This window comes from Balaenoptera musculus, chromosome 3 (assembly GCF_009873245.2).
Source record: "Balaenoptera musculus isolate JJ_BM4_2016_0621 chromosome 3, mBalMus1.pri.v3, whole genome shotgun sequence".
NCBI classification, from domain to species: domain Eukaryota; kingdom Metazoa; phylum Chordata; class Mammalia; order Artiodactyla; family Balaenopteridae; genus Balaenoptera; species Balaenoptera musculus.
Window position 1 is genome coordinate 32,594,043 of NC_045787.1, and position 121,896 is coordinate 32,715,938.

Here is a 121,896-nt window from a genome sequence, read left to right on the forward strand (position 1 = left end):
ACTCAACTTATTATTATGCCCTCTAAACATTTTATGCACAACAACTAATCATATAATCATTAGAAATAAACCTGGGAAACATAACTGTATGTAATAATAATAACTGCTGTTTTTAACATGTGCCAGATATTTTGTTTATATGGATTACTATATTACTTAAACTGCAAAGGAACCAACTTAGTAAAAATTCCTTTTTGCTAAGGCATAGGCAACGTAACTTACCTACTATGACCTTGAATCCAGATTTTCTTTATCCCAAGGCCAATGATATTGAGGGGGAAAAAAAGAAGACATAGAGTCATATGGTTGGAGTTCCAGTTTGCGCTAAGAAATATAGAGGTTAGGGATAGAGGTTTGGGGATCAGACAGACCTAGATTAAAATCTTTGCTCTGCCATTTATCAGTACTGTGATCTGTAATTTACTCAATCTCTCTGTGCTATGTGGGGTTATTATTCGCAAGCAACAGAAACTGAGTATGGTCAATTTAAGCAGGAAAATAATTTATTGGAAAACAATCAATCACACAAGGAGTCAACAGGAAGGCTGGCAGCAGCAAACTCAGCCAAGGTCACACCTGACCAAGATGGTAAGGATGCCTCAACCAGCAGCCACTTACACTGTGGGACCCTTCACACCACCATCCCCAGATGCTGTGTAGTCTTTTAAGAAATGAGGGCTTCCCTGGTGGCGCAGTGGTTGAGAATCTGCCTGCCAATGCAGGGGACACGGGTTCGAGCCCTGGTCTGGGAAGATCCCACATGCCGCGGAGCAGCTAGGCCCGTGAGCCACAACTACTGAGCCTGCGCGTCTGGAGCCTGTGCTCCGCAACAAGAGAGACCGCGAAAGTGAGAGGCCCGCGCACCGCAATGAAGAGTGGCCCCCTCTTGCCGCAACTAGAGAAAGCCCTCGCACAGAAACGAAGACCCAACACAGCCAAAATAAAAAATAAATCAATAAATCAAAAAAAAAAACCACTTTAAAAAAGAAATGACTATGTCCTCTTCCACATTCCTTAACCAAATATCAGTTTGCTCATCTGTAAACTGGGCCTACTAAATGTAGTACCCTCCTCATAGGTTTCTTGTGAGCATTATATGACATATGCATAAATCATTCAGCACAGTGCCTCACTGACTAAGCACTGGATAAATTTCAGCTGGCCTCACTAATTTTTGTGCCTTTGAGCAAGTCACATAGCTTTTCTGTGCCCACAAGCTCATTACTGAAGACAGATGATTCCAATTATACTGTATTAGTCAGTATAAGCTAACTGCCCAAACAATCAGCTTCTCAAATCTCAGTGGATTATTCCTCTTGCACTTCATTGTCCAGTGAAGGTCGCTGGGATTGGAATGAGGTCCCTACTCCATGCAGGCATTCAGGGACCCGGTCAACTTCTATCTCGTGGTTCTGCCATACACCAGGGCCTTGCATCTTGTTGGCAGAAAAGGGAAGACAGAGAGCACAGAGGATCAGGGTCTTTTAGGCACCAGGCTTGGAAGTGGCACATATCACATCCTCCCGTTTTCCACTGGCCAGAATACAGTCACACGGGCTTTACCTGACCACAAGAAGTCTGGGAAACACCATCCAGCTATGTGTTAAAGCAGAAATGGAAACAGCATTTGGTGAAACATGAGTCTCCATCACACCTACCTAACATCCTCAGGGGTTGCTAATAAGAACACATGCGAGTGCAATTGTGAAAGCTCTGTGGAAAGCAGCCAACCAGCTACAGATGATGCTGGTGTTGATGATTAAACCAGGGAGTCTCTGTGTTATTTTCTGAAGTGCTAAAAAATACAGCGATTCCGGGGGTGTGAGAAGAAACTAAAATATAATCAGAATGTCCATCTTCCTGTAGAAGAGACGCCTGGACTCGTAAGGCTTTATCTCTCCACCTGTATCTTCAAAAATGAGCAACACTAAGTAAGTAATCTCCTTTCTTTGTCCATTAGTCCAGTTCACAATGGGAGTGCAGTGGAAATATTTGTTTGGAGAAAAAAGAGGGGAAGAATACAAGGGTAGAAAGCCATGCCGTTGACGAGTGTAACTGTCGGAGAAGAAGGCAGCCTGAAACCGTCACTTGGTGGCCACCAGCCTCCACAGCAGTAATTTATCCCCACATGAAGACGCTGGGGAGTTAATAACAGTACTGACACGTGTAACAGCTCCAAGCACTAGACTCAGCACAAAATTTATGCTTACAAAATGAAAATAATTAGGTGCATATTTGAAATGCACCACTAAAAAGGGAGGGCAGTCCTTAGGACCACAACCACAACCGTGGACCTCTTTTCATGCCCAAGGTCAGGTTAACATCATGCTTCTAATTTACTGAACCAACTGGGTGAGGGTGTAGAAGGCAGAGGTATCCAAAGGCACTGTGTTATTTGTACCAGACAGATGCCTTTTTCACTGTTTTGAATATCCGTATGGCCTGTCCAGAATGACAGAGAGCAAACACAGTTTGCACAGGCTTTGCTACATGAATGTTAGCGCTTTAGGAACGCTCTAAGATGTGGCCAACTTCGGCTTAGTAGGGGGTCCAGGCTAGATCTGATTCATCCTGCTGCCTTCCCTCCAGGAATTAGCCCCTTTGTTACCCATTCCTTTGACCCAAGGAAGATTCAACCTAGTCAAAGGCAACGTGGTTGGTACCCTGCAAGCAGACTGTGGTTTTAAATGAGTTCCCCGCTTATGGTATTTACTTAAAAGAGTAGTCCAGTAATTAGCTAGCAGAGAGCAATCAAACTGATCAGTCAGGCCATTCTTAGACTAGTGCAAACCTTCAGAGAGGATTTAATGACAGTTCTAAAGAACTGAACTAGGGGCTTCCAGTGCAGAGAAATAGGGACTGAGGCAGCAACTGCAAGGGAGGATAGCAAACAATGCATAGAAAAAAAATCTTTTCATTAAAATATACAAACAACGACAAGAATTGTCCACATAATCATGGCGATTCTTCATTTCCTTGTGCAATGTAGATTCCTGGTAGAGTGTGAGGGAAACTGAACTACACTGTCTCAGCTTTTCAAGTTAAGAAAATAAAATAATTATTTGTTTCCCAAATCTTCAACTTCTACTTCTGAAGGCTAAACTTAAGTTTTAAGAATCATGCACCAAAAGAAGTTACAGGTAAACCTGCATTTTTTCAGTCTTGTATTCTGGATTCTTATTTTCATTTTCCTAAAGCTACTGTGGAAAGAAAATGTAAAGGACTAGTAAGAAAAACAGCTCTATTGATAACAAGCCCAGTTTATCAACGACACGCTAAAACCTGTAATATTAATTCTCTCAACAGTGTGCCTCAATTTTTATATTTAATATACTCTTCATCGTGAAAAGTTGACAAGTACTAATCCTAATTGTTCTCCATTTTAGGAACTTCAAGTGGAAAGAGAACTGGAAAAAAATTTTTATTAGCAGAAAGTGATTGATTATAAGTGGAACTTCCCACTTCGTCTTCATATTGTGACTGACAACCACGTGACAGGGTAATAGTGATACAATGTAGTCAGGGAAGACTGGGGGGTAGAAGGTGCAGTTTCCTTTTTCTAGTGTTGATTTGTTTTCAGTGCTGACACAATCCTAGAGCTTACTACTCATGGGAAGCACAGACAACAGGAGTGGTTATAGTGATGATTAAGACTCCGAGAAACTGACAAATCGCCATCAATTATTTTATATTGGCTAACAAATGCGTGTTTTTCTTTCTGAATCCCTGATATTCATGAGGAAACAATACAAACAACAGAATGATGTTGTATCAATATATCCACATGGTGCCTTACGCAAAATGTGTAAATACAATTCTAATATGTCCTGTAATTAGTTGAAATCTGGAATGCCCTCTTTTGTTTCTCCTATTACTTATTTGTTACTGTGTCATTTGAGAATAACTGGAGAACCAGATAAATTCTTAGGTTTGTTCATTCATGAAATAATATTTAAGGCATGAGTGCCTGCTTTATCATAAGAAGAATCAAGTTATTTACCTACCCTGTGAGGAGATGCAATATGTTAAAATGCACGTATACAATCCCTGGAAAGAGGTTTTCTTAGGAACCGAAATTGTGAAGGCTCACACAATCTCACTTCATGGTTAAAAAAAAAAAATGGTGAAGCAGTTATAATTATGCCATAAAGTTTTACAATCACTTTTTTTAGTTTTCAGTTCTTCAGGAAGTAGAATATAAAGAAGTGAATAACGAGTAGTCGAAAAAAACTGTTCCCATCACAGAAGAAATTATAGTGTAATTCAAAGTAAAAAGGTAGAGCAATTAGGCTTTTCCAAGAGTTGACCAGGGTTAGGGTTAATTCCTTTACTCGAAAGACTTTTAAATCCCAGTCTCACTCTGCATCAGCCTTTCCAAGGATTCGTGGTGAAGGTATCTAAACACGAACGTAACAGGGCCAAGACACGAAGCTCAGTCTAACCATTCTCACCAGGCGGAGAAGTTCCCCAGAGGAGGAGAAAGGCCTCCGCGGTTAGACAGGCAGCCCTCCCCCCTCACTACCCCTGCCCTGGGGGACAGCGCGCCACCTCTCCGCAGCCGCAGGGCCCTGCCACCTGCGCCGGGAGAGGTTGCTGTCCCGGCTCCTTTTTTCTGCCTGGGGCTGCCCTACCGAGCGCAGCCCACAGCCTGGGCGCTGCCAACTAACTCCTTTCATGGTGAGAAGATGGATTCTTCGTTGTTTCCCCGCCCATGCCGGGTGCCCACCCGCCCATCCACCCACCGCAACCGTCGCGCGCACCCTACTTCTGACCCGGGGCCACGCGCGCACACACCCTATTTCTCCTCCCCGGACCACGCGCGCGCGCGCGCACACACACACCTCGGCCGTTCCAAAGTTGAGTCATAAGCCGCTGACCTCCCTTCCCAGCACCCAGATGTCGCGACCCGCGTGAAGTAGGTGCGAGAAACAGCCCACTTGGAGCGGGAGGCAGTGAGGAAGAAGAGATGCCGGTTTCAGAGCTGGCCCCCCTGGATGCCGACTTCAGAGTACCTAAGAGGGTGCACAGAAGAGCACTGGGGCTTCCCCAGGGTTCCCGCGGACCACTGCTTCTCCGCACCACCTGCCTGAGGCGAGGGGACCAAGTCTCCAACACTGCCCCCCCACCACCTCGTTGGAGGGCGGGAAAGCCGCAGGGAGCCGCCCCCCGAGGCGCGGTGAGATCCGCGCAGCCCGGAGCCCCTCCCTCCAGCCCGCGGAGCTTCCTCGCCGCGCAGAGGAGCGAGCAGGCGCCCCGCCCCCTCCCGGTCTGGCCAATGGGCGCCCGGGCCGCGCACTGTGTGGCCCCGCCTCCGCCAGGGAAACTTGAAGCAGGAGAAAAGTTTGTACAGAGGCTGGAAGGGCAAGAGCGGAGCTCCGAACAGGCAGCGCGAGAGGAAGATGAACGGCCCCAGGTCAGAGCCTCAGGCCGAGTGGACCTCAAGCCGCCCCCAGGGCGCCAAAAGCGGCCTCAGCTGCTGCCGCCAGCCCCGGTAGCCGCCCGCGCTGCCTTGGGCTGGGAAGGAAGGCGGCCCGAGCCGGGGATCGAGGCTCGGTGCCACCTGCGCGCGCGGCAGTACACCTGAGCGCCGTCCGCCCGCGGACGAGACCCGCGGGCTTCGCAAAGCTTGGATCGTCTTTGAAGAAACGAAGGAAAAGAGAAAGAAAAAAAATCCAAGATCAGGCTTCACTGACCCATTTCGCTGTCCTTCTGGTTCTCCAAGTTTTTGAAAGCTGACCACTCTGACCCCTGTTCCGGAAAATTGGCAGCCACCGAGAGAGCAGGCTCTGAGAAGGCAAAGGCTTGGTAAGCTCCACATTGAGCGGGGCAAGGCTGAGGGCAGGTTGAAGGCGTGTCCAGGATATCCGAGGCTTGACCCTGGGGGCTTACGTGGCTGCCATCTCCGCGGCTACCACAGGTGAGATAGGGTTGGAGGCACTGGGCAGAGAGCGGTGGGCGAGCGCCCCTTGAGCCGAGCCAGGGAGGGAGGAGCGCGCTCTCCAAATTATCTTCCGTAACCTGGTTTCAGTGAGACTTTTATTGACTCAGAATCTGTCGGGAAAACGAGCAAAACACTTTTCCCTTGAGATAAGTCTTGTTCATCTTGGCAGTGGATGAGTTGGCTTGGGGGGAGGAGGAGAGAATGGCAGTACCAACGTATAAATATTAATGCCAGTAGAGTGGTGCTGCTGGCAGGACGTATCCGGAGCCTGGAGATTTCGGTAGCCGCAGTTGGTAAGTGGCTACAATCCGCAAGGTAGGATCGAGTTGCTCCCCTGGTCTCCTCAGCATATTGTCTCTTGGGCGCGGGTCTGACACCTTTTTGCAAGTGGTAATTTCCGCTCACCGCGTCTTTGTCTCTCCCCTACCAACCGCAGACCCAGCCTCGCACTCCAAGGCAGTGTACCGCCGGCCACCACCATGGCCACCCCTGGAAGCAACGCATCCGCCCTGGCCTCCGACCGACTGAACAGCCCAGTGACCATCCCGGCGGTGATGTTCATCTTCGGGGTGGTGGGCAACCTGGTGGCCATCGTGGTGCTGTGCAAGTCGCGCAAAGAGCAGAAGGAGACGACTTTCTACACACTGGTATGCGGGCTGGCGGTCACCGACCTGCTGGGCACGTTGCTGGTGAGCCCGGTGACCATCGCCACGTACATGAAGGGCCAGTGGCCCGGGGGCCCCGCGCTGTGCGAGTACAGCACCTTCATCCTGCTCTTCTTCGGCCTGTCGGGGCTCAGCATCATCTGTGCCATGAGTATCGAGCGCTACCTGGCCATCAACCACGCCTACTTCTACAGCCACTACGTGGACAAGCGGCTGGCGGGCCTCACGCTCTTCGCGGTCTACGCGTCCAACGTGCTCTTCTGCGCGCTGCCCAACATGGGCCTCGGCAGCTCGCGGCTGCAGTACCCGGACACCTGGTGCTTCATCGACTGGACCACCAATGTGACGGCGCACGCCGCCTTCTCCTACATGTACGCGGGCTTCAGTTCCTTCCTCATTCTCGCCACCGTGCTCTGCAACGTGCTCGTGTGCGCGGCGCTGCTCCGCATGCACCGTCAGTTCATGCGCCGCACCTCGCTGGGCACCGAGCAGCACCACGGGGCCGCAACCGCCGTCGCCGTGGCCCAGGCCGCCTGCCGGGGCTCCTCGGCCGCCGCCTCCCCCGCCCTGCCGCGCCTCAGCGACTTTCGCCGCCGCCGGAGCTTCCGCCGCATCGCGGGCGCCGAGATCCAGATGGTCATCTTACTCATCGCCACCTCTCTGGTGGTGCTGATCTGCTCCATCCCGCTTGTGGTGAGTGGCTGGGGCCAGGGCCCCACTCGGCCCTTTTCCTGCATCCACCTCCCTCCTCCATCTCCCGCTCCCTCCTCTCCCTCTCATTCCTCGGCCACCAACGCGTCTCCTCCAGGTCGGGGCTGGATCTCCACGCTCTGCTTCTCAGAGCAGGCCCAACCTCTTTTTACGCCCTGTCGCTAAAGAGATGCAGCAGGTGCTTTTCCCCTACATCGCCGTTTCCTTCCCTGAAAGCCGGGTTCTCTCTGTCTCTGTCTCTGTCTCTGTCTCTCTCTCTCGGGACAGCCCCTACCCCTTGCTGCCTGACACTGGTCTTGAGCCTTCCGGGAACACCCGCCGCACTGTCAGATGTGGAGGGGAAACCGTTGTAGTGTGACTTAGCCCCGTCCTCTGCACTGTCTAGGGCAGAATCCGAAACGTCAGGGGTGGTGATCTCTTTGGTGTACACTCCTTACAATAGTGGGGTTTTTAGTGTTTTGATTTATGTCGGGGTTTTTGGTAGCTTATGTAGAATTTTAGAGCTAGAATGGATATTGGATGCATTTTGGTCTAGTCTAACTCCTTCACTTTACACAGGGAGTGACTTGCTTAAAATAATCCAGCAGAGCTAATCTATCAAGCTGAACTCCCTGCTCTTTACCATGCTGGGAAGCACATCGCAGTGCACATGTGGCCCTACACAGGCATGGTCCAGACTCCGGTTCCTTCATTCTCTCTAGGGGCCAGGAAAGCAAGGTTTCTCAGGGGGCATATTAAGGGCAGGCTGATGGACATGCGGTATTGAATTCGAATCCTCAGCTGTGAGAGGTACAGTGCCTTTCTAGAGAAATGGGGTTTTAGAGATGGTCATCTTATTTATTGCCAAGACAAAGCCTTGCAGCTTGAAATGAACCTCAGACCCTTCTGACTCCAAACCCTGCTTCTGTTATATTATGTCATGTCTCCCTCCTAGAACGCTTCTAATTTTGGCCTTCGCAGCAGTGTGTGTATTTGAGTTTTGGTACACTTTATTTTCAGGACACCACCTTCTTTAAAATTGCCTTTGGATTAACTTTCAAAATGTTTTAAAATGTCATAAGCAGAAAGGTTGAAAGCCTACCTAGTTCTCCTCTATTTGCACTAGAAACCCGTGAGCAGATGCACATACTACTGTATCTAGAGTTTCTCATGAAAGCAACTAGTTCTGAGTTTTTCCATCTCTCAGAACACCGCATTCCTGGAAATTCTAAATTATCAACTCAAAAAAGTTTGGGTTTTTTTTTATGCTGACTGGGAGCAAGAGAAAGTGTAACAGGTTATTATTCCTTCTTTTCCCTTATTAATGCTGTTCAGGGATCTTTAATATAAAAATATTATATCCCTGGTAAAATTGACTGTACATGGAAGGAACTTCAAGGTGGCTGAGAGCCAGCATACAGTAGCTTCTTGCCAATTTGTATAAACAGAAGTAAATGTAATTGGCCAGAAGGGCCTTTAAACCATTGCAGGACCCAGTATAATTTACAGAGTTGATTGAGCCACATAAATATATTTTACTGTTTGTAATGGCAACTCAGAATAAAGTGAGATTTTGGAAGAAACAACTCTGCTCCTGCTGGGGCTTCCTTCTGTGGCCTCTGCCTTATGTTTTACAGAACAGTAAATGCCAAAGTGAGTTGCTGTTGTTTGCAGAACATGCACTTTAAGGAACAGAGGAATTAGAGCTAGAAGCTTAGCAACATGCACATACTTTTAAAATGTGTTTTGGTTGGAGATAAGCATGTGAAGCTGTTGATTACCGCACACAGTCACAGATGAATTGTTTTCTTCAAGCCTCTTATGGGCTGAGATAGCAGATCTGACCCGATGGTGCAGGGCCATTTATCACAAAGCGTTTGACATTATTTGAGAAGCAAGAGGCAAGAAATTATAGGAGCTATATTTGTGGTTTGCAAATTAACCACATTTTAACTAACAGGGACTATACGCTATAGAAAGTCAGTATCTTGTAGTAGATATTAAGTCATTTTACCCTGAAAATTGACAATGGCTCAGCTGAGAAGTAATCACATGGACATACCTTTGTAAGTAATAAGGAATCATACAAGTAATGGCAGCTTCAGTTTTTAGCCTTTAGTTTTGGCCACTAAAATCTAATTTCAGAATCAATTTAATTGTAAATTAATGATAAGAATAGTGTCATTGTACTACTCACCCAGCCACAGTTTAGCAATTACTGAAAGAATTAAAAGGGAAACATCCACAACTGTAGCCTTCCTTGGGTTACTTTTACAACTTCCTTGTTTTTTCATGTTTCTCTTATTCATATTGTAATTTAAGTTGAAAGTTTCTGAACTTTGACATTTAAAACAGATCTATCTTCAGTTCCAAGGAAACGAATGAAGCATCTCTTTTAACTTTATCAAATAAAGATGGTCATTAATCCTATTTGAGGCAAATCAAACCCTTCGAAACATTTAAAATGCTTTGGAAATAATAGAGCAAATACAGTTTATGTGCAGTTTAGCAAAGCTTGACTCACAACATATAAGGAAAACAAGCAGTCACTGCAAAGGACCCACATTTTTTATATTTTGGACACCAGGGAAGGAGAAACTACAGTGGCTCTTAGAGGGCAGTTGATATTGAATTTAGGATCAAAAGTAAATTTTAATTTGTTATCCAAAATATATATGTCGCATAAATAGACCTTGGAATGGAAATTTGAGAAAGGCTGGAAAATTAGTTGTGGATATATAAGGAACTGTGCTGAAGTTGCAAAATTTTCTAAAGCGAGTCATAAACAATGAACAGAAAAGATGTAAATACAATGGACAGGGAACATTACATGACAAGGTTTAGTGGGAAGGTGGTGGTTGTCATTTTGTCTATTCTATTTATAACCAGGCTCTGGTTTTTAAAATACAAGAGAAGCTAAAGAAATGAAAGACTCTATGCTTAAGATAAATAAAAGGGATTGAATTCTTTAGAAATATGTGAGACAGCCTCCTAAGGTCCTGGTGTTAAATGCTGCAGCTGGATCAACGTCTGGAGCCTAATTTTGCAGTTACTAATGTTACGATAATGATTATAATCCAATCTTTTGCCTCAGGGCTAAACAGTTACACTGTAGGATTTGAAAAGGCATTTTCCCCCCATGCACAGGCAAGCCATGGCAGTATTTACTGCTTACTTGTTTCTTTATTTTCTTTCTTCTTACTCTGAAGTAGCAAGCATTCATCTCTGTTAAGGGCAGAATGGCCAATTTGGTTCATCTTCTGCCTGGGACGGGTGAAACTTAGGTCTTCAGGAAAATAGCTTCCTGTAAGTGTTTATTTGTTTCCTTACTATAAACTAGTTGTCTGCATAAAGACTTCATCAGCATCTGATCAGCAAAGGTTTATTAGAGCAGAAGAAAGCTGTGTAGACTTTTGTTTACTGTAGGCAGACTGGAAGTGGAATCTTAAAACAACTGATGGGGTTTCAGATGAGTAAAAATCACATCTAGAGGTACATGAGGAATACCATAAATCCAGGCACTATTACAGCAGAACCTGAAGGATCTGATTATTTTTTTCAAATATATTTGGCTAAATTAAAAAATAGCAATGCCCCAAAGCAGATTTTTAGCCATAACATAAAATTGCAGACCCAGCAGTAAGTCCCTTGAAGACTGCAAAGCAGCACATAAAAGTAAGGTGTTTTCCCTGCATCTCATCTGAGTCTTAAAAAAAGCTCTAGGCAGAAAGGAGGGCTGGCTAATATCTTCGCTCCTTCTGCACCTCGGATTCCTCAACTGCAGATGAAGACTATATCATGCTACTTCCTGGGTGGCTGTGGGTGAGTTCTAGTCTAATGTTCCTTTCGCCATGCTGTGCTGACCTGTCAAGGCTTGGTTATGGAACATTTGCTAATAAGATATTTTTCCCCCAGAGCTGAAGTGATTCTTGCAGGCTCCTATTAGAATGTTGAAAGTTAGAGTTTAAAAAAACAAACACTTGGGCCGGGAAGATCCCACATGCCACGGAGCAACTAAGCCCGTGCGCCACAACTACTGAGCCTGCGCTCTGGAGCCCACGAGCCACAACTGCTGAGCCCACGTGCCACAACTACTGAAGCCCGCGCACCTACTCTCGCCGTAACTATAGAAAGCCCGTGCACAGCAACGAAGACCCAACGCAGCCAAAAATAAATAAATTAAATAAAATAAATTTATTAAAAAAAAAAAAAAACAAACACTTCATAAATAAATTTTCAATGTACAGACCTGACCTACAGAGACGAGGCACTTCGCCTGCAGTTAAATGGCCAGTTAGTGAGGCAGAGGGAAGGAGAACAGAGCTGTCACTCCACCACACAGCCAAGCACTCTCTCCACTCTCCTTTACTTAGAGATTTTTTTGTCACTAAATTAAAAAAAAAAAAGGTAAGCATTTCTAGTACCAGCTGTGTCAATTTTGGACTCTTCACAGGGCAGTTAGATAACCGAGCACACACAGATCACTCCTTTTATGTGCTCAGAACAGAACAAGGAGCACACACACACAAATCCAGTTACAGGTTCTTGTCATTTGTTGGAAAACATTTCTACCTCGACAGTCAACTACCAAATCAGTCTAATCAAAATTTCAACATTCTTTTTCAATTAGACATTCCCCGCCAACAAGTTAATTCTTAAACAGGAAGTATGTGTTTTTGATACCGTGTCATTAACTATATACCCCAAAGCTACCTCTAAGCTGTGGTTTAAAAATTATTGGTATATTCCGCAGTGGCCAAGCCTCCACATATTTGTACTAAGCCCTTTCATAATTTGCTCATAAATTCTTTACGGAGCAGAGCCAGGATCTGAACAGAACGTGGGCATTCATCTTTACAACATGTAGCCTCCCTTATAGCTTTCCTGTCATCACATCTAATTTTGAATTTATCATCTTTTCTCCAAGTTATGTTCCAATGCTCCTGAATCCTAATGTCTAGTCATCTTTGAGAAGTTTAGAATATTGTCGTGTATGCCAATTTTAACAATAAGCCACAGGCGCAAATCTGCAGCTACTGAAAAATAGACTAACTTTTAAAATTGCAAGAGACTGTATGTGTTGTTTGTATTCAGTGATTCTTTTAAGGTGTTCCCCCGCCCGCCTCTGACTCAGAGGTTCAGTTTTCTCAGCAGCACACTCTTCCAAAACTGAAAACTGCCTGAACGTGTTTATTTGTGTAACAAGAGCCCATTGGACAGGAATTGCAGAAAAGTGCTTTCCCCTCCCTACATGACACTGAAGTCCTGCTGTGTGGATGGTCCCATCTTAATCTGGGGTTTCCCCCCTTTCGGCAGAGCAAATCAAGTAGCCTTTAAAGTGAGGCAGAGATGGCTATATTTTTTTCAAACCTTATGAAGTGCGTGGGCATTTTGTTCTTTTTTGCCTTCTTTTTCTCTACTTCAAGTCAGTCTCCAATGAGAACATGCTGCAAAGGAAAACTCTTTCATCTTGATTTTTTTCAAATGATTTGACCAACTTTTGAGAATGTTTTTACCTGAATTTGGAATGTTGCTTTTCAAACTCATGTTTATTGCTACCCCGTGAGCTCTCCTTTCCTGAGAAGACATTAAATGACCAGGTTCAGTAGCTTGTATTAATGGTAAGCACCCCCCCGACCATGGAACTCTGAAATAAGGCTCTCTTTCATTCCCTTAACAGTAGTCAGAATTAATTACTGCTGAACATGAAGTGAGCCACAAAGATGATTCTTTCCTTGCCTCTCGTCACCTTTGATTATGAAAGTCCATTATTAATTTTTTTACAACACTCTGACTTTTCTGAAAGGTCATGGGAATTTAAAAATTGAATGGTAACTCCTAATATTACATTCCCTTAAATAGCTACAAATTTCATTCCTTCTATATCCATTTCAGCTGTTCAAAATTCTTCCTCCTTTCAGTAGTAACCATGTTTCCCTAGAGGAAGCGGTGGGAGAAACAACTAGCAATAAAACATTTCTGTTAAAAATTTGAGAAATGCAAAGTTTAGAATTAACCAAGATTCTGTTCTGAAAGAGGGTCTTGGAGGTGGCTGGGCAAAACTCTTCCTTTTTATTTTTTTAATTAATTAATTAATTTATTTATTTTTGGCTGTGTTGGGTCTTCGTTTCTGTGCGAGGGCTTTCTCTAGTTGTGGCGAGCGGGGGCCACTCTTCATCGCGGTGCGCGGGCCTTTCACTGTCGCGGCCTCTCTTGCTGCGGAGCACAGGCTCCAGACGCGCAGGCTCAGTAGTTGTGGCTCACGGGCCTAGTTGCTCCGCGGCATGTGGGATCTTCCCAGAAGAGCCCGTGTCCCCTGCGTTGGCAGACAGATTCTAAACCACTGCGCCCCCAGGGAAGCCCGCAAAACGCTTCTTAAGCGGCCTGTGGGACCAAAAACTCCCAAGTGGAGCAACACTGCCACCTAGAGGCTGGAAGTCTCAAATTCGCACAAATCCTGCCTTAGGTTTTTCACTAGAGGCTGCTACACACCAGGGAGGGCCTGATACTAACAGATTTAAATCTATCCTTTCTTTCACCCTTAGGAACCTACTGTGTGATGCGAGTAAAATACAGATCTCACGCTTTTTACCAATAATTCCCTTGTCAGGAAATAATTCTTAAACAGAAAGCCATCCGGCCTTAAAACAGAAAAAGCAACATGGAAGTCATCTGGAGACCTGGGGCCCAGACCAAAATCGCCCACCAACAGGGTGGGGGATCTAAATAAGGTTCTCAAAACGTCCAGGTTTCTGTAACACTTCATCTGAGAAAAGGTCCGTAGACCTGAGGGAATCTCAGTGCCCAGGCGCAGCTGAGAACCTCAATAAAGAGTATGGTGGAAGGAAACCAAGATGCTTTGTTTCACTGGTTTTTGAAAGGATAGACAATCAGTCATCCTTTGTCTTGATAGTATCATTTATCCAAACATGGTTTCTAATAGTATTTTAAGAGTAGTCATCATAAACTGCTGTTCATTCTAGTTCAGTTTTTATTTAGCTGTCTTCCAGAGATCAAGGTAATTTCATCTTAGAGCCATTTGACCGCGTTATTCTATGAGATTTGCAGGACTGTAATTGCTTATTCAAAACACTTAGCACCAGATGTGTTTTCAATTCAGAACTTCTTGGCTTTTAGAAGAGTTATTTAGTAATACACTAAATGTATAAATGTATAAAATGTAATATCCCCATCAGAACTGGAACAGGACCTCTGGAGCAAAACATAGGAATATTCACATTAAGTGGAATAAATAAAATTATAAATCACCTCATGGTCTAGTCAGTTCAGGTTTTACAACCAAAAACAAAACAAAGCAAATGAATAACAAAACAATAACAACTTCTTGATAAAGGATTATAAGCCTGTGGTTGACTGAGGTCTGAACTCCAGTGTAGGAAGAAACAGAAATGCAGTTACACCTCACTGATCTATAGCATCATCTAGAAATAAGTTTCATAGAAGTTGAGTTTTGCAGATTAATGAAATTTATTTACACATTTTAGACTTTTTTATCCAATTTGTTATAAATCTTTCTAAAATATCCCTATTCTTTCTTAGTGACTCATACACCATGAATATTAATTATTATACTGTATGGCAAAGTGGCAATGTCATCAACTCTTATTAAAGTTAGAGATATTTGTCCCTAATTAAATGGCTCCAGCTATGCTTTTATGAGTTCTTTCTTCTTTTTATGGTTTTTAATGCATCCTCCTTGGCTGTGAGACTCACTTCTTACTTCTCCCTAATCTTAAATAATTACTGAAGGCAATAATAATTATCAAATAATTACTAAAGACAGATGGCAGTTATCTTAAAACCACTATTTTTATATGAATTACAGTGAGATTTTTTTAAATTAATTAATTAATTAATTTTTAAATTTTTGGCTGTGTTGGGTCTTCGCTTCTGTGAGGGCTTTGTCTAGTTGCGGCAAGCGGGGGCCACTCTTCATCGCGGTGCGCGGGCCTCTCACTATCGCGGCCTCTCTTGTTGCAGAGCACAGGCTCCAGACGCGCAGGCTCAGTAGTTGTGGCTCACGGGCCTAGTTGCTCCACGGCATGTGGGATCCTCCCAGACCAGGGCCCGAACCCGTGTCCCCCGCATTGGCAGGCAGACTCTCAACCACTGCACCACCAGGGAAGCCCCCTGCAGTGAGATTTTTATATAAAAGATCCTGGTGGAATTAGAAGTAAGACCCAGACATCATCATCATCATCCTCCTCCTTTAAGAGAAAAATTCTGGGGGTTTTTTTGCATTTATATATATATATACACACATATTTATTTATTGAGATATAATTGTTATATATTTGTTTCAGGTGCACAGCATAAGGATTCAATATTTTTATATATTGCAAAATAATCACCACAATAAGTCTAATTAACATCTATCCCCACACATAATTACAAGATATTTTTCTTATGATGAGAGCTTCTAAGATCTGCTCTTCAGGAGTAAATGTGAAAGTGTACATTTAACAAGTACTTTTATGAAGCAGACTCACAGGTATAGAGAACAAACTAGTGGTTACTAGTGGGGAGAGGGAAGGGGGAGGGGCAACAAAGGAGTGGGGATTAAGAGGTACAAGCTATTAGGTATTAAATAAGGTACAAGAATATATTCTACAACACAGGGAATACAGCCAATATTATATAATAACTATAAATGGAGTATAACCTTTCAAAATTGTGAATCACTCTATTGTACACCTGTAATTTACATAACATTGTACATCAACTATACTTCAATTTTTTAAAAAGAGAAAAAAATAATAAGTGCTTCTACCTCTAAGGAATAAAATGATAGTCTTCCTTAAGTTTACACAAATTCATACTCTTTTCATTGAGTCATTTGAAGTTCCCAGAAGTTGGCATATCATTTCATTCTTCCATGACTTTGCACATAGAATTACTCTACTTAAAATGCTATGTCTGGGCTTCCCTGGTGGCGCAGTGGTTGAGAATCCGCCTGCCAATGCAGGGGACACGGGTTCGAGCCCTGGTCCAGGAAGATCCCACATGCCACAGAGCAACTAAAACCGTGCGCCACAACTACTGAGCCTGTGCTCTAGAGCCCGCGAGCCACAACTACTGAGCCCACTTGCCACAACTACCGAAGCGTGTGCGCCTAGAGCCCGTGCTCCACAACAAGAGAAGCCACCACAATGAGAAGCCTGTGCACCGCGACGGAAGAGTAGCCCCTGCTCGCTGCAACTAGAGAAAGCCCGTGCGCAGCAACAAAGACCCAACGCAGCCAAAAATAAATAAAATAAAATGCTATGTCCTTCCTTCTAAATTCAGCAAACTCCCAGTCATCCATCAAAACTCAGTCCAAGCTCCTCTCCCACAGGAAGCATCTTCTGATGCCCTCCCCTCCAGGTCTGGGTTAGCTGTGCCCCCTGTAAATGCCTCTCATCATTTACCCCCAGCAATAGTTGATCTACCTTCCTGTTTTGCATGCTGTAGGTTACTCTCTGCCTTCAAGTGTTGTTTGGTCTTTAATGCAACTTTTTGTGCCCAGAACCTATCACAATGCCTAACACACAATAAAGGCTTACTATTAAATGATTAAATGCATGAAAGAATATGAGTAAATAAGTGATTACAGTAAGAGCAAAAACGTTTAACTGTCAAAAATAAGACTCCACAACAGCAAAAAGGCCATTAGGGTCTCCTTGTGTTTACTTCATTCATGCCATCCCGGCCTGTGCTGGGCTGGCAGACGTGCCCCTTCCCTTGAATAGCTCAAACTGCACTCGAATGAGTTGTCATCCCTGTTGGGCTGTCCAGAGTGCTCTTGGCTGTTTACTGGCTCAAATGCTCCACAGACACAAAGGAGGGATGGATTCCCTGAGTGGCAGTTGTTGAGCAAAACTACAGTTCCCAGGCAGCAGGGAGCCAGTGAAGGTTTAGCAGCCAAGTAGCATAATCAGATCTGCATTTTAGAAATAATCTCCTGGTGGTAGTTTGGAGGATGGATTGGAAAGAATAGAAATCGGAGGTGGGAAAGCTAGTTTGGTGGTTGATGCAGTTATCCAGGTGAGGAATGCAGTTAGAGGGGAAAAAGGGGGAAAGGTTTTCTTTTTTTCTTCTTTTCATTTATTGTATTTATTTATTTATTGACATATAGTTAGCTTATAGAAAAGATTTTTGAAGGAAGACTTGATAACACTAGATGATTATTATAACTGGGGAACAGATTCATATAGAGAAAATAAAAACTGTTCTCTGGTCATGCTAGATGATAATAGATTCAGATATTGGTTTAAAAGTTTCCAGGCTATTCTTTCTAGATCCTAAAATAAATTTCTGGGCTTTTCTGTGATTAGATGATTAGTTGACTTCCAAAATAAGTTTCATTTAAATATATACAAAGCCAACTGGCATAAAGGAAATCAGTGCCTATTGGGGAAAAAAGGATACTTCATTAGAATTACAAAAACTTGAAAGCACTCACAGAAATGAAGTTAATAAAATTCTTCTCCAGGGAACTTCATGCATATGTTACCTGTACATACATTGCATTCTTTTATACCATCTTTGATCTTGGGAAGATATTCATAAGGTAGTTACAAATATATTAAAGTTACACTGACTTGAAACATAAATGTTAATCGGTGGTTTTTCTGAAGCTAATTGTGTATGCTGCTCTTTTCCTGGCACTTATTAACAGAAAAGAGGGCAGCTACCTAATGTTACTAAGTTAGACATTGCATAAAAATGTTTCTCCCAGTTGCTTAATGATAAACACTAAATGTGGGCATCTCATTTACACAGGTGCGGGTGTTCATCAACCAGTTATATCAGCCAAATTTGGAGCGAGTAATCAGCAAAAACCCAGATTTGCAGGCCATCCGAATTGCTGCTGTGAACCCCATCCTGGATCCCTGGATATACATCCTCCTGCGGAAGACAGTGCTCAGTAAAGCAATAGAGAAGATCAAATGCCTCTTCTGCCGCATCGGGGGTTCGCGCAGAGAGCGTTCGGGGCAGCACTGCTCAGACAGTAGAAGGACATCCTCCGCCGTGTCCGGCCACTCTCGCTCCTTCCTCTCCCGGGAGCTGAAGGAGGTCAGCAGCACGTCTCAGACCCTCCTTTACATGCCAGACCTCAGTGAAAATGGCCTTGGAGGCAGGAATTTGCTTCCGGGCGTGCCTGGCATGGGCCTGACCCAAACAGACAGCACATCACTTAGGACTCTGCGAATATCAGAAACCTCAGACTCCTCACAGGGGCAGGACTCGGAGAGTGTCTTACTGGTGGACGAGGTTGGTGGGAGTGGCAGAGCTGGACCTGCCCCAAAGGGGAGCTCCCTGCAAGTCACATTTCCCAATGAAACACTGAACTTATCAGAAAAATGTATATAGTAGTGAAGGAAAGAAATACAGCACTATTTCTGGAAGTTCTAAGATCCTGTGCAATAGACACATAAATGAACTGTTTAGCCGTGCTCAGAAGGGCCCTCTTCATTCTACAATGCACATTAGAGAATATCCTGGCTTTTGAGCACTTTTCAAACAATCAAGTTGATTCCTATGGGTCCCGAGGTCTGAAGCACATTGGTTGCCACCTCGCTATGATACAGGATTTCGGTTACAACTTGATGGCTGGGAAGATGTACCCTCAGTTTTTCTACTTGATAGGAGGATGGCATAAGTTTGTTATTTTCATAACATCAAGAGCTTTATATCTGGCACACAGCAGAAGGCCAGGTACAGAAGGGCTCTATTCCAATAAACTAGGAGGACTATCTTATGGATGATTTAAGTGTCTCACTAAAGCATGAAATGTGAATTTTATTGTTGTAAATATGATTTAAGGTATTTAAAGTATTGTCTTCTCTGTGAGAAGGTTTATTGTTAATACAAGGTATAATAAAATTATGGTAACCCCTCTCCCCCTAGTATAACCAGCTGAAGTTGCAGATGTTAGATATTTTTCATAACCAAGGTTCAGGCTATGGTGTTGAAAATTCACAGTGAGAGTCATATCTATAAAAAAGATATAAATTTTTAAAAGAAAGAGTTTAGCACTATTAAAGGAATAAAGCAAAATACTATTTAAGACATGAAAATTACAGGCCAAAATATTAAAGTTCTTTCTAAGCTATGTGTAATACATAGTGAAAAACGTTTAGTGATGCCGCATGCATTTATCCAGAAAACTGATTTCAGGAGAACCTAACATGCTGATAAATATTTTGTACTTCTGTCCTCTCTAGCTGGTACTTTTTAAAATGTAACATAAATTTTAAAAAGTGTTTAATAAGTAACCCATAATTGAAGTGTATAATATAAAAATAAAAAGTCTAAGCAGCTTGTTTTCCCCCCAGAAGTGTGCATAGTTTTACTTTCCTAAGGAATGATCTAGAATATTCTTTAAAATTTAAGAGAAAGGCAGATTGCACCATGAAGGGCTTTACTTGGAGGCGTGGAAGGATTGGTTAAATTAGCCTTTCACAGATGTCACAACAGAAGGGGTACAGAAATTGGGCATGTAAGGGTCATCTTCTAAAAGTTTTGTGTTAACGCCCAGTAATGCTGTACACATATTTGAAGGACCTTCTCAAAGAAATATTAAGCATGTTTTGTTGCTTAAAGTGTTTGTTTTCGTGAATTGCTTGGTTGTAATTAAATTGAGCCTGATAGTGATGTGGTTTTAAGCAGTTGTACCAACTGAAATTATTTTGGAGATTAAAATAAATAAATACAGTCAGTCTGAGTTCCATATCATCAGTTTCGGAAAACTCGTGTGATTTTTGTGTGTTTGTTTCAGGTCATCTTTCATCTTTTTAAATTGAAATATTTAAAATTTTTTATTTTAAAATAATGTCGAAGGTAAAGTTACAAGAATAGCACAGAGCCTTGGATCCACTTAATGAAGACGGGCATTTAGAAACCAAGATCTGGGTGCGAAGTGTACTCAAAATTACCAGTCTGTATGGATAGTAGGGGAGACAGTATTATGCTTTACTTGCTACATGTAAAGGATCCAAATATTTAATATTAAAAAATTAGCATAAACTTGTGACCCTTCCTACTTGTTAATTCTCTAGATCAGTGCTTTTCAAACTTTAGCATGCATCACAGTCATCTGCAAGTCTTGTGAAAACACGAAGTTTCTGATTCAGTAGGTCTGGGGTATATCCTAGGTGATGCTGATTCTGGCAGTATTAAAACACACTGAGTAGCAACAATCCCCAGGAGTGAGGGTATGATTTTTTTTTTTTGCGATTTTTTTTTTTTTAGAGAGATTTTTGGATGATATCAGAAAAACAAGACTGTCATCTTCACAGTCCTGATGGCTTAGTGATTTTCGGCTGAGGGAGGGCTACCTCAGAAAAGGAGATCTGGCTCAAACTTCTGAAATGTTGTATTTTACCGTGCTAACCAATGAATAAGAAACAATGTTTTCAGAGAATATTTTACTTGTGAGAGAAGCTTTTGTTTTTCTTCCATGTATATGGACAATGAGACAACATCTAAATTTATGTATAAATGAATATATATATTCATCACCCATGTTCATGGAGGAAAAACAAAGCCTCATTCAGAAGTTAGCATTACTAATAGTCAAGGCATAATCTCACTCATCCTTTACTTCGGGTTCACCACCCAGAATGCTGATTCTGGCTTATTCTTTTTTTTTTTTTAATTGGAATAAAACTCACATATAATAAAATTTGCCTTGTAAAGTACTGTAGCGTATTCACAGAGTGCAACCATGACTCCTAATTCCGGAACATGTTAATCACCCCCAAAAGAAACCACATACCCATTTGCAGTCACTCCCAATTCACCTTTCCCCCTAGACCCTGGCAACCACTGTATCTCTATGGATTTGCCTATTCTGGACAGAAATGTAATCATACAATATGTGGCCTTTACTGTCTGCATAATATTTTCAAAGTTCATCCATGTTGCAGCATGAATCAGTACTTCATTCCTGATTTATGGCTGGATAATATTTCATTGTGTGAATATACCACATTTCGTTCATCCATGCATCAGTTGATGAGCATTTGGGTTGATTCCATTATTTGGCTGTTATTAATATTGCTGATAGCCACAGTTGTGTACAAGTATTTGTGGGAACATATTGTTTTCAATTCCCTATATACCTGGGAGTGAAACTGCTGGGTCATTTATTAAGTATATATTTAACTTTTTGAGGAACTGCCAAATGTTTTCCCAAGTGACTGCACCATTTTACATTCCCACCAGCAATATACAAGCGTTTCAAGTTCTCCACATCCTCATCAATACGTGTTATTGTCTTTTTAAATTATTACGGTCATCCTAATGGGTATGAAGTGGTGTCTCACTGTGGTTTCGATTTGCATTTCCCTAGTGACAAATGATGTTGAGAATCTTTTTTTTATAATTTTTTTAAATGGTAATTTTATATATATTTTTAATTTATTTATTTTTGGCTGCGTTGGGTCTCCGTTGCTGCACTCGGGCTTCTCATTGTGGTGGCTTCTCTTGTTGCGGAGCAAGGGCTCTAGGCGCACGGGCTTCAGAAGTTGTGGCACGTGGGCTCAGTAGTTGTGGCTCACGGGCTCTGGAGCACAGGCTCACTAGTTGTGGTGCATGGGTTTAGTTGCTCTGTGGCATGTGGGATCTTCCCAGACCAGGGCTCAAACCCGTGTCCCCTGCATTGGCAGGCAGATTCTTAACCACTGCACCACCAGGGAAGTCCCAATGTTGAGAATCTTTTTGTATGCATACTGGCCATTTGTATATCTTCTCTGGAGAAATGCCCATTCAAATCATTTGTGCATTTTTAAATTGGATATTATGTCTGTATTAGTTTGCTAGGGCTGCCATAACAAAGTACCATAGACTGGTTGTCTTCAACAACAGAAATTTATTTTCTCACAGTTCTGGAGGTTGAAGGTCCAAGATAAAGGCACTGGCAGATTTGGTTTCTCCCAAGGCCTCTCTCCTTGGCTTGTGATGGTTGCCTTCTTGCTGTCTTGCCACGTGTACACATGCATCCCTGGTGTCTCTTTAAGAGGACACCAGTCAGGAGCTTCCCTGGTGGCGCAGTGGTTGAGAATCCACCTGCCAATGCAGGGGACACGGGTTTGAGCCCTGGGCCGGGAAGATCCCACATGCCGCGGAGCAACTAAGCCCATGTGCCACAACTACTGAGCCTGCGCTCTAGAACCCGCGAGCCACAACTACTGAAGCCCACACGTATAGAGCCTGTGCTCCTCAACAAGAGAAGCCACCGCAATGAGAAGCCCGCACATCTCAACGAAGAGCAGCCCCCGCTCGCCGCAACTAGAGAAAGTCCGTGCACAGCAATGAAGACCCAATGCAGCCATAAATAAATAAATAAATAAATATATTAAAAAAAAAAAAAGAGGACACCGGTCACATTGGATTAAGGCCCACCCTTATGACTTCATTTAACCTTAATTACCTCCTTAAAGGCCCTATCTCCAAATACAGTCACACTGGGGGTTTTAGGGCTTCACCATGTGAATTTCAGGGGGATACAATTCAGCCCATAACACTGTCTTTTTATTGTTGAGTCTGGCTTATTCTAAAAAGAACAACCAAAGGAAGAAAAACTTCAGCATTGTTCACCATCTATTCCACATTTACTTATAAAACTTACCAACTATGTTATGCAAAGACAGTTTTTTTGTTGTGGGAAACTTGTTTCTGATCATTTAGAGTGTCCAACTTTCCATGCAGGACAGTTCTGATTATCTAACTGGCTAGTATTAAATCCTACCTGGTCCCAGTAGGATATAGCAGACAGGAAGATAATTTTAACACCATCTCATAATCTTTAAGACAATCTTATAATCTAACCAACCAGGTCAAGTGTATTAGAAAAGATTGTGATATTGGTACAGCTATTAAAGTGGTACTTTGACTAGAAGACCATGGAATGCAAGAGTCTTTTCCCAAAGTACAGCCACCCCTCTGCACAAGTTTCTTATTGGAGCCACAAACACAAAGGGCCATGGAAAAATCAAGGCATAGTAGTATTCACTGTTAGCTATACCTTTGGCCTTAGACTTTAATGCAGAAATATCCGCACTACATGAAACAGTCATTTTTCCTAAACTACTTGTCATAGTTTCAGAACAAAACAAGCCATGAAGTTTGCTCTCTTTTCACTGCTTCCCCACCTCAGGCCCTTCCTACCACCACCGAACCTGAGTCTAAGATGCTGCAAGTGTGATCTTACGATTGCTCTCAAGGTACACCAGAAGTGGAACCAGAGAAAAATAGACTCAGCTCGAGAGAACATTCGACCCTATTGTTTAGCCTGAGCTGCCCTAGGCCACACATGGGGCTGTAGCCCTAGGTTGGAAGTGCTTTGGAAGAAAAGAAGAGAGAAAGATAGTTGGGCTTCTTGTCTTTGTATCAATATCAGCATCTCTACCATTCATTCACAACCTTATATTTACCCTCCCAGGTCATCCACCCCATTCCACACCACAGAAGAGGAGGACAGAGGAGCACACCAGACATAGCTGTGTCCTAACAACTTTCTACCACAGCAAGTCCATACACTAAAATCTGAACAACTGGGTAAATATTTCTCTTTCTTGAGTTCAATACAAGGAAGAAACAAAGAGAATTCCAAGAACAGTGATGAAAGAGAACTCAAGGCAACAGCTCTGCAGTAGAACACAGTGAAACTAGCCTAAGGCAGGAGAGGGGGTTCTGGATGTCTCTAGGTTTAAAAAAAAAAAGAAAGAAAAAGAAAATCAATGGATTATTTTATATTTGGAATATTGAGGGGAGTATTATATTTCTATTAGAGGGGATATTTGTAATATATACATGGAAAACTAAAGAACAAAAAAAAAAGGCAATTATTGACTCCATGAAAAACAAAGAGAAGTATAAGAAAGGTAAAATAAAAATAATAGACTAGGTGAGACTAACTATGTGTAATAATTACATAGTCATATTAAACAATGAATATAGATTGAGGCCAAAATTATAATCAACTGTATTGGAAATAGATGCAGAAGTAGTAAGTAAATATATTGAGGAAATGTAAGAGAGCCAAATCATATTCCAAATAGTTCATGTCGTAAATTTCTAAAAAAAAAAAAAAAAAAAAATGAATAAGCAGTGAAATCGTAATTATATATACACACACATACGTATCTATGCAGTGAAATCACATGTGTGTATGTGTGTGTATATATATATATATATATATATATTCACACCCTTATACACCAATCATATTTGTAAAAATTTTATAGTATGAAAATACCAAGTATGCTTTAGAAACTCTAATACATTGTTGGTGGGGTATAAAATTAGAACCATTTTGAAAAAATGAACTTGGCGTGATCTACTGAAATTGAGGATGTACACAACATCAATACGAATAATAACTGCAAGGACTGAAACATATATGTCTCAATGCATGACTTCATAATGATACAAAAACGAAACAGAACACCTCACTCATCACCTTTGGAGGGTGCTAGAGAACCAACGTATTATTTTGAAAAGTGCTAAATAAAGGGGAAGAACAAAGCCTCCACTACATAAACTGCCTGTACTACATAAATTGTTTCCAAGGTAACAAAATAGTTGATGAGGGGAAGTTTTTCTTCAAAGATGTTTTCTAGCACCAGAATTCTAACAATTATCACCATTTGTAGCCTCTAATGAAACAATGAATCTAGGCAATGATAGTCAACAGCTGCTGACATTACAAAGAGAAAGAAATAGCCAGAAATATTTAACTTCTGGTCTAAATATCCAAAACCACCCATGATGTATTCTTACCAGAAAATTGAAGAATTCTAAACATTTTATAGGAAATGTAGGTACAGAGTAACATTAATGATATTAGGTGGGCTGCAAGAGACGAAATACAAAAAGCAGAAAATTCTAACGGACAAACAACTCAGTTTTAAAAAAAATAAACTGCAAGGAAAAAATGAAAGGGAACCTATAGATTATAAAAGACTAAGAGACATATCAACAATGCAACAAATGGACTTTTTTGGGATCCTAATTTAATCAAATCATACTATCACTCAATGTGACACAACTGACAAGGTCTATGTTGTAGCTATTTTTGACACTTAATTTGTAATTTTAAACTTTCCCAAAAAGGAAATGTTAGGTCTAGGTGACAATGCTTGTTAGTTCTATTAAACACTATTGAACAAAATACCAGATCTGTAGAAATTCTTTGAGAAAAGAGTAGGTGGAAATGCTTTTCAACCTCTATTTTTAACGAGGTCAGCATTACTCTGATTCAAGAGCTAAAAGAGTATTACAAGAAAGCTACAGACCAATATTTTTCATGAACATAGACATAAAAATCCTTAATAAAGTATTACCACATTGAATCAAAAGGATCTAAAAAGGATAATCCATCATAACTAAATAGGGTTTATTTTATCCCAGAAATGCAGTTGATTTGACGTTTGAAAAATACATGTAATTCATCATATTAACAGAATAAAAGAGAAAAATCATATGATCTTCTGATGGATGCAGGAAATACATTTATCAAAATTCAATCCCCACTTGTTATAAAAGGTGTTTAGCAGACTAGAGAAGGAATTTCCTCAATTTAATAAAGGACATATATAAAAACTACAGCTACCATCATACTTAATGGTGAAAGACCGAAAGATTATAAACAAGGTAAGAATGTCCATTCTCAGAGCTTCTGTTTAACATTGTGCTGGAGGTTCTAGCTGGTGTAATAAGGCAAGAGATGGAAATAAAAGGCATTCAGTTTGGAAAAGAGGATGGAAAACTGTCTTCATTCACAACATGATAATGTTGAACAGCCTGAACAATCTACAAAAAACTCAATGCAACTAAGAAATGAATTATCAAGGTTGTAGGCTACCAGGTCATTATTCAAAAATCGATTATATTTCTATGTAATAGTATCAAATTGGAAAATGAAAATTTAAAAACACCTCTTAAAAGCATCAAAAAAATATGAAGTACTTAGGGATAAACTTAACAAAAATATAGGCAAGACTTATTCACAGAAAACTAAAAAACATTACTGAGAAGTTAAAGATCTAAAACAATGACAATTATGCTGTGATCATGGATTCAAAGATGTGACATTGTTAAGATGGGAATTCTTCCCAAACTGATTTACAGATTCAATACAATTCCAAGCAAAATTCCAGCAGACCTGCAGGTAGATAGAGACAAATGATTCTAAAATGTATATAAAAGAAACTAGAATAGTTAAACGATTCTTTCTTTGAGAAAAAAAGAACAAAGTTAGAAAAATCACAGTGATTTTTAAGACTGTAGGACAGTGTGATATAGGTATAAGAATAGACATATGGATCAGTGTAACAGAATACAGAACTCAGACAGACCCTCAGATATATGGTGAAGGTATTTCAATGGGAAAGAGCATTTTTTTTTAATACATAGTACTTGAATAACTGAAAATCAAAAAACGAACCTAGCCCTTCACCTCATACATTACCGTGAAATGAATCAGACCTTGATATAAAAGCTAAAACCGTAAAACTTCTAGTAGAAAACATAAAATCTTTCTGATCTTGGAGTGAGCACAGATTTCTCAGCACACAAAAAAATACAACCATAAAAGAAATATACTGGACTTCATCAAAATTAGAAACTTCTGCTCTTCAAAAGGTATCATTAAGAAAACAAAAAAGCAAGCCACAGATGGGGACAAAATATTCACAATACATATATCTCAGGATTTTTATCCAGAATATAGAAGAAGTTTTTACAACTCAATAATAAGATAACCCAAACTAAAAAATGGGCAAAATGTTTAAAAAGGTACTTCCCAAACGAAGATATACAAATGTCAAATAAGCATATAAAAGATGCTCAGCATCATCAGGGAAATGCATATTAAAACCACAATGAGATACCATTACATATCCACGGAAGTCACTAAAGTGAAAACGAACAGCAGTACCAAGCACTGACAAGGATACGGCACAACTGAAACCTTTTTAATCCATTGCTGGTCAGAACGCATAATGAATGGTACGGATACTTCGGAAGATTCAGTTTCCTCTAAAGCTCCACATATACTTATCATAAAAATCAGTAACTCCGGGGGCTTCCCTGGTGGCGCAGTGGTTGAGAGTCTGCCTGCCGGTGCGGGGGACACGGGTTCGAGCCCTGGTCTGGGAGGGTCCCGCATGCCGCGGAGCAACTAGGCCCGTGAGCTGGGCCCGTGAGCCACAATTACTGAGCCTGCGCGTCTGGAGCCTGTGCTCCGCAACAGGGGAGGCCGCGATGATGAGAGGCCCGCGCACCGCGATGAGGAGTGGCCCCCGCTTGCCTCAACTGGAGAAAGCCCTCGCACAGAAACGAAGACCCAACACAGCCATAAATGAATAAATAACTAAATAAAAAAAAATTAAAAAAAAAAAAAACAACACCATGTGACAATACTATAAAAAAAAAAAAAATCAGTAACTCCACCCCCAGGTACTTAAACATATATCCACACACAAACTTGTGACATATGTATATAGCAGCTCTATTCATAACAGATCAAAACTTAGATGCTCATCAACAACTTAGATGTCCATCAACAGATATGAATAATTGCAAATCGTGATATCCATACAACAGAGTAAGAGCAATAAAAAGGAACACATTACTGATATACACAATAGCGTGGATGGATCTCAACATGGATGGATTTCAAAAGTATTATGCTAAGCGAAAAAGGTCAGAAAGAGTATATATTGTATGATCTATTTGAAATTCTAGAAAAGTCAAATCAATTTATAGTCACAGAAAGCAAATTAGTAGCTGACTAGTGCTGGTTGCTGGGGTGGAGGAGAACTGGCTATAAATGAGCATTAGAGAACTTTCTGGGTGATGGAAATACTCTACACCTTGATGGTAATGGTGTCAAAGCTCTTACAATGAATGCATTTTATTACACGTAAATTACACTCTTAAAGTTGACAGGGCAGGCAGAGATATCCTTTCATATTCTTCCCTTCAAATTAAATCTAGAGTTGATATTGTGGTCTAGCACAATGCTAAGTCAGCAGACCTTTTAAATACCCTGAACAAATGTTTACATGTTGCCTTGTAATTAACATTACAATAGAACTTCCATGATTAAAAAAAAGTTAATGTAATTAACATTTTCAATAGAACTTCCATGATTAAAAAAAAATCTAACATTAGAAAAAATTTGGTTTTTGTCTCATGCTTACACTGAAATGTAATCTGCATTAATCTTTGTTAGGGTTTGAGGGAGTCATAAAATAACACCCTTTTCTCCTCCTGACTTTTTGAGCCGCTTGAGAGACAAAAAGTCATGTAGAGATTTAATATGTCAGATTTAATGCTGAAAAAGTCTAGGTCAGAGGATGTGATTTAGGTTTGTGACAACAATGGCCACCTAATATCAAACCCAGAATTAGACAGACCTGCTCACCAAGGCATGGGCAGTCCTACACAACTACAGGTCTCCCCTCGCAGGGACAGAGTCTTCACTGCAAAACCTACAACATTTCTGGCAAGAGACCACAACATAGGCTCTCTGCAGGCATGACACGTCCAAAAAAAAAAAAAAAAAAAGGCAGAATGGGGCTTGTAGGTCCAGTTCTTTATCTTAAACTCCCTTTACTGGTGAGGTGGAGAGGGGAGGGAAGGGAGAGACTGGAATTCCTTGGTTAATGAATGTCCAAAGCAGCACCATCCCCACCCTCTGCCTTCCCAACAAAGTGTAGACCAGCATTTCTCACCCTTTCTTCCACCCTGCACACACAGCAAGTGAGGTTCACACACAACACATATTAAGGCACAATTCATGGTACACTGGCTATAAGGGCCATCCCTTCTCTTCCATTCAAGTGGACATATTTAATTGCATGTGGCAGAAGTGACACATTTCACTTTACTTTGGTAATGAGTAAATCATTTACAAATTTGTGTATTTTATTATTGGTTAAAAAAAGAAAAACCTTACTTTCTCAATCCTAAAATGTCATCAATTACAAAATACACCATCAGTTTCATAATAACCTCTGAGGAAAAACACACTTAATATACCTATTGATTTGAAGATAATTATAGAACTATGGTTTTTGTGTCAACTCACAGCTCATTTAGATACATGTATGTCAAAGTCCAGAGTCAATTTAGAAGGGCTTCTGACTCAAGAAACCTGAAATTAAAGAAATGACTGACAATTTCCTACTGCTGGGGAAAGGAAGGGAAACAAGCTTCTGACATCATTACATAAAGTATAATTTTCAAACTGGTCAGTTATAATCCTGGAAACTCTAGTTTTCTGAGACAAAGCTTTTTTTAATTTAAAGTCTTCATTATAGTTTTGACATACAACATCAATTTAAAAGCTGATTTCGTACTTGAGTACCATAAAATTTTGTACATAGGCTCCAATTAAAGTAGATCCAACTAATTATTAGAGAAATGCAAATCAAAACTACAATGAGGTATCACCTCACACCACTTAGAATGGGCATCATCAGAAAATCTACAAACAACAAATGCTGGAGAGGGGGTGGAGAAAAGGGAACCCTCTTGCACTGTTGGTGGGAATGTAAATTGATACAGCCACTATGGAGAACAGTATAGAGGTTCCTCAAAAAGCTAAAAATTGAATTACCATATGATCCAGCAATCCCACTACTGGGCATATACCCAGAGAAAACCAAAATTCAAAAAGACACATGCACCCCAATGTTCACCGCAGCACTATTTACAATAGGCAGGTCATGGAAGCAACCTAAATGCCCATCGACAGACGAATGGATAAAGAAGATGTGGTACATATATACAATGGAATATTATTCAGCCATAAAAAGGAACGAAATTGGGTCATTTGTAGAGACGTGGATGGATCTAGAGACTGTCATACAGAGTGAAGTAAGTCAGAAAGAGAAAAACAAAAATCGTATATTAACGCATATATGTGGAACCTAGAAAAATGGTACAGATGAACTGGTTTGCAGGGCAGAAATTGAGACACAGATGTAGAGAACAAAAGTATGGACACCAAGGGGGGAAAATGGCGGGGGGTGGGGGTGGTGGTGTGATGAATTGGGAGATTGGGATTGACATGTATACACTGATGTGTATAAAATTGATGACTAATAAGAACCTGCTGTATAAAAAAATAAATAAAATAAAATTCAAAAAAAAAAAAGTAGATCCAGGTTCTGTGATCTATACCTTGCATGACTTTTCAACGTTTATGTAGTGTTAGCACATTTAAGATAAATACTCTATAATCTAAGAACCTGTTGTCGGGACTTCCCTGGCGGTCCAGTGGTTAAGACTCTGTGCTCCCACTGCAGGGGGTGCAGGTTCGATCCCTCGTCGGGGAACTAAGATCCCGCGTGCCACTGGTGCAGCCAAAAAACAACAACAACAACAACAAAAAGAACCTGTTGTCTAGAGAATAATATATGATTCTCAAATCATCAGGCATGGTCTGGATGTGTACTGTTCCGACTAATGAGTGTCTATGCCAATACAATTTTCAAACAAGAATACTACAAATTATGTTCAATATAATATTAGTGTTTAGTGCTGTTTCAGAAAGTATATTAAATATCTTTAATTATATCTTTATCATGAACATCAATTGTTTTTCTCTCAGATTCAAAAGCATTTGCTATTATAGTTACCAAGCTTGGTAAAGATCTATCGGTATTCACATCCTTATAAAATAATGTATGCATTCTTCTCTTCACACACAGAAGAGTGTTAGCTAAGCATCTTTTGGGGCCTGAAGAAATGAGCTGCCTTCCTTCTGCATAATTCACTATTTCTTTCTCTCCTCCATCCTGCATCTAAACCATCTTATGTCTTATCTCTGTGTAAGGAAGAGACAAACTTGGCCTACTGATGTCAATAAAGAGGAAACGCTAGGTTCATAAACAGAATTTAGTGGCTACATGCACTCCATCCTGGGTCTTGCTTCTTTTGGGTTGAGGTATAGACCTTACACCAAGAAGAGTCCTCGACTGAAAGCCATCTGTCCTACAGTATCAGAAGTAGTGACTTCTCACTTTCACAAAAGGAAAAGATTACAAAGTAGTTCTCCTCCTTTCTTAAAATCAGAAGAAAGTGAGGTTAAATAAAACCAATTCAAGTTCTTCATAGAAATAGCTAGCATTTACTGAGTACTTCATACACAAGACACCATACAAGGTGCCTTACATATTTTATTTTCATATAAGAAATGAATTAAATAAATCAATCTAATTTTTCAAAAGCTAACAACACAAAATAATAGGCAAACCTTTAAATGCAGAAAAAACCTATTTATTCACAAATTATACAATAAACATCCATTACTCGAAACAACGTACGAAATAGTAAGTGCTCACTTCTCTCGATACCCAACTATCTGCCTTTTGAGAATATGCCTTATTAAACAAAATAAAATATAATTAATATTTGTTTTTTGGATCTTTCTAAAACTAACTTCTTTAACCGAGCTAACTTTCTGATACAACTTTTGGGAAAAAATATAATACTTTTCAAGGCAAGTGCTGGCTTCTCCAACTCTGAAAAAAAGAGGTAAGCATTCCACTAAAAGAAATGTTTTTAAATCATCTCAGAAAAATGTGTACACTATTACATGTACATGCCCTCAGAGGGTAAGGTAAGATTCTTTAAAATAACTTACTTCCTCTCTAACAAGGATAAAATTAATTTTAAACCAATAATAGCTTCCTGAGTTTCAGAAGTTAACAGTACACAGCAGTTCTACTGTACTAACATATATGTGGCATAAAAATAACAATTAACATTAGCAATGACAGTATTGACTTGTGGATGTGACTGTGGCCTTTCAATGAAATATATTCTGCAATATATCCTTTCTACTCATGGGACTGAACCATAAATCACATTTCAGTTTCTATGTATGTTGTGCCTAAGGTATTCACTCATTGGCACTTTAATAAATCTCTACTTTTTTTTTTTCCAATTTTTAGAAAGGTATAATTTAGCTATTTAAAACTGTGATTGTTTCTCATTTCACTGAGTAGTTCCAGAAAAGTTAACTAGAAAAGGAATTCCAAACCATCAGCTGGAAAGTTATATCAAGAGATAAGTTATTTTCAAGGTTTTTAATCTTGTAAAAGTAAGGAAAAGAAAATAACTGCTTTTGACTGGGACAAAAGCAGTGCAATTTGTTATGATGTATCTATAAGAGCCATTCGTTTTAAAAAATGCACATCTTAAAAATGACTCACTTGGTGCTAAGGACTACTCTATCTACTTTAATAATTTAAAAAATAAAACCATGATTCTGACATTTATCAGTATTTCACACATCTAACAAATACTGAAACTAGCAACTACCATTGTTATAAATAAAGTCAAAACAAAAGCACAAATCAGAATTAAGAGAAACTTCAGAAAGTATTCAGAATGTACACATTTGCATGCATTTTCAGTCAAACTTTCAAGGATCCCAAATATAACCAAATGACAACTTTGAATCAGAATGAATGTCAAAAAGATTCAAGCTTTGTGACAGACTTACTCTAATGAAAGAAGAGAAAAAGAAGAGTGAATAGTAACAGCAGTGTATTTCTAGCAGGGAAAGAAGCCTACTTCCTTTATCATAAAAGCCAACAAGTCAATATTTTAATAACACTGGCCATCAAGTTATTCACTCTTTGAGAATTTATTTTTCAAGTTGTATCTTTAAAATGCATTCACTTATGTATTTGGATTAAATTAAGCTTATTAATCAAAAAACCACTGTACCCAGAATTTTAATCTTAAGAAGCTGAAATCATACATAGCTTATCAAAGCAGAGTCCAAACGCTACACAATAATTCTTCCATTTAGTTTTTATACGCCTCATCTGAAAAACTTATTTTACAAACAGGAGTTTTGCCCTGCTTCTCTAAACGCCCCCACGGCTAAAATTTAGGTGGCAAAGATAGATTCAAATGATTCCTGCTAAGCTTCATCGGGCTTTGATAAAAACAGAGCCATCTGGTGGAGCAGCACCATCTTCCTTCTCAGTCACAGTCTCTACAGTCCCAGAAGCCGACACAATAACCATTGTTTTATCTGCTGCAACTGTCTTCTGTTTTTCAGCAATAGCTGCACAAACAGCTACAATCTCCTCACTTTCAAAGTCATACTCAGGAATTGACTTTGGTGAGAAATGTGTTACCTCTGCTGGTGCTTCACTTTTTTTAATCCTCTGTGCTACCTTCTGCTGCTCCTGGAGCGTTCTTGCCCAAGAAAGGTCTTCTTTCCATATTTCAGGGTTCATTGGATAGATGTGAAGGGCTACTTGAAAACTTCGAATTGCCTAGGGAGGAGAAAAGGTCAGACTTTTTTGTTTGCTTAGTTTTAATAAAGGAGTGTATTTAATATAATCCACAATATCCATCTCTCTCTCTCTTTTTTTTTCCTCAGTGTATTAGAATGTAAAGATGAAAGAGCTGTTCTCTACCCACTAGATGATGGTTACGGTAAAAAAAAAAAAAAAAAAAAAAGAGTCAGAGTGTAAAAGAAAGTGGCTGACAAATTGTTGATGAGGACTAAAAGTCGATTAAAACAGAGGTACTGATATTATGGCTCAAAACAAGGCAAATGCATTGGTCAGCTTCTGCAGATCAGCAAATATATAAATCTGGTGATTTCCTGGGCTAACCCATGATCAGAAAGGTATCAGGAATGCATATCTTTGAAGCCAAGAGTTTAGATCATAATAATGATAACATGTCTTGAGTGTCACAGGAGACAAAGAAGGACATTATATAATGATAAAAGTGTCAATTCACCAGAAAAATATAATGATTATAAATATATATGCACCCAACAGCAGAACATTTAAGTATATAAAGTAAACACTGACAGAACTGAAGGGAGAAATAGACAGCAATAAAGTATTAGTAGGAGACTTCAACACCCCACTTTCAATAATGGATAGAACATTCAGACAGAAGATCAATAAGGAAACAGAAGATTTGAACAACACTATAGACCAAAGGGACCTAACAGACATATATAGAATGATTCATACAACAGCAGCAGAATACACATTATTCTCAAGAACACACAGAACACTTCCAGGATAGATCACATCTTAGGTCACAAAACAAGTCTTAAATTTAAGAAGACATACCAAGTATCTTTTCTGACTACAATGGAATAAAACTAGAAATCAACAGCAGAAGGAAACTGGAAAAACTTACAAATACATGGAAATAAAACAGCACACTCTTGAACAACCAGTGAGTCAAAGAAGAAATCAAAAGAGAAATTAAAACATATCTTGAGACAAAAATTAAAATGTAACATCCTGATACTATAGGATACAGCAAAAGCAAAACTAAGTGGAAGTTTATAATGATAAATGCCTATGTTAAAAAAAAAAAAGATCTCAAGGAAAAAAACCTAACTTTATACCTCAAAGAATTAGAAAATGAAAAACAAACTAAGCCTATGAACATTTTCCAACATACACATCCAGCTCCGCATAAAAATCTAAATACTCATAGATGTATATACAACTATTGACTTTTAATTTACTGCCTGTTCTATTTACCTATGTATTTTCTTATGTTTTTGTCCATATGTATATGTAGAAAGAATTGTGAGATGTTAGAAATTTTAGCTTGTTTTCAATATATTTTTTACAGTATTCCCTTCATTATGACAATGAGTAAAGTTATTTTTTTAACCATTCTAGTATTTCAAAAGAACAGCTTAAGTTTACATAAAAATTACAAATTTAGATTTTTTTCAAGTAGAGCCCTAAAACTGTATTAAATGGGGGAAAAAACACTTTTAATTCCATGAATTTCACAATATAAATAGAAAGAAGTGTATCAAGGGGAAAAAATAACAGTTGAACAACTGGTACTCCTATTCTGAAAACTTAAAATATTGAATAATTTTACTTTTATTGGTTTACTCAAAGTATCTCTGTTGTCTCACCTGCAGTTTATTTTCTTTCTTTATAGGACAATCTTTGCTAAACATTATGTCCTAGAGATTTTTCCCATTACCATAGGTACTTATAAGCAAAACAGATAATGATTTGTAAGTTTTTAATAAAGGAGAAATGGGTAAAAAGTATCATAGAATAGACTTTTGTTTTGCTGTTAACCTGTTAGAAAACTAAATTCCTTGAATTTCTTTTTCCAACTCTGATATGATTTAAGTCTTCAGATAAAAAAGAGGAAAGATGACTATGTTAAATGGCAAGGAAAGAAAACAACCTTTGATTTAACTTGTTTCCATCACTGTGAATTTTATTTCAGATTATCATTTTTAAGTTACCTTACTTTAAGCAATCCTTTTCTCATCAAAATTCCTTATGATTTTTGAGAATCTGATAAATACCTTTTTTGGTAATTAGAAATAATGATATATTTACAAGAGTACCAGAAAATCTAAGTTATCTACAACTGACTAAAGCCATTATTAGTAATGTTAAATTCAGGATTTACCAATAATTTTAGCCTTTAAAGAAACTTCTTTGGGATTTTTTGCTTGTTTTGTTTTTTAACTGTAAAAAGCTAATAAAAGCATGAAAAATCTTAATTTTTGATGACAAAGAGCAAATCTGGCACCACTATATTAGATTTACAGAAGTCTTTTAGGAAATTAGCTGTCAGGTATATCTAGTTCAGTCAAAAGAAAAACAAAAACAGGACAATGCTCACAGCCAACTCTGACCTACCAAGCCTTTGCTACCTACAAGGTATAGTCCAGACAAGGTGAGAAATGCATCAAGTACCAGTTTAGAGTAAACTTTACACAATGAGTATTTCATTTTCATAAGCTTCTACCCTTCCCTATTTCTCCCCTCACTAAGCCTAGCAATTTTTCAGTCTGAATATTTATCACCATTACTCTCCCGTATTTCACTTTCTTCCTTCCTCAACATAATCTTTTAGTGGTTTTTGTCTCCATGGTGATACTAATACCACTTTATAATGTGGTAAATTTAATGATGCAAGGAACTAACCTAAAAGTTGTTTTATATTTAAATAAGGTTTACCAAATGCCTACATTTCACGTTAATATTTTTTTAATTCCCATGAGGCCAAACACCTGAAAAATATTCTGATCCTGATATAATTGATATCTGTAACGGAAAAAGATGTTCAGTAATAACTGATCTGTGTTTATGGGTTAATACCTTTAAAAGGTTATTTGCTATTTACTATTTACTTTTTGGTTCAGCTGATGAAAAGCATGTCAAAATAAAATGTCATCACTGTAATAATCTGACGTACTTACCAAGACTATCTCTCCTAATCCAAGCTGAGCACGTCCCAAAGTTTGCCAAGATTCCCATGAATGTGGATTTCTCTGGACAGCCATTTCCGCAGCATGAACTGCTGGGAATGTTTCATGAAGAGACATTAGGACCTATAGCCAAAAAAGAAGAAACAAAACCCATCAGTAATATTCATAAATTAGCAAACTAAACACTAGCCAAAAAGAAAAAAATGGATAATTGCATGTAAACAACTCTTTTCATTTTTAAAAATATATTTTTAGTCTGGAAAATATAACATTTTAGTGGGTTTGACCGCCTTCTCTGCTATTCAGGGTGAGAAATTATATTCTTCCTACTCCTGAAATAACTATGAAAAATACAAAGCATTCCCTTTCCAACTGCTCAACCCTACTGCCCATCTGGTCAACACCAGGTGGGCATATTCTGGCCATGGTGGCTCACAGCTATTTGAACCCCAATTCCCCTTCTATTTATTCTACTTACAATGTGTTTTTTTACGGAACTCCAGGTCCTGCTGTCAAACTAGGTAAATTTAAATTTGTTCAACTACCCATCCTGTTCCTAGTGAACATCTTTCTGCTCTAAAAATCATTTAAACACTCCACCAGCCTCCCCACAACTGGGTTCTTCAAATCATACACATCAGAAAAATCAGGGAGTTCCAGAACCCTCTACCTCAATTTATGGGAAAGGGCTGGCTTTGATCTATAATATTTTGACCATCTGCATTTCACAAGATTTGTGACACCATCATTATCAGGTCCCAAATAAAACAACTCATTTCATATAGCTTGCCACAAATCCTATCTTTAATATATACATATTTAAGATTAAAAATTAAAGACTTATCCAAATGAAGGTCCTCATGGCACTCCATTCAGTGGAAATAATTTATTTGGGTTTTTCCTGGATAAACTACAATCAAAGCTGAAAAAGGATGTGCCCTATGTTTGGGATCATCATCTGAAAGATATGCTAGGTGTGTGGATCAAGGCTGAACTGCAACCATTCCCTGCCAGAAGTATGTTTAATTCTCTCTTTGAGATTTTAAACATCTTTTGGATAATCTAATACAAGTGCTCAGAGGTTTTCTTTATGAACTTTCCCACAAAATATTAAAACTGTATTTTTAAGTAGAAATGTTATTTTTATATTAATAAATTGAGTCTATTCTGACCTTTTGCTATGGACTAGGCCATTTTTAGAGAAATATCATCATCTAGAATCCAATCCATCCTCATTCTGAAGAGACTGAGTTATTGCTAAGCCCACTACAATTAACTTCCAAGGAAAGCTAACACATTTCATTCATTTAAGGGATCACCAGTGACTTTTTAAAAGACATCCATCTGCTCATATCTTAAGCAGTTAGGTTGAAATGAAAGTTAGCTTCATTGTGAAGTGTTTTAAACAAACTTCTAATCTGATGCATGAGGAAGAGCCATAAATAATATGGTGACATATGTTTTTCCCAAATAAACTATATTTTAAAAAAAAGAAAATGGGGCTTCCCTGGTGGCGCAGCAGTTAAGAATCCACCTGCCAAGGCAAGGGACATGGGTTCGAATCCTGGTCCGGGAAGATCCCACATGCCGCGGAGCAACTAAGCCCGTGTGCCACAACTACTGAGCCTGTGCTCTAGAACCTGAAAGCCACAACTACTGAAGCCCGCGCGCCTAGAGCCTGTGCTCCGCTACAAGAAAAGCCACCGCAATGAGAAGCCCGCGCACTGCAACAAAGAGTAGCCCCCGCTTGCTGCAACTAGAGAAAGCCTGTGAGAAGCAATGAAGACCCAATGCAGCCAAAAATAAATAAATTTATTTAAAAAAGAAAGAAAATGGGAGGAAATGCTCTTTTGGCTCATCACCGCTCACCAGACATAGTGACTGCAATTTCATAATGAAAGGGAAATTCTTCATAATTATTACCTGTGATTTCATCTCATACAGGGTAGCATCATTTGGGGTTAACTGCAGTGCTTCATCCCACTTCTGAATCGCCTCTTGGTATCTATGGTTGTTAAAGTTACATTAATATTTTCAGTATGTCTTTGAGAGTACATGACCAAATTTAAAAATCAGAAAATAAGGAATAATTGTTTACCAAGAAATATCTCTATTCAAGAACTGATAATGGTGATGTTACAAAAGCAGGAAAATTTAAGACACGAAGGGAAAGGACAGCAAAAGAGAAAAAAGCAAAACCTAAATAAAAAAGACTTTTGAAATTTTTCAAGATTTTATTTTCTGGCCTAAGAAATCACCACCAGAATTTCTTTTTTTCACCAACCTCAATGTCTGCATGTGTTGTCACTCATTTCAGATGTATTACAAAGGATTTCTCTCAAGAACTTACAATCTAATTACAACCCTTGGCTCTACTGCAGCAATCTAGCTGACAGAGATGACAATTTAAGATGTTGCCAGGTCATTCTGTAAAGATTCTTCAGTTTTAAGATTTTTTGTCTATAAGCTCCAAGAGCACAGGGACCATGTCTTATTTATCACTATCAATAAATGGTAAGTTTATAAGATATGGGTCACATGAATGAAAAACAGTATGAAGACAGTGATTTCCACTATGACCTTTTCACTGATGTTCTCCCAGTCACAACTCTCTTCTGAGCTAACATCTCTACCTAGGTTCCCTATAGACACCTCAAACTGAATATGCCCCAAACTGATCTTAGCATACTCCATGCCAAATCTGCAGAAGCACAGTAGCACTTTCTTTTTTTTTTTTTTAAATAAAATTAAGGAATGATTAAGTCCTGCACATTATCCAAAGCAGTCACCTTCACAGCATCCTTCCCAAGCAGTTAACTCATGTATACCTGATTATTTCTAGGAGGACAAAGTTCAAATTACTAGAATATTCTTCACTATAATGAGCTGAAGCTTTCTATCCTGTACCTTCCCCTCAATGCTACTCATTCTCCTTTCTAGAGCTAAACAGAAAATATATAATCCACCAGTTTTCATTCCTGGCTACATACAGATGATCTAGGGAGGTTTTGGAGGGGAAAAAAATACACGTGCGTGCACCCACACACATATGCTGGTCCCTGTCTCAGATCAATGAAAACAAATTCTTGGAGTAGGGCCCAGGCATCTGTATTTTTTTAAAGTTCCCCAAGTTATGCTAATAAAAACCAGAGTTCAGAACCACTGATAGGATCTCTCTTGGGATATTAAGCCCTATCATGTACTGTCTTCTCTTAAATCTCTTCTTGCTACCCTTCCTTTCCTCTATGTATTCTAGTGTATAATTTCCTACCTTCTATGTGAAGATCCAAACCAAACATAACAACCAAAATGTGGGCTAACCTGCACTGATTATTACTTAAGCAGGGAGCAGAAAACTAAAGAAATAAAGGCAGAATTTGGTAGAAAATACAAAGCTGAAAAACATAAAAAAGTACATTCTCTGTCTCTGCTTCCACCTTGCTACAGCACTCCTTTACTAGTAAATAATACAAATGGCAGTACCATTTCCAGGGTCCTGTGCCACCGTGGCCACAGCAAAAGGGTGGCAGCTATCTTAGAAGAATTTTGCCACACTGCCAACTCCACGGCTAGCAGCAGGGGTGAGGGTGGGCAGGGCGCAAGTGCACTACAGAAAGCCTGCCTTAACTGCCACAGGGGTTGTAGCAATGGCTACTGTTATTCTGTAGCAGCAGGCTAATGTATCAATGTAACAATAAGCTGAAGATTCACCCCACAATGGCTGGCAGTCTTTGTTTCTAGACAAACCACATCTGAATATGCAGAAATGATTATCAGAACCACTGTTAAGATCTTCTTCCCTAACAGCGGTCCCAGCTGAGCCCCGAGGAGATATTTGTTTGAAGACTGTTAAACTCTGGGTGAAAGACTACTCAAATTTTAGGAACTACCAATGACCTGAAGACAGAGCGACCATTATTCACCTCATTTTTATGATGTGTCACCACGATGCTGTATGTTTTCCCCTGTCTCTGCCTGCAACAGACCTATTCTTAGGACACAAATCAAATCTTTAAGAGCTTCACTAAGTGAAAATTACTTCTCTATCAAGGATTTTGCCAAACTCAAGCACCTGTCTAGAGCCAGGGTCCCCCAAGTGGGAAGTAATAGTGGAGACATGCCGTCTCACTGGCCGCTGTCCTTCAATGCTCCTCCTTCCGTCTCACTCAGAGATCCCTTTGGAGTGCTCCATGCATTGCTCTGCTTTCCACGGGCCCTGGCACGTCTGTGCAGAGTCAGGCTATGCCCACTAGTCTGGCCTGCACAGGCCTGAGTGGCTGGCACACAATTCTCCACACAAACTGTGCTTAGCACGTGGTATACACACGTTGGCTAAACCACTGTGTCCCACCGTTACTTTCTAGTTACCCTGAATGGGAACCTGAGGCTCACAATTATTTTAAAATAATTGTCATGTCAGTGTTAGCTTAGACCCACCAAATGCACTTCAAAGTAAGACATTTAAGTATCTTTTCAGGTACCATTAAAATTCTTTATTTATGAATTCCAATTATTCTATTAAAATACTATCAACTCTACAGAATTAATTAACTAGCTCCTTCTGTAGCATCACCACCTATCAGGTCGCACTGCTTGGATTCATATACTAATGCCTAAAGGGGCCCATTCTTAGTCTTTCCTTTCCCAGCCCCTTCAGATAAAGCAGCTTCCTTTAAGCCAAAAGTCCCTCTAAAAAAGGATGGACTTTAAAGGATATACAAGGATTTCACCTGGTATTGCACTTAGCAAAAAAAAAGAAACACACAGAAAAGGAAAGAGAAAGTCTGAACTTTACTGGCAGACTCTTAAACAGGGATAAAAACCACAGCTTGCAGAGAGGAGGAAAAGGGAAGGAGAAGGAAGACAGGGCCTGCAGATTCCAATGGACCTCTTCCTTTCTTGATCTGCACACGTACATCTTTTAAGGCAGCTAAGACAGCAAATCTGTGCTGGCAACTATAAATTGCACTGGTGGCTTATATTGGGTATTCAGTATTTTTTTAAACAAAAAATATTCTTAAATCAGGTCTTCCTTATATTCTTTACCTGAGTAAATGATACCTATTTTGATATAAAAAATTTTTCCCTGGGTATACAAATAGAGAAGAACCAGATAACAGAGGAAAGTGGGCATGGGTACGTGCGCACGCGCACACACACACACAGAGAAATTAAAGACACAATTTCACCACCCAAAGATCATAACCATAGTTAATATAGTTAACATTTTATTGTATACCCTTCCAGTATATTTTAGTATAATATATATAACACACACACAAAACATCTTCTCAGGTCCTGAAATCATCAAATGCTTCCCTCTACAGCATAATACTTAAAGACTGATTACTACTGTTCCAAATGGATCCTCCCTTGTTAGATATTAAAAGTAACCCTTTGGTACAAACTTCCAGTTATAAGATGAATAAGTTCTAGAGACATAATGCACAGCATGGTGTGGTGACTAGTTCACAGTACTGTATCACATACTTGAAAGTTGCTAAGAGAGTAGATCTTAAATGTTCTCACCACACACAAACAAAGTAATTTTATGAGGTGATGGATGTGTTAACTAACCTTATTGTGGGAATCATTTTGAAATATATACATGTTCAAATCATCACACTGTATACCTTAAACTTACACAGTGTTATATATCAATTATATCTCAATAAAGCTGGAAAAAAGTTACCCTTCGGCCATTACAATTCTCTTTTGGAAGAAAGTGTGCCACGAATAATAATTATTAAAGAAGAAAAAATGTATTTTGGAGGTCAAACAGAATACACAGACTATATTTGATGTAAAACTGACTGGAAATGAGATCACCTTAGAAGGAAGGTTGTATAACTCAAGATATCACTCACATTGATTTCTTTTAATTAAGAAAAAAAGCCACTGAGGGAAAAATAAGTATTATATTTACTTGTCTATACAACTCCCCTTCAGATTTTCTATTAATATGCCAGACGTACAAGGGACAGTTCCAGGTTGGTTTAGTTATCAGAATTAGCAATCTCTAAACTAATCAAAAATTCAAATGACACTAGTACTTTTTAAGTATAATAAGATTATATCTAAAATACAAATCATATTCAGGTTGTTTAATCCTCTGAAACTAGCCTAGGTGTTTAACAATTAGAATTATAATTTTAAAATTTTGGTCTTAGAGAAAAAAGAGGAAATCCTTACAGTGAAAAACAAATACAGCAGCAGCCTCTCATATCTTCTCTCCTCAATCTAGTATCCAAAATACACGCAGGTGCATGCACGCACACACAAACATACACTTAAAAGCTCTGTTTCAAATGAACAACTACTTTTAAACTACTGTAAACAACAGGAGGACATGTACAGGAACACTATTTTCAAAACCTTTGTAAGGGACAAAAAACTTTTTTCCTTCAACAACTTAAACATAAAAATAAACCTCTAAACAAATGCTGATGAAGGCAAGTTCTTAACGGGGGAAAAAAACAGCTAATAAATGCAGGAGAAATATTAGAATTTTAAAAATCATCACTTATGAAATAATGGATCTAGATGGATCTAAACGAAGACCATCAGTGGATGCTAAAACCATTAGGGAAAAGATGGATGCGGAACTGTACGATGGAAGATAAGGCTGATATTCCCCTGAATGCTGTAACTGATCTTAGCATCACTAAAGGGACACTCAGATATTATATATGTCATGATGTGATGCAACAGAAAGTAAACAACACCATGAATATTCTAGCAAAAAAAACCTGAACTTCAATTGAAGCTGCTTGACTTAACTTCCAGTTTACAGAAAATACAAGAGATGGAGGGAAAAAAATTAAATGATCCAGAGGGAAAAAATCAGGCAAATCCAGAGTGTGAGACAGTCTACTAAGCAATTTGCCTAGTTAATTCAAAAAGTCAATGCCATGGGAAAAACTTTTAAAGGTCAGAGAATTGTTCTAATGTTCTAAATAAGGGTCCACAGACTTTTTTCTGTAAAGGGCCAAACTGTAAATACTTTAGGCTTTGGAGACAAGACAGTCTCTGTTCCAACTACCTGACTCTGCTGCTCTAATGTGAAAGCAACCACAGACAACACAAATGAGTGGTGCTGTGTATCAACAAAACTTTATTTAGAAAAACAGATGGCATACAAAGTTTGATCCACTAACTGTATGTAGTCTTAGACCCGGCTCTAAATTGAAAGAGACTAAAAACACCTAACAACCGGTAACGATGTATGAGTCTTGATTGGATCTTCAGCCAAAAAATCAGCTATAAAAAACATTTTATGGACAACTGCAAAACTAAATACGTATGAGATACTAACATATATTAGGAAATTACTGTTGTCTTACATGCTAGTTATATTATGGTTATTTTGGAAATGTCCTTATTGATAGAAAATTCATATAGAAGTTTTCAGGGATAAGCTTTCATGATGTCTGCAACTTATTATCAAATGGTTCATAAAACATATACAGAGAAAGCAAATATGGCAAGATAACAACTGCTGAATCTAGGTGGTGGGTAAACAGATGTTCACTGTAATTTTCAACTTTTTTGTATGTTTCAAAATTTTTACAATAAAAAGTTAGAAAACAGTTTTTAATGGAAAGTTATAAGCATGTCCCCTATCTTTCTACATACACACATGCACACAATCATTAAAAGCCAAGTTTGCTGCTTGATAACAATATACTCAAAAACAAAAAGGGAAAAAAAGTAAACTATGTTTTTTTAAATGCACATCCAGTTTGATCTAGCAATTCCATTTCTATAAACCTTTCTTGGACTGACCTGTATGTGTGCACACTTATATCTTTGAAAGGATACCCACTATATCATTTGTAAAAATTAAAGATGAAAATGTTCTTTTTCAAAAGAGGTAAGGTTAAATACATTTTAGAACATCATACAATGAAATACAAGTATACCTTCATATCCAAATCTTTCCGGTTCCTGATTTCAGATAGTAAGAGTCTGGATAGTAAGAGACCTACGACACAGCCATTAAAAAAAAAAAGGACTTTCCCTATGGCACAGTGGTTGAGAATCCGCCTGCCAATGCAGGGGACATGGGTTCGAGCCCTGGTCCAGGAAGATCCCACATGCCGCGGAGCAACTAAGCCCGTGCGCCACAACTACTGAGCCTGCACTCTACAGCCCATGCACCACAACTACTGAAGCCCACACGCCCTAGAGCCCGCGTGCCCCAACAACTGAGCCCACGCACTGCAACCACTGAAGCCCATGCACTCTAGGGCCCATGTGTCACAACTACTGAACCCGCGTGCTGCAACTACTGAAGCCTGCGTGCCTAGAGCCCGTACTCTGCAACAAGAGAAGCCACCGCAATGAGGAGCTTGCGCACGGCAACGAAGAGTAGCCCTGCTCGCCACAACTAGAGAAAGCCCGTGTGCAGCAACGAAGACCCAACACAGCCCCCCCCAAAAAAAGATCTCTAAGATGTATTAAGTTAAAAAGACAAGGGAGAGAATGGTATATAGATTGTATTTAGAATGCTACCATTAATGATGTTTTAAAAGCTCTATAGACCCACAAGCTTATAAATATAAAGATGATCTTGGCAGGATATCAAGAAACTGGTGACTGTGGCTGCCTCTGGGAAAGTGAAATAAGAGGCTAGGGGACAGGAGTAAGGGCAAGCCTCTTCACTGTGCATCCTCTGTTATTACTGCATTTGCTTTTTAAGAATCATGAGTATGTTTCATTGCCTTTTTCTTTTCACTAAAAATTTTAAGAATAAATTAAATAAACCATGGATCTGGGAAAGATCACATACAGAAGAGAGTAGATAAGAAAGAGAAAAGATACCAGGGCTGGAGTTTTCACAATCTGGAGGTCAAGCAAAGAAGGAAGGACCAGCAAAGATGACTGAGAAGCAGAGAAAGAAAGGAAGGAGAAAATTCAGGAGTGTGTGTGATTTTATAGAAACCAAGAGAGAAGTCTGTCATGGAGAGAGTGACGAGTTGTACTGAATACTTCAGAAAGCTCTAATATCATGCAGGTCATTGGGGACACTGACCAAAACAGTATTGTTGGAATGGTGGGAATGGAAGCCAGACTGAATAGTGAAGTGGAAGTAAAAAGGTAGGGACAGTGAATGACTCACTTGGGAAGTTTTCCTGTGAATATCAAAGAGAGAAATGAGAAGATTACGCATATAAGAATATAAGATCAAGAGGTGATTTATAGGGACTTCCCTGGTGAAACAGTGGTTAAGAATCCACCTGCCAATGCAGGGGACCTGGATTCGAGCCCTGGTCCGGGAAGATCCCACATGCCACGGAGCAACTAAGCCCGTGCGCCACAACTACTGAGCCTGTGCTCTAAAGCCCACAAGCCACAACTACTGAGCCCACGTGCCACAACTACTGAAGCCTGTGCACCTAGAGCCGGTGCTCTGCAACAAGAGAAGCCACCGCAGTGAGAAGCCTGAGCCACAGTGAAGAGTAGCCCCCGCTCGCCACAACTAGAGAAAGCCCGCACGCAGCGCCGAAGACCCAACACAGCCAAAAATAAATAAATAAATTTATTTATTTATTTTTAAAAAAAAGAGGTGATTGACATATCTCAAACACAACGTGTTCAAACTGAACTCACCATCATCTCCTACTCCAAATTTACTCTACCCGTATATCCCTGACTTAAAGAACAGCACCACCGAGTCATTAAGAAAATCCTGAAGCCATTCTTGACTATACTTTTCCCTGCTCTAGGTCACATTAGTCTTCAATTCTCTAATTCAATTCCTTTAATCCACTGTCACTGCTACTAGTGTAGGTCCTCAGCCTTCCAGGATGGTCAAAAATTCAATAAACCAGTCTTCCTGAGACCAGTCTTGCCTGACTCCAATCCATTTTCTACTCTATCTCAGAAAAAAATTTCCAAAACATAGTTTTAATGAGTTCACCTACTGATAAAAACATTTCAATAGCTCCTGGTTACCTTCAAGACACTCAAGTTCAGGCCTCTTACATTTAACTAGATATCCAATAGACATGTCTCGGCTCCAAATCCCCATTCTCCTCTAGACACTCCTTTCACTGACGTCGTACATTATGCTCCTTCCAGTTCTACTGAACTATTGTTGATACTCCAAAGGGAGAGATTTTCTCTGGCCTCTTCTTGGCTTTGCACATGCAGATTCCTACGACTGGAACATTGTTCTGCCCCTTCCTCAGCTAATTTCCATTTATCTTTTATGACTGTTCTGATGCTATCTCCTCCCAAAAATCTTGTAAAACAGGCTTTAATTCTTCCATTCCCCCATTTAGTTAAACACCCCCCTTTTATATCATCCAAGGAACTCTCTAAAACAGTACTCTTTACTCCATATCAAAACAGCTTCCCTCTTTGTGTTGTCCCCCAAAAGATGCTTATCTAATATTTTCTTTGTGGCATCAATGCCTAACAAAAGCACTAAATAAATGAGTAAAAATAGATACAAGACATTAATGTACTAAGTTAATTTGAGCGAAGGGAGAAGAATATGAAACAACAAATGACAAATGATGTTGAACATAATTTTATCTTTGCTGAATCACACTGCTAGATTTTATGCAGCTTTAAAGTAAATTTTAATTACTTGTCCTGATTAAATTCTTGACAAAAGAAAAGATGCATACATGAAAACACTGCTAAACTCAAAAGCTTTATTCTAGATATAACTGATTCCCATTCCCAGTGGTTTTGTTCTATAAAGTCACCATAAAGACTGAATTAATGAATACTGAATCATTGGTTCTAAGGTTAAGTTCCAGCAAGCCTCTGGTCACATTTTTATCAACTGATTAACATATAACCCTGTTTATGTCCGTTTCTGTTTAAAGACATCTTTAATACACATTGCTGATTCACTAACACTGAACTCGTGGCCAGCAGCACTGTAGCTCAGGCCTGGATGAAGCTTACCTAACACGCGTATTTTCTCCACATGGCACATCACAGCCTTCTTGGGCTTAACAACGCTAGACAGCACTTCTGCGCTACACTTGGGGGCCTTTTTAAACAGCAAAATCACCAAGAAAAGGCAAAAAAAAAAAAAGTGCAAAACATAACACTAAATAGACCACAGAGAGCACGCTTGTTTTCACTATGAGAGATAAAACACAAAGGCAGAGGGAGCGTTGCCTTGTTTGACTCAGCTGGGAACTCAGATGGGAAAGCACCATGAGTATTGATTTTGGTGTTGCAAATACATTGTACTGAGTAAGTGAACTCACAAATCCAAAATCCATGAATGAGGACTGACTGTATTTAAGAAGAAATCTTAGAGCATTTTTGTCAATGTCAAATAAATTGTAACTAAACACATTGATCACCACTTTCCACTAATATCATGACAGACTTCTATCATACAATTTTATGTGCTCATGTGGAAATACCAAAACAAATTTAAAAGTTATTCCTATACAGCTACATTTCAGTAAATCAGCAGCTAATATATGATTCATCATTTTATTTCCTTACTAAAAACTATATCATCAAGAACGTTAAAGGGGACTTCCCTAGTGGTCCAGTGGTAAAGAATTCGCCTTACAATGGAGGGGACGCAGGTTCGACCCCTGGTCAGGGAACTAGGATTCCACATGCTGCGGAGCAACTAAGCCTGCGTGCCACAACTACGGAGCTCGCGCCCCTCAATTAGAGCCCGCGTGCCGCAAACTACAGAGCCCACGCGCCCTGGAACCTGCGTGCCACAATTACAGAGCCCAGGCACCCTGGAGCCCGCACACCACAACTAGAGAGAAGCCGGAGCACCACAACGAGGAGCCCCCGCACCGCAACGAAAGATGCTGCATGCCTCAACGAAGATCCTGCGTGCTGCAACTAAGACCTGACGAAGCCAAAAATAAATAAATTAATTAATAAATAATAAATAAATCTTTTAAAAAATTTTAAAAAAGAATACTAAAGTTTTCACCTTATTTTATATTGTTTTCTAATATTTATAATCATTGTTTCCCCAAAATGTTTAACGATAGAAATAACTTTTCTGGCTTAGTTTAGATTTTGTTATTGGAAGTTCAGTATATAATATTTGAAATTAAAGTTTAGTTTGCTTCCTTGATTTTGTGGGAGCTTTCATAGAGAAATTATAATGATGTTGAGATTTGACTGAAAATCGTGCGATTTCCAATGTAGGTAGATCAGGTTCCAAGTTTTAGACAAAGGTCAATTCCCTGAATTAAACCACACACCCACAAAAAAACCCTCCATAAATTACTTTGAGTTCTTCTGTCTAGAATTTAGAATAACATTCTGAAGAAAGCAAGGAGAAAATAATGTGCAGTTCCATACAATGAGCATTCAGCATAAGGAACTTAACTTCTCGCAACTTCAGATAGGCTCAGAAAGGAAGAAAAAAAGAAGCAAAAACAATGAAAGAAAAAAATATACTGCCTAATTGCATATTCTCTCAAGACAGTCATATTGAAGGAAAGGGGATCTAAAACAGGAAGAAGTATTGAGATGATGCTCAGACTGGAGTCCCAGTATGTTTTACGAGGCAAGAGCAAGAGACACGATATAAATATACTTTAAAAATAGGGCTTCCCTGGTGGCGCAGTGGTTGAGAATCTGCCTGCTAATGCAGGGGACACGGGTTCGAGCCCTGGTCTGGGAAGATCCCACATGCCACGGAGCAACTGGGCCCGTGAGCCACAACTACTGAGCCTGCGCATCTGGAGCTTGTGCTCCGCAACAAGAGAGGCCGCGATAGTGAGAGGCCCGCGCACCGCGATGAAGAGTGGCCCCCGCTTGCCGCAACTAGAGAAAGCCCTTGCACAGAAACGAAGACCCAACACAGCCAAAAATAAATAAATAAATAAATAAATAATAAAAATAAAGGAATTCCTTTTAAAAAAATAAATAAATACTAAACTGCTCTGAATTTTAGTCACTATCAATTAATGAAATTATGTGGACACAGGATTAGGTTAAGTCATAAAGTCTACTCTCACTAATAATTTAAACAATTTACCTACACAAAAGAACAAACATGTCTTTAAAAGTTTCTAATTTATTATAGACAAGAACAAACAATTTACGGCAGATCAATTCACTCTGGAAACAGTAGAAAGGTCCTCTGAAATTACATGGAAGTGCACACACACGGAATAAAGGTCATTTTCCAAAGCAAACTGAAACAACGATGCCAACGTCTAACTAGTACAGGACGTTTCTTAGTTGTTACTGTATTGAAAGCAATTACCCTGTTCTACTCCTTGCTACACTAGGCAATGAGAATTTTCTGAAAAATTTCTAAAAAGTCATCATTTTAATATCCCAATTTTTACTTTAGATACAAAAATCATTTGAAATATTTTACCACCTATATTACTCATTCGTTTAGCATACACATACATGTCACAAAATAAAATTCACCAGAAATTAATTCTAGTATAATTTGGATTAAATAAAAACATTTACAAATAAATCAGTAGTTCCCTTATTTTAATGATAAATATGATAAAATCACAATAAAGGCAAAACAATAAGTAGAACTCCCTTCGCCTGGATGAACTCAATCATTTGTCTTCTTGCTTCCTTGGAGAAGCCTTCTGTGACCCCTTATCTAAATCACTCTGGCTCATGGTACCCGGTTATTTATCTTTGTAAAACTATTTGAAACTTTATATTTATCTCTGTGCTTATTAAACTAAAAGCTCTATGTAGACAGTGCAAGAGGTATTTTGCTCACCAAAGTATATGCAGCTGTATCAACTAACACAGGACGAACTGGGACAATATGGGAGGGGCCCTGACTGGAAAACAGCAGCCTCTGCCTAATCCAAAATTTTAAATTCCACAATTAGAAATGTAGTCTTAAGAGTCCTAATGCATTTCAGCATATTTGGAGAATCTAGCAATAAAAATAGAGTACACTTTTGTCCTAAGAAAGATACATTATTTGAGAAATGAGAATTAATCCTAGTGATCACTGAAGAATTTTTAGTCCATAAGATAAATGTAAAAATCCTAAATAAAGGATTAGCAATTAAATCCAGCAACTTGCTAAAGTACAAAATCTACATGACCATGTAGGGTACACCTCAGAAAAACATTAGAAAAGGTTTCATATGTAATAGATAATGGAGAAAAAAAAGTATATGACACTCAACAATGCTTACTATAATTCAATACCCATTTTTTATTATTCATAGCTATCACCTATAATGTTTTAACAAAATGTATATACAACATTAAAGAAATTTAGTTCCCTGGTGCTATTATCCACTAAGTATTAATGGTATTACCTCTAAAAGCATTAACTGTGTCACCTAAAAAAACGCATTTGTACTTCTTAGGCATATTACAGGTGATTATAAACTTGTCTCTAAATAATATTTCCAAATGTTACTATAGACACAACATGAAAAACTTTGGAAGTATGTTATGTTCTACCTTCTTTCTCTGGAAAATTAAATTGTTGCTTCATAATAATCTTTATACTCATAATTTTCTAACTAATAGCATAGTAGTAAATTCCACAGGATTTAACAGTAGCAAGTCTATGTCTCCCAGTCTTAGCCTATCTGTCCAGTCTTTTTTCTCCCCACCACACCTCTGCTTCACTTAGCTGTGTCTTTGCCCCGTCTCTACCTACATATCACTCCTTTGTTCGTGTGGGTTCCTCAGTGTACAAACATGTGCACATTTAGGTTCCTGTTCCTCCCCCTCCTCACCTAGTCAAAGGCTCTCTCTCCTCTAAGACCAAGTGAAAATCCGCTTTTCTCATGAAGACCATGAGTACCACTTAACTGACCACACAGTCACACTTATATTTCTAAAGTAATTTATGTTTTACAAAGCAGTTTCCATACAATTACTTAACATACAATTATTTTCGTAAAAAGTTAATTCACTTAGTGCTCACAAAAAGTCCTATAAGATTGGCATTACTTGTTTTCATTTCACTGATGGAAGAAACAAAAGTAGAGAGCAACTACAGGACTACTCCAAAGGCACATGGTACTAAGCCTACACAAACCAGGATTTGAAGCTAGCTCTTATAACTACATGACCAATGCTTTCTCTAACCACCCCAATATTGTTTTCGTTTAATTTTTCTCTAATTCTTCCATGTATTTCTATCTTCTCTTTACTAATGAGTTCAGGGACCAAAGGGTGGGTTTGCTGTATTCTCTACAACACCCAGAACATGACCGGGCACATAGAAGGTGCTAATATCACAGATTCTACCTATCTCATTTGTCCTACCTTCTCCAAGAGAAATCTTGGAAAGCAGCAGAGAGAAGCATGGAAGACATGAAAAGAGGACAGAAGCTAGCATGCTTACAATACATTAAAAAAAAAAGATGGAAAGACGTAAAAACAAATTCTACCCTAAGACAAAAGTAGCAAACACCTTAATTCTTACTTTGTTTCATCTCACCATTCCATGTACAGAAATTACAAGAAATTCCGAAGACTAGGGGAATAGAAATATGGGTAGAAAGAATCAAGAGATTAGAATTATAGGTACCTTAAGACCCTGGGATGTCTGAGGTTTCAGGCATCTTTGTGGCTTTTGAGGAAGGGCCTAAAGCCAAGGTCAGCGTAGTAATGGTCCATACAATGAATATTTTAGGCTTTGTGGGCCATATTGTCTCTGACACAACTACTCAATTCTGTTGTAGCACAACAGACAATACACAAACAAACAATTCTGTTGTAGCCACAGACAATACACAAACAAAAGTACATGTTTGTGTCCCAGTAAAACTTTATTTATAAAAATAGACTAAGGTTTGCCAACACCTACTCTACTTGGGCCAACTACTGTTAAACTGCCACATTTGTCAAATGTCCTTTTTTCTTTCAGTCCTATTTTCTGCCTACCTCAAGCAGGGGCAGTTATCACCCCATGGAGGGCATGTATGGCAATTTATAGAGGACTTTTTGGTTGTCACTAAGACTTGGAGGCACTAGTGGCAGGGGTTCAGGGATGTTAACATCCTGCAAGGCAAAAGGCAATCCTGCACAACAAGACACTGTCCTGCCCAAAATGCCAAGAGCATTATTCCTAAGAATCAGGCCGGCTCATCCCACCCACTGCCACAAAGCTGCTTATGCACCTAAGTTTAAGTTGTCCCAAGGTACAAAATAAACTAAGAAGTTCAAGATGACACTGACCATCCCTAGTTCTGTTTTCTCTTTTCATTAGGCAGGCATGCAAACTTGAGGCAAAAAGAAAAATGTCCTCTTCCCATTGCACTGCTTTGGTTTTGAAAACATAGCCACTGCTGTTAGCAGAGGCACTGCCAAATGAAACGTGCTTTGTTCACCAAGACATACAAAGGTTTAAAGGAACAAGCGAGCTGCTTTCCACTGGCTAAAGAGAAGCAAGAACTGGTGGGCATTTACTTCACTACTGTGGGCTTGGTGAATTCCCTCCCCTCCCTCATTTCTCATTTCCTCTTTGATTTACTTCTCCTGGCCTACAAATAAAAGGTGGCACCATCTAGTTCCTCCACTTCTGGATCACAGGAAACTTGGCACCTAATAAATCAATGGTCTCTCGTAAGCTCCACAGCATATCTCTTAATTCAACTTTGGTTTGGAACAGACCGAACAGGCACAGCCCTACTGCAGCTGCTGGATAGGAAACATTAAAAGATAAAAACTTGGTTTAAAGTCACTCTGGTTAATAAGTGACCAAAGTCTGATTCAGCCAGTTTAAAGACAACCTTAACAGTATGCAACCGAACTAGCACAAAGAAGGAAGCAGAGTGAATAGTTCCAGGGACTGCCCAAGGGTGGGGTGAGATAATACCCTACACTGAGGTAAAGAACAGCTGGTCACAAAGCACCGAGCTGACTTTGTGACCACCTAGAGGGGTGGGATAGGGAGGGTTGGAGGGAGAAGCAAGAGGGAGGAGATATGGGGATATATGTATATGTATAGCTGATTCACTTTGGTATAAAGCAGAAACTAACACACCACTGTAAAGCAATTATACTCCAACAGAGATGTTAAAAAAATTTTTTTTAATAAATTAAAAAAAAAAAAGAACAGCTGGTGACCAAGCCAAATAAGTCAGCACACTTATTACCAGATAGAAATACCAAAGTGTTTAGCTACTTTGCTCCCAATTATATTTGTAATTTACTGTAGCATAAAGTTTAATGAGCTATATAGTTACCAGCTTATTTATTTAATAAATGTTTATTGAGCACCAGAGCAGAATACTACTCTGGGTCAGGTAGTATTCTAGGTACTGAGGGTGCAGCATTCAATAAGACATAAAAGGACCCTACTACTCTTCTAGAGCTTACATTCTAGACTGTATATGTGTGTGAAGAATGCACAGAAGGACAACAAACGTAAGTTAAAACATGGTTAAGTGCCATGATGAAAAACACATGGACGGATGTGATAGGGGTGAATGCATGGTCAGAAAAGGTCTCTCTGGGAAGGCATCTGAGCTGAGTGAGAGCTGAATGACAAAAAGCGGCCAGCCAATGGAAAATCTGGAGAAGTTCATTCCAGACAAAGGAAGAGCCCAAGGCAGGATCAAACACCCCATTTTTTGAGGCAAGAAAAGAAAACGAGCATGGCTATAGAAGAAGGAGGAAGGGGATTGCGAGGCCAGAGAGGTAGTCCAAAGCCATGATCATGAAACTAGTAGTCCATAGTTGTGAGTGTGGATTTCACTGTATGAGTGATGAATCCATAAAGTTTCCATGCAACACAGAGACATGAATTGCTTTACATTTTGAAAAGATCAGTCAGGCCCAGGGGAGGAGAATGAACTGTAGGGGTACAAGAATGAGCACAGGGAGGCCTGTTAGTTAGGAGACTACCAGAGTAATCTAGGTAAGAGCTGACAGTAGATTAGACTAGGATGACAGCCATGAAAACAGAAGGGAGGATAAAAGTGATTTAGAATATATTAAAAAGTAAAATCATCTCAACTTGGATTGGATATGAGGAGTGAAGAAAAGAAAGGAATCCAGGATGATATCTTAGCTTGGGTTACCTGGGAAATAAAGCCTGAGGCCTAAGCTATATTATAGGCTAACGCTGTGTTGGGAGTAGGATCCAAGGGAAGCAAGAGTAAGGGGAAAAAAAAAAGAAAGAAAAGTGAGGCAGGAAGGAGGGAGAATAAATATAAGGCATATGTTAAGCTGACAAGAGCTTCAAAACAAACACAGATGATTGTTAATCTTGTAGAACTTCTTCAGAGACAGTATGAAACCTCTTTGTATTGGAAACAGTCCAGTGGGGAAAGGAGGAAAAAGAATTTATCTGCAGCCTCCCTCCCATATCCTGTCTCCCCTAGATCAAAGTCAGCCCCACAAGTCTTTAACCCACTCACACTTGTGGGTGTGTGACCCAGTCCCTCTAAAGCACCTATAGGTCCAACCTGGCCAGTGTCAAGGTGTGATGGTCTTTCATTATCAGTTAGCACCGTACATAGGGGCTCTCTGGTCTGTGCTGACAGCAGCAGCTGCCAGGACTTTATGGTAATAAGAATATTTGTAAGGACCTATAATGAAAAATAATCTGAAAATATATATATATATATATAAACTGAATAACTTTGCTGTATTCCTGAAACTAACACAACATTGCAAATCAACTGCACTTCAATTTTAAAAAAACATAAAAAAAAAAGAATACCATGAGCTGTCTCAAGGGCAGGGTTTTGGAGGTGAGTGGGGCTGATTAGCTCTGGAATGGCACATAAACCAGCAGAGATGACTCCTGGCTTTTGGGCTTCAGTAATTGGGTAAATGGTGGCACCTTTTATTACTGACATGGGCAAGACTGGAAAGGACCAGATGTTGGGGAGAAAATTCAAGAGTTCTGCTCGGTACATGTTAAGTTTGAGATACTAATCTGACATCCAAGTGGGTATAAAGCAAGCATGGGAGACAAAGAGTCTGGAATTGAGGTGGGAGGACAGCCTGCAGGCTGTAGTGATTGGCATAGAGATGGTACTGAAAGTAAGAGACTACATAGGTTCAAGAAGGACAAGAACGTATATGGAAAAGAAAAAAGGTATTGTCTAAATACTGTGGCCCACTAATATTTAGAAAATGAAAATGAGCAAAAGAAAACAGCAAGCAAAGAAGATTAACAAGCAGTGGACACTGAGACAAAAGGAAACTCATGAAGAGTGTGGTGTTGCAGATTAGAGGGCAGTATATTTAAGAAGGGAGTGCTCAGCTGCGTTGAATACCAAGAGGCACACTAAATGAGAACCAAGACCTGATGACCGGATTTGACCATGGAGGTCATCAACAACCTTTAGAAGGGTGGTTTCAGTGGATTAGTGGGGACAGCAACTTGACTGGAATGGACTGAGAGGATGACTCATCAAGAAATGGAGTCTGTTGTGAAGGGGGAGCAAAGAAATGGTAGGGTGTGTGGAGTCAACGGAAGGTTTTTAAATGGATGCTGTCAGGGTATGTTTGTGTACCAGTGAGAGGGAGCCGGGGGGCGGGGGGAAGGGGCAATAAGGGGTAGGGGAATAGAAGGTACAAACTATTATGCATACCACACAGGGAATACAGCCATTATTTTATAATAACAAATGGAGTACAACCTTCAAAACTTGTGAATCACTATATTGTACACCTGTAACTTATATAATATTGTACATCAACTATAATTCAGTAAAAAAAAAAATAGGGTAAAAAAAGAGAGAGAGAGAAGACAACAGATGACATGAAAATGAAAGGGGGTTTTAGGAACAGTATTCCTGAAAAGGCAAGAGAGATGAAGTGTAGTGCACAAGTGGAGGGGTGGGCCTTTGATAAAAGAAGGGGCGCTTCATTACAACACAGTGAACGCAGATGGCTTGGATGCAGACGCACTCAGATTGGGAGATGTGGTGGTGAGAAAATAAAGGCATTCTACACTGACTGCATCTATTCTCTTCCAAAGAATAAGAGGCAAGATCACAGTAATTAAATATATTCAGGTTGGCACTCAACAGACTGCGTTTCACACAGCCAGGTCACCTTCAAGTTCACTCTCGTAAGTATGCTTTTCTAGACAAGGAACAAAATTCATGGTAAATTCTAATTATATGCTAGCTTCACACACATACACACTAATACTCACAAGAAAAAATGAAACCACTTAGCTACACAATCAAATATCACCATCTAGTGGTTGAAACCTTAAAAGCCAACATATCAAAGCTGGGACCCACACTGTGATTCTTGAGAAGATATATCCTAGTTAGAATTAATTCAAGAAAAAGCTGTTTGAACAAAAGAACTTATAAAAAAAACTTTAATACTGCATGAAATATACCAATCACATATAAAATCTTAAAATAAATTACCTAAAGTATATTTACTGAGTGTTTACTAGGTGCTAGGTGGCATGCTAAGCTCTTTTACATGGACTTGCTCCTTAATACCCCAATAGTCTATGAGATAAGTGTCACCATTTTAATATAAGGAAACTAGAAATTGACCCTTGAAAGGTTAAGAATGTGCCCCAAGTTTATACAGATAGAAATGATAAAACTAGGATCTGAACGGAGTTAAACTAACTTCAAAATCCACACTCGTAACCACTAGACTTACTATACTGTCTCTATAAGGCACCAACATTACTTAGGGCTTGCGTAGAAAAGTAAACTAGTCTTCTGTTACAAAGAATCATGAATACTACAAGGTAGAACTTCAGAACTTAAAAACCATTCCACTGCAAACCGAATTTTTCTAAGAGCAGTTATAGTTTGTTACTAACGAAATAAACTGGACAACAGGAGACTCTGATGCTCAAGAACTATGCCTCCTTTGGAGGAAGACTGACATTAACACACTTGGATCATGCATATTCAATGCATTCAGAAAACTCTCTCTGTGCTAAATAAAACGAAATAAGAGAATCTTGAGGGCAAAAATGAAGAAAATCACAAGGAGGCAAAAGGATGTATCCCAGGAAATAGAAGGTGCTCCCTCCTCCCTCTCTCCTTCTGTAGTAATTCCTCCAGGGGCATTCCCTACTTCTCTACCATTCTAAGGATTATTACTCATTCCAAGTTCAAAGGTGTTCCATATTTTGTTACTTAATCCTTACCATCATAGGTTATAGGGAAAGGAATAAGACTCAGAAAAGAACAGTAATTTTCAAGTGTCATATTCTCATACAGATAGGAAAATTCTATTCCCAAAGGTCCTTTGTGGTTGGGATATGAAATAAAATATGTTCTCAGAATACTTTGTTCTAATCTGGAGTTTAAAATATATATTCCTATAGTACAATGCAATATATGGTAGTTAATCCACAAAAACCTATTTAGCCATAATATAGCAAAACACAGCAGCCTTATAAATATTCAATAAATATTTACTGAGGGCCTGGGAAGTGCCACAAATTGGTCCAAGAGCTGAAGGTAGAGGACAAAAGTCTGTCTAGACAAAGTCCCTACATTCCTGGAGCTTACATTTCTACAGAAGAAAGACAACTAAATATAAACAACTAAATAAGTGTATAAGGTAACTTCAAAAAGGGAGAAATACTATAAGAAAATTTAATATGCTGATGTGACTGTGGTTTTTCATTACTTTGTTAAAGTCATAAAATTACTTTTCACCATTGCCAATAGAATATAATGAAAAGGGTCTTACTGTTGCATATAAAGAGATCAGTCTAGTTTTTTTTCTTCAGCAGTATTTACTGCAAACTTATTTGTATTTCTTTGCTCCAGCAATACCAAGTTGGTAGAATTTTCCTAAACATGTAAAACAATTTCTTTTACATGTTTAGGAAAATTCTTTGCATTTCCATATTCTGTTCCCACTTTCTTGAAATGCTTCCCACCACTACTGGTTTGGCAAAATACTACTCCTTCTTTGAAACCCAGCTGAAGATTGAACTTATCTGTCAGAATTTCCTTGATATACCAGACAGAACTGGTGGCTCTATTCCCTGTGATTCTAAAATATTCTGTATGAACTAACCTGTCTTACTGCATACACTACTCTGCAATGTATTGATAATTATCTGTATTCTGTGCATCTTACCAAAGGCTGAGCTCCTTAACGTCTGATAATATATCTTACCTCTCTTTGAATGTATTTTTTAAAGAAGGATGGATGGATGAATGGATATTTGATGTTATATTTTAATGATGACATTACACATTTCTTAAAAGTTGACTAATTTTATAGAAATTGGTACATCAATAAATGTTTAATACTGTTCCTGAACCAATAACTGCCACCCTAGCAACTAAATAACTTCCTGATCTGTCACCATAGGTGAGATCAACTTAATGATATCCTTTGAAACACAGATTTAGAAACATACACGTAAGTCATGAGTAAAGAATTTTATTTTTCATTCATTTGTAAGGTTTATTTGACTAGTATTCCTTTCACCTAATCACAAAATAGAAGTTTAAAATTCGTTTTTGTTTTTTTCTTGGCCACACCGTACGGCATGTGCGATCTTAGTTCCCTGACCAGGGATCGAACCAGTACCCCCTGCAGTGGAAGAGCAGAGTCTTAACCATTGGACCACCAGGGAAGTCCTAGAAGTTTAAAAATCTTTAAAAAACAACAACAAAAACATGACTTCCCTGGTGGTCCAGTGGTTAAGAATCTGCCTTCCGGGGCTTCCCTGGTGGCGCAGTGGTTGAGAATCTGCCTGCCAATGCAGGGGACACGGGTTCGAGCCCTGGTCTGGGAAGATCCCACATGCCACGGAGCAACTGGGCCCGTGAGCCACAATTGCTGAGCCTGCGCGTCTGGAGCCTGTGCTCCACAACAAGAGAGGCTGCGATGGTGAGAGGCCCGCGCACCGCGATGAAGAGTGGTCCCCACTTGCCGCAACTAGAGAAAGCCCTCGCACAGAAACGAAGACTCAACACAGTCATAAATAAATAAATAAATAAATAAAAGAACGTGAATTTCTAAAAAAAAAAAAAAAAGAGTAAAGACAAGATATTTAAAAAAAAAAAAAAAAAAAAAGAATCTGCCTTCCAATACAAGGGACACATGTTCGATCTCTGGTCAGGGAACTAAGATCCCACATGCCGCGGGTCAACTAAGCCCACATGCCACAACTAGAGAGAAGCCCACGCGACACAACTAGGGAAGCCCACGAGCCGCAACTAAGACCCAATGCAGCCAAATAAATAAATAAATATTTAAGAAACAATAAAAAAGGCTGATATAATGGAGGAAGAGGGAGTATGGGGTTGCTGGGTAGTCGGGGGGGTTCGCTGAGAAGAAGACATGTGAGCAGAGATCTGAAGGACAAGACGACAGACATCAGAACACAGGAAATAAGAGCTTTTCAGACGGAGTCATAAGACAAAGTTGTATTAAGAACTGTGTTCAAAAACACAGGGAAGGCCAATGTGGCTAAAAATGTAGTGAAAATGATGGTGGTTTAAGATAAAGTTGAAATAAAGTTTGGAAGACAGGGACTGAGTTTTATTTTTCTTAATTTAACTTCACTATTCTTCCTTATATTATTTCCTATTCCTTATATTACTTTCAATCAAGTTGAATATTCTCTTAGATATTTTTAAACCATTATTTCTATTTATTTTTGGCTTAGAGTAGCCGAACGACTCATTTCTACCAGATTCCTTTAATTCTGTTATCTTTTAAAGCTGTGTATACATTACTCCAAAAACAAATGCTAAATAGCTAAAAAACTTAATCATCTCACAGTGTTCTCCATTCAAAATAAAGCATCCAATCCAGCTGATTTCAGTGAAATGACTCAGTGTTTTGACATGCAGGAAAAAAAAAAAATGAGTTATTTTGTTTATACACAAAGTTGGTATCTCTCATCTACCACAGGAAATTCAGAGGGAATCCCATGGCAATAACTGAATAGCTTTTCCCTTCTACACACTAGTGTGGTCTAGAGAAAAAGATAAAAACAACAAAGTTAATGAACTTTTAACAGGCATTTACAGGAATTTCTAAAGATGTTTTATGGATATTCTGAAAATGATTTCATAAATGTGGAAAATTTATAGTTGGTTTTCTTCTGACTAAGACAGAATGGCCAATCTTGCAAAGTTCTACAAGAGAAAAATCTTTGCCTAAAACACTGCAAATGAGAATTCACAATCTAACATTAGGCCATTAAGCTGTTAGTTGTCCTTGATTTATTGTCTACCCTTCACTCCCAATTTGAGGCGCTAATATATTATAGCTTAAGCATTATTTTATGTTTTACATTAAAATGCATTAATAAGATTACTCCCAGAATCAAAAATAATAACATGCCTAGAAACGAAAATGCTGGTTCCTCAACTTTGACTCAATCATGACAAAAATGATAAATAAGGAATCTTATAACCATCCTTACCAATAGAAAAAAAAAAAAGAAAAAAGAAGATAAAGAACAAAGAAAAGAATTTTTAAAAAGTGCTTCTTGTTCAGCACTACTTTTAATTTCTCAAACTCTTCAGCACCACAAGGGAGATACCAATCAAAGGCACAAAGGCCTGACTGTAGATCTCTGGATGATCTGAGGAGTATTCTGTCCTACCAAAGACCAAAACTGCTCTTGAGAAGAAAACTCTAAAAACATACCTTTTATTTTCAGCCAAAGTGGCTCCTTCGTCCTTCAGCTGTTTACTTTTCTCAGCACAGCCTTCAAGGAGAATTTCTTTCCTCCGTTTAATGGCATGAAGCCAGTTCCCTTCATCGTTCTCAACTGCATCCTTCTCATCAGCAGCTTCAGCTTCAAACTGCTGGGAAGTGACCTTTGAGACCTTCTCTCCAATCTTCCTTTTCCATCCAAAGGAAGCCATTCTGGAAAAATTACAAGGAAAGAGCTTTAAATTTCAAACTTGGCCTTTTATAGAAGTATTCCAACAAATAGGTAAAGAAAGGATAATAGGATTAGACTGTCACCATTTTTTGACCCCTAATTAAAATAGTGGATCTAGGCAATAATCACTGAAGGCTGCTAACATCATAAAGAAAGACAAGTCCACAATTGTATCTCCTGAAGGAAGTGACACAGCATCCAGGAAGTACTTCTGCCAAAAATTAAAGCTAAATCAGATCAAACCTCTACCAGTTTACAAGAAATATGGGATACAGATGAGCATGCCAGATAAGATGTCAGAGATGCAGAGAGCAAGAAACAGAAACTAAAGAAAAAACTGGCTTCTTCAAGAAATGAACCGCCAGGTTTCTTCAGGAGGAAAAGAAAAGTGAGACTTAAGAAACACACAAATCAAATATAATGTGTGGAGCTTGCTTAGCTACAGGTTCAAAGAAGCCAATAGGGAGGAAACCTTTATGAAATAATAGGGGAAATCAGAACAATGATTTCATATTTGATGATATTAAGAAGTTCCTGCTTTTTTTTTTTTGGTATAACAGTACTGTGATTATGTTGACAAAAAGAGTGCTTATCTTTTAGGAATACATATTAAAATATTTTACATGAAACTACACGATATCTAGGAATTGCTTCAAAGTAATCAGCGGGAGTGGGGAGTGCAATAGAAGAGAGATATAGATAAAAAGATTGCTTTGAGTTGATAAGCGATGAAGTTAGGTGATGAGTACACAGGATTCTTTGTACTTTCCTCTCTCCCTTCATATAAGTTTGAAATTTTCCATAAAAAAAGTTTCTGAAAGATTCAAACTTGGGAAATGACTTAATTCACAGAACTATAAGGTTAATCAGAATGATAAGAAATGGTAAACTGCTTTGTAAATCTGCAATAATATACAAATGTAAGGGCTAAGCGAGACAGCATAACTGATGGAACAAAGTTAAAGGAAACCCTGGAAGAACTGAACAAATATTTATTTAGAGAAGGGATTTGCTGAGGGATCAAGAGCTCTTGCTAGTTACATGGATGGGTTTAAAGATACTGAGAAACCCTTGGAATTCTATATAAATTTTTATATGCTTGTGTGCTATCTGCACAAGAGTCTCTAAGCTTTCATTCCATTCTTAAAGAAGCCTATAACCCCAAGAAGATTATGATCAACTGACTGATCAACTATCGAGATAAGGAAAAGCAATGAACCAGAGGTCTCCATAAAACTATCAAAGAATGGGCATTGTGGGAGTAAGGGAGGGAGAGAAATGAAATAGCAAGTAAGTTCTAGCAGATATCAAGATCTTTATCACTAATGCACATGCTGAAGTAAAGTATAAGCAACCACTAGAATGAAGGAGACAAAAAAAGTGAGGTTGGCCACTAACATGGAAAGGCCCAAGATAATGGCAGATTTTGGAGGGGTAAGAAAATTGTGGGTCATGTGCCTAAGTTCTTAATGAATATGACAAAGTGCCAATAAATTACAGCAACCAAGAAATGTACAGGTTGATACGGGTAAACCACATGCTTTCCACAGGAGCAGAGATTTCTAGAAAAGCCTGTAGGAGTAATGGATTATAAGCTATACTAGGGAATCAGGACAACGCCAAACTCTCTCCCCAGACCCATTATAAGAGAGGAGAATGAGTTTCCACTCTTTGAGGATGACTGCAAGTAACTTAGGGAAAGAACCAAGAAATGGCTGAAAATGTAAGTGTGGTTACTAAGGAACAGAAGTCCGGAGGCCCAGAAGGAGAACAACATGAGAGAATGGATCGTTAGGAAGGTCTCACGAGATAACAGAATAAGTCAAGATAAGAAAGAAGTCTTGTATTTATGACTGTCCCTAAAGGTGACAAGGATGAGGATGATTAAGTTTTCTGGCTTCAAGTTTCCAAGTTGCGAATGTGAGGGACCAACCAAGTGTGGGAACTCTAATAATACATACATTATACCCTGCCACAAGCTAGAGAATGCTTCTCTTCCCTGCGACGTAAAATGCAGTACCCAAGACGAGAAACCTGATGAACACAAACAGGTAATCACAACAGCATCCTTCCGGGTACAGGGATGTAGTCGGAGGTGAGGAATTCAAGAACCGATTTACCCGAAAATGTTACCGCAAAAGAGAAACCAGCATTAGCGATTTCCCCTCGTTTTGCACAACAGTAAAGAGCGAAGTTCATAAAGGCTGCCCAGGACTTCACCCGCGAGTTCACAGCCCCGCCCGCGGCCGCGGGCCTCTGCCACGCTGGGGGCAAAGCCAGCTCGCTTCCGCTCCTCCCGCCGCTCAGGGCGGGTCAAAGCCGACCCTCCCGCCTCGGAAGCCGCCCCGGGCGCGGGCGCCAGGGAGGGCCCGATCCCCAGGCTTGCTGGTCCCTAGAGACCAACCTTAGCGTCCCGGCTCTGCCACACCCGCGGTAGGCCTCAACTCCGACTTCTGAAGCTCCTGTCTCTCGTTACCCCAAGACCCACCAGCCTCGCTTCCCTCAACTTCCTCCAGCGTCCACCACAGCCCCGTAGCCCCTCTTACCTGATGACCACTCCCCGGGTGCCGTGTTTACATTCCGCTTGCCCTTTGCCCACCGGAAACGGAAATTACCGCGCCCGACCTCCTACCTGCTTGCCGTAGGTGCAGGGTCTCCCAGGATAGGGGGTTGCCCGATCTGGGGCGTGCGAACAGTCCAGAGAAGCTGGCAGGGAAGAGGCGACTCTTAGCGCTTTTCTCTTCCGCAATCCTATCCCCGGGACCACAAATCCCAGAAGTCACTGCGGCCGCCCCCACCCCATTATTACCCTCCGAGGCTGGTAGTCCTGGCCGCCCGGGCCGGGAGCGCCCTCTATCGGCAGACGAGAGCGTCGGCGCGCGGGCGCCCACAGCTCGGGAGCGCGGGAAACTGCGGCTGCGCGGGCTGAGTGCGCGTGGAGAGGACAGCCCTGGCGGTAGCACGAGGTCCATCCGGTCAGCAGGTAAAGCAGAAGAGGCGCGGGAAAACGATTTGGGGGGAATCCAGAGCATCGACTCACGACTCTCCCTAAAGGAGTTTACAACCTAGTTGATGAGGTCGTCCAGACGCTGAAGACAGAGGCAAACCCGACTGAAAAAGGGTACGGCCGTGGCTCAACTGTCGGGGAAAAAAAAAACCAAAACAGTTGGACTCAATTTCTCTAAAGAAGAAAGAATTATGGCCCGAAAGTAGCTGTCTTGAAAATAAAAAAAAAGTGGGGACATGTAATACAGGGAAGTGTTTAGGAAATTGAAAAATTAAGATCGTTTTGATTTCTCAATGTCGTTGTGGCTCATTTTCGTAGACCAGTTTTTCTCAACCTCAAGGCTGTAACATTTCCAACGGGATGATTCTTTGTTGGGAGAAGGGGGCCTCTCCTGTGCGAGGCAGGGTGTTTAGCGGCACCCCTGGGCTCTACCCACTGGATGCCATTAGCATCCACTCCCACCCCACCAGCTGTGACAAGCAAAAATGTCTCCAGACATGAGAAAATGTCCCTGCAAAAAAGATGGATCCCCCACCCCTACCCCATTGAGAACCACTGATGGGGAGCAAGGATTCTCCAAAGGTGATCCTCAGACCCCCTGAGGGTCGTCAAGATCCTTTCAAAGTCAAAACTATCCTTATTTTCATACTAACATGAAGACATCATTTACCTTTTTCACAATGTTGACATTTGCGCTGAGAGTGCAAAAGCAATGGTGGCTAAAACCACTGGCACCTCAGCCCGAATCAGGGCAATGCTACCAAGCTGTACTAGTAGTCATTATATTCACCACTGTACACACTCATTGTAAGGAAAAAAAGATGCAGTCCCTCAATGTCCTTGAAGAAGCAGTAAAAATTATTTTATTAAAATGACCCTTGAGTACACACATTTTTTTTTAATATTGTGACAAAAATGGGAGGGGGGCTTCCCTGGTGGCGCAGTGGTTGAGAATCCGCCTGCCAATGCAGGGGACACGGGTTCGAGCCCTGGTCTGGGAAGATCCCACATGCCGCGGAGCAACTGGGCCCGTGAGCCACAACTACTGAGCCTGCGCGTCTGGAGCCTGTGCTCCGCAACAAGAGAGGCTGCGATAATGAGAGGCCCGCGCACCGCGATGAAGAGTGGCCCCCGCTTGCCGCAACTAGAGAAAGCCCTCGCACAGAAACGAAGACCCAACACAGCCATAAATAAATAAATAAATAAATTTAATTTAATTTAATTTAATTTTAAAAAATGGGAGGTACAAAGTACTTTTGCTGTATATTGAAGTATGATGTCTCAAGATAAAAGCACTCGTGAAATTGCGTTATAAACTGAAGTAGATGCTTTTTTTGTGGAATACAACTTTTACTTAGAAGGGCTGACACCCCTGCTGGTTATTCAGGCTTGGGTCTGACAGGCCTTTTCGTGAAAATGAACAAAGGGAGCCTGTTACATCAAGGAAAACAATCGAGAGTTACCAATGATAAAATTCAAGAATTTAAGCAAAAATCATCATTCTGGAAAACATATATTTGCCACAGTGATCTTGCCAGCTTCCCAGTACTTTCAGATTTTTCCGATGAGATCAGTGGTGGTATCAGATGCGATTTTTATTTATAATATATTGTTTGATTAAATGTTTCAACATTGGTAAGAACTGTGGAAGTGAACCAATTTTTTCAAAATGAGCAATACGCAATTGTGGTAGCCAACCTCCAAGATAGCCACCTATGATCCCTACCTGGCATTCATACTCTTGTGTAGTTCCTTCCCACATCATACCAGGATTGTTCTGTGTTGCCTGTAGGATAGGGCAGAAGTGATAGTATACCACTTCTGATATTATATCACTTCTGATATTAATAAAAAAGACACTACTAAGGTGGTGGCAATGTTACTTCATCTGGGTTAGAGGTTTACATGGCCATGTTCATTGCAAACCTAAAACACTGAAAATACATCAAGCCAAATATTTTATGATTTGTGCACTTTTCTGTATATGTTATACCTCTATAAAACTCTTTAAAATATATGTATCTCCCTAACAAGGCATTCAGAGCAGGATTTATGCCTTATGGTCACATTCGTAGTGCTTGGTTCATAGTTGCCTTATGAGGGGATATAGTTTGCAGAGTAAAATAATTAAACGGTGCTTGAAGCTGTACCCCTTTCTAAAAAGAGTCTTTCCTAAATCTCTCAAATAACTTAATCTTGATCCACTCTACCCTAGTAAAGGCGACCTCCAACACTAAGTTTTCACACTTCACCCACCACTTTCCTACTTACTTTGGCCTATGATCATATGCATCTATTTATATAATTTCCCATGCTGTCTGTATAGACAACATGATCATCTTCCAAGTTGCTAGAAATCCTCTACATTTGTCATAGTTAACGTTTATTGTCATCCACAATAGAGCAGCCTACTTGTTTACAATAAATAAAACAGTTCAATAACTATTTTTCAGACAAGAGAATTTCTTGTACAATTTTGTTCAGTCAGGGTACTTAGAGTAATTTATAAGTTCCCTAAAAGAACAATCTATGTGCTGTTCATAACAGTCTAGTACTGTGTTCTGTTAAAATTATCAAGCTATTTTAAGGATTCAGAATGTCAGCAATCTAACACAAGCCCTGCCAACAATGCCATATAAGATTTCATACTGATTGAATTCTAACAGTAGTGGAATTCTAACCAAATCTAATGTTAGCAGCCAAAGATAACTGCTCTGATTTTTATTGTATATAACTTAATATTTTGTTCAGGTGGTTAATTTTTAGATGAAACAAAAACTCACTAATTTAGATGAGACAACAATCACCACGTTCAAGTGCTAAAATTTGTTCAAGCACTATACTTTAGGCACATTGTTTAAAAAGTGCACAGATGGTTGGCCATAACAAGTGCCTTTTTTTTTCCATGTAGTTTTCCCAGAAGTTAAAAAAGTTAAGCACATTGTAAGCCGATGAAAAATGATGTTTTTCTTTATTATCCATTTTCCAAATCAAAGTATTTGAAATTGTATCCTTAAATATACTCTGGTCAAGACATACATGAACAAGTCTCAGAAATATTGTACCACAAAGATTGATTTCTACCATACTACCAATTTATAGTTATGTTTTATGTGGACTTTCATTCATCTAGTGAAGAGAACTCACGATGAAAATGTGATTTCTCTTGTGGATGGGGGAGATGGAAGGAGTTAAGGGGAAAAGATTTAAATACATTTTTTTCTTTCATTCCAAAGGTTCATGGAGTTCTACATCCACCCATAGTCCACCAGTCATTAATTCAGTGTGAATGGTATCACTACAAGGTCAAAAAGTGGGGGGGGGGGGCAGGGTGAGAGGGCAGGACTTTTTGTACAAAATCATTTAAAACTCTGAAAAACTACAGAACCATCCAAAGAAAAAATATAATCAAAGTAAAAGCAATGGAGTTTATTTCAGTGAAATTATTTTAAATTAGATATGATATATTAAGCTCCCATATCCCCCAACCTGGTAGAAAAGTTCCTCTCAGTGAGAAATCATTTATTTTAATGGCAAAAATTTTACATATCAGTAAAATCTGTTATATTTAAAACTATGTATACAGTACATTTCTGGCAAAAACCTTATACATCTTTCAGTTGTCAAGACAAAGTAAAAATATGGTTGCATAAAATCACAAAAAATATAAATTGCTGAAAAGATAATAAAAAAAGATTAAAAATCATTTGCATTGACTCCCTTACATCTTCAATTAGTAAGAATTTGCAAACAACAGTAAATTTCTGAAAATTCTGATGCAACCTTGACATACTCAACCAAAAGTTGTCATTTCAAATATCCCAGCTTAAAAAAAGAATTTACTGCAATAGTCTGTGCATTTATTATACTATTTGTACAAGTGCAATATTTAAATATCTTCAAAATAAAACTCAGTAACTAAAAGGAACCACAATAACTTAAAAGAAGCAGTTTACAAAATTAACAGTTTTTAGAAGGTCCTATTTAATTGGTTCCTCTTTTTGTTCCCTGCTCCCCACAACAGGTTATAGAGACATTACAACGATGTCTTAGTTCTATATACAAATCTGTAGCTTTAAAAATACAGTCTTCTGTTCTTAACATTAGGAACATTATGCTGCATTTAGAGCCTACACGAAGTCAATATCCTCAAAACAGAGGGCCACATACAAGTTATAAATACAGTTTGAACTTATATTTAAATGGAACTCCTATAATTTTATACAGCTTTCAGATTCTAAGTTGAATAGAATAAGCCCTGGACAAAAGGAAGCAAGGTTTTTCTTTTGAATTCAGTGCATGTTTCTAGGGGTACTGGAGCCAAATCTACAACTACAGTAACTATGCAAGCTATCATGACATTTGAGTACATTATCATCTGGTTACAGAGGAGCCAAAAACAATACTACAATACAAAGAGTCTTAAAAGAGAAAAAAAGATAGTTCCATTGCAATGGAAAAATAATTAATACCAAAAAATTTTTCTTGAAGTTAAAATATAGTATAAGGCAATTATGGGTGACACAGTAATTTTTTATTACCATACACATGATACGAATTTTATCTGAGGTGACCCTAAATTTTTTTCTTACACCTATTATGTAATGCATTATACTAAGAGCAAGAAAAAGAAAATATAAATCAGAGCTCTTAGGAAGATTAAGCAACTTTAGGCAGTTTCCATAATGCTACTTTTTAAAAAGTAATTAAAATCCAAAGCAAATGTGACTATTTAGAAGAACTGATCTGTTCCATATTTTATCGAAACAATAATAAAGTAATAGCTGATGAAGGAGACACCAAATGCAATGTATAAACTTTAATTGGAGCCTGGTTTGAAATAAATTTGTAGGACAACGGGGGAAATCTAAATATGCATGATTAGATGGCATTAGAGAATTATTAATTTTTAATGGTATTATGGGGTTTTTTAGGAGAATGTCATCATTTTTTAGGAGACGCTTGCAGTGTTGAGGGGTGATCAATATGTCTGCGAAATCCAAATGGTTCAGGGGAAAAAAGCATACACACACACACACACGTATATATATAACTGTATCTATATACAGATATAGATAAAGCATATATGGCAAAATGTTAACAAATGTTGAATCTAAGTGGTAGATACACATGTGATCACCTTACAGCCTTTCAATTTTTCTTTTAAAAAATGTCCATAATGAAGCCTAGGAAAAAAAAGTCATATCTTTTTTCAAATAGTTGGTAAGATATGTTCTATGCACTGAATCAATTTAAAAGATACATGATTGAATGACTAGAACTTTTTGCATACATTTAATACTGACTGACATGATGAGCAGAGGACTTTGTGATATTGGCAAAACCAGCATGATTTATTTACAGTATATGCAACGCAGCTCTTGTGACAAAAAGAGCAATTTATGTACAGAATATAGTGGGACAAATTGTAAAATTAAACTTAGTGCTTAGAGTATCTGAATATATAAGTTCTGGACTTACCAAACGAAAGAAAAAAATTTAAATGTGTCCAATATCTTTAAGGTGACTTACCATATACTACAGAATATTAAGAATATTAAGGAGGGGATATGGAAGAATCATCCAGGCTGTCCCTACTGTTGAAGATACTTGCTATTTAAGGAGCCCAGAAAACAAAATCACGTATAAAGTTCTCTGGAGATTCTAGGCAAATATTTATTGAATAAATTTATGAAGCAAATATATAACACATCAACACGTAATTAATATATGAAGGCCTTTATGGTAAATTAATATTTGACAAAGCCCTGTATACAGTAAATATAAAATAGCCAAAAATCAAGTGAGCCTGAGAGAACTATAATTCATTGTGTATATTATATTATTCTATATGCCTACTGAACAATGAACAAAATTATCTTAATTCATTTCTGCACATTATGCTTTTAACGATTAATCATGTTCCAGTCCCTGTGCAAACTGCATTCCGAAAGGCCAACCCTCAGTTATAATTATGTATAACTTGATTATAAATGGAAGCATTTGGCTATGATTTATTATGCATGCTTATTGCTATCAAAGAAATAAGCAAAGTTTTAGGTTTACTGTGCAAGAATTTTAATTAGATTTGCACACATCTCAAAAAATTCTATTGTGTGACTTCCAGGCCTTGGAGTTAAGTCAACAGGTGAAGAGTCAAGTGAGGTTACAGATGAGGTAAGAGAAGCTTCTGAGGATTTTCCTTGAGCCTCAGCATCTGAATCATTCCTCTGGCAAGCTCGATAGCTGCTAACTGAGCCCGATCTCTGTGGAGTAGCAGTCCCTGATTTGGCTTCAGTAATTTCATCTGGGTAAAAAAAAAAATTCAATTTATTATAATCCATGACACCCTGCCCAAAATTTTAATAGTATTTAATTTGCTTCTTTAAGTGACATCACTGACCAGCTATCAAGAGCATGTTTATTTTGAATACCTCCTAAAATAGAGGCAATGAATCTGTATTATGCCACTTGCCTTTTTTACACACAGCAATGTATGCCCCTAATGACTTACTAAGACTGGGTACATATTTGGCTACTCATCAGTCTTGCAATCCAGGATTAAGAGAGCCCAATAAACTAATAATGAGGCTTAATAAACATCATTCCCTAGCAATAAAAGTCAATCTTTCTATATTAAAATCATAGAATAAATGCACTTAAAATTTGAATCCTGGAAATCATCTCATCTAACTCCTTGTTTTATTGATAAGAAAACATAAACCCCTTTAGAGTTAAGTGACAAATGAACAGAGAGGTAAATCTAGAACCCAAGTCTCCTAACTCTCATCTTGGTGCTCTTCATTCTCCCACTTTGTCTTCATATTTGATTTAAGATCTTATAAAAGAACAACAATTCCAATGAACAAAAATCAAGGAAAACCTAAGTTGGGAACATAATATAAAAACAGTAAATGTCCGTTCAGTTGGTAAACCCAGGTACTAATAAACCTAAGGTTCATGAATTTAATCCAAATACAATGGAAAAAAATAAAACCCATTCTGTATCTCAGACTGCGTTAGTAAGTGTTAGAAGAAAAATACCATCTAGACATAGACAAACAGGTTTAGCCAACATATCATAGCTCAAAACTGTGTCTTTCTGATACTATGTGGGTACTATCTTTGAGTTTACAAAGAAGACAAAAAATTCACAGGTAAATCTCATCTAATAATTCCATATAATCTTAAATGAACAAAAGTGGCAACACATCTTAATTCAATTGATTTGGCCAATGAAGAAGTGCCATAAACTTCTACTTAATTAAAGTTCTGGGGGGCTTTCCTGGTGGCGCGGTGGTTGAGAACCCACCTGCCAATGCAGGGGCCACAGGTTTGAGCCCTGGTCCGGGAAGATCCCACATGCCGCGGAGCAACTAAGCCCGTGCGCCACAACTACTGAGCCTGCTCTCTAGAGCCCACGAGCCACAACTACTGAGCCCGTGTGCCACAACTACTGAAGCCCGCACACCTAGAGCCTGTGCTCTGCAACAAGAGAAGCCACTGTAGTGAGAAGCCCGCGCACCACAATGAAGAGTAGCCCCTGCTCGCTGCAGCTAGAGAAAGCCCGCGCACAGCAACAAAGACCCAATGCAGCCAAAATTAATTAATTAATTAATTAATTTTTAGAAAAAGGTTCTGTTTGTGAGAGAACATTTATATATATATATATATATATATATATATATATATATATATATATATATATATATACATACACAGCTATAGCCTTTCATAATGCTGGGGTAGAATTATTATTGATACTTATTTGAATTATGAGTCAAATGTGTTCCATCAGGCTTTTTAATAGATAAGGTAAATTAGTTTTAAGAGTGTATATGCATGGGAGATCTGAATTAATGTACATTTCAAACCATGGTATGATTTTGCACCATTTACTAGAAGTCAACATTTATTCTAAATAAAACATTTTATCTTACCAAAATGAACTACAAAAAACAGAAATGTAGCAGAAACTAGTACTTTAGGATCAGGCTGTATCAGGCTTTAAGGATTTTAGAAGATAATCTTAAAAGGACAATAAACTATTCACAAGATACACAAATGTTCACGTCAACAAAGGCACAAAATCTTATATTCTGTGTTCTTTTGCTATTGAATTACTAGGAACAATTCAAAAAGCTTCAAAAGAATCAAAGATTTACTAAAATGCCAAATTAGGTAACAAGGTCTAATATGTCATCTATGTTGTTCTGTGTGAGGTACATACCATCAATACTACGGAAATCCAATAAGTATGTTCTACTGTCCACTTGGTATAACTGTAGACTCATTTTGGAGAATGTACTTGTCACAGGATTCTTCCTTCGAACACGCAGATAATATGGGTTTACAACCTAGCATATGGTATGGAGAAAAACAAAGTCAAAAGGAATTCTTCTATAAAACATTATACAGACTACAGGTTTGTCAAATGTGCTAATAATCAGAATGCTCTTTCTTTCTTACCTTCCATTCATAATCCAGTTGTTTAATGGCTCTACAAACTTCTGCCATGATATCATTTGGTCGACTTTGACTTCTAATTCCCAAATGCCATTTTGCTTTCCTTACACCTTGGTGTTTGGATTTCTGTGGATTTAATTCATCGAGGGTATGGCGTGCCCTTGGTGTTTCAGCAACCAAGAATGGTACTCTTTCAGGATGGGGCCGGGTCAAGTGGTGATCATCGAGAAAAGAATCAGGTGGGCTTGTTGCCAAGTAAAAATCTTTGGCCTCATTCATTATTCTCCTGTTATCTATTATGAGGTGGTAGGCAACTGCCAAAGGGTCCTGGTGATTTCTGTTATAAAGGCAGCTGAGAACCTCCTCTTCTGAGCATTCAAATTTTTCACATACTTCTTTTAAGGCTTCATCATCAATCATGGTTGAACTATATGATGGATCCTCAGGAAAGAGATATTTTGGAAGGTCCTGTTTAAACCATTCATGTTCCCTGAGAGAAAACGGCAGGGGTCAGAAGGACTTCGAGGAGAGATGAGACTGAAAGTAACAGTTTGGGGGAATTTAGGATATGAATTCATTTATATTTATACTCATACTGTATTATCATTTTTTTAAAACTGATATTTTCCTCTTCTGGCTCACATTTCATGGTATATGTTAAGGGAAATTCTCCAGCCTTCCTCTGATTTTAAGAGGGAGAAAACACTGCTGGAGCAACCAGAAACAAAGTGTCTACACTTTAAGGTTTTGGAACAAATAGCAATGACAAACAAATGGCAAAGACCATGTTATTTCCAGCTCAGAAAGAGAACAAAATTAGTCTGTGGATTCATTATAATACTCTTTGGATATAATGTTAAGTGAAAAAATATATAACAACAACAAAAATAGACAACTATTATTCATTGAGTGCTTACTATGTGGTAGATTTTAGGCTAAACACTTATATATTATCTCACCTCATTTTCAAACAACTCTGTGAAGATAATACCCCTTATTTTAATGAAGGAACTGAGGATTTCCTAACTTCATATATAAAAGGATATTTTTGACTTGAACTATGTAAAAAAAAATATGCTAAAACTAAAAACATTAAAAGAGGAAAACACCCAAAAGAACAATGATTATATTCTGGGTAATGGAACTAAAGATCACTTTAATTCTCTTCTCTAATTTTTTTGGTGTTTTCTAAGTCTTTTCCAATTGTCACATATTTCATTTAAATTGGAAAAAACATGTAAAACACAAGAAAAAGCATCTCTCACTAAGATATTCTGAAATATAAATTTTACAGAATGACTAGTCCTTCTCCTCTAGTGGTAAAGTCATGCCCTGCCACTCACAGTCTGTTTTTTAGCTAGTCTGCAACATATGGAGTAAATGGAAAGGAATGAAGCTTTTTTTTCTTTTTTTTTTTAAATTGGAATATAGTTGATTTATAATGTTTTGTTAATTTCTGCTGTACAGCACAGTGAATCCAGTTATACATATACATATATACACTCTTTTTTAGATTCTTTTCCCATATAAGTCATTACCTAGTATTGAATAGAGTTCCCTGTGCTATACAGTAGGTCCTTATTAGTTATCTATTTTAGGAATCAAGCTTGAAGTTCTACATATGATCTTTCTTTCTTCTTCATTACCCTAATGCTTTCTTCTTTACTATTCCCAGATATACATCTGACTTCTTTCTTCCTTCTCCCTCCATCTCAGAGAAGTGTGCTGTCTAGCCATTGGAAGACCAAAAGAGAAATTTCCATAAGGGAAAAAAAGGAAAGAAAAATGATGGTAGAAGAAACAAAATTTGCAGTTTTTAAAAAAATGTTCATCAGAGGGCTTCCCTGGTGGCGCAGTGGTTGAGAATCTGCCTGCCAATGCAGGGGACACGGGTTCGAGCCCTGGTCTGGGACGATCCCACATGCCGCGGAGCAACTGGGCCCATGAGCCACAATTGCTGAGCCTGCGCGTCTGGAGCCTGTGCTACGCAACAAGAGAGGCCGCGATAATGAGAGGCCCGCGCACCGCGATGAAGAGTGGCCCCCCTTGCCACAACTAGAGAAAGCCCTCGCACAGAAACGAAGACCCAACACAGCCATACATACATACATACATACATACATACATACATACATAAATAAATAAATATTAAAAAAAAAATCTTCATCAGAAATGACCTCCCCAAATTTGAGAAGGAGATTTGTTATCATCACTTTTGCCTTATTTAAACTATTCCGTGGAACCATATGCAACTGGCAAAATTGATGGACTTTTTTACCTACAATAATTTCATATGTAATTCAATGTATACTACTACAAAAACAAACATGTCATTGATTGAATTAAAATTTTCTCATTCCTTGAGATGAACAAAAGGAAAAAATACAATAATTTATAAGATCAGAACTCAAATAGCAACACACAAGTTTACTACGAAAAAATATTAGTCCCCATGAGAATATGTAAAAGTCAAACATGAAGCATACTATAGAAAATCTTAAAGAATCACTACCAAATCTAATACCCAAACAGGGTCCTTTTTATTTTTTATTAGCTCTTTTTTTAAATTAAAAAGTAATACACTGACAAGTACAGCTTTCTGGTAACTGACTATACTGTTGAACTGAATGAATAAGCATTTTCAGAACTCTAATGGAAAACTGATGAATTCATAAAAGTGCTAACAAAAGATCAAGATGAAAAAAAATATTAATTACATGGGACTGAGTGAACTGATGAGGATGATTATAATTTTTGTGACTTCCTGTTTGAATTTAAAAAAAAAAAAGTTAAAAAAAATGTTAAAAAAAAAAGTACTTACTGGTGTCCTAAGAACTAGTGAGGAGTGACAAAACTGACAGCTCAAAGCACCCTTCCTCCACTTCTGACTTTAACTCCTCCACTTTATTTTGTAAGCACCTATTTTTCTTTTTTTTTTTTTTTTTAATTATTTTATTTATTTATTTATTTTTGGCTGTGTTGGGTCTTTGTTTCTGTGCGAGGGCTTTCTCTACTTGCTGCGAGCGGGGGCCACTCTTCATCGCGGTGCGTGGGCCTCTCACTGTCACGGCCTCTCTTGTAGCGGAGCACCAGCTCCAGATGCACAGGCTCAGTGGTTGTGGCTCACGGGTCCAGTTGCTCCGTGGCATGTGGGATCTTCCCAGACCAGGGCTCGAACCTATGTCCCCAGCATTGGCAGGCAGATTCTCAACCACTGCGCCACCAGGGAAGCCCCCAGCACCTATTTTTCTGATCAGATATTATCCTGTTTGAAATGCCTAAAAGAGATTATATTTTCCTTACTGAACCCCAAGTATATTATTACAATACTTAGCTAAGAGTGAATTCCCCTCTATTTTAGTTACAATATACACATTTACTTTAATAAGAAATATTGTATTCAGAATTTCATTAAAGCAACTTTGTAGATGTATGGAATAAAAAAAAAAAGTAATATAATGTTCACTGCTACAATTTCAAAACAAATAAAGAAACAAAAGCAAAAAAGTGAAAGCCCTTTCTCCTACCAATCTTACTTCCCTAAAGCAGCCAGGTTAGTATGTGTTCTTAAATATCAAAATAAAATAAATGAGTCTATACACTATTTTTAACATAAAAACAGGATTACATTGTACATACTGTTCTGCAAAATTTTCTTTCACTTATATCACTGATACTATTAGATCTGATAATCAAGTTGCTTTATCACCTGATATCTTTGATTGTGGCTCTCTTCATGGGATCCACCTGCAGCATATGTTTCAAAAGGCTAATCACAGAAGGGTTTAAATACTGAGGGGTATAAAAGATCCCATCACATATCTTCTTAAAAAGAGTTGGCACATGATCATCATCGAATGGAAGTGTTCCACATAATAAAGCATAGAGAATAACCCCACTACTCCATATATCTACCTCTGGACCAGCATACAATCTGTAACAGGAAATACCAATTGGATTAAACACTCATTAGTAACTTAAAGAGTAAATCAATTTATCATTTTAAATATAGATACTTCATAAAGAATTATTAGTCAGAATATGGTTTCTGTAAGTCACTGCTGTGTACTACACGTACAGATTCTATACTAATTCTATCAGTATTATCTTTGAAAACAAAAACTAAGAATTTTTTTAAGTTACAGACTATAGCTAAAATTCTCTCCATGCTACCTCACAAGGGTCCTCATGATATCCAATCAATAGGGCCAAACTTTGAACAAACATATCATTACTGAATTTAAAATCATTGTTTTTTGGTTACAGAGGAGAGGTTAAGCGATCTTTCATCAAGTGAGAATGTTCTTTAGTGATGGACTCTAAACCCACTCTCCGCAATAACCCAAGACCTCATACCAAGGTAAAAGGGGCCTGAGGCTGTAGAATGAAGCCTAGCTAACTAATTCACAGAAGATTTTAAACTCTTATTTGCAATACACTGTAACCTACTGACTTTACCTGCTACTGACTAACTAGATAACCCATTCAAAGTCTGGCTTCAGGGAAAGGATTTCTTTAAATTGGTCAGATAAATTACTGAACTGATCAATAAATACTATTTTGAAAGTAAAAGTTTCCATACATCTAGACCTCACAGAAAGACCTTATCCAAACTGGGAAAATTAGACTTCAGTAATGGCCCATTACATATATGCACAATTACGTTTCTTTTTGTTTATTTAATTAACACTGCCCCCAGTATCCAGGTCCTAAATTGTTTTCTTCCCAAAATAATTAGACAACCCACATGAAATAACAAACATTAAGTTAATATAAAAAGGTAATGATGAACCTTGATAAATCTAAAATTAAGATATTTCTGCCTTACTCATAACCATGCCTTAACACAAATATAATTTCTCTGAGCAGTCTAGGCAAGCAAGCTTATGAAAATAGAAAGAAAATACTACTCTATTTCTGCATTCTAAATTAATCAGGATGTAAGACATTCAAACAAAGAAACATGGTTTGAATGAAAAGTTATTAAAAGTTAATTATAAAAACTAGTAAACAAACTTTAGCTTCTTTGTGTTCCATTTCAGTAGTATAGTGAAGAACAGTTACTCTTCAAAAAATTAAATTTTCCTGTTATCTAAACTATTCGAAAAGCTGCCCTATACTAAGATCCTCATGTTCTCAATGCTGGTGGTTAGTAAATTGAGAGATCAGAATTCTTAAAATATTTCAGTCGCCAGAAGATTTAAAGGATGAAACTTAAATAAAATCTGAGGACTTTATCAATACTTCAGTCCAATTCCCCAAGGTACCTTATCATAAAAGCTAAAGCTAATTTGAAAAATTAAAGCTACACATTACACTTTTAATTCTTCATCTAAGCAAATAGTACACTATTTCTTACTACTAGATATTTCTGTATTATTCAAGTTTTTAATGTCTCACCTTTAAAACTTGCTAGTTTTAAACCTTCAGTTTCTTCCACCAGGGGAAAAAATGAAAGTTCTCTCATCTAACTAATATAATTTTGACTTGCAAACCAACATCCTCCTCGATAAATGGAGTCCTTAATCCTTATTCACTTGTAATGTTTTATTCTTAAAATAGAATACTTTCTGGATAAGAAAAGAATAAGCTTTAAATTCCTTTCACTAGAATTGAATATTACACTATAGACTAACAAAGTCTAGGAAAAAAAGACAATTACAAATATATTGGGCGGGGAGGAGGTGGCAAACACTACCTTCCTGAAATTACTTCTGGTGCAGCATAGTTGGGTGAGCCACAACTTGTTCTTAAAAATTCACCATCTGACATCATGTTTGAAAGACCTGAAAATGCACAAAATCCACTGCTCAAGATTTCCCAAGAACAAAAATAAAAACAAAACTCCATTATACAATAAAATTGAGTTTGCGTTAAAGTGATAAATAATCATTTTGTTCTTTGCTTCAACAGAAGCCTACAGTCTTTATTGTTCCCAAATATTTTGCCTTTACGCCATAAAATCTGTAATCTGTTTCAACATATAAAGTGCATTAGTGCATTGTTGGAGTTTAATGAGTACATATTAAGCTATTGGTTATTTTGCTTAATAGAATAAACTGGGCATGTTTAAGTTTTATTAATATAGAAATTACTAGAAAAAAATGTAGAACAGAATTAAAATTCAAAGTTTCTATTAACCTCCATTCTGATTCTTTAAAAAAAATAATAATAATTTTTAATATCAAAGTTCCTTCATAGTTCTACTACAAAAAGAAAACTCAGGAATTCCCTGGTAGTCCAGTGGTTAGGACTCGGTGCTTTCACTGCTGTGGCCAGGGTTCAATCCCTGGTGGGGGAACTAAGATCCCACAAGCTGCGCAGTGCGGCCAAAAAAAAAAAGAAAAAAAGAAAACTCTGCCTCCTCAAAAATACAATGTATAAAAAATAATGACAACTAAAGAATACGAAAGTCAAATAATTTAGTCAGTTACAAAAAAACCCAGTAGCTCAGAGCTGTTGGGCACTATTTAGTGAATCTCTATAGATTAAAATATATAAACATATACAAAACTGAAGAAAATATAAGTATCTCCTCTGATTTGAAATGAAACTAAAAAAAGAGACTTGTAGATATTCATTTTTATCTTAGGTTTAATAATGTCAATGGCAATTTTTATAAGAAATAAAGGAAAAATAAATTCATTAAATTTTCCTCAAGCTGAAACTATGCTTTTCTATTTAAGATATTTTACTTTCTTTTTTTAAAAATAATTTTGTTCATATGGTTTGCCTTCTGGCTTTCAAAGTTTGAATAACTCCAGCCCAGTCTCTTTCCTCTTGCTCCATACTTGATCAGAAGAACACACTGGAAATAGTGTGTTCTATTGATAACACTATTTAGCAAATAGTTAAATAATGGTCTCTTTTCAAGTGATGTCGCAATGCTGCCAATTTAAATTGTTTGCCTATGTCATAAAAGTCAATTTTAAAGACATAAAGCTAAGAGAATTCCTTATTTTTACTCCTTTTTGTAGCTCACAGACAAATGGTGAGGATATGCTACTTTGGGATACTCAGTCTATGATATAAAAGCAAAAGTTATATGAAGAATCCTACTGACATTTGTTAAACATAATGAATATATGAAACTATAAAAATCTCCTTACCAAAATCAGCAATCTTTGCATTCATGTGTGCATCAAGCAGGACATTTTCAGGTTTCAAATCTCTGTGGACCACCATATGCCTGTGACAATAATCCACACCAGAAAGGATTTGTTGGAACAGACGCCGACTTTCTTTTTCATCCAGCTAAGAAAAGTAGAGAGGCAACTTAAACGTGAGTCTTTCAAAAGAAATTATTCTACCTATAATTCTCCAACCTATAAAACTGTGAAAATGGAAGAAACCTTCCAAATGGACCTCACTCATGAGATACTTTTGAAACGGGGAGGAGATATAGGCAGCACAAAACAGAAATGCTAGGAGGATCTTAGAACCCAAATCAGTAACTCAGCTTCCTAATATTATCGCTCTCTTGACTACACTCTAATAACTTGCTTTCACTTAATCTCATGCACTATTTCAAATAATTTCAATTTCTACCTGAAAGTAGGCATGTTTTCTCCTGTAAATTACAAATATTTAATCCTTGATTCCTTTAACAAATATTTATTGAATACCTTCAATGTGCCATGCACTGTTTTAGACACTCAAGATATAGCAATGATTTTTAAAAAGGCCCTAATCTAGTTAAAGAAAATAGACAATAAACATATAAATATCAATATAAGGAGTAAGAGTGTTTTGAAGAAAAACAAAGCAGGATAAGGGCACACAGAGTTATGCTGGGGTGGGGAATACTGTTGTGGACTATATGAGAAAGCAACATTTAAGCAGTGTTAATGAATTAGCAAGCAACCATGTTATCATATCTCCTGAAATAAAAGATGTTTTAATTTTAACAAAAGAAAAACCTGAATTCATTTGTTTTATAAAATATAACAGCATTTATCTTTACTCTGCTTACTGAAAAAATTATACCTTATGCTGTAATTACATTTTAAAAAATATTCTTTAAAAACTTCTCTCTCCATTTATCCATATTTTCTTATTTTATGATGTTTTTTCCATAAATGAAAGCCATTACTTGGGTATGCCTGCTCCCAAGAAGTCATATTTAATAAATAACCTATTAATTCTCTATGCAAAGGACTCTAATATGCAGTTCTCTAACACAGGTCACAAATAAGCATTCTAAAACCAGGTTCCTACACCTTAAATGGTATGGATAATCTGGAATATGAACCAGTAATTTCTTTTGAAAGCAAAACTAAAACTCTCGAAGTACTCAGAGATACCCTTCCTCTAGAGAAAGTAATAATGCGTTAGCAATCTAATACCTTTATTTCTAGAATATAGGTTCATTTTTTTTTTTTAGGTTCATTTTTTAATATGACTTCATATCAAATACACTAAATGAAAAAAAGAATGTGTTCTAAATGTGAAAGAGAAGAAAATTTAATTGGTTAAGCAAAATACAAGAGATAAAATAACTGGATAGGCTACAAAAATGAAAATTATACTCTATTAATAATAAATAGAGTACAAAGGATCAAGGAGGGGAAGTCTACAAAGAAAGATTAGAAAAGTCAAAGTATATTTCCATTTAAGCATGGCAGATGGAACCTTTTGTCTCCATTCCTTGAAACATCACTAAGGTGACAGCATATAAAGACAAAAGAGCAAGAGAAGAGACAGCAGTAATCAAGAGGAGTCACTAAGCTAGAGAGTAGATGAACAGTGATAAAGACTTGGCCAACCACAGAAAGCTGAAATCTAATAAGCCTTTAGGGGTGGAAATCAATGATAAACTCATCTGCACACAGACTCCTGGAAGGGCTTAGATATTGGAAGTGTTGGGAATTTCTGAAGGTAGAAGGGAGAAATGGACTGAAAACAGAACAACTGATGGAAGAAAGAAGTTTTAAGCTCACCCTTACTGGGGAATAAGACCCACGACTTACTCTTTAATAAGGCTGAACCAGCTCTGTTCTCAAGGACACCAGAGTAGGAATGAGGCACCAGAAGGAAAACATGGGGATAAAATGAAAGTCAACATACTAACCAGTGAGGCTTGTGGGCCTTTCCCCATTTAGCTCGCAGAGCACTGGCAGCTAAGCTAACACGCTCAAGGAAACTGGAAGGTTTCTTCTGGAGCAACTTTCTGATCCAAGGAAAAATATTTGTAATTGTTAACATTTGGTGTTTCCTAGTAAAACAAACAGGTCCGTACCTATTCAACCTATGGGAAGTCCCACCAATTAATAAGTTCCATCCTCATGAGCCTGGCTTTTAGAATCTCACTCTCAAATATGAGTGGACAACCCAGAATCACCAAGTATCTGAGCAAGGGTCATGCACAAAAGACAAAGACCAATAAAATGAATAGAAAAAAAAACAGGGAGCAGGGAGCACAGAAGGTACAGAAGCAATCCAGGGAAGAGAAGAAGAAAATATTTTTAAACTAATTGTCATCCTCAGACAGATACATTTATTATCTCTGTGGAACAACAACAAAAAATAGTCTATTTAAAGAAAGACAACTTCAGAAAACAAGAAAGAAATAAAAAATGACAGCTGGAATTTTAATATGCAACAGATAAAATTGAGGAAAATTCCCATAATGTAAAGCAAAATGATCAAGACATGAAAAACAAAAGATAAGAAAGCAAGATACCAATTCAATTTGTGTCTGTTTCCATTTTTCTAGGCAGAATATTTGTGCGGGATTGCGGGGGGCGGGGAGTGGGGAGTGAAAAGACAAGTGGAATACCTGAAATCGAAATGAACCATGTTAAGAAATGGTAAAATCAAAATTAATTTGGTTAATGATTTTGATTTTGATGAAAGTAAAGAGATATGCTACATAGAACAAATGAGTGAATGATATAAAGAATGTTAGATTGGGAGGGAAAAAAATTGGCTTCTCAGTGCTTGATGTGGCTCTTCCAGAAATAGGTTTTTGCATACCACATACCCTGGGTGTAAGAAAAAGTACGGGCGGGGGGCAATGTTCAGTTTTTGTATCTGTAACTTAAGACACTGTTCAAAATGTCTTCTAAAGTTCCTTCCAACTCTAAATTCTTTAAGTCTAATTCCTCTAATTCCTACCTCCTTCATGGAGCCTGTTCTTACTATTCCAGGTACATCAGATTTCTGAAACCAAAAAATGAATGTAATTTAAATGTGACTAGGGTTGACTAGCAAGGCCTAGATCTTTTTTTTTTTTTTTCAAGGCCTAGATCTTTAAGTATTTAATAATATATTTTTTAAGGATTACATACATAATTTAAGGTATATATTAAAAGGATTTGTATGCCCCAGAAGCAAAGTCTGAAGATCGTTAGTTCTGGAGTCTCAATCCAACTCTGTCATTAATAAATTACGTGACCTTGAGCATATATATAAACTGTGAGTCTCGGACTTCCCTGGTGGTCCAGTGGTTAAGACTCTGCGCTTCCAATGCAGGGGGCACGGGTTCGATCCCTGGTCAGGGAACTAAGATCCCACATGCTGCAGAGTGTGACCAAAATATAAAAAGTAAATAAATAAAAATAAATAAACTGTGAGGGACTTCCCTGGTGGAGCAGTGGTTAAGAATCTGCCTGCCAATGCAGGGGACACGGGTTCGAGCCCTGGTCCAGGAAGATCCCACATGCCGCGGAGCAACTAAGCCTGTGCACCACAACTACTGAGCCTGCGCTCTAGAGCCCACGAGCCACAACTACTGAGCCCGCATGTCACAACTACAGAAGCCCATGCACCTAGAACCCATGCTCCACAACAAGAGGAGCCACCGCAATGAGAAGCCCACGCACCACAACGAAGGGTAGCCCCCGTTCGCTGCAACTAGAGAAAGCCCACGCGCAGCAATGAAGACCCAATGCAGCCAAAAGTAAATAAATAAATAAAATAAATTTTTTAAAAAATAAATAAATAAACTGTGAGTCTTGGTTTCCATATCTGTGTAAGTAGGCTAAGGAGATAATCTTTAAGATCTTTCTTAGCTCTAAATAGTCCATGATTCTAGGCAAATACATGACTAAGGGAGCTGGTTATTAAATAGACCTCTTAACAGAATTGCTTTCTGATATTTTGATGCTAGTAAGGGATCAGGGGAATTACAAAACATATACAGGATTAAAACAGAACTGCTTACCCTTCCATTTTTACAGATATAATCAAATAGCTCTCCTCCTGAGACATATTCCATCACCATGAAAATATCAGATGGTGTACTGATGACCTGGTACCTGGTGAGAGAAAACATTATCTACCAGTATTAAAACATGTATATTCATTCATTCAATAAATGTTTACTAAGCACCTATAATACACCAGGCACTGTGCTAGACGCTGGGAAAACTGTAGGGAACAAAACAAATTATCTGCTCTCATGGAGTTTATTTTCCAGAAGCCAGGAAACAGACACTAAATAAAAAACAGTATCTCAGGTGGTGGAACATGCTATGAAGAGAATCAAAGCAAAACTAAGGGAAATCTTTCATACAGGGTATTCAATGAAGGCCTCTCTGATAAAGTAACATTTAAGCAGAGCCTAATGGAAATCAGGGAACAAACTATGCCAATATCTAGGAAGAAGGTGAACCAGGCAGAGGGAACAGCAAGTGCAAAGGCCCCCAGGGGGAAACCTGCCTGGCGCATTTGAGCAATGGTAGGAAGGCTAGAGCAGAGTGAGCTAGGAGCGAGAAACAGGATGTGGGGTCAAAGAGGTAACTGGACAGCAGAGGACACAGAACCTTAAAAGCCATGATGAGGCTTTGGCTTTTACTCTATGGGAGAAAGAAAGCTATTGAAGGTTTTAAGCAAAGCAGTCATATGATCTGGCCAAGTAAAAGGGTAACTTTAATTGATGGCAGCAATGTGAAGAACTGACTGGGCAGTAGGGTGGAAGCAGGTGGCTACTGCAGTAGTCCATGAGAAAGATGAAGGGGGCCCACACTGGGCTGATGATAATGAAGGAACTAGAATGAGATCTTAAATATATTTTTGAAGGAAGAGATGGAATGGAGGTTGGGAAGTGAGAGAAATAGGAAAGTTAAGGATAGTTCCTAAGTTTCTGCCCTGAGGAACTGATATTAACTGAGATGGTGAAAAGACCAGGAAGACCAGGCACGGGAGGGTAATAAAGGGTTCAGTTTGGGCCATGTCGAGTTTCACATGCCTCATGGTCACCCAAATGGAGATGTAAAATAGGCAGTGTGCATATTCAGGGAACAGGTTTCAAAGCAGGAGATGTATATTAAGGGTTGTCAGCATAAGGATGGTATTTAAAACCATGGCACCTCAACAAATGAGAAGAGGTGAGAGTGAAACATATTTTGAGTCACCAGTTCAATACAAAAGCCTAAATGGTTTTAATTTATAGCCTGCATAATAAAGCTGAATAGTAAATAAGTTAACTGTAGATCCTACAATTGTCAGCTGTAAAACAACGGTAATATTACTGCCTTTTGAAATTTGGATTCCTGAAATTCTGTTATTTGGATTTGGATTTGGATTCCTGAAAATCTATTATTTGTTATTTGTTTTATCAGATATAAGCAGTGTGGGGGAGTGGAGACCCTACTGCATTGTCTCTAGTGAGGCTAGCTGATATCATCTGGAAATTTGGAGGGCAGGAGTTTTTACTAGCAAATCATTGTTGGTTCTACAGCAGTAGGGGCACTGAAACTTATCTATCAGAAGGGCATCAGTCCCGAGAATGAGAAAGATAACATCTGATCATCACAAGGGCAAAATGTGAACTTAGGCTTAAGTGACCGTGAATGGGGTTAGATAAATACATGAACAGGAAGAAATTTTAAAACCCTCAGGAACAGACCAAAGCAATGTCACTCATCTTTCTCACTTGTCAGATTAAGAAGGTTAACAAAAATGATGCAAAAATGATATGACTATATTTAATATAATCAGATCTTACAGTTTAATTATATGAGGATGCCTGAAAAGCTTGAGGTTCTGAATTTCTCTGCGGATTTTTCCTACTACATCAAGGCTTCGAATCTTCTGTCGATTGAGTATCTTCACAGCAACTTTATGCCCAGTCAATTCATGTTTGCCAACTGTAGGAGAAATAATTTTAATAAATTAGTGCCAGGTTTGATTAATAACATATTTAGAACTATTTGAAGAGTAATAATCTTAGCATTCTCCAAAAGTACTTGAGCAGTTCCAAGTTCCTTTTTTCTTTTTTAATTTTTACTGGTGTATAGCTGCTTTACAATGTTGTGCTAGTTTCTGCTGTACATTAAAGTGAATCAGCTATAGGTATACATATATCCCCTGTTTTTTGCATTTCCTTCCCATTTAGGTCACCACAAAACACTGAGTACTATTCCCTATGCTATACAGTAGGTTCTCATCAGTTATCTATTTTATACATAGTAGTGAATATATGCCAAGTTCCTTTCAATTCTGCCTGATTTACCCCTGAACGTTTAGATGTTTAAAGCTGGAAGGCTAAGGGAGAGAGAAAGAAAGAAACTTCTTTTTGCTCTCTACCTTTTTGTACTTTTATATTCTCTTAATTTACTTTTCATTTTTTAAACTATCATACATACAAATTGAACTTTTTTCTTTTGGTGTGCAGTTCTATAGATTTTAAGACATGTAGAAGTTGGTGTAATCACCATTATAATCAGATACAGAACAGTTGAATCATACCAAAAACCACCCTCATGTTAGACACACTTTCTCTATAATCTCTTGAACCTTTACAATTTTGGTTCATGAGCATGTAGTTTCTGTTTTTAAAAATAAGAAAAACATTTTAAGTGATTACCCTTCAATTTTGAATGCTATACCCAGATAATCAATGGTTATAATACAATTTAGACATTTTTTAACAGAGACAAAGTCTCCAAAAATTTAGCTTCTATTCACACTTTCTTAAGGACCTAGTGGAGAATTAATATTCCATCAAAATCAGGAAAGAAACCAAGATGGTAAGAGGGCAGACAGCAGAAGCAAGAAGAACTACAATTCTGCAGCCCGTGGAAGGAAAACCACATTCACAGAAAGATAGACAAAATGAAAAGGCAGAGGGCTTGGTACAAGACGAAAAAACAAGATAAAACCCCCCCAGAAAAACAAAAAAGTGGAGATAGACAACTTTCCAGAAAAAGAATTCAGAATAATGATAGTGAAGATGATCCAGGACCTCGGAAAAAAAACGGAGGCAAAGATCGAGAAGATGCAAGAAATGTTTAACAAAGATCTAGAAGAATTAAAGAACAAACACCTAGAAGAATTAAAGAACAAACAAAAAGAGATGAACAATACAATAACTGGGGCTTCCCTGGTGGCGCAGTGGTTGAGAATCTGCCTGCCAATGCAGGGGACACGGGTTCGAGCCCTGGTCTGGGAAGATCCCACATGCCGTGGAGCAACTAGGCCCGTGAGCCACAACTACCGAGCCTGCGCGTCCGGAGCCTGTGCTCCGCAACAAGAGAGGCCGCGACAGTGAGAGGCCCACGCACCGCGATGAAGAGTGGCCCCCGCTTGCCGCAACTAGAGAAAGCCCTCGCACAGAAACGAAGACCCAACACAGCCATAAATAAATAAATTAATTAATTAATTAAAAAAAAAACAATACAATAACTGAAATGAAAAATACACTAGAAGGAATCAATAGCAGAATAACTGAGGCAGAAGAACAGATAAGTGACCTGGAAGACAGAATGGTGGAATTCACTGCCGAGGAACAGAATACAGAAAAAAGAATGAAAAGAAAAGAAGACAGCCTAAGAGACCTCTGGGACAACATTAAACACAACAACATTTGCATTATAGGGGTCCCAGAAGGAGAAAAAACAGAGAAAGGACCCGAGAAAATATTTGAAGAAATTATATTCGAAAACTTCCCTAACATAGAAAAGGAAATAGCCACCCAAGTCCAGGAAGCGCAGAGAGTCCCAGGTAGGATAAACTGAAGGAGAAACACGCCGAGACAAACAGTAATCAAATTGACAAAAATTAAAGACAAAGAAAAATTACTGAAAGCAAAAAGGGAAAAACGACAAATAACATACAAGGGAACTCCCATAAGGTCAACAGCTGATTTCTCAGCAGAAACTCTAAAAGCCAGAAGCGAGTGGCATGATATATTTAAACTGATGAAAGGGAAGAACCTACAACCAACATTACTCTACCCCGCAAGGATCTCATTCAGATTTGACGGAGAAATCAAAAGCTTTACAGACAAGCAAAAGCTAAGAGAATTTAGCACCATGAAACCAGCTCTACAACAAACACTAAAGGAACTTCTCTAAGTGGGAAACACAAGAGAAGAAAAGGACCTACAAAAACAAACCCGTAACAATTAAGAAAATGGTAATGGGAACATACATATCGATAATTACCTTAAACGTGAATGGAATAAATGCTCCAACCAAAAGACACAGGCTCACTGAATGGATACAAAAATAAGACCCACGGCTTCCCTGGTGGTGCAGTGGTTAAGAATCCACCTGCCAACGCAGGGGACACAGGTTCGAGCCTTGGTCCAGGAAGATCCCACATGCCACAGAGCAACTAAGCCCGTGCGCCACAACTACTGAGCCTGCGCTCTAGAGCCCGAGTGTCATGACTACTGAAGCCCGTGTGCCTAGAGCCCGTGCTCTGCAACAGGAGAAGCCACCGCAATGAGAAGACCACGCACAGCAACGAACAGTAGCCCCTGCTCACCACAACTAGAGAAAGCCCGCATGCAGCAATGAAGACCCAATTCAGCCAAAAATATATAAATAAAATAAATAAATTTAAAAAACAAAAAAAAACAAGACCCATATATATGCTGTCTACAAAAGACCCACTTCAAACCTAGGGACATGTAGAGACTGAAAGTGAGGGGATGGAAAAACATATTCCATGCAAATGAAAATGAAAAGAAAGCTGGAGTAGCAATACTCATATGATATAAAATGGACTTTAAAACAAAGAATGTTACAAGAGACAAGGAATGACACTACATAATGATCAAGGGATCAATCCAAAAAGAAGATATAACAATTATACATATATATGCACCCAACATAGGAATGCCTCAATACATAAGGCAACTGCTAACAGCTATAAAACAGGAAATTAACAGTAACACAGTAATAGTAGGGGATTTTAACACCTCACTTACACCAATGGACAGATCATCCAGACAGAAAATTAATAAGGAAACACAAGCTTTAAATGACACAATAGACCAGATAGATTTAATTGATATTTATAGGACATTCCATCCAAAAACAGCAGATTACACTTTCTTCTCAAGTGCACACAGAACATTCTCCAGGATAGATCACATCTTGGGTCAGAAATCAAGCCTTGGTAAATTTAAGAAAACTGAAATCATATCAAGCACCTTTTCCGACCACAACGCTATGAGATTAGAAATCAATTACAGGGAAAAAAATGTAAAAAACACAAACACATGGAGGCTAAACAATACGTTACTAAATAACCAAGAGATCACTGAAGAAATCAAAGAGGAAATCAGAAAATACCTAGAGACAAATTGCAATGAAAACACGATGATCCAAAACCTATGGGATGCAGCAAAAGCAGTTCTAAGAGGGAAGTTTATAGCAATACAAGCCTACCACAAGAAACAAGAAAAATCTCAAATAAACCATCTAACCTTACACCTAAAGGAACTAGAGAAAGAAGAACAAACAAAACCCAAAGTTAGTAGAAGGAAAGAAATCATAAAGATCAGAGCAGAAATAAGTGAAACAGAAACAAAGAAAACAATAGCAAAGATCAATAAAACTAAAAGCTGGTTCTTTGAGAAGATAAACAAAATTGATAAACCATTAGCCAGGCTCATCAAGAAAAAGAGGGAGAGGACTCAGATCAATAAAATTAGAAATGAAAAAGGAGAAGTTACAACGGACACTGCAGAAATACAAAGCATCATAAGAGACTACTACAAACAACTCTGTGCCAATAAAATAGACAACCTGGATGAAATAGACAAATTCTTAGAAAGGTATAACATTCCAAGACTGAACCAGGATGAAATAGAAACTATGAACAGACCAATCACAAGCAATGAAATTGAAACTGTGGTTAAAAATCTTCCAACAAACAAAAGTCCAGGACCAGATGGCTTCACAGGTGAATTCTATCAAACATTTAGGGAAGAGCTAACACCCATCCTTCTCAAACTCTTCCAAAAAATTGCAGAGGAAGGAGAACTCCCAAAGTCCTTCTATGAGGCCACCATCACCATGATACCAGAAGCAGACAAAGATACTACAAAAAGAGAAAATTACAGACCAATATCACTGATGAACATAGATGCAAAAATCCTCAACAAAATACTAGCAAACAGAATCCAACAGTACATTAAAAGGATCATACACCATGATCAAGTGGGATTTATCCCATGGATGCAAGGATTCTTCAAGATACGCAAATCAATCAATGTGATACACCATGTTAACAAATTGAAGAAGAAAAACCATATGATCATCTCAATAGATGCAGAAAAAGATTTTGACAAAATTCAACACCATTTAGGATAAAAACTCTCCAGAAAGTGGGCATAGAGGGAACCTACCTCAACATAATAAAGGCCATATACGACAAACCCATAGCAAACATCATTCTCAATGGTGAAAAACTGAAAGCATTTCCTCTAAGATCAAGAACAAGACAAGGATGTCCACTCTCACCGCTATTATTCAACATAGTTTTGGAAGTCCTAGCCATGGCAATCAGAGAAGAAAAAGAAATAAAAGGAATACAAATTGGAAAAGAAGTAAAACTGTCACTGTTTGCAGATGACATGATACTATACATAGAGAATGCTAAAGACTCTACCAGAAAACTACTAGAGCTAATCAATGAATTTGGTAAAGTAGCAGGATACAAAATTAATGCACAGAAATCTCTTGCATTCCTATACACTAACAACGAAAGATCAGAAAGAGAAATTAAGGAAACACTCCCATTTACCATTGCAACAAAAAGAATAAAATACCTAGGAATCAACCTACCTTAGGAGACAAAAGACCTGTATGCAGAAAACTATAAGACACTGATGAAAGAAATCAAAGACAACACAAACAGATGGAGAGATATACCATGTTTTTGGACTGGAAGAATCAATATTGTGAAAATGACTATACTACACAAAGCAATCTACAGATTCAATGCAATCCTATCAAATTACCAGTGGCATTTTTCACAGAACTAGAACAAGAAATCTTAAAATTGGTATTGGGACACAAAAGACCCTGAATAGCCAAAGAAATCTTGAGAAAGAAAAATGGAGCTGGAACAAGCAGACTCCCTGACTTCAGACTATACTACAAAGCTACAGTAATCAAGACAATATGGTACTGGCACAAAAACAGAAATATAGATCAATGGAACAGGAGAGAAAGCCCAGAGATAAACCCATGCACCTATGGTCAACTAATCTATGACAAAGGAGAAAAGGATATACGATGGAGAAAAGACAGTCTCTTGAATAAGTGGTGCTGGGAAAACTGGACAGCTACATGTAAAAGAATGAAATTAGAACACTCCCTAACACCATACACAAAAATAAACTGAAAATGGATTAGAGACCTAAATGTAAGACCGGACACTATAAAACTCTTGGAGGACAACATAGGAAAAACAATCTTTGACATAAGTCACAGCAAGATCTTTTTTGATCCACCTCCTAGAGTAATGGAAATAAAACAAATATAAACAAATGGGACCTAATGAAACTTAAAAGCTTTTGCAAAGCAAAGGAAACTACAAACGATGAAGAGACAACCCTCAGAATGGGAGAAAATATTTGCAAACGGGCTTCCTTGGTGGCGCAGTGGTTGAGAATCTGCCTGCCAATGCAGGGGACACGGATTCGAGCCCTGGTCCGGGAAGACCCCACATGCCGCGGAGCAACTAAGCCCATGCGCCACAACTACTGAGCCTGCGCCCTAGAGCCTGCGAGCCACAAATACCAAAGCCCGTGTGCCACAACTACTGAGCCCATGTGCCACAACTACTGAAGCCCGTGTGCCTAGAGTCTATGCTCCACAACAAGGAAAGCCACTGCAATAAGAAGCCCGCACATTGCAGTGAAGAGTAGCCCCCACTCAACGCAGTTCGAGAAAGCTCGCGCGCAGGAACAAAGACCCAACACAGCCATAAATAAATAAATAAATAGGCAGAAGACCTAAATAGACATTTCTCCAAAGAAGACATACAGATGGCCAAGAAGCACATGAAAAGCTGCTCAACACCACTAATTATTAGAGAAATGCAAGTCAAAACTACAGTGAGGTATCACCTCACACCACTTAGAACGGGCATCATCAGAAAATCTACAAACAACAAATGCTGGAGAGGGTGTCGAGAAAAGGGAACCCTCTTGCACTGTTGGTGGGAATGTAAATTGATACAGCCACTATGGAGAACAGTATGGATGTTCCTTAAAAAACTAACAATAGAATTACCATATGACCCAGCAATCCCACTACTGGGCATATACCCAGAGAAAACCAAAATTCAAAAAGACAGATGCACCCCAATATTCATCGCAGCACTATTTACAACAGCCAGGTCATGGAAGCAACCTAAATGCCCATCGACAGACGAATGGATAAAGAAGATGTGGCACATATATACAATGGAATACTACTCAGCCATAAAAAGGAATGAAATTGGGTCATTTGTAGAGACGTGGATGGATCTAGAGACAGTCTTACACAGTGAAGTAAGTCAGAAAGAGAAAAACAAACATCGTATATTAACGCATATATGTGGAACTTAGAAAAATGGTACAGATGAACCGGTTTGCAGGGCAGAAATTGAGACACAGATGTTGAGAACAAATGTATGAACACCAAGGGGGGAAAGTGGTGGGGAGGGGGTGGTGTGATGAATTGGGAGATTGGGATTGACATAAGATACACTAATATGTATAAAATAGATAACTAATAAGAACCTGCTGTATAAAAAATAAAATAAAATTCAAAAATTCAAAAAAAAATTAAAAATAAAAAAATTTTTCTTTAAATAATAAATAAATAAAAAGAAACCAAGATGGTATTCAGTAAGAAGGGATCCAATGTAGGAGAAAAAGAAGAGAATCCCCAATAAGGTAATGAAGCAAAGTCCTAGGTAACAGCTGTGTAGAAGGCTGGAAGGCAACAAATCCAGACAGAAATGTTGCAGAGGATCTAGGACGGTTATTTCTAGGGAGAAAAAAGAATAGACAGATAAATTATCTTACAGGTTTGAAAGTACGAAATGTTACATTGAGAAAGATCTTACAAAAGCATTTGAAGATGTGGAGAATTTAGGCTTAGGTTAGAAGAAAACTAAGCAAATGAAAAAATGAGGTAAATTAATAACTCCAGGAAAAATGAAAAGTTCTATAAGTAAATATAGTCATAGTATTGGCTTAGCAGATAGTTTTTACACAGTCACAATTATGAAAACACCAAATATGGATTTTTTTAAAAGTATGACATAATTATATTAGGAGAATGAGGGTGTAGAGGAAAAGGTACAAAAGAACTAAAATCTTTGACATGGAGGTTATTATGCTTAGTGAAGTAAGCCAGACACACAGCCTCCTCAGCAAGTGGTGTTGGGAAAGCCAGACAGCCTCATGTAAATCAATGAAGTTCAAACACTCCCTCACACCATACACAAAAGTAAACTCTAAATGGCTTAAAGACTTAAATATAAGACATAATACCATAAAACTCCCTAGCAAAGAACATAGGCAAAATATTCTTTGACATAAATCATAGCAATATTTTCTTAGATCAGCCCAAAGCAAAAGAAATAAAAGCAAAAATAAACAAATGGGACCTAATCAAACTTATACACTTTTGCACAGCAAAGGAAACCATAAACAAAACAAAAAGACAACCTATGCACTGGGAGAAAATATCTGCAAATGATGAGACCAATAAGGGCTTAATTTCCAAAATACACAAACAGCTCTCTCAATATCAAAAATATAAACAAGCCAATCAAACAATGGCAGAAGACCTAAATAGAAATTTCTCCAAAGAAGACACAGATGGCCAATAGGCACATGAAAAGATGTTCAACATCTCTAATTGTTAGAGTAATGCAAATCAAAACTGCAATGAGGTATCACCTCACACCGGTCAGAATGGCCATCATCAAAACATCTACAAATAATAAATTCAGGAGAGGGTGTGGAGAAAAGGGAACCCTCTTGCACTGTTGGTGGGACTGTAGATCAGTGCAGCCACCATGGAAAACATAAGGGTCCTAAAACAACTAAAAATAGAACTACCATATGATCCAGCAATCCCACTCCTAGGCATGTATCCAGAGAAGATGAAAACTCTAATTCAAAAAGATACATGCAGACTTCCCTGGTGGCACAGGGGTTAAGAATCCGCCTGCCAATGCAGGGGACACAGGTTCGAGCCCTGGTCCGGGAAGATCCCACATGCTGCAGAGCAGCTAAGCCCATGCACCACAACTACTGAAGCCCGCACGCCTAGAGCCCGTGAGCCACAACAAGAGAAGCCACTGCAATGAGAAGCCTGTGCACCACAATGAAGAGCAGCCCCCACTCGCTGCAACTAGAGAAAGCTCACACACAGCAACAAAGACCCAATGCAGCCAAAAATAAATAAATAAATTTATTTTTAAAAAAAAAGCATAAGAGGAGAAAGGTAAGTTCCTCCTAAGATGACATTGTTCCCAAAAGGCCAGAAAAAAATTTAAAAAAAGAAAAGAAAAGATACATGCACCCCAATGTTCATAGCAGCACTATTTACAATAGCCAAGACATGGAAGCAAGCTAAGTGTCCATCAACAGATGAATGGATAAAGAAGATGTGATACACACACACACACACACAAGAATATTACTCAGCCATAAAAAAGAATGAAATAATGCCATTTGCAGCAACATGGATGGACTTAGAGATTATCATATTGAATGAAGTCAGACAGAGAAAGACAAATATTATACGATATCACTTGTATGTGGAATCGAAAAATAATAATAAAAATGAACTTTTTTACAAAACAGAAACAGATTCACAGACATAGAAAACAAACTTATGGTTACCCAAGGGGAAAGGGTGGGAAGGGATAAATTAGGAGTATGGGATTAACAGATACCACTATATATAAAATAGATAAACAATAAGGATTTACTGTACAGCACAGGGAACTATACTCAATAGCTTATAATAACTTACAATGGAAAAGAATCCGAAAAAGAACATAATATGTATATATATCCACAACACTTTGCTATATGCCTAAAACTAACACAGTATTGTAAATCAACTATATTTCAATAAAATTTTTTTTTTAATTTAATAAAATAAAACTAGTGAATATAACAAAAAAGAAACAAACTCACAGATAAAGAGAACAAACCAGTGGTTACCAGTGAGGAGAGGGAATTGGGTAAGGGCAAGATAGGGATAGGGGATAAAGAGGTACAAACTACTATGTATAAAATAAATAAGCTACAAGGATATGTTGTACAGCACAGGGAATATGACCAATATTTTATAATATCTATAAATGAAGTAAAATCTATAAAAATTTTGAATCACTATGTTGTACATTGGAAACTAATATAATACTGTAAATCAACTATACCTCAATATAAAAATAAAATAACTTAAGAAAGAACTAAAATCCTCATCAACCATAATAAGAATTTAACAAAAAGTCTGTCAACAAGAATTAAGATAACTTTTATGCATGCATTATCAATTAGAAATGTGGAAGTTAAAAAAAAAAACAGATAGGGCTTCCCTGGCGGCACAGTGGTTAAGAATCCACCTGCCAATGCAGGGGACACAGGGTCAAGACCTCGTCTAGGAAGATCCCACATGCCGCGGAGCAACTAAGCCCGTGCACCACAACTACTGAGCCTGTGCTCTACTGCTCGCGAGCCACAACTACTGAGCCCACGTGCTACAACTACTGAAGCCTGCATGCCTAGAGCCCGTGCTCTGCAACAAGAGAAGCCACCGCACTGCAATGAAGAGTAGCCCCCGCTCGCCGCAACTAGAGAAAGGCCGTGCGCAGCAATGAAGACCCAATGCAGCCAAAAATAAAATGAATAAAATAAATTTAAAAAAAATAAAATAAAATAAATAAAAAATTAAAAAAAATTTTTTAAAGATAAATACAAGAAGAAACAGCTAAGAGTTGAAAGTGGGGGTAGGAAATTCTGTTTTATAAATAGACCTCTCAGCACTATTTGACATTTTAAAATATACATGTATTACTTTTCAAAAACATTTTTTTTTCAATTTTTAAATAAGTGATTTAGAGTTTTAGTTTTTCAGGAAGAAAATGTTCTCTTCTAAATTAGAACACAGTTTGTAAGACCAATATCAAAGAGCTTTCCCTGGCAATCTTCATAATTACCAGCTGAAAATCAAGGGTAATGATAACAAGAAATCCCTTATGGGCTGAATTGTGTCTCCCCCCAAATTTGTATGTTGAAGTCCTAATCCCTAGTACCTCAGAATGTGATAGATAGTATTTGGAAATAAGGCCTTTAAAGAGATGACTAAGTTAAAATGAAACAGTTGGGGTAGGTCCTGATCCAACCTGACAAGCGTGCCTTTAGGAGGAAATATGGATACACAGAGAAAGAGCAGAGGTACACAGAGAAAGAGCAGAGGTACACAGAGACAGAGCAGAGGTACACACAGGAAACCATGTGAGGACAGTGAGAGAAGGCAGCCATCTGCCTAAGGAGAGAGGCCTCAGAAGAAACCAAACCTTGATCTCAGACTTTTAGCCTCTAGACTGTGAGAAAATAAATTTCTGTTGTCAAAGCCATTCGGTCTGCAATATTTTTGGTATGGCAGATTAATACAATATTTTTTACTATTTCCAAATTGAAAACTCAGCATTGATATTTTAAACTCCTTGTATTTAAAACATTATTTTAAACAAAGAATTTTTCTCATTATTCCAATCTAAATAGACTTTCCTGCTTGATCTGGGACTTGGGATGGAGCCGAGCCTGACCATCCTTTAAAAACCCCCAAGGATTAGGAACCACTGCAGGTTTTTAATCACGGGAGCAATGAGATTATTATTTTTTCTAAAAGAAAAAAAAAAAAAGCATTGTTTGCTCCTCACTTAATATGTGCTCTTGACGATTTAACAATAAGAAGTTTAGAATTTTAGAACTAAAGAGAACCTTACAGATCATCAGGTCCAATGGTTTTCAACAATTTAACATTTTTTCCCCCACCAAGCTAACCAAGACAATGAGTGAAGGGATCTTCTGCCCCATGAAACCCCCTGCAATTGAGAGGGGTGGAACAGGGGATGGGGTGGTTCCTCATTATTTTGAATTTTTTAAGCATTTGCTACTTTGCTTAAATATTTTAGTTAATAATACTAAATTTAAGGTTAGGTTACACAGATATTTCACAATGGAAGAAAAAGTCTTTGTTAAATAAGACTCAAAGAAAAGTGTTCAAATCAGAGTCCTAACTCAGTCCCTTTCAAGAATGTAATTTACCACCTAAGTTCACCTTCCACTTTGTCCAGATCCTTTCTTTTTTTTTTTCATAAAAAAAAATTGAGATTTTACTGGTTGTTTTGAGGATCAGCACAGACATTTAAATTGTATACAATTCTTTTTTTTTTTCTTGGCTGTGTTGGATCTTTGCTGCTGGGCGCGGGCTTTCTCTAGTTGCGGCGAGCGGGGGCTACTCTTCGTTGCAGTGCACAGGCTTCTCACTGCGGTGGCTTCTCTTGTTGCGGAGCACAGGCTCTAGGTGTGTGGGCTGCAGTAGTTGTGGCACATGGGCTCAGCAGTTGTGGCTCACGGCCTCTAGAGCGCAGGCTCAGTAGTTGTGGTGCACGGGATTAGTTGCTCCAAGGCACATGGGATCTTCCCGGACCAGGGCTTGAACCTGTGTCCCCTGCATTGGCAGGCAGATTCTTAACCACTGTGCCACTAGGGAAGTTCCTAAATTGTATACAATTCTTAACATACGTACCAAAAATCTAAAAAATCATGTAGTTGTGATTCTTTTCTGAACAGTTATTCCAGTGACTTTCCAGCTTAAAATTTGGGGGCAAATTTTCCTTGACAGGATATCAAGTACCAATATCTTCAAATACTGATATGCTGTTACATTGTAACACATAATTCACAATTTAATATCATATACACTACATACTCAAATTGTCAGTCGTTCACAGCACATTAACAAAGTTGCGAGAAGAACTGGACTACCACAACCAAAGACGTTACAGAGTACACAAAATTCTGACCAGGAGAGCCAAGATCAAGGAGTGAGTGGTTTGCTTTAGGAAACAATTCAACCAAAAACAACATGGGAAAAGAAGTAATTTAAAGTGTTTAAGACGTTAAATGCACAACTGACTCCAAACTGCCATTTAGTATGCTTTGTATTATAGGATATAAAAGCTACCCCTCATCTATGGAATGTTAAGCTGACACCTAAGATAATCAAAGCCTTCCATATTCAATATCCCACTCTTTTCTGGTTGTACCAAAAAATAAACAACCAGCAAATGATTTCACCTCTTAAAAAAAAAACGCATTTACACTTAAAAAATGGGATAAGGTGGGATTCCCTCCTTTTTAAAAATGTTTCTAGAGCTACTAAAACACTTGCATTTACAAAATAGTTGATAAAAATATTCCTCTGGATTGTACAAGAAGGGAGACAGGGACCACTGACAGGACCGGATGTGTGATATTAATCAGAGTTGCTTCTTTCTCTCTTGCTTCATCAGAGGCTGGGCTCTTCTCATTTTTAGTTTCTCTGTTTTCTGCAGGTAAGTCTTCTTTAGTCTCTTGGTTAGCCACTTCAGCCTGTTTTCCCTTTGCTCCCCTTTTCCCTTTTGTCTGCACTTTTTTGGCTAAAGATTTATCTTTTCCTGCTGCCTTTTTTGGCTTCGTTTCCACTTTTGCGGGAGCCGGTTTAGCTGACAACCTCACCGATCTCCTCTCGGGCTCCTCCTTGGCTGCCCCCTCCTTGGCGGAGCTGACCTTCCTCTTGGGCATTGTGGCGGCGGGGCGGGCGTGTGCCGGGTGCCTGTGGGCCGCGGCGCGCCGAGAGCCTTCGCGAAGCTGGGCTGCCTGGCCACTGCCGCTTCCCGCCGCCCGAGCTGCTGGGACCCGCCCAGATCCTTTCTTAACCTTCACAATACTCCCACAATACAAATCTTCCCAGCAAATGAGCGAATGTTCAACTGCAACATAGTCTAACCCGAAGGATTATCAGGGAATCATAAAGTAAAAGTGCCATTTTTTAAAAACATCTTTGGAGTATAATGCTTTACAATGGTGTGTTAGTTTCTGCTGTATAACAAGTGAATCAGCTATATGTATATACATATATCCCCATATCTCCTCCTTCTTGAGATTCCCTCCCACCCTCCCTATCCCACCCCTCTAGGCGGTCACAAAGCACCAAGCTGATCTCCCTGTGCTATGCGGTTGCCTCCCACTAGCTATCTATTTTACATTTGTTAGTGTATATATGTCCATGCCACTCTCTCACTTTGTCCCAGCTTACCCTCCCCCCTTCCCATGTCCTCAAGTCCATTCTCTATGACTGCGTCTTTATTCCTGTCCTGCCCCTAGGTTCTTCAGAACCATTTTTTTTCTTATATTCCATGTATATGTGTTAGCATACAGTATTTTTCTCTTTCTGACTTAATTCACTCTGTATGACAGACTCTAGGTCCACCCACCTCACTACAAATAACTCAATTTCGTTTCTTTTTATGGCTGAGTAATATTCCATTATATATATGTGCCACTTCTTCTTTATCCATTCATCTGTCAATGGACACTTAGGTTGCTTCCATATCCTGGCTACTGTAAATAGTGCTGCAATGAACATTGTGGTACATGACTCATTTTGCATTATGGTTTTCTCCGGGTATATGCCCAGTAGTGGGACTGCTGGGTCATATGGTAGTTCTCTTTTTCGTTTTTTAAGGAACCTCCATACTGTTCTCCATAGTGGCTGCATCAATTTACGTTCCCACCAACAGTGCAAGAGGGTTCCCTTTTCTCCACACCCTCTCCAGCATTTACTGTTTGTAGATTTTCTGATGATGGCCATTCTGACCGGTGTGAGGTGATACCTCATTGCAGTTTTGATTTGCATTTCTCTAATGATTAGTGACGTTGAGCATCCTTTCATGTGTTTGTTGGCAATCTGTGAAACACAAAAGACCCCGAATAGCCAAAGCAATCTTGAGAAAGAAAAACGGAGCTGGAGGAATCAGGCTCCCTGACTTCAGACTATACTACAAAGCTACAGTAATCAAGACAGTATGGTACTGGCACAAAAACAGAAATATAGATCAATGGAACAGGATAGAAAGCCCAGATATAAACCCACACACATATGGTCACCTTATCTTTGATAAAGGAGGCAAGAATATACAGCCTCTTCAATAGTGAAAAGACAGCCTCTTCAATAAGTGGTGCTGGGAAAACTGGACAGCTACATGTAAAAGAATGAAATTAGAACACTCCCTAACACCATATACAAAAATAAACTCAAAATGGATTAAAGACCTAAATGTAAAAAAAAAAAAATCCTAAATATAAGGCCAGACACTATAAATCTCTTAGAGGAAAACATAAGCAGAACACTCTATGACATAAATCACAGCAAGATCCTTTTTGACCCACCTCCTAGAGAAAGGGAAATAAAAACAAAAATAAACAAATGGGACCTAATGAAAAGCTTAAAAGCTTTTGCACAGCAAAGGAAACCATAAACAAGACGAAAAGACAACCCTCAGAATGGGAGAAAATATTTGCAAACGAAGCAACTGACAAAGGATTAATCTCCAAAAAGTGCCATTTTTAAACTACTACAATGTAAAGGGAATCTCTAACTTTTCTTGTAAGTACCATTTATATAGTTCAACTAATCTCAAAACCATCCATGGCTGGCCAATAGGCACATGAAAAGATGCTCAACATTGCTAATCATCAGAGAAATACAAATCAAAACCACAATGAGATCACATCACATCTGTCAGAATGGCTATCATCAAAAAGTCTACAAATAACAAATGTTGGCAAGGATGTGGAGAAAGGGGAACCCTTGTACACTGCTGGTGGGAATGCAAATTGGTGCAGCCACTATGGAAAATAGTATGGAGGTTCCTCAGAAAACTAAAAGTAGAACTACCATATGATCCAGCAATCCCACTCCTGGGGTATATATCTGAAGAAAACAAAAACACTAATTCGAAAAGATACATGCACCCCAATGTTCATAGCAGCACTATTTACAGTAGCCAAGACATGGAAGCAACCTAAGTGTCCATCAACAGATGAATGAATAAATAAGATGTGGTATAGAGATATATATATATATATCTCCAAATACACACAATGGAATATTACTCAGCCATAAAAAAGAGTGACATTTTGCCATTTACAACAACATGGATGCACCTGGAGGGTATTCTGCTATGAAATAAGTCAGGCAGAAAGACAAATACTGTATATCATCACTTATACATGGAATCTAAAAAATAAAACAAACTAGTGAATATAACAAAACAGAAACAGACTCACAGATATAGAGAACAAACTAGTGGTTACCAGTGGGGAGAGGGAAGTGGGGAGGGGCAAGATAGAGGTAGGGGATGAAGAGGTACAAACTGTGTATCAATATGAAATAAATAATCTACAAGGATATATTGTACAGCACAGGGAATATAGCTAACATTTTATATTAACTTTAAATGGAGTATAAATCTATAAAAATTTTGAATCACTGTTGTATACCTGAAATGAATATAATACTGTAAATCAACTATACCTCAATTAAAAAAAAAAAAAAAAGAACCATTCATAGCTAAGAAATTATAGAAGCTTCCTGAAAGATGGCACGGTAACAGAATACACTGGATATATTTCCATCAAAACATCATTAAAATATATATGAAATCAGTGAGGAAGAAAAACCTATAGTCACAGCTGAAATGAACTGTAGAAATCAAGCACATTCTAATTTCTGATAAGGTTTTCTCCAGTCTCCAGTACCAATCAGATGTGATTAAGTGGAGTCAACTTGACTGTTAAACCCAAATTCAGGAAGTATCTTCTTTCTGAGACCTAATTTATTGATACCGAGTAAGTACTCATCTCATCTGTCCCAACTACCCCCCAAAACTCCAAGCATGGCTTGGTAGGAACCTTTTCCCATTAACTGCACAACTGAAACAGAACTGGGAAACAGCAACAATACCAGTTAATATTGGCAGAATCCATTTGGGTCTAAACTCCAATTCATCACCCAATTCATCAACTGGTTGATGAAACTCCAATTCATTGACCACTCTCCTCTTATACCATACTCTGCTTAACTTATTTTCAACCCCAATTAACTTTAAGAAACAATCAGGGCTTATCTGAAACTCTTGATGTACATTCTGTCATTAAATAAGGACCTGGAATAGGAAATTCAAAGCATTCTCTCAAATTCATTCATTTGGCCTTATATATGGAGCATCTTCTATACGCCAGTTAACGCTGCCAGGGAAAGTACCAATGGAAAGCAGTCTGGGTCCCTGGGACCTTCCTGGCCTCTGAAGAGGACCAAAGTAACTGTAAGGTAAGAAACACCAAAACGAGTACAAAAGAATTAAACAAGCAAACAAAAAGAATGGACATTAATAATGCTCACTTGAGAAATATGTGAATGTTTTAGGAAAATTATTAACTATTTCATGGTGATAAGAAAATAAAGAAGTTATGAAATAAGAGAGTGCAAGACAAACTTTACAACAGAACAACTAAAATCATTTAGAAAGCAGTAAGTTGCAGCAGATATGTGACAGAAAATTTTATGGAGCACATACCAAAAAGTTAGGAAGAAATTAACAAGAGTAGGAGGGAAGGTGATAGACAAGGCATAGGGAATCAAGTAAAATTCAACTCATGAGTAATAAGGAGTAGAATATCATTCCACCTATAAATAACAGACGTCCCCCCAAAGAAAAATAAAGGCAGAATAAACAGAATGAAATCAATCACAAGATAATCAAGGTATAGCTCAACTTTTTTCTAAAACTTGAGCATTTCATCAAATTATAAATTAATTAGAAGTATAGAGGCATAACTTCTTCACTTTTGAAACAGTGGAAGAAATCACAAAAGTGTGATTGCATAAATATTCAAACAAAAATTAAGACAATGTCAGGGAGGGGGAAGGTGTCATGACAACAACTGTAAAGATATCATTCAAATTCTCACACATACACAGACATTCCAAACTAAGTCAGTAGGCAGAGTACATGATCAGTTTGGTTTTTTTTGTTTTTGTTTTAATATTTATTTATTTATTTATTTGGTTGCACTGGGTCTTAGTTGTGGCAGGCAGGCTCCTTAGTTGTGGCATGCAAACTCCCAGTTGCTGCATGCATGTGGGATCTAGTTCCCTGACCAGGGATAGAACCCAGGCCCCCCGCGTTGGGAGTGCGGAGTCTTAACCACTGCACCACCAGGGAAGTCCCAACAGTTTGGTTCTTTTAATGGAATGTTAGTATAATAATTCCTTTTTCATGGCTGTGTAAACCAACAGTACATTTTAGGGCAATAAAAGGGCAATTAATGTCCTAGAATAGCATTAAGGGTGCTATTTCATGTTTTTTTTAATTTGTTGTTCCTCTACTTGTAATTTAACTTAGAATTAAGTAAATGAAAAAATGTGCATAAATATGTTTATTACAGTGTCTTATGTAAGAACAAATACTGCAATTAACCTAAATGACCAATTTCAGAGAACGGTTTAATATATTGTCATTCCAACATAACAGACTCTCATAGAAAAACTACATGAAGTGCTCTCATAAACATGAAGAGAACAAACAAAAATTGTATATGTATTCTACATTTTCCAGCTATACAAAAATATTTACATAAAAATGATAATGTACCATAATTAAAAGTTATTCTACACTGATCTTTTTTTCAATTTTTACTTACTTTTTAATATTCTTTTCAATTAAGAAAAATTTCAAAGAGAAGGAAAAAACAATGATAGGTATTAACAGATTCATCTTTTTCAGGAGTAGGGCTAAGCACCCAATTCCACTTCCACATGAGAAGGCAACCTGCGTACAGAGCATGGGCTTTGCCGTCACAAAGACCTGGGCTTTGGTCCTGCATGAAGGTATTTACTAAATGTTTGACTTGAACAAGTTAAATTACTTCAACCTTCTATTCAAAATCAGAATACCACATACTCCATAAGGGTGACATGAAGTAGGCTTTGTAAAGCACTTTCCATAGTGACCGGCACAGTTAAGTGCTCAATAAAGCAAAGGATGGCTATTGCTATTTAGGGTTATTTGTTTTCCATTGCTCCCAAACCTGTCCCCCATTCCTAGCTAATCAGTCCTAAATTTTCTGTTTTAATCCTATATAGCCAATCTTATCTCAGCTCTTTGATTTGTCCCTTTTATCCACTTAGATCCAGGTATATAATAAGTACTATATAAATAATAGTTGTAATTTCTATGCATCTAGTTTCCATCCCCGTAAGCTTCAATTTCACTAACCTGCTCCATCCTCCTCCATCCCATCAATACCAGAGATTTCTAGCTTCCAAAGTTCAACCCATTTCCTAACTTTGGTTAATTTTCAACATAATATTGCTAGACATATATATACATAGTGCCAAGTCCTTGACAGGGATTTCACCTACTACACAAAAACTATAGAAACACTTATTCTGTCATAGAAGAGCACAGAGGTGAAAACAGGTTCATTTGACTTAAGTTGAAATCAGATTTTTTTAAATGACTACTACTTTTTAAAATATAAATCTAGTTGATTTATAATTAAGGTATACAACTCACTAGTTAATATTCATGACATACCCACTTTGTACCCAAACATACTGACTCTAACTCTCAACAACCCTGGAAGACTAGTATTATTAGTAACACTTTACAAGTAACTGAGGCACAGAAAGATGAAATAACTTGCCCAAAGTTACACAGCTAGTGACTGACAAAGCAAAAATACAAAGCCAGATCTGTCTCAAAAACTTGTGCTTTTCCCAAAAAGGGTAAGTGAAATGTGATATTTTTTAAAAGATAATCCTCAAAAGAATATTACGTAGTATAATAATACTAAATATTCTTTTAATAAAACATAAATAGTAGAAGTTGAACATATAAGCAGAACCCTTAATTTACAGTCTTATAGTTTTGAAAAGAATAATAGACTGAATTCCCCATACTAATAAGACTTATTCTAAAAATTCATTCATATATTTAAGAAATAGTTATTGAGCACCTGCACCTACTATGTGCCAGACACTGCTACTATGACCTTTTTCTTGTATAAGAAAAATAAATCCAGTCTAATAAAAACCTGCTTCCTGGGCTTCCCTGGTGGCGCAGTGGTTGAGAATCTGCCTGCCAATGCAGGGGACACGGGTTCGAGTCCTGGTCTGGGAAGATCCCACATGCCGCGAAGCAACTAGGCCCGTGAGCCACAACTACTGAGCCTGCGCGTCTGGAGCCTGTGCTCTGCAACAAGAGAGGCCGCGACAGTGAGAGGCCCGCGCACCGCGATGAAGAGTGGCCCCCGCTCGCCGCAACTAGAGAAAGCCCTCGCACAGAAACAAAGACCCAACACAGCAATCAATCAATCAATCAATCAATAAATCTTAAAACAACAACAGCAACAACAACAAAAAAAACCTGCTTCCTATTGATTTCAATGTTTTAAAACAAGATATCAAAGAAGACATTTTATTCATTCTATTAAACCAGTTTAAAAGTTACTCAGAAAGTACAATTGATCCTTGAACAACACGGGTTTGAACTGCAAGAGTCCATTTATACTAGGATTTCTTTCAGTAAATAAACGTTCAGCCTCCCTATCCCCGTATGCAGAACCTGAGGGTATGGAGGGCCGACTGTACTATGTCACTTAATATAAGGGACTTGAGCATCCACAGATATTGGTATCCTCAGGGACTCCTGGAACCAATCCCTCACAGATACTGAGGGATGACTGCATCATAAGGGAGAAATTAAGAACATAAAACTAAAAGCACATAGGGATTTCCCTGGCGGTCCAGTGGTTAGTACTCAGGGCTTTCACTGCCAGGCCCTGGGTTCAGGCCCTGGGTTCATGCCCTGGTCAGGGAACTAAGATCCCGCAAGCTGTGCACCACGACCAAATAAATAAATAAATAAAAGCACATAAACTGTAATGGCAAGTGCAGTGGGTTGAAAAGTGTCCCCCTCCCCACAAACTCACATCTACTATAACCACAGAATGGGATCTTATTTGGAAATAGGGTCTTTGGGGGTGTACTTAGTTAAGGATCTCAGGATGAAATCATCCTAGATGTAGGGTGGGCTCTATGTCTAATGACTGGTGTCCTTATAAGAAAAGGAGAGAACACAGGCACACACACACAAATGGGGCCATGTGAAGACGAGCAGAGAATGGAGTTTTGCTACCACAAGCCAAGGAACACCAGGAGCCACCAGAAGCTGGAAGAGGCAAGAAACAGATTCTCCCCTAAAGCCTTCAGAGGGAGTGTAACCCTACTAAACCCTTGATTTCGGACTTATGGCCTCCAGAACTCCAAAACAATTTCTGTTGTTTTAAGCCACCCAGTTTGTGGTACTTTGTTACTGCAGCCCTAGGAAACTGATAGGTTTATGATATTCAACATTAAAATCAACAAGTTAACAAAAGTAATCTTTTTTGAAAACAGGTTTTCTAAACTGAACTACACATGTCCAAGAATTCTTTTTTTTTTAAATAAATTTATTTATTTTTGGCTGCGTTGGGTCTTCATTGCTGTGCGCAGGCTTTCTCTAGTTGCGGCGAGCGGGGGCTACTCTTCATTGCAGTGCGTGGGCTTCTCATTGTGGTGGCTTCTCTTGTTGCAGAGTACGGGCTCTAGGCGCGTGGGCTTCAGTAGTTGTGGCTCACAGGCTCAGTAGTTGTGGCTCACAGGCTCTAGAGCGCAGGCTCAGTAGTTGTGGCACACGGGCTTTGTTGCTCCGCGGCATGTGGGATCTTCCCGGACCAGGGATTGAACCCATGTCCCCTGCATTGGCAGGCGGATTCCTTTTTTTTTTTTAAATAAATTTATTTATTTTATTTATTTATTTTTGGCTGTGTTGGGTCTTTGTTGCTGCACATGGGCTTTCTCTAGTTGCGGCGAGCAGGGGCTACTCTTCATTGCAGTGAGCGAGCTTCTCATTGCGGTGCACGTGTTGCGGAGCACGGGCTCTAGGCGCATGGGCTTCAGTAGTTGCAGCACACAGGCTCAGTAGTTGTGGCTCACAGGCTCTAGAGCACAGGCTCAGTGGTTGTGGAGCATGGGCTTAGTTGCTCGGCAGGCGGATTCTTAACCACTGTGCCACCAGGGAAGTCCCATCCAAGAATTCTTAAATGGAACACAGTGATGACGGGGAACCAAGCAAATGTTCACCTTGTATGAGCATCAGTTACTCCCTATGCCCTCACACAGTGACATCCATGGGAGTTACTTCTTGCTCCCAGGCTATTATGTTCCAGCTCCTAGGGTTTTCTGCTTTTTGAAGTTGTGTCTCATCCTTCACAGCCTATCAGGAGTCAACTCACAGCCTCCTCTCCAATGTTCTAATTTCAGGATTCTAAGTTTCTATGGGCTAGAAAAAAATCATAAAACTAAAATTATTAGAATAGACTTTCTAAAGTATGCTCTACAAAACACTAGGACTGGAGACTCTCCACAGAAAAAGAGTTCATAATCAAGGAGTCTGGGAAAGGATGTCTGCTCTCCCTTTTGGAAACTCATTATACATATTAACACAGTAATGGCTCTAAAGAGCCCTGCCGTAAAGAAACTTATCAAACGTTTAACCTGGTATTTCCCAGTCTTAATTGGATACAGGTTTTTCCCTCCAAAGTTTTAAAATATGTCCCAACACTGATGACTCTAAGTATTTTCTCTTTCAGAGTAGGCAGTATCTCTTATTATTTTTCTCCCTTTTTCTTCCCAGCAAAATCTTACTAATTTAAGGCCATAAGATAATATGTCATGTTTTCCTTACTTGTAGGAACACAGATATCTGCCTTGAACCCAACTGCCAATATACTTCAGCATTAGAATTTCAGTAGCATAATATTTTTGAAAATATAGTTACCTTATTATAGCTTAGGAAACACATTATCACATTCGATCCTCACAATAAACCTACGATGCAGGTAATATGAGGCTCTGGGAGATTAATTTGTTGAAGTAAAGCTATTAACTGACCAAGTTGGAACAGGTCTTCTAATTAGGAATATTCCAAGTCTTGCACCTCTCCGCTCTACCCCACCATCAAAGTGCAGTGGGAAGGGAAAAAAAGCCTTGGCACAATATCAAAACCTGAACTGTTTTCTCAAAACTAGGCTAAAGATCCTCCTGTGACTTAACTCAGTTGCAGCCAAATTAACTGCTGCTCCGTAAGTCAATCAGTGCAGTAAATGGACTTTGTCAGGAGTATGCGTTACTAAGATATTTCTCCCCTTTTCCAAAGCTCAAAACGTGACTCTTCAGACTGTCACTGTTTTACAGTAATGTTAAGATGTTGCTTTTGAGCGAAATGGAAGACAGGTATTTCTGCCATGGAAGACTTGAGTCATTCACAGCAAAGGTTACCAGAACTCACAATGTCTCCCGCACAACAACAGCAGCAGATGAGTCAACTAAATATTAGCTAACAACCCGTTATTGCTTTCTAAAGGGAACTTTGTCTAACTGTAGAACAGTGTAACAGATGCTCTTCTAATCAGATATGTAATCCTGAAGTAAAACAAGATCATACTTTGAAAGAGAGAATTTTAAATACTGATAAAGAGATGCCACAAAGATGGAAATATTCACTAAAGATATTCTAATCACCCAACCATTTCATTCTCACTCTAAAATTGAAAAAAATAAAAATCTCACTGCTAAAAGTATCAGGGAAATAACTTAATCCTAGAGAGGGATGAATTTTAAAAGCTATAGGTGGAAATGTGAGAAAGGTACCTTTTCTTTTCTTTTTTTTTTTTTTAAAGTATTTGTTTATTTATTTATTTATGGCTGTGTTGGGTCTTCGTTTCTGTGCGAGGGCTTTCTCTAGTTGTGGCAAGTGGGGGCCACTCTTCATCGCGGTGCGCGGGCCTCTCACTATCGCGGCCTCTCTTGTTGCGGAGCACAAGCTCCAGACGCGCAGGCTCAGTAATTGTGGCTCACGGGCCCAGTTGCTCCGCGGCATGTGGGATCTTCCCAGACCAGGGCTTGAACCCGTGTCCCCTGCATTGGTAGGCAGATTCTCAACCACTGCGCCACCAGGGAAGCCCCGAAAGGTACCTTTTCTTAACCAAACCTTTCAGGCATCCCAAAAGGCAAACCAAATACCCATGTTCCACCCAACAGCAGCTTAAGCAGTAAAACATTACAGATGCAACTGAAGCCCAGTCTGACTCCTCCCAGATTCCTTTCTCCTTTCTCTCTCCCTAGAGGTTACCACTATCTTGAATGTGGCGTTTGTCTTTCCCACAGGTATGAAGCCATAAATGATACAGTAACAATGTTTTTCATACGGTTATTTTACAAATTTAATTTTATATATTCTTTTGAATACATAATACCTGCACTACACAATTCAAAACTATAAAAAGATATACAGTGACATGTCCCCCTGCTACCTAGTTCCCCTCCCCTGAACAACTAATGTAACAGTTTCGTGTGTATCTTTAAAGAGACACTCTATACATATGCAAGTAGTTACACTTACTTTAATTTGTCCCTGCTCTTTATACACAAATGGTAGGAATACTATATACTTTGTTCTACTATCCCCTTATTTTTTCTAACAGTAATGCATGAGTGTTTTTGCATGTTTTTAAATTTTATATGAATAACATGACTGTATATATTCTTCAACTTCTTGTTTTTGTGGCCTGACCTTATACACTTGAAATTCACCCATGCTGATATATATAGCTCTAATTCACATATCGATTTTTTACTTAAAGAAGCTTTTAAGTAACTTCTTTGATTCATTAGAAGAGTCACCTATTTATCTGAAATTGCAGTTTTATATAGAAATACTCACCAAATTAATAAATCCATTGTATGTATAAACAACTCATTTGCCAAAGGCTACCCACCCTACTAAAGAGGCATCTTCTTTTGGAAAACTAACAAAAACTGTCATTTAAATTTACTGCAATAGTAACATGACTCTGTTCATCCCTGCTTTTATAATTGGTCTACCTGGGAGGAAAGGGGAGTAGATGCCACAAGGGAGTGGAGACTAACACCCTGACAACCGGAGTTGGGGGGCAGGGAAGTATCTTGGAAATAATAAGATAATTCAAGCATAATCCCAAACTAACCCTAGTTGTCTATTTAAAGTTTCCCCTCAAAATGTTACCATTAAATTACCAAAGGATTTTTTTTAAACCTGTAACAAGAAACAAAATAATTCATATGAATTTAAAGTCCTCTCTGCCCCCCCAATAAGTTTCCTATAAGATGGAATACCATATTGGGAATTTTTCTGCATATCTGTATCACATCCTCCATTAGACTCCTTTTCTATGTTAAATTTAGCAATGTGTATGACTAATTTTAAAACCTCTATCTAATCCAAATTGTCTCCATTGAAATATGTAGCTAATCATTTAATTTATAAGAATTCTTGTCAAATTCTTGGCTACTGTAAGTTACCATCGTCACCACTACAGTGGCTATTTTTGCTTGCTCACTGGGCAGCTATGTCCCCCTTCCTCTCTTCTAAAAAAAAACCATTTCTGTGTAGGTATCTACTCTGTCCCCCCATACTATTCAAGTACTTCAGAAGAAGATGTCCCCCACACACAACACACGTCCAAGAGTGGGCCATATTCCTCTAAGGGTAATACCATCTCCCCTGCTAGTGCCTACTTATAGGAACACAAACCTAAGCCAGTTAGCACATGGTATCCCTGGCCAGAGGGACTGATTGAGCCAATGAGACTCATGAGGGCTATGCTGGGGCTTCCTTGCTCTGGACAGAGAACCACAGAAAGAGATGTTCTTGGCTAGGCTGAGTTGCATTTTCTTATTCGGGGCAGAAAGTATCCCAACTGTTTAACAACTTTAAAAAATACACTGGTTGAAGATTCTGACCACCATCAATTAATGTATTTATGAACAAATGAACCATATCTGTAAAACCTATGATCCTTTGACTAATACTGGCCTTTCTATATTTGGAGAGATTGTTGACTTTGACAGTGTGTGGTATTTCAAGAGAAGCACATGTGGAGGAGTGAAGGTTAAGGAATAGCAGTCGCTGGAGGGATTCAAGGCACAACCACATCACAGATCAAACCCAGGAAATGAGAAATATCCTCTTGCTTTCCTATCTGCCAGGCCAAAAGCCACCTAGCCAATAAGAAAGTGAGACCTGACTCTGCTCAGGTCTATATTGGGAAAACAATGAGTATCCTAATCCAAACAGAACTCTGGGAGGGGTGAAGGCATCAAAACTGTCATTACTATTTGGGTGGCGTTAATGAGTATTTCTTACAAATACTTATAAACTGAAAGTTTGTAATCGCTAACAAGTAAAGAGACAACATCGCCAAAAATAAATAACTTCAAAAGCACAGAAACATCTTACTGGCCTAATACAGACCCACCCTAATGGCTGTTATTACCCTATTCTGGCATTTGCTTCTTACTTTCTTACATTGTTGGCCTTGCTGATTTTCTTAAGAAGGTTTAGGCAGTTGCTTCCCTGTGGGCTATACAGCAATTTTCCAGTTCTATGACTCAGAAAGAGCAAGAGAAGGAAGGGCTCTCCTCTTCCATCCCTAGATAAAATCAGAAAATGTTTATTTAGCTCCGATAGAGCAAGGCTCAGTTAGTTAATTCACTGTACAGACTTTCACAAACTTTTTTCCCTTTCAAGTCAAATATTTACCAAGAGCTTAGTATATTCAAGTCACAGGCTATTTATCCAAAGCCAATGCATGAATTATTTCTATCAGTTCCATACTTCCTTCCTCTACATCCCTAATAACAACGTCAAATATTTTGAAGAAAAAATATTTATGCCTCACAAAATTTGCAATTAAACTTTTTGTGCCAGCATTGGTGGACTGGAGAGCAAGTTTGTTATTTCCAGAATACTGTATTGAAACAAGGGTAAGCGATTCCACTTTTCTTTAAAAAAATTTTTTTTCAAGTAATGTACATAAAACTATTTATTAAAAATATAGATATCCTGTGAAAATAAACGGAAACTAACTGCATCAATGAATTAATAAACACTATCTGGAAGCAAAATCTGCACTGCCTACCAGGTTTGGTAATTCAGAAACACTGAAGGCACGGCGTCTGCATTCAGACCATAAACCAAGGATCGCAAATACATGGAGGAACAGTTATATTCATTAACTGCTCCGAAAAAAATTAGTGATCCTTTCCGACGAGATGGCCTTTTTTTTTTTTTTTTTTTAAACTCTGTAAACTACTCCCCAAAGCAACCTTACTTCGGGGGAGCACATTTCACACTTGAGAATCAGCCAGGGCAGGTAAGTCAACAGCCTTCTGAAGAGGACGGAAATATGGACAATGCCGAGGACGGCCAGGGAACCGATGGGCTGGCCCTGAGCCGAGGGATCACAGCTAGGACGAACGGCGGGCCGCCTCGCCGGGGCTCCCGGCCAAGACCCCGGCGCCCCCACCCGGCTAAGGGAGCGGGTAGTGCAGCCCCCGACCGTCCGGCCTGGGAAAGTTCGCACCTCTGCATCCCCGCCCCTCGCACGGACGAGCCCCTCTGGCCGTCGCACCGTCGCCATGGCGACCAGTCCCCACCCCACCCCCGCCCGCCCTGGGGGCGCCGCTCCGCAGTCCCGCCGTGGCCTCCGGCTCTACTCCGGCAGGAGCCAGGACAGGGACTGCCGAGCCCGGGGGACGAGGAACGCAAGGGGCGGGGGAGGATGAAGAGATGCGAAAGGCGGAAGTCACCCGGATCCCGGGCTGGGGCCGAGCCTTGCCCCGGAGGTCCTCACCCTTCACTTTGCCGAACGTCCCGACCCCCAGCGTGTCTCCCAGGATGTAGTGGCCGATCTTCACCCGCCCGTCGTGTTTCTGCTTCTCGGCTGTCGCCATCTTTCTCCAGGAACTGAGTCTGCGCATGGCGCCGCGGGAGGGGGCGGAGGGGGCGGGCAGGGCCGCGCCGGGGGCGGGCGGGGAGAGGGTGGGGACGCGGGAGGGGAGCCGCGCCGCCGAGCCGCCGCCCTGCGCCGTCCGCCGTGTCCCCGCAGCCGGCCGTCGGGCGCAGACGCTCCCCCTGGCGGGGCTGGCGGGGGTCTCTGGGAGGGGCCCCGGTACCCCGCTCCATGCCCTGCATCCTTGCGGCATGGGACGCCCGCCCACCTGCGCGCGGGAGGGGGCTTCCTGGATTGCAGAGAAGGGCCGCAGCCCTTCGGTTCCTTTCCTCTGGCGGAGTCTCTGCAGGCAGTGGTCTCCCCTAATTATTACTCCGGAGTCGTGGGGACCGCTGCCCTTCCTGTTCCAAGGTGGGGAGATGGGCACTGGGGAAGTTGCTTGGGTAAGGCAGATATGTGGCTTGTTATCCGTGCAGCGTGAATTGAAACATGGCTGGAGACACCACCCTGCCACTGTTTTCTAACCTTTTCGTTTTTCCTGTTCGGATGGAATCTATAAGCCCCTGGGAGTTGTCCCTTGCATCTTTGATGAAGTTTCCTTTTCCTCCACCCCACCCGCCACCCGCGCTGCTCTTTTTTACTTTGAGCCACTAAGTTGCTATTGGGCACCTCGACAGCTCAAGAAGCGAGAGATGTTGGTCTTTCCTCCTGCTGGATGCCCTCCTGAAATGTCCTCCCCACGACAAGCTCTGTTGGAAGGAGCAGGTTGGGGTTAAGGATGAATGTGTGTGTGTTCGGGAAGCAGGATGCTACCCAGACATTTGAATGTATAGGAATTAATATTTTTAGATTATCAGTAAAATGTAGACTTTGAACTGAAAACAAGGCTTACAGTTGCATCAACCAAATCAATCGACAAATATTTATTGTACTTTCAGTGAGTAAAAGTCTATACAGATGGGATCATGGCATATCACAGGGGGAGTAAAGAAAGTACGCTTATTTGTAATAGAATTTTAAGTGAGTGTGTTACTCAATTATATTCCTTTAACATGGGCAAAATCAAGTGTCCAAAAAAAGTTTATGTGATCTCAGTTTTGCAGTGTCATAGCATTTGGACAGGTGTCAATGGGCAAAGAGTTAGACTCTTCATGAAAATAATATAAAAGAGAAAAAGACTAAAAATGTTCTTTTTCCTTCCCAGTGAAAGTTACTCAACTCTTCTGGTTTTTATATACTTTATATTTATGAAATAAAAGTAATATGCATTAAGCACAGCTTTGTTCCAAGCAAGGTACTGCAGGAGAGGCAAAAGCCTTTGAGCTTAGAATTACATCAGATAATCAGAGGACATTTACAACTAGCCTTGGATAGATAATCAGTTCCTACTGTATTATGGACTGCACATATTTTGAAGAGCCAAAAAGTTAAGAAATATTTGATTACTGAGATATTTGGGGGGCAGGCAGTGGTTACTGTTGTAATTTTTGCTCTGTTGTTTCTTCACCTTTACTGTTTGTCATGTGAGTTTCTGCAGTTTTTTTTCTTTATTTATTTTGGGGCTGTGTTGGGTCTTCCTTGCTGCGCGCAGGCTCTCTCCAGCTGCGGCGAGCTGGGGGCCACTCCCCGCCGCGGCGCACGTGCTTCTCATTGCGGTGGCTTCTCCTGCTGTGGAGCACGGGCTCTGGGCGCACGGGCTTCAGCAGTCGTGGCAGGAGGGCTCAGTAGTTGTGGCTCGCCGGCTCTAGAGCTCAGGCTCAGTAGCTGTGGCGGACGGGCTTAGGTGCTTTGCAGCATGTGGGATCTTCCTGGACCAGAGCTCGAACCCGTGTGCCCTGCATTGGCAGGCAGATTCTTAACCACTGCACCACCAGGGAAGTCCCTAAGCAGCTTTTATTGCTGGGTTTTTTTTTTGTTTGTTTCTTATGTTGAGTTAAAAATGGAATTCAATTAACAATTTCTAAGAAAGTAAATGATAAACCTCCTTTATTCCTTTGCTTTTTCTCTTTCCCTCAGTCCTTTTTAAAAGTTTTTGTCACATTTTCTTCCAGCCAGACACTATGGGTAGACACAAAATAAAAAGTCATGGTCCCTACCCTGGAGGAGCTCATAATCTAGGAGGGCAGTTCTCTGTATCCCCCCAACCCCACAATAGATAACATTCACATGTTCAGCATTCTTCCGGGGGGGAAGTAAAGATAAGGTAAACTGTGACTTATACCCAGTTTCCGGACCCATCAGTTGTACCCCTATCTCAACAGAGTATATTGGAATAGAAGTGGGCAGGAGTGACTTTGCAGAAGTAACCTTGAATCCAGTCTAGTTTAGGAGGGGGGAAAAGTAAATTGTTTTCAAATTTCAGTACTTTAACTTTTATTAGCGCAAATAAGTTACAATACATCTCAGCACTGATGAAGACAAACCAAGATGACCCAACACTGTTGTGGAGAACCTCTGGTCTCATGGGGAAACTCACTAGTTTGTTGTCAGCTGCTTCCTCTTTAGCCCTTCAGAGATTCTAAGGGAGCTGTGCACCCTCTTAGTCTTTTCTTGTTAAGGCCATCACAGTGTTAGTAAACCATACATTGTCAGGGAGATGCTATACTTCCTCAACATCTATCTGTATATGTTGTGGCCAGAACTAAAAATTTTAAGTACTGTGTTGCTATTAATGCAGCCTAATATATCCTTAGTAGTAGTTACATTGTAACTAATATTCAATATTTATTCAACAACAACTAGGTATTAGGCAGATTGCTAAACTCTGAGGACTCAAAAAACAAAGGAACATACTACTGCCTTTGACATGGCCAAGCAATGTGATAGGTGCTATAATAAAAATATATATACATATGGTCCTAAAAGGGCTTCATGAGACAAGGGCATAACCTTTATCTGCAGAGGTCCACAAAGTCTTTTAAAATTGAACATATTTAGAGGAGTATTAAGAGTACTTTGTACTCAAAGAAAAGGGTGGCATGGGGGATGAAGGAACTTGGGGAAGGCATCCCAGGTGAGAGAAACAGCATATACAAAATCACAGAGGGAAGGAAGCCTTAGACTTTTTAGGGAAGAGCAAAATGCTTACAGCAGACAAAATCTGGATGGATAGAGGGACTGACTAGAAGAAATGAGAGAGAAACAGGACAAAACCCTGAGAAGCCTCATATGTGCTTCTCAGTTTCACCATTTTCTTACAGACAGTGGTGAGCCATGGGAAGATGTGAAGTAGATGCCTTTTAAAAATGCAATCTTGGGCTTCCCTGGTGGCGCAGTGGTTGAGAATCTGCCTGCCAATGCAGGGGACACGGGTTCGAGCCCTGGTCTGGGAAGATCCCACATGCCGCGGAGCAACTTGACCCGTGAGCCACAACTACTGAGCCTGCGCGTCTGGAGCCTGTGCTCCGCAACAAGAGAGGCCGCGATGGTGAGAGGCCCGCGCACCGCGATGAAGAGTGGCCCCCACTTGCCACAACTAGAGAAAGCCATCGCACAGAAACGAAGACCCAACACAGCCAAAAATAAATAAATAAATAAATAAATAGAAATACAATCTTTACCAAGGGAATTGATAGCTATGGTGCCTTTGGGAAGGCAAACTGGGTGACTGAGAGGTGCAAAGTGCAGACTTTTCCCTATGTACTCTTTTGTAACATTTTGGTTTTAAACTTTATGCATATATTACAGAGTTGAAAAAATTAACTGTTAGAAAAAAAATTTTTTTAACTCTGACTTTAGTGTGGAGGATAGTTTGGAGAAGAGCAAGACCAATGTGTGTAACAGGAGACTTGCAATCGCCTAGTGAAGGAATGATGAGGCAGGCACCATGTATAAAAAGGAAAAACTCAAGACCTATTTAGATATGAAATTAGTGAGGTACAGAGATTGGTGTGGACAGAGGGGGAAAGGAAGGAATCCTAATTACCTCCCAGGTTTCTGGAGAGATTGTCAGGAGGATGAGGAATGGAGGTTCAACAGAAATAATGAATTCTATCTGTAACATTAAGGCATCTGAGAGACCTTCAGGAAAGATATCCAGGAATGTACGGGTAATACAGGTCTATTAGCCCAAAAAAAGGTCAGTAGAGATACAGATTGGGTGTCCTCACCAAACAAATGGCAGAGTAGGGCGGTGAATTTGGGTGAGATCTCCCCAGGTTGTAGCATTAAGGGACCCAAGGACGGAATGCTCACTTAGAGAATATGGATAATTAAGAAGATGCAGAAGCAATGTGAACCTATGAAAGAAACAGGAAAAAAAAGCCGATTTATGTTAGACATTCTCTAGGAAGTTACAGTGATTAAAATCAGTTTGTGGATAGTTTCCCCCTATTTATCTAGGGTAGATGATTCCCAACTCCTGGTTTGAAATATTTTTAGGTTAAAACTTTTGCAACCCCCTCACGATGATGAATTTTAAGCTTCAATTACCCTTGTAAAAATAGGCCCAGAGCTGTTTTCTAGGGAAAATCTTAGCACTGTTCACAAGGACTCCCTCGGTCCATCTCTAGGTAAATGTGGTTGGTTAGTCCTGGTTGGGTTCCTTGCTTTTAATAAGAAAATATCAACCCTGCCCACCTTTCAGTCGATTCACTGAGTATCAGGCACGTGAATCTGTCCGTGATCAGCAGCACGAAGAATAGTCATTCACCAAAAAAAATGTAACTCCAAACTCTTTGCTGCCCTATTCTTATCAGTTAAGGGAAATAATGTCCTTGGATGGTTGCCTGAAGGGTAGGCTGATTGTCTAAATTGTGCCCTTGGATCATCTGAGACTATCAGAGAGAGAGGTCGTTGGACTGTCTGGCTCTGGTTACTGTTAGATTCGTTTTTACTCAGTTTGGTAATACAAGGGGCTGATAACATGTGGATGCCTTGAATAGGCTAATAATTGGGCTCTCTGTTCCAACTAGTAATTCGGTTCCCTTCAAAACTGTATTCTTGAAAAATTTATTCAACGTTTATTTAAGTGGAAAGGCAGAGAAAAGAGGATGTCTGGAGCGGTGTCCCAGGAAGCAAAGACCCTGCGGTTCCCAGACCCTAACTTCTTAGGCAGCAGCCCACAGGCCATCTAAGCATGCATTTTGTGGCGTGAGGAGGTCTTATCCCACCCGAAGTGACTTACCAAAGTAGTTCTTTTTAGCTGCATCCTTCCAAGAAGAACTCAGGTAAATAAAGATTAGAGTGACGTTTTGGCGCCCCAGAGATGTGCAGTATCCTTTATAGACTGGCTTCCGGGCCACAGGCCAGCTCAGCTCCCTCTGCTCTACTGCTGCTGTCTCTGTCCTCAGTGCAGGAGGGTGCTGAGGGCTACTATGAGACACAGACATGCAAAGCTTCTTTACTTCTGCGGACCCAAATGTACAGCCTACCTCTAACCAAGCATGTCGTTGCTAAAGGCATGCATGTTAGTATTCTAACCTCATCCCTGGATTAATGTATTTTCCTTCTCCTCAGTTCCTTATTTATTTATTATTTACTTCGCTGGATATTATCACTCTCTAGGCTTCCCAGATGCTTTTTTTAAAGTAGACTTTATTTTTAGAACAGCTTTAGATTTACAGAAAAAAATGTAAAGATAGTACAGAGTTCTCATATACTCATGCCCAGCTTCCCCTATTATTAACACCTTACATTATATGGTACATTTGTTACAATTAATGAAAAAATTAAACCAGTGTTGATATTATATTATTATTAACTAAAGTCCATACTTTATTCCAATTTCTTTAGTTTTTACCTAATGTGCTTTTTCTGTTCCAGGATCCCGTTCAGGATACCACATTACATTTAATTGTCATGTCTCCTTAGGCTCCTCTTGGCTGTGACAATTTCTCAGATATCTTGGTTTTTGTTTTTTATGACTTGGACAGTATTGAGGTGTATTAGTCAGATATTTGCTGGAATGCCCCTCTATTGGAATTGGGTGTTTTTCTCATGGCTAGATTGGCGTTACAGGTTTGGGGAGGAAGAACACAAACAATGGTCTATCTTAATCACATCACATCAAAGGTTTATTCGGGTTTCTCTGTAGTAATGTCACTCATTTTTTCCTCCTTTCCATCCTGCACTCTTTGGAAGGAAATCACTAAGCACAGCCCACACTCAAGGACTGGGGAGTTATGCTTCCTCTCCTTTGAGGTGGGATATTTATTTAAATTATTTGGAATTCTTCACAGGAGATTTCTCTCTTCTCTCCCATTTATTTATTTGATCATTTATTTATAGCAGTATAGACTCATGAGTATTTACTTTATACACTGAGTTATAATCCAATACTCCTTCATTGTATTGCTCAGATTGTTCCAGCTTTGGTCATTGGGTGCTCTTTCAGTTGGCTCTTGTATCCCTTTGACATGCCTCCATCAATGTTGTTTTTGTTGTTTGTTTGTCTGTCGCTTACTTACTGACACTACAAGATGCTCAACTTGTATGTTTCCTGTCCTGGTCCTAGGATCAGCCATTTTTCAAAGATGTCCTTGTTACTTTTATTGGAGAGTGGTACTAGAAACCAAGATTTGGTATTTGGAGTGTAATTGCTTCTAGACCCTCTCAGCTGACAGAGCAAGGAAATATATGTGTGTATTCTAACTAATAAATATACCCATATCTCTATTTCTCTATGTGGAACCACCCCTGTCTATATTAAGCTAAGCATGACTTCATACTGATCCATACAACCAACTCTAATTCATTGCCGCGTAGATTATTCTAGCCATTCCCATTGCTTATCTGTAAATTCCTGCTCCAACAGTGAGAAACCTAGCTTCCGTCATCTAACATCCATTTACCTAATTGCTCAATTTGAGTGTACATTTATGGAAGTATCAGAATTATTAACCCTACTCCTGTGGATAACAGTTTTATCAACTTGAGTCCAGTGCTTGTGTGCAGTTGCTTTTGTCTTTAGTTTTACCGACTTCACTCACTTCCAAGTGGTAGTCTTGAATGCCACCATTTCCTTAGGTAATCACCTATTTCCTCCACCCTCTTCAGTGAGGTCGTTCCATATATGTACAATACAGACAGATTATGTTGTCACAATCTGCATTCCATCCTCAGGTCCCCCAACCTCTGTTTTAATTGCCTCCTAGTCACGCTGCTGGTGAGGGAAGAGTTCCCTCCCTAGGGTTTTGGGAATAGTCAAACACACAACACCCGACACAGGACAGATGACATCAACAGCAGTCTGTTGGCCACATATACTCACAGTCTCTCGGGCAGGAGGGTACCACATAGAGAAGGCACTGCCACACAGAAGTTGCACTCAGGAACGGAAGGAACAACCAGAGGCTGTGGGAGAGAGTTTTGTAGTACCAAGAGGATGAGGTGCCCTCTGGTTCCTGTGAAGAATTTGATTAGTTGTTTGAATAATTCCACAAGTTGGCAGGGAACTGAAACTAACTACTCAGGGATCAGCACTGACTGTGCCTGGTCCCTTCAGTACGGAGAGTTAGAGGTTTAGCTAGAGGAACTTATCTATGGGAAGAGTGGGGAGAGGGACATACAGTTAGGCCACTGTAGGCCCTCCCAGTTTTCCCAGGTAATAAACATGACTGTTAAGGCAACACATAATATTTAGACTTTATATTAGGCCTTATACTATGACTTCCCATATGATTTTTTAAAATTTGCATACATTAAGCTTCACTCTGTGCTGTAAATTTTTGTGGGTTTCGACAATGTCATGTATCCACTACTTTTTTTTTTTGTATCCACTATTATGGTATCATACAGAATAGTGTCACTACCCTAAAACATCTCCTGTTGCTTCACACGTTCAACCATTCTCCTCTTTTTCCTGTCTCTATAATTTTGTCTTTTTCAGAATATCATATAATTGGAATCATACAGCATGTAGTATTTTCAGACCGGCTTCTTTCCCTTAGCAATTTCCATTAAGGTTCATCTATATCTTTTCTGTCACACTTAAAGTCTTTTGAAACAAGGAAAATGTAAACTATTTTAAAAACTTTAAAAAGATTGGTCTCCATTCTAAAATATTTTCTTCAAATATTTTGAAATATTTTATACTTTCTAAAAGAATCTTACTAGGATAGAGATTTATTAAAAGTTATGTAAGGGACTTACCGCTTCCACTGCAGGGGGCATGGGTTTGATCCCTGTTCAGGAAACTAAGATCCCACATGCCATGCAGCACAGCCAAAAAAAAAAACAGAAAAAAAAGTTGTGTTAAATGTGTTGAGGATATACTCTGAAGAACTGAGCTGTAATATAGCTTTGGTGGATTTTTTTTTTAAATATTTATTTATTTATTTGGTTGCACCAGGTCTTGGTTGCAGCTCACTGGCTCCTTAGTTGCAGCATGTGGGCTTCTTAGTTGTGGCAGGTGGGCTCCTTAGTTGCGGCACATGGGCTCCTTAGTTGTGGCATGTGAACTCTTAGTTGCGGCATGCATGTGGGATCTAGTTCCCTGATCTGGGATCAAACCCAGGCCCCCTGCATCGGGAGCATGGAGTCTTAACCACTGCACCACCAGGGAAGACCCTGGTGGATTCCTTAAAACTAATAAATTATATAAGAAAGAAAAGAGAGTTAAAGACCTGATTTTTTTTAGTAAAGAATATTATTCCTTACCTATGTGACCATCATGTGAAATTACTAATGTAATTCTCATATTCTCTATCTCTATTATTTCTCTTACATAAAATAAAGCACAATTAAAGTACATTGTAACATGTGTAGAGTGTTTAATTTCAAAAATTAAGTTTGTTTTATATGGGAATTCAGGAGTTTTTTATATGTTAAGAATTTGTTCTAAGTCTAGTATATTTTATTTTTACTGAAATGCTTCTAGATTGCTTGACTCTGAAATTTTAACATGGAGAATGTTCTAGGTGCCTTACTGGATTATGTACATTATAATT

At 38.9% G+C, this 121,896-nt stretch overlaps 4 protein-coding genes across 10 annotated transcripts; 1 reads left to right on the forward strand and 3 right to left on the reverse strand.

Annotated features, from left to right (window-relative positions):
• The first annotated feature begins 5,361 nt into the window (after positions 1–5,361).
• Positions 5,362–20,029, forward strand: PTGER4 (prostaglandin E receptor 4). Of its 2 annotated transcripts, none has more exons than XM_036849187.1 (3): positions 5,362–5,917; positions 6,378–7,299; positions 18,079–20,029. In XM_036849187.1, exons 2-3 carry the CDS (start codon positions 6,421–6,423, stop codon positions 18,667–18,669), a joined length of 1,470 nt encoding a protein of 489 aa, XP_036705082.1. In that variant the 5' UTR covers positions 5,362–5,917; positions 6,378–6,420; the 3' UTR covers positions 18,670–20,029. The 2 variants fall into 2 exon arrangements, with proteins under 2 accessions (XP_036705082.1, XP_036705081.1); XM_036849186.1 differs by having other exon boundaries at positions 5,362–5,805.
• Positions 20,030–31,577: 11,548 nt separating this feature from the next.
• TTC33 (tetratricopeptide repeat domain 33) lies at positions 31,578–64,144 on the reverse strand. 3 transcript variants are annotated; one of them, XM_036848897.1, is made up of 5 exons: positions 63,982–64,144; positions 61,109–61,330; positions 38,489–38,570; positions 36,557–36,688; positions 31,578–33,611 (listed from the first exon to the last, which is right to left on the reverse strand). In XM_036848897.1, the coding sequence occupies exons 2-5, from the start codon at positions 61,327–61,329 to the stop codon at positions 33,258–33,260; spliced, it is 789 nt and encodes a 262-aa protein (XP_036704792.1). In that variant the 5' UTR covers position 61,330; positions 63,982–64,144; the 3' UTR covers positions 31,578–33,257. The 3 variants fall into 3 exon arrangements, with proteins under 3 accessions (XP_036704792.1, XP_036704791.1, XP_036704793.1); XM_036848896.1 differs by having other exon boundaries at positions 63,896–64,143; XM_036848898.1 differs by lacking the exon at positions 63,982–64,144 and adding an exon at positions 63,754–63,879.
• A 3,615-nt stretch (positions 64,145–67,759) lies between these two features.
• Positions 67,760–113,036, reverse strand: PRKAA1 (protein kinase AMP-activated catalytic subunit alpha 1). 4 transcript variants are annotated; one of them, XM_036848318.1, is made up of 10 exons: positions 112,910–112,998; positions 111,583–111,706; positions 85,772–85,913; positions 83,987–84,080; positions 79,932–80,076; positions 78,521–78,608; positions 76,532–76,756; positions 72,826–73,312; positions 72,587–72,713; positions 67,760–70,663 (listed from the first exon to the last, which is right to left on the reverse strand). In XM_036848318.1, exons 4-10 carry the CDS (start codon positions 84,044–84,046, stop codon positions 70,419–70,421), a joined length of 1,377 nt encoding a protein of 458 aa, XP_036704213.1. In that variant the 5' UTR covers positions 84,047–84,080; positions 85,772–85,913; positions 111,583–111,706; positions 112,910–112,998; the 3' UTR covers positions 67,760–70,418. The 4 variants fall into 4 exon arrangements, with proteins under 4 accessions (XP_036704213.1, XP_036704212.1, XP_036704215.1 ...); XM_036848317.1 differs by lacking the exon at positions 111,583–111,706 and having other exon boundaries at positions 112,910–113,036; XM_036848320.1 differs by lacking the exon at positions 83,987–84,080.
• LOC118891927 (non-histone chromosomal protein HMG-14-like) lies at positions 98,483–98,872 on the reverse strand. Its single transcript, XM_036845850.1, has one exon. It carries the CDS (start codon positions 98,870–98,872, stop codon positions 98,483–98,485), a length of 390 nt encoding a protein of 129 aa, XP_036701745.1.
• Positions 113,037–121,896: the final 8,860 nt, after the last annotated feature.

Bases quoted from the DNA above. Each gene is read 5' to 3' on its own strand.
- PTGER4 (XM_036849187.1), top strand. From the start codon at position 6,421: ATGGCCACCCCTGGAAGCAACGCATCCGCCCTGGCCTCCGACCGACTG. The intron at 7,300-18,078 runs GTGAGTGGCTGG...TCATTTACACAG, and splicing joins TCTGCTCCATCCCGCTTGTG to GTGCGGGTGTTCATCAACCA.
- TTC33 (XM_036848897.1), bottom strand. From the start codon at position 61,329: ATGGCTTCCTTTGGATGGAAAAGGAAGATTGGAGAGAAGGTCTCAAAG. The intron at 38,571-61,108 runs GTATGTTTTTAG...TAACAACCATAG, and splicing joins ACTTTGGCTGAAAATAAAAG to ATACCAAGAGGCGATTCAGA. The intron at 33,612-36,556 runs GTAAGTACGTCA...TCTCCTCCCTAG, and splicing joins GATTAGGAGAGATAGTCTTG to GCAATTCGAAGTTTTCAAGT.
- LOC118891927 (XM_036845850.1), bottom strand. From the start codon at position 98,872: ATGCCCAAGAGGAAGGTCAGCTCCGCCAAGGAGGGGGCAGCCAAGGAG.
- PRKAA1 (XM_036848317.1), bottom strand. From the start codon at position 113,036: ATGCGCAGACTCAGTTCCTGGAGAAAGATGGCGACAGCCGAGAAGCAG. The intron at 85,914-112,909 runs GTGAGGACCTCC...TTTCTCCTACAG, and splicing joins GACGTTCGGCAAAGTGAAGG to TTGGCAAACATGAATTGACT. The intron at 73,313-76,531 runs GTGATAAAGCAA...GTTTTCTCTCAG, and splicing joins GCCACAATCAAAGATATCAG to GGAACATGAATGGTTTAAAC.